The sequence below is a fragment of the Cynocephalus volans genome, chromosome 5, assembly GCF_027409185.1.
Source record: "Cynocephalus volans isolate mCynVol1 chromosome 5, mCynVol1.pri, whole genome shotgun sequence".
NCBI classification, from domain to species: Eukaryota; Metazoa; Chordata; class Mammalia; order Dermoptera; family Cynocephalidae; genus Cynocephalus; species Cynocephalus volans.
Genome location: NC_084464.1, coordinates 63485770 through 63616848, shown reverse-complemented (window position 1 = coordinate 63616848; position 131079 = coordinate 63485770). Strand labels below are relative to the sequence as shown.

Below are 131079 nucleotides of genomic sequence, written 5' to 3'. Positions count from 1 at the left end.
GCAGGGAGTTTCATCTATTTTGTTCCCTGATCTCCCAAATTCCTAGAACAGTGCCTATCACATAGCAGAAACTACCTAAATACCTGTTGTATGAAAAAAATATCATAACGTGTATTCCATTTGGTAGAAATTGAGGTCAAGATGCGTTCCATATATGCACTCTCTGTACTTGGCAGTGCATGAATACTGGGGACAGCAGTAGGCATAAGAAAGCCACATCTTGCTCAGTTTCCTCAAGTGTCAAGGAAGAAATTAAAAGCTCCTCCTATGGTCCCTGGTCCTGTCTTGTTTTAGATATGCCGTTTACATTTCCTAGATGAAAGTTCCCAAAGGCCTAGGGCTGTGCCCTCTCATGTTTATATTCCCTTCAGTACCTGGTACGCTCCTCTGCAACTAACTCTTGCTTATTACCTGGTTTTTGAATTGAACTGATGGAACTCATTGCCTAATTTTTAAAACAGAAGTACAATTAGCCATAAAGAAGAAAATTTCTCTGGACATTATATTAAGAAAAGGGTGTCCTCAATAAATAGATTGTAGAGTATGATGTGAGGCAGAAAATCTTCCACATTCAGACCACTACTAGCTGCTTTGGGCAAATTTTATAGCAACCTTGAGCCTTGGCTTCTTCATAAGTACAATGGGAATAATCATACCTACTCACAGAATGGAGAGAACCTCCCCAGATCATGAATGGGAAATGTCTCTAAGTATAAAGAACATTCATCAACATTAGTTAATGCTACTACCACTGATCAGTTTCTCATGGGTGGCTGCAGTCCCTCTGGCGCCTCCACCACCCTCTTCCCCCACCTGGCTAGTCAACCAGGAAGAGTTTGGAAGAATTTGATCTTTTCTGTTAGTCTCCCTAAGTTTAAACTCTTGGCTGTCTCACATCTACAATTTAAAATGTAGCTAAAGTCAGGTTTACTATTGTTGGCAATATTTGTTGATTAGGCAAAAAAATGTACGGAAGTCAGGAAAGTAGATAAAAATTCTGCATACTTTTGGTTCTTCCTATTTAGAAAGAAATGTGGCATAGCAAAAAAATAAGGAAATTATTCAAAGAAGGAAAAAAATATGTTCACAAAGGTGTTCGTTGCAATATTATTTACAACAGCGGAAAATAATGACTACTATTCAGCAGCAGAGGCACTCTTAAGGCCCCTACTGACCATGAATCTCAGGCTTTATGTTTGGTAAAGGAAAGAACTTATCTAGTGGAGGGTTTTGAGCCCATCCCGGTGTTTTTGATTCAGTGGTTTGGTTGAAGGCGTAGAAATTTGCAGAGTACCAATGGCTTAAGCAATGGCTGTGGTACAATCACTTAAAGGACATTTTGAAAAAGATAATGTAGTAACATGGAAAAATATATTAATATAACTTAATATTAACTATTAAGTTAAAAAAAATTCACAACTGTGTAAAAGATGTATATTCAAGTGGACAAGAAAAGTACAGGACAGATTTTAAAACAGTTTTGTTACTCTAGAATATTGAGAGCAAATTATTATCTTCCTATGATTTTGAAGGCTATATGCTATATTGTCGCTTAGATGATTTTTTTTTTTTTTTTTTTTTTTGTCTTTTTCGTGACCGGCACCCAGCCAGTGAGTGCACCGGCCATTCCTATATAGGATCCGAACCCGTGGCGGGAGCGTTGCTGCACTCCCAGCGCCGCACTCTCCCAAGTGCGCCACGGGCTCGGCCCATCGCTTAGATGATTTTAAAATCTGTATTCATTCAGACCAAACAATAGGTGGATTTGGGATTTTATTTACACTTTAGAAAAAAGAAACAGCCAATACTTGTGGTTTCTGCCCTTCTCAAAGAGGCTTCTAATTAGTTTTAGTGAGTAAATATTTGGCTTTAGGAAAATAGCTTAGATTTAGCAACAGACAAGGGGACAAGACACAATCCAGAACCATAACTTACCTCTCTTGTAAAAAAAAGAAAAAGAAAAAGAAACGAACAACTACAGCAACTACTACTACAAATTTAGAACCCAGCAATGTTCACACCATGACAAGTAGTGTGCAGACATTATAATCGTATACTTATAATGCCATTGTGGCTGTCCCAGAACCATTCAGAAGAGTAAAGAACTTTGACATCTATCTGACATAGACGTTCCCAGATTAGCAGGTTTAGGTATCTGTTAATCTTCTAGCACCTTTAGCTGAAATGCATTCTCTGGCATCACAGACAAGAAGAAATGAATATAGAAGCTTGCTAATTTATAAAATAGTGATTTGTAATAGTCTTCTGTTTGCAGCCAAATCTTAATAGTTAATCTCGGGCAATTAAAGCCTTTAAAAGATTAATAGTTAATCTCAGGCAATTAAAGCCTCTGAGAAGTGCTGAGCGCTTCTTCCCCATGCTCATCTGTTTCCCTTGGAAGCTGTGTAATGCTCATATTTCCCATTGAAGCAGGAAATAGTGGATGCTAGAATCATTACCAGGTAAAGTTAAACCAATTGTTACTTAAGAGATTTCAGGCCAAAGTAGACTTTCTTCTTGTTTCCCAGATAACTACCTCTAATTCCTACTTTGTCAAGAACAAACACAGCCATGGAATGCTTTAGATATAGTGAAACATAAAAATAGCTTTCTTCTCAGAACTGGAAGAAAGAAACAAGTTGCTGGTTAACTCAATCACTTGTAATATCTAGAAACATCATGAAAAGTCCTGGCCATGATCGAGCCATCATAATAGGAGCTACAGGCACAGTTCTATCAAAGATACTGTTTAACCACCCAAGGATAGGATACAGGAATTTCGGTGATACTGGAAATATACTTCCCTCATCGCAGACCAGCAACAATGCTATATAGGCAGGTTGGGGCAGGAACTGGCTCTTGATAACTATTAGATTGGTCATACCAGGACATGATCTTAGGCCTTACAGGAATCTTCAAAAAGAAATAATCTACACTAAAGTAATCTAAAAACAGCAGTAAATATAGATAAAAATAAAAACTTATTTGGTGCAAACTTTTCAGCAGTTCTACTATACTTCTGATTTCATTTGGGCAGAGAACACACAAGCATGTCTTATAGACTATTAAACTCACATTCTGGGCATGCAGATTTCTCTCCAGCAAACTTGAGTTCTCCCCCTATATTCCCAGGATCAGAACCAGTTACATCCCCACTCAAGTGAAATTTTAATTCTGGCGAGGCATAAGTCATTCTGACCAGGGTGAACCTGGTGTTTCAATCCCAGCAGCGGCCATTGTTAATTTGGGGCAGGCTCGAAGAGCTAGACTGTTTCCTAAACGGTGCGGAGGGCTGTAAGGATGTATTAGGCCCAGGGCCAGGTGTCCAGCATGGACAAACCCCTGAGAACCCACAATATGATCCTTGCAACCATCCTGGATCATGTATTTCACATTGGCTTCCCTGAGCATTGGACTAAATTGAGCATAGGAATTTGTCTCCAACCATTGTCCAGCCACTTTCTCCCATGCCTTTTGTTCCTGGACCCAGTGCACATTCCTGAGTTTGGGTCAGTATTTGCTTGGATTTTAGGTGGTTGAAAACCTGACAAATAGCAGGACAATGTTGAACACTTGAAGACAATCATTCTCTAAGAGCAACATTTTTTAAGTGGCTGACAGTGCAGTTTTGGAGGAGTGGGTTTTTATTGCTGAGGTATGAGGCAGTCATCCTTCAAACAGTTTTATACAAAAGATAAAATATATGTCACTGGTAGAAAACCCCCCAAAGCTAGAGTTTCTCTGCAGAAGCCAGAGCATATAGGAAGCATCACCGTGGACACACTGAAGAAACATTGTACTTGTGATTAACCTTACTTGACACATTACCTGTGCCTCTCATCTCAGATTAGAGAGCCCTTTTACACATATTAACTCATTTGATCCCACAACAATTAAGAAACATCACACTGGGCTTATTGCCAAGTTATCCCATTACAGCAGAGAAATCACTATCTCTAGAAGGTTTCCACTTCAGCCACAAGGAAAGACTTGCCCAGATTAAATCCTACTGTGCATTTCCCCCTCCCAGAGGGTTTTTCCTCAAGTACCTTTTTATACATAACGTATTTTACCAAATCTTAAATTCTCGGGTTTTCATTAGCTGCTATCCTCTTGCCCTCCTTACAAGCAGCCTTCCTGGTGTCACAGACATTAGTGAAAGAACCTCCGTTACAGAAATTTACTCTCCTCTCCCAGGGTTCCCAGTTGTCTAACTCTGTGCTGTCCAATGGAAATGTAAAAAGAGAGACACTTTGTTTGTTTTTACGGTTTTATAACTTTGACAGCCAGCAGTTAGTTCTCATCCATACTGTCTGTAGATTTTTTTAAGGTGGTGACAGGGACAGGTAACCAATGTGTAGAGCTTGTGTGGCAAATCTTCATCCTCATTACATTTTTTAGACGACTGCACCTGGGACATTCTTATTCCTTTGGCTCAGACAGCTTTGTTGTGTCTTGTATTAATGCATACACTTGGAGTCCCCATCTCCTTCGTGGCAAACTTCTGAGTCTGAGTGTGGGAGGGGCTGCTTCTGGAAGCCCACTATGTGGATGCAATGCATTGGTGAATGTTGATGGCGTGTTCTCAGGTCACCATCTCATCAACAGCAGAACAGCCCTTCTTCCTGCCACCCATCTTTGCAGGAGCCAATCTTCCAGGCCCAAGGTGGAAAGTCATATATATGTGATTTAAATTTTTCTAGGAGCCACATTTATACAAAGTAAAAAATAAGTGAAATTAGTAAACATTTTTTATTGTGGCAAAATATACATACCATAAAATTTACCATTTTAATGATTTTTAAGTGTGCAGTTCAATGACATTAAGTTCATTCACAATATTATGCAACCATCACCATTATCCATTTCCAGAACTTTATCATCATCCCAAGCAGAATTCTGTACCAGTACAACAATAACTCACCATTCCCTCCTCCCGTCAGCTCCCAGTAACCACTATTTTCCTTTCATGTCTCTATGAATTTGCCTATTTTAGGTACTTCATATAAGTGGAATCTTATGAGAATACTTCCAAAGTTCATGGAAAGATATATATTATCTTCCAAAAGTTCATGGAACGATACATATTATCTTTTAAGTCTATTTTCCAGGAATTTTTTGAAGTACACAGTACAATATGTGTTCTTTTGCATCTGGCTTATTTCACTTAGCATGTTTTCAAGGTTCATCCGTGTTGTAACATGTATCAAAATTTCATTCCTTTTGAAGGATGAATCACATTCCATTGTATATTTATACCACATTTTGTCCATTCATCTGTTGATGGACATTTGGGAGTTACCACCCTTGGGCTACTGTAAATAAGGCTGTTATGAACATTGATGTACAGGTATCTGTTTGAGTCCCCACTTTCAATTCTTTTGGGTATATACCTAGAATAAATAAAATTAATTGTAAAAGTATATTTTACTGTTTTAACATGTAGTCAATAGAAAAAAATTGAGATATTTTACTTTTTTGTGTGTATAAGTTCTCAAAATCTCTTCAATTTGGAGGCTAAATTTTCACCAGAAATTCTTGATCTATATTTAGATTTCATAAAATTTATAGCTGAAAAAGTAGATTCACATACCCCAAGTTGTTCCAAACATACTTTAGAACATGTAAATTAATTAAAATTAAATAAAGCTTAAAATTCATTTCCTCAGTGACTCTAGCCACATTTCAAGTGCTCAGTTGCCACGTGGCTAGTGTCTTCTGTATGAAACAACACAGGTCAAACCACTTGGATAGAAATGCCTGTGTCTGGCCCCTCACAATCTGGCTCCATCCTACTTTGCTCCCCCTACAGCCTGTCTCCCCCTACTCCCCAACATGTATCATAGAACGACTGATCCTAAATATTAATTTGACAAATATTTATTGAGCACTGACCATGTGCCGAGCATTGTGCTAAGAACTGGATATTACAGGAAGCAAAACCATGTCTGCATGGAACTCAAAAACAGGTTGGATCAGCAGACATAAAAAAAGATTACAAATAAATATATATTATAAATTGTTATAGTCCCTATGGAAAAATGGTGTAGTAATAGGACAGGCTTTAATAAAAGAGATGATCAATAATCACACAAATAATATTTACAAATTTTGAGAAGTACATGGGGAAAAAAGTAAAGGACCTGATGAGAGTTACAGTATAATAGTGGACCTTATTTAGAAGAGAAGCTTCTCAAGAGGAAGTAACTTGAAACTAAGATGAAAGGACAGATGAGCTGGGGAAAGGAGTAGAGAAAGGGGACAGGGTGGTAGAGTGACCAGGCAGAGGGGACAGCATGTGTAAAAGGCCTGGGGTGAGAAAAACTTACACCACTGAGAAACAAAGAGATGAATAGTATGGCGCACATGTCCAGAATGGCGCCTGTGCAGATGGGCAGGTAAGCAGGACACAGCTCATGCAGGTCTTTACAGTAAGGATTTTGTACCAAGTGAGGCAGGAACGCTATTAAAGGATATTCACGGGTGCTGGACTGGAATTTTTTTTTAAAGGCCACTCCGGCTGCTTGATGAAGAAAGTCCTAACTTCTCAACTTGGAGCCTAAAGGGCTCTCCTCTCTTTCCTCTGAATTTTGACCTCAACTGCTCTGCCAAAGCTCATTGCGTCCACCATGATTCTTGCCTTGTACTTACCTATTGTCACTTTATATGCTGCTTTACTTTACTAGTTGTTCATAGACTTGACTCAGTGATGCATCTTACCCCAACTGGAATCTTTTCCAGCGAGCAGGCAAGGTTTCTCACCCACCTTTGTGTGCCCACAGCAGGCAGCAGGGAGCAGATACACTATGCCAATCTGTTAAACCGTGTTGAGTTAAAAGTGTGATCATAGTTTGCTACTTTCCCTCCCCAGAAGTATTCAAGTTGCTACTTTCCCTCCCAAAACGCATTCTGTGATCTAATTACTCCTGTCTATAGTCCAACTGCTCTGTATTCTGTTTGCCACAAAGACTAAAGTCCTTGAACAAGACTTGGCCTCCCTCTGGCATCCGGGCTGGCAATATTCAACAACCAAAAGGAGTTTTGTTTTAGGTCAGTCCGAGGTTACGAAAGGCATAAGCCCATACCTAACCTGGCACTTCAGAGCCTCAAGGAACTCTCCTTCCCTCTACCCTCTGGCATGAAAACTATGTACTTACAGTTTTCAAGAAACAGGAGCGGCCTTTTATTGTTTTATCCTTAATCTCGGCAACCTGGGCAAGCATTAACAAAGCTGCAATTTATGGCTAATTCAGGACTAAAAAGATGACTGTGACAGATGAGTAACGATTTAAGGCTTCTCTCCAGCGGCCTTCCCTAGCACGAAGCTTGGGCTGAGCTGCCCATGGGGATACATTTCCTCGCTGTCTCCTCTCCCCCTCTTCTCCCGCCCCACGCAGTTCCACCCAGTCGCGTATCTCGGAACCGTAACCGAGGAGCTTGGGACCACCGGGAGTAAAGGCCATTTTGCATTCTTCCCGCCAGGCCTGGACCACCTTCGATCCCAGGGCTCTGCAGTCAGTACCGCACAGCTCGCTCTTCCTCCCTCAGCGCCTCCCCACCCCCACTCCATGTCCCGGGACAGGGTCGGCGCGGGGACCAGGTCCGGTCATTCCCCGGGAATGACCCGGCCCGGGCGCGACCTCGGGGCTGGGATCGGGCGAGCGCGCGCCTCGCGAGGCCCCTCCCCATCGCCAGATGCGGCGCCGTTGGTGCGCCGTGATTGGTGGATGCGGCCGCGGGATGAATGGGGTGACCGGGGCAGGGGAGCGGGGAGGGGCGGGTCGCCTGCACCGCGGGCGGTTAACGGTCTCCACGCCCCAGGAATGGAGGAGGGGGCCCGGTGGGCTGGCCGTGGTCCCCGGCCCTGGCGCGAGTGTGGGGCGGGCTCCACCCTCTTCCCCAGGCCCGGAAGTTATGGCGGCCCCCAAGGGGCTGCGGGCCAGATTAGGGGTGGGGATTGCGAAGGGAAGCCGCGCCCGCGCCTCGGACTGGTGACAAAGGGCATCTGCGCCCCTGTGGATCACTTCCGAGTACTCCGAGCGTGATGTGCAAAGATAGCCCGGCTCGTCGGAGGAAGGGCTATGATTCCAACCCAGCTTTATTTGTGTCCCTACACCCGTACCCTTTTTTGGGTCCATATTTTAGATTCAGTCATTGAACAAATAGCTATTGCGCACATGCTGTATGACCGGTGCACCCTAGTGAACAGGGCAGACTTGTTGCTGCCATCCTGAATCTTAATAGGGACGGTAGGGGGTAAAAATAAGTAAGCAAAATAATTCACATTGTGATAAGTGCTGTGAACGAAGTAAACCAGTGACTGAGAAAGAGGAGAGACTCGTTTTGGCCAGAATAATAGGTAAAACGTATGTAAAAAGGCGACTGACTTGAGACCTGGGAAGGCGGGAGGTGAGCGATTTTAAATAGAGGACAGACCTTTGCAAAGGCCCTGTTGCCTCAATGCCTTTTCCTCATCCTCTCCAACATCTCAATTCACATAGGAATTTTTTGTACTTCCTAAGGCTCACCACTTTTTACCATGTATTGTAGTTTTCTTATCTCAGTTCCTGGCTCATAAGAGTAGTCAGTAAATATGTACTTACCATCCACTGACTTCCAGATTTCCTTCTAGGTGCTGAAGATAATTTAAAAAGTGAATAGATTATTCAAAAATGTTTCCTGAGAATTAATTCTGTCCTTTCATACTGTCCTACACACTCTGTGGCACCCTTTATCTCTGCTCCTAGGGGATTTTTCTTTATTATTTAACCACAACCCAACTTTCAAGGCTTTCAGTCATTGACAGCCTAATTACTTGTTAATTGGCTGATCCAATAAACTGATTGGGTCTACCCATTAGTGAATGAAAATACAATGCATTATTCTTCCCATATAATGTTTGTATTTGTTTTTGTTTGTGTTACAATAGCAATCTACAATGGCTTAGTTCAAAGTAATAAATGAAGAGAAAATTTGACGCTCTTGACTAGCCCCCTGAGTTAAGAAAATGTTTACTGATGTTGGGGGACATCGGTTGGAGAATGAGGGTCCCTTCCCAGTGATTCCCTCAATCAAGGAAGAAGCAGCTTAATTTGTTCATAAAGGGGCCTGCTTTAATCTCTACTTCTTCCTTACGAAATTTGTGTAATGTACCCGTTGGTGTAAATATTCTTCTGTGATATGAGAAAACCATATTGGGAAAGGCAAATTTTTGTAATTGGAATATTGACACAGCTATCTTACCCTGATAGGCATACCTTGATCTGACAAGTAAATTAAGTTATTTCAATTCTTCTGTCTCTGATTCTGTTTTAAGAAGTAAAAGGATTGATATTATCTATTCCTACATAAAAAAATGATCCCAAAATTTAGTTGCTTGAAACAACTTTTTTTTATGTCAAAGCTTGTGCAGGTGAGGAATTGGGGCATTGTTTGCTCAGCTGGGTTGTCTGCCTCAGGGTTACCCACAGACTGCAATCAAGATATCTACCGACTGGGCCTGAAATCATCTCAAGGCTTTATGGGGGAAGGATTCACTCCCAAGTACACTCGTGCGGTTGTGGCAGGATTCAGTTCCTCATAGGCTGTTAGACTGAGGATCTCAGTTCATATCTGTCTGTTGGCAGGAGGACAACCTTAGTTCCTTGCTATATGGACATTTCCCATATGGCACCTTGCATCATCAAAGTATGCAAGCTAAGAAACTATACAGAGACTGCCAAAAAGAAGTTACCTTTTTTCTAACCCAATACAGGAAGTGACATTCCATCATTTTCACTATGTTCTGTTAGGAACAAGTTACCAGGTCTCAATCGCAGGCATGACTATGAAGTGGCAGAGATCATAGAGAGCCATGTTAGAAGCTGCCTACCACATCATCAAAGCACAATAAACTGATGAATATGAACATGGTGCTCAAAAATCTTTCTTGCATATTCTGAGACAGCCTACTATGTCTTATTTGCTATCATAACCATGAAGAAAGTAAATAATATTCTCAGAATCTAGTTCAATAAACATTTATTGAATGCCTACTATGTACCTGGCATAGCACAATTCTAGAGGTATCAACATGCATGACACATTTTCTGCCCTTGACTTGGGGAAGAAGAGGTATAAGCAAACAATTACAACATGTAAGTGATAAAATAAAAGCCTGCACAGAGTACTCTGGTTCTGGGGAGAGAGGAAAAAAATATTTTGTTCTAGGTCACATTCAGGAAAGTAAAAGAGGTGAGGGGAGGTGAAGAGAAAAATGAAAAGTTAAGATGTATATTAAGACTAAATAAAAGTAAATCTTATACATCAACAAGATGCAAAAATAATAACATATTGTATTCTGTATTTTCTAGACTGCACTGTCTACAATTACCCCAATCTTATGGTGGTAGGGTACCTGTTTGACAATGTTTAAGTTTTATAACGGAGTTCATTCTAATGAAATACCGCTGATAGAGAGCAAAATGTCATCTACCCATTCAGATTAGAAGACAATACTGCAATGCTATTTAACTCAAAAGAGAAGTGACCAAGTGAACCTGACATAAGGGGATATATGAATGTTTAAAATATATATATATATATATATATATATATATATGCTTCATAATTAAATGCCAAGTAATGTTTTCAAAAATAAACTGTAACACAAACTTGTGGAATTTCACTTGAGTCTTAAGATGCCACATTTACTCATGGCAAAAAGCGAACTTGAGATTGTGAAAGAAATTGTATTACTGGTTTTTTTTATCATGTAAGAGCATGTCTCAAATTGCAGGTGTACAAAAGCCAGGCCTTTTATGACACATCATGCAGATAACTAAAACATCACGTGACCTAGAATGACTTAATCGCTTATGGCTAATTTTTAGAAAACTTGCTTTATAAATGACAAAATTTGGGCAAAGCATATTCTGTATGTATCACCCACTCCAAAATCTTATAGAGCACTTTAAGAAAATGGTACTTAACCATAACATACTCATTAACAACAGAAACCATATTGCTATTCTTTGCCAGTGGCACATAGCTAGTTTTCAGCTAAAAGTTTAGTTATCGTCTGCTTTTGTCTAAAGCCTAGAAATCTTTAGCTCTCTAATATGTTATAGAATGAAATAAATCAGTTATAAAATTTATCTATTGATAACCAGCAAAATAAAAGACACATTGAGAATCTACCCTGGCTTAAAATCTTATCATTAGCGTATCTTAGTATTTGAAGAAATTGAGAACTGAGACTTTAATTCAAATCTTAATTCTGCATTAATTGGCTTTGTAGTCTGGGCATGTCACAACTCTCCTATAGCTCAATTTTCTCATATCATTATGGTGCTGAAAGAATAAAATAAGAGTCTATTGAGAAAGGCCTTAGAAATTTATAAGAAATAAAAAGAGAAAGAATTGGTACCAAGTTTGATTCAACATTAAAATAAATATTGTAACAGTTTCTATTTTAAGGAAAAGTGCTTGATAGTCAAGATAACTGATGCATTTATACAGAAAGATATCCCAATTTCATATCAAGATTTAATGATATATCTTTTTCACCATAACTGTAGTTAGTCTTTCTTTACAGCACTTTAAAAATATTAAGTATTCTTTAGGATCATGTTAATTTTTCAGATTTTAAAATTTCAGAAAAATGGAAGGGGAAATTTATTAACTTACTATAAAAGGGAACAGAAAAATGATGCCCATATATTACACTTTAAAAATTATTATAGGGCTGAGCCCGTGGCGCACTCAGTAGAATGCGGCGCTGGGAGCGTGGCGACGCTCCCACCGTGGGATGGAACGACCGGTGCACTCACTGGCTGAGTGCCCATCACGAAAACGACAAAAAAAAATAAAAATAAAAAAATAAAAAATAATAAAAAATAATTTAAAAAAATAAAAATTATTATAGTTGGCATTTTCTTAATTTTTGTTAAGTTGGTTTTGTTAATTTTTGTTTGTTGGTATTTTCTTAATTTTATAGTTGGTATTGACTTAATTTTTGTTTGTTGGTATTTTCTTAATTTTATAGTTGGTATTGACTTAAATTTTTTGTCAAATGATACCTAGTGAAAGCATATCTTACTGACTTGTGCTTCAATTTTTCATTCACTCATTTGTTCATTTATCCAATCAATAAATATTTATTAATCTCTTACCAGGTGCCAGGCATGTTCTAAGAGCTAAGGATACAGTCGTGAACAGAAGAAAGCCTGTGCCCCCAATGAGCTTATGAGAGTGAGGAATAATAAATACATATTAAAAGGAAATCTATAATATGTCAGATAGTGATGAGTTCTAAGGAGAACATAAATCAGAGTAAAGGTATTGAGAATGCAGGAGGCAGGAAGGGAGTTGTTGCAAATTTAAAGAGAGTAATGGAGGAGAACTCTCTGAGAAGATGACACTTGTGTAGAGACCAGAATGAAGCAAAGGTGTAAGCCTTGGAGATTTCTCGGTTACATCATTCCAGGCATGTGGGAACAGTAAGTGCATAGGCCCTGAGGCAGTCTAGGGTTTGGCATGAATAAGAATAAGGAGGAGGTCATGTGGATGGAATAAAGAGTAGCTTTAGAAGGTCAGATAAATGGTAAGGCGCTAAATCAGAAGGATGTTTTAGGGGCCGAGCCCATGGCGCACTCGGTAGAGTGCGGCGCTAGGAGCGCAGCGATGCTCCCGCCGCAGGTTCGGATCCTCGGTGCACTCACTGGCTGAGTGCCGGTCACGAAAAACGACAAGGAAAAAAAAAGAAGGATGTTTTAGGACATTGTAAGGATTTTGACCTTTCAGTGAGATGAGAAGTTGATAGATGATATTGAGCAGATGATGTTCAGCAGACATAATCTGGCTGTGGTTTTAAAAGGATCACTCTGGCTGCTGGCTTTGGAAGTTTCCCTCAAATCATACATGTATATACCAGGTTCTGTAGGGTTGGAACACTGGACCTGAGAAAGGAAGCACCAGGGTGATGATGATGGTAAGGGAGAAAAAGAGTTCATTCTTTCACTCATCCAAAACATATTTACTGGGTTTGTATTATATGCCAGGAAGCAAAAATAGATATACTCACTTTTCTTGTACATTATGTATATTTGGGAGACAGTAGGAGGCAAAGGCAGAAGTGGAGCTCTAGTTAGAAGACTATTGCAAAATTCCAGGCAATGGTTGGTAGTGATTTAAACCAGGTGGTCATGGTGGAGCTGGTGAAAAGTCAACAGATTCTGAATATGTTTTGAAGGCCAATTTGTAGGGGGGGGGGGGTTGTTGTTGTTGTTTGTTTTTTTTAATTTTATTTTATTTTGTCAATATACAATGTGGTTGATTATTGTGGCCCATTACTAAAACCTCTCTCCAAGTTGTAGGTTTTGTTGATACATTAGATGTAGGAGGTAAGAAAAAGAGGAGAGTTAAACATAACTATAAGGTGTTTGGCCTGAGAAACAGGATCAATGGAGTTGCTATTTACAAATCTGGGGAAAATCATGGGAGGATCAGATTTGGGGGCAAATAAAGAGTTCAATTTAGGTTATGCTTAGTTTGAGATCCTTTTTAGACATCCAAGAAGAGAAATCATTAATAGGCAGTTAAATATATATCTAGAATTCAGTAGAAAGGTTTGGGCTCGAGAAACACATTGGGAGTTGGCAGAGTATAGATGGAATCCAAAGGCATTAGGAAGCAAATGTAGAGAAGTCTGAGGATGCAGACCTCATTCATTGCCCCATCACTCCTGGACAGAGTACTAAAGAGTGTAAAAGGAAGTGGAGAGGAAAAGGCTAGAGAATCCAGAAACAGTACAAATCATTCATTCGTTCAACGGATATTTATGAGCATCTGCTACTTGCCAGAAATTCTGCTAGCCATTAGGAAAACAACATGGCAGACCAGGCACAGACGGTGCCTTCAAATAGTTCACATTCACATCAAGATGAACACTCAATGACAGGAATAGAGATAAACTACGGTACATATTTTTGAACAGCTATGAAGAGGAGTAGCAAAGTAACAGTGGAATTATGACACTAATTCCAAGGTCTGAAGAGGAAAGGAAACTGTCTTTAATCTCTATCTGCCTCCAGCAAAGACAAGCCAGACCAGTGGGAATTCTGCACAGCAAGATAACAGAAAACACAAATTAGAAGAGAAGAAAAAAGTAAGATTGTGGAGTAGGGTAGGGGAGATAGGAACCAACAGAGACTGAATAGTGCCATCCCTAGCATAAAATAGGTTATACTTGGCTGATAACTTCAGTCAACTTCGAAATGTCCAGAGCACACAAAGGCCTATATCTTATCTTAAAAGACAGGCTTCATTATGTCATGCAAATACCTCTTAATGAAACAACAGTTTCACTAATTAGGATTGCATTCTAATGAAACTTTCAATTGTATTTTTCAATTCAACTACAAATTGCCCAGGATGTTACATACTTTCTTTCTTAAAAGCAACACTGAAGCAAAAAATGCTACAGGAATTTAAAAATGAGTAAAGAGAAGAAGGAAGAGAAGAAGGAAGAAAATAGTTAGCTTCTTAATGTACAGAATAACTCAATAGTTATTTTGGGGGGGACTACCATGTGGATGCTATAAAGAAAAGGGTAAGAGTTACAGAGTTTTGTTACTGCACCCTATCTGGGTTCACATTTCATAGGTGGGTTAAAAGGGCAGGGATGACTTCAGCACAGTCTCTAGAACCTGGTTGGATCAGGAATTTGATTTTGATGCAAACTTTGCTACCTAAAACACTTTCCTTGAACCCTGTTATTTAATAAGCTTGGCATCAAATCTTATGTATTCTTTTGACTTATTTTGAAAAAATACCCACAGTTAAGTTGGGGAGTCATTTCAGTTCTATCACTTTTCTTGCAGCTTTACCCATGGATGCCAAAATATGGAGTAATTCATATCAGTGTCATATTAGTTATATGTGACATAGATAGGCCATATATATTAGTTATATGACCATGATATGAATTACTCTATATTTTGGCATCATTCATGGGTAAAGTTCAAACTCTAGGGTGTAAGATTAGTTGTTGGGGTGGGGGGAAGTTTCCCCCAAATCATATATGTGTGTACTGGTAACCCTAAGTCTCTGGATGGAGGAAGAATGAGAACATGACTTTACTAACTTATGTTTGAGGCCTTACTAATCCTGGGACATGATTATCTCACAGAGAGTTGGAAATCTGAAGCTGAAAATGGAAACACCAGGGTGATGATGATGGTGAGGGAGAATAAGAGCTCACTCATTCACCCATCCAAAAAATTTATTGGGCTCTTATCATATACCAGGGACTGTACTAAAATCTGCAGATAAATAATGAGCTAAATCCAGCATGTTTCCCCCTCCGATGGAGTTTACAACCTAAAGCAGTGGTTTTTAAAATGGGTACATGCATCCCAGGGAGTGAGTGAGATGACACAGTCAGGAAACAACTACAATGCAGAGTGGTAAATGCTCTAATGGAAACCAAGACACGTGGATCAACTAAGAGCTATGTGAAAAGACATCCTTAGTGGGGTGGGAAGAAAATATTAGAACTTTATATTTTTATCTTAAAATAAGAAAAATCACTTAATATTTAATGCATAATCTGACAGTCATATAAGTGAATAATTAAAAATAAATACAGACATTTTGGTAGGTTGGGCTTAAAATATTTTATTGATTGGTAAGAACAATAAAGACAAGTATGGTGAAAAACTTAAGATTTTTGGAATCTCAAGTTAAACTTGAAACTTTTAAAACCTGGAAAGACAGAACTTAAAGTGATGGAGAGATGAAACAGTTCTGGCTGTGGGCTGCAGGCAGAGGAGTGAAGAATAAAGGAGATACTTGACCAAAATCTTCTATGCCACCAGCAAATGCTTTTCACATGTCCCTTAAAAGAAAGTTCTTAGTAAATCTGTGTCTCTTGGTTTTCACTGGAGCATTTACCTCTCTGTACTGTAGAGGTTTCCTGACCATACCATTTTACAGGCAGAGAGGATACTTTGTTTTTTTAAATTTTTTTATTTCTTTATTTCTAACACCTAGAATGGTAACCAGCAACTTGAAGTCATTCAGTGTTTGTGGAATTGAATGGCAATTGACTTTTAACAAACTCAATTATTTGTGTATATTTTAATACCCTAATTTGTATGTATTTTGTACCATATTCCTGTATTCCTATTGGAATGGCCCAGTACCTGGAACACAGCCAGCCCATGAGAAACATTACACTGTAAATACATAGAAGAATAAATTTTCCTACATTACATGGTTGACTGTGTTGGGTTGATGGACATGGAGTAGTAAAAATATAACAAGAGGAGAACAAGGAAAGGCTAAATTTCTGGGGCTTGAAATGGGGAAACTGTAGATAACTGTTTAGATAATGAAGGCCTTAAATTATCCAAGTACCAATGAAAAACAGCAAGGATCTTCTATTTGTGCCACGAGCCCCTTTTGTCTTAAGTGCTTTAATTTGCCTGGCTGAAAAAACTTACTCCACCATCTTTCCTCCTTTTACAAACATTTGGAATAATTTCTAGAGTAGAAATGGAGCTGGTAATGACCTCTAAAGAAAAATCAGAATCCCTATGAAAAATACATGGTAAATCTATCATAAGGGAGTTAAAGTTATAACAACAGGTTTGACTGACATTTCTGTCGTTGCTGTACCTCATTCAACTGCAGACCTTCGCTCCGATGGTCTCCTCTCCGTAGGCATTTAACCCTTTCAGCTAAAACCAAGAACTGTATCCTTTTCAGAATCATAGGGGAGGCCGTTAGGCGGGTGGGCTGGTGCCGCCCAAATGCGGCCACAGAATCCTGCCAGGCTTGGCATTAAAAGAATCCGAGTTCAGGGCATAAGGAACTTCACTGCTGCTATTGCGCAGCCTCTGCGTTCCACGCAGGCTTATTAGGAAGAAAGGGGAAAAATTGCCAGACACGTGAACCAGAGGGGACCAACCCAGGTCGCAGCTCCCCACTGCATCGGATTCTAGAATTTACAATCACGAAAGTTCTATTGTCCGGCGATTGGCTCCGGGGCCGCATGACATCATAGCGTTTGATTCAGCCTTCGGGCCCCGATTGGCTGGCCGCGCCATTGTGACGTCACGGTCAGCCCACGTTCTGATTGTAGATACCCGGCGCCTTCCTCTTCTCATCGCGGCGGTTCCTCGTTACCGGTTCTTTCGTACCACATCCTCTTCTGCTCTGGTTGACCACGGGCGCTCCTGCCGCCGCCGCCGCCGCCGCCGCCGCCTTGCTGCTTCTCAAAGGTGCCGCCGCCCCTGGGGCCAAGAGGTAAGTCGTCAGCTTCAGGAAACTTAGCCTGGGGCCGCTGCTCGGCCATGACACCCGCGCGAGCGCGCGGCCGGAATGAACTGCCGTCAGGTCTGGGACCTGGTGCGGAGAAATAGCTGCCGGCGCGGCCCGCCCTCCGTCTGCGCGGCCGAGGATCGGCGCGGCCCGCGGCCGCCAGCCCTGCCAGCTCCTGGGGCACGGACCACGGGCTCGGGGAAAGCCGTGGCAAGAACCCGCCGAAGCTGAGGCAGGGCGCCTCGGGAGTTTCTGCCGTGATGCTGTCGCACCTGTTCGGCGGGTGGAGGCAGCAGGCGGGCACTTTGGCGCGCTGACAGGCGCCCGGAGGGCAAGATACTGTGCCCAGACTGGAGACGGAATGAGTGGGTTTGTGCGCTCGTGTCCTCCCGCCCTGTCGGGATGAACTCGCGGGTGGGAGGTCCGGGAGCGCCCTCGGAGTCAGAACTTTCTTTAGGAGGTGGCGGGGGGGGGGGTCAAAAGGGGGGAACAAAACCTGGGTCAGTTCGGAGACCCTGTGCGGAGTCGCGGGTCGGGTGGGCACCGGCCACCGGAGCTTGCGGAGCTAGCGGTGCGGGGAAGCTTCGGCCTTTTCTATTTTTCCTCTTCATCCCGCCTCCGCCCCTCGGAGGGAAGCCTGCAGCCCGGGACCACGTCGGTTTTTATTAAAACCAGATAACTGCAGTCCTCGGTACTTGGGAAGGGATGAGGCCGGTGGAAAGCGAGGGGGCGGGGACTCGAGGGCTACCAGGGCGTCCCTTTTAGGGAGTCTGGGCGCAGGAGAGGCGGGAGCAGCCCTGGGCTGGGGGAGGCGTAGGGTGCGTTGTGTTGTGAGTTGTAAGGAAAAGTGTCCTTTTACAGTTTCCACGCCGGTAAGATTTCCTCCTCTCCACCTAGGGGGAGAGGGAGTAGTGCCCAGAGCAAGAGGTATTCTTTTTGAACTGTCTTGCAACCTTTCCGTGCTCTTGCACTTGGTGGTTTCCCACCCGCACGATTGATGGAGTTAAGCTCATCTGACGACTCCTCAAATGCAAATTTGGAGAATGCATTTGGCCAAGTTTTGCAACGAGGGAATGGAAGGGGACGGAATCCAGTGCGTGACTTATTAGCTGGGCTGGGGAACCGAGAGGTGGGGAATTGTGAGGAGCGAGCAACATTATTTTTTAAAATAGCGGGACCAGAGGCAGGAAGTGCTTTATAGGGCTGTACCGAAGAGCTGGTGTTGCTTGTTAGGTTTTGTAACTCGTTCCCCTAACCACTTGGCAGATAACCTGTTGGTCTGCACTTGTTTTGCTTGCACGTCTCAGCCAACAGCATTTGGGCAGAATCTACAGATACAGACAGCCGGTTTTGCATTAGATGGCTGTGGACAAACACTTAAGCTTTCCCATCTGTGGCTGGGGACAAGTGGATCACATATCTGGTCAGCTCAGGTCACTGCCTGGGATTATCAAGGAAAGCTCTGCACTTGACAGAAAAATGTTGATCATTTTCCTTTTAGATTCGTATTTCAGATTATAATTTCTCATTGCCAGAACTTTTTCTGGACTGTTTCTCTTTTTGCATTTTCTTTTCTTTTCTAACTGAAGACAAAAGGGAAAATGTTATTGATGGTTACAGACGGGTAATTTTACAGAACGTAGGATAGAATTTTGCTGAAAAGTGAAAGTAGAGAGCTTATTAAAATTTTTGTCAGATTTTTCAAGAAAAGTATCTCATAACTTCAGACACTGTCCTCACTCCCCTGACTCAATTTCCTTGTCTGTAAATGGGCGTTTTACGTGGCGGGATTATTATGGATTTCAAGAGATAATACAAATGAAAAGCGCCCAGGATGGCGTTTGCCAAATGGTGATTTGATAAATGTTTCCTTCTCATTCCCTGGGATCAACAGAGCTTCTTTTTGGTTAGAGGCCTTAATTTTTGGATGTTTGATGTTTGCAAGAGTCTTTTTTCCTTTACTTCCTCTCTTGTTCTCAGCATAATTATTGCTTATCTTCCTGCTTCTAGAGGTGAGCATCTATCCTTGGGTCTCTTATTTCCAACTTGAATTATACAAATATCAAGGCGAAACTGTTTACTTTCCTTTAGAGTAACGTTGTGCCTAAGTAGATAATAGAGTGTGAGTAGTTTTACCTCTTTTTCTCCTGGCCACATCCTTATTCTCCTTTAAGAAACTTGTAATTTGTTTGGGTTCCTATTCTCTGCCTACCAGTTCTTGCTACCAATGGGATAATACTCCCATTATTTACCCACAAATAAGTCTTTCTTTGCATGCATTCCATTTCAGGTACTATTGATGTGAACATCTACCTATTAATGGTTTCTTTCCGCACATAAGACTTATAACATTCTTTTGAAGTTTTATCCCCCACCTTTTTTTTTTTTTTTTTTAAAGAATTGAGAACTAAGGCCTAAAGATGCCAAGTGACTGGTGCAAATTCACATGGCTCTGGCTCCTGCAACATAACTATTCCTTCATCTATCCTTATATGGTACTGTTAGTATTATTTGTCCAATGGGCTATGTGTCATTTATGTAACTCTGTTACTCCGTAATTTAAAAATCTACCCTTGTGCCAAAAGGTCCATCTTAAGCCCTCCAAGATTAACAATTTGTCATTTCTCAAATCTGCCTAAAATCTGTTCCCTTCCTTTTAGCCCATACTTGATTTGTTCTTTCTATTAATTCATTGACTTGTTATTGAGCGTGTATTTAATGTGTGTGGCGGGGGGAGGAGGTTGTATACAAAGGTGAATAACAGTTCCTGATTCAAAAGGGCTTCCGATTTAGTTTACACTTTAAGGCTTATACACCCATATTTAATATACTCCTTGGACCAAAAGGAAAGTCAGAAACAGATTTCTGGGGGACTTGTCTACCTATATCTGGGAAAGCTTTATGGCAGAACTATCCATGTTAGACATATCAGTGCCCAGCACTGCTGAATTGGTCAGGATGCGTTCAGTTCAATAAAGAGAAAACCCGACTCAGAGAGGCTTAACAACCCACCTGACCTGGAAAGGGTAGGACTTTTGCTACATTTCTGTGAAGTCTTCTCAGGTGTTGGTTATGTCCTTAGGCTGATTTTGCCAGAAGACTGCCAGCAACTGCCACCATAGTCACACATGGGGACTTCCCTTCCCATCACCATCCAAAGAGAGTCTTTGGCCTTGAGGTGATTGATGTAGGCCTTGGTTTCTTGAAGCAGTAATTGGCACAGTGGAAGTCTGATAACCTGGGGCTCATCCCAGAAAGGGGGAAGTGGGGCGAAATGTCACCTCACCTTGCTGACTGCTACACCTTTAGGGAAGGCCAGCATAAACAAGAGGAAGTCAGTTGCAATGTCTATTTGTAAGCACCTTCAGGATGTCAGTACTAAACAGATAATTGGATTTAAACTAAATTGAATTTAATCAGCATTTGAATTTAGGAGGACATGCCTTGTAGGCAAGAGGGAGCTTGGAGAGCAAACAAGTGTGGAATCATTGCAGTTGGCCGAAGCTGATAGAGAGGGCAGAAGTGGAAGAAAAGGTTAGAAAGGCAAGTTATTGACATAATAATAATGACTGACTTTTATTGAGCTATTATGTGTCATATCCTGCATTGAGTGCTTCTCAGGGGCTTATCTCAATTATTATCAATTGGTACTCAAGCATTCCCACTTTACAGGTGAAGAAATGGAGGCCCAGAGAAATTTAGGCACTTAAGCATTCCAGCTCAGATGGTCTCAAACACCCCCTAGCTTGCCTTCCTCTCTCCTGAGGAACTAGGAGTGCATTATGAGTGCTGTGCTCCAGAAATATGAGTCTTATCAGACTGCTGGATTGGCATGGACAGAGGCTAGGAATGTGGAGAGGGTCTAGGAGGCTATTAGAGGTGGCCAGATCAGTGATAAAGCCTGACCTGGAGCCACCGCCAGGAACACAAACTGGAGCGAGCTGTTTGGAGGAGATTGTGTCCGGGATAGGACCTGGAGACCAATTGGATTTGAGGGCCAGCACATGGAAGGGTGCTTTAAGACTGGGTGGTTAAAGAAATGTGCTATAATAAGGAGAGAAGGAAGGTCTGTAACCAGATGGAAATATCCTAACAGCCCAGGTAGATATCCACACAAGCCATTTCTTCCCATCAAGTCCAGATTCCTCCTCTTCATGGTCAACCCTTTTTTTGTTGTTGTTGCCCTTCTGCAGGTACGTTTCTACCACATTTTATCCATTTTCAGACCCAGTTTTTCTCATTTTTAATATCTGGGTAGAGATGCAGCATATAATCAGTGGCATTTTAAAATCACTGCAGGCAGTTTCCCACATTTTAATATTACTGAAATTGGAATGCTTCCTGCACCTTTCAGTAAAGTATCATTGGTCAGAAATGGAAAGCCCGGTACTGCTAAAGCTCATATGACCAGTTACTGGCAGAGCCAGGGGTAAGAATTAAGGCTGCTGGGCTCCTTCACCAGCTGGGTTACTTCAGCTCAATAATAGATACTGAAATACACATACCCTCATGATACAGGTTTATAGTAACACACATGCATGTTTGTTATTAAACACGCATGTCTGTTTGTTTATTAAAACCAAAGTAATTCGAGAAGACTGGAAAGGCATGATTGTTTAAGTAGTATGCTTCATTCTTGTGTATCATCTGGCTGTTGTGGTTTCTTGTCCTAACTTGCCAATATCCATAAGAAAATCACCTCTGGGCATTGGTTTCTTTTCCTTTAAAATGAAAGATTAAATTTTTTATTTTCACTTTTGCCAAGAGCAAGTCCTTTGTTTCTGTTTGGCCAGGGATAGAGAAGGAAAGTGGAGATCATTTAGGTCTTAGAAATGTCAGAATCAGTGATAGAAACTACAGTAGCAGAAGCAAACTGCTAAGAGCTCTTGTAAAACATAATTGAGGCGTTTTGGCCTAACAAGGGGAATTGTTGAGGAATCTAACCTGCCCTAATTTTGAGTTACTATAATAGGAACCCTGACCCACACTCACACCTGACCCCTATTTCAACCCATAAGTGTTATCATTACCAAACTTTTTGGTTCCCACTGGGCTCCCACTGGCATGTTTCCTTTATGGGAACATTTTTAGTTGACTTGTAGGCATTTGCTTTTAGAATTGTATGGTTCCTGGATTTAAAATATTCATACTTTGTGAGTTTTTAGACAAAATTCCTACCCTTCCTCCTCTCCTGTTTTCTGCCATTTCTGTGGAAAGCACAGTTGTAATTGCACTCAGGCAAGAATATGTCTTAGTATATCTGAAGTTAGACTTTTGTATCTTTTGTTTGATGTTATCTTGCTGTCTGGGATTTAGGAAATAGTTTCTAATTCGTTTTAAGATTATTGGTGCTGATACTGTCATGCTTTCTGTAATGAAGAGAATAACAATTTTCTTGAAACTTACCTTTTTACTATAATTCTTATCATTATACTAGGTTAGCATCCCCTGCTAGCACATGTTGGTTATAGGTTCCATCTCTATTATGTGGCACCTTTGCCACTTCCTTTTCCTCATGTCAACAATTTCATCCTTTCAGAACTAATCTCTTATAAGCCCATGCTAAACAGACCTAATTCAAGCCGGGCTGGAGAACTGGCCACATCAGGTCTGTATTTTATATAAGCTTCTGAACACCAGAGTACTTGTTCCCCTTTTGTCTCAGCACAGCAAATGCTGTGACAAAGTGATTGTTATGAATTTCTCCTTCCCCAAAGAATAGCTCTCTTGGTACCAAATTCAATAATTATTCATTTGCTTCCCCAGGAGTTTGGCAATGTGTGTATGTCCCTGGAGGTAGTGTTCAGGGTACCTCTGCTTTTGTCTTTGGCAGAAGAAATAACTTACTTTAGTATTTATGGAAGTTGTTGACACCTCCGTCAGTTGTATTTGTTAGTTAATATGCACCTCTGTGAAAATTTGAGTTTGTGTCTTCTGACAGAACTTCTGAATATTTCTGTTTATTGATCTGAGGTACATTTAAAAGAGCATCTGCTGTGCTTCTTTTAAGTAAGGAAAGCTGTAGGAAGCACATTGAAGAAGATGCCTTTCAGGTTAGCAGCCACACACCTCTATGGGGTTCCAGCTCTGCCACTTAAGCTGTGTGGTCTTGGGCAGGTAAGTCGCTCCACCTCCTTGAGACTCTAGGTCCTATCTAGAACTTGGAGGTGATAGTACCTGTGCCTACTTTGGAGGGTGTTGGAATTATCAGTATTATACATGAAAGTTAAGTGGGGCACTAAATTTCATTAGCATGGTGTATCAGTCCATTTTTGTTACCTATAACAAAATACTTGGAACTGGGTAATTTATAAAGGAAATGAAATTTATTGCTTACAGTTTCTGAGGCTGGGAAGTCCAAAGTCCATCTGGTGGTGGCAACAGTGACCCAGGGGTCTCACATTGCAGGATGGTGGAAGCAAAGACAGCAGAGAGAAAGACAGACTCTCCTCTTCTTTTAAAGCCCTCAGAACCACTCCCCTGACCACCATTTTTAATCCATTCACTACTGCACGGTCCTACAATCCAATCACCTCTTCAAAGTTCCACTTTTCAGTTACCGTAATAGGATTTCCCACCCTCTTAACAATCACCATAGGAGCTAAGTTTCTAATACTTGAAACTCGGGGAACACAATTCAAGCTTCAGTGAGTTTTGGGGGGACATAATTCAATCCACTACACATGGTAAAAAGATTCCTCTATTATATAGGATATTTATTGAAGCATTGTTTATAATAGCGAAAGATTGGAAGAGTTAGCGGAGTGAATGTCCTTCAGAAGAATAAATTGTGCTATAGCTGGGCAGTGGAATACCCTGCACATTTTGAAAAAAACAAGGCTGTTCTGCGGGTACTGAATATATCTGCTCAGTACCCCCTACCGGGTGCTTTTCCGAAGTGCTCAAAATATATTAATTCATTTTGGCCTCACAGAACCCCGTGAAATGAGTACCCCAGTTTTATAGATGAGGAAACTAAGGTAGAGAAGAGTTAAGTCACTTGTCCAAAGCCCATACTAGTAGGTGGCAGAACCAGGGTTCAAATGCAGGCAGGCTGGTGCAGTGTGCTATTAGCCACCCTGCTGTGACATACACCTGTCAGACCTAAATAGTAATCTGTGCATTCACAGCTCTAGATGCAGAAACTAGAGGAAACAAAGTTGAATTTCTTATTCATCATTACATTCTGGAAGGTTGAGGGTAGATGCAGAAACTAGAGGAAACAAAGTTGAGTTTCTTATTCATCATTACATTCTGGAAGGTTGAGGGTATAACCAGCATAGGGCTTCTGTTGATAGTTACCAAAGGTTTAAACAAAGAAAGCTAATAGGGAATAACATTTATGATCAGTCCTTGAAAGGGTGACCTTTTGTTTCTTCCTTTGCTCCTTTTTTTAGATATTCTGACCTTCAACCTCCTCTTTTTGGAGTCATCAGTAGTGCAAACACAGAAGAGCTCTGTAATTATTAATGTAAGAAACTAGTGTTCAAAAGCACAGGCATCGATTGGCTGGACTAGCATGGCTGGCTGAGGGCATTTAGCATTGATTTTCTTACCTGGCCCCAGCCCCATCTGGGTTTGATTTATCAGGTGTATAAGACCAGAGAGGTGCAGGCTGGAAGGGAACCACTCCAAAATGCTCTGGGGGACTCCATCTCCATATGATTTCCCTCGGTGGAGATTAAATCATGTATATTTTGAAAGCACTTACTAGGTCGTTCTAATACAAGCCCTGTTAAGGACTGCTGTGCTGGTGTTCAGGCTGTAGACATGGTTCACACCACCTTCAGTTTTCTTGGATTCTAAGACCCTTTCAGAACTGAGTTTTCTAAGTTTTGAAATATCTTCATATATTAACATGGAATCTGACCGGGTGGTAAAACAGCTGTTGGCTTTAGACACATTCTGTAGAAATGATGAATACATGATTACTAGGTTGTGTTTGCTTTTTAAAAAATGCCATATTGTAGTAGGGTTTTTTTTCTTTTTTACGCATTTTAACTCTGCCTCTCCTCTCCTCATTCACTCCCACACCCCAATAACAGTTACAAAATGTGGGTTTTTAGGTTGAATTTTTTTAAAAAAATGTATTTTTATGTTACGTGCCTTATTTATGTAACACAAGTTTGTATTAAATTCTTTTAAGACATTTTCTTTTGTGGGGTTGCATAACTAATTTTTATAAATTATGTTTTTCCACCCTCTTTACTTTCAGCTGAGGCTATCATACTTCCTTTGTGTATTTTGTACAAATTAGCATGGAGAATATGGTAATTTATTTTGAATATTCAAGTAATCACATTAGTTAAGAGATTGCAATCAGAGAAGAATTATAATTAGCTGCCCATAGAAGAAAATGTTGCTTAAAATCCTCTTGAATATTTGTCTCCCAGTTATTTGCAATTGCAGTCTGTTGGTTTAAATGTTTAGAATATCATTGCAGTAAATCCTAACCTTTTTAAGCCCAGTCTTTAAGGGAATCGTTAGAGGCACATATAATACCTTGAAGTCCATTATCTAGCTTTGCCGTTGATTTTCTTCTCTACAAGTATGCTTCATCCAAGAAGGTGGTTGCTCTGTGAAACAGGTGGGAATTTCCAAAGAGCCCCATAAAGACATTATCTCAGGACTTCCATGTCCCTAGGAAAGTGCTATAAATACCATGGTGGTTTCATTTTTGGTGTAGCTCCTTTTTGTTTTCTTTGCAAGGAATAGTAAGGTTTAGAATGGGCTCGGTGATTCCAAAGGAAATTAGCTGTGACTGTAGTGACAGTGACATAGGTGCTTTTCATTGAGCCTTGGTACAGAGTTCGGGTTTGAGTTTATCATATTTTTGAGAAATGGGCATATCCCAAAATTCAAGATTGAGGTAGTTACCAAATGCTGTTGGAAGACCAAATCTCTTTGGGTCATCTACTTGCCCATGGATTCAAGTATCTACCCATCCCACTCATTGCCAATCGCAGATATTTATTTCTAATCTATTTCTTCCTTCTGAGCTCCAGACTCATAACGTCTCATTAGCTGAGTTCACCTGGATGTCCCACAAACCTCTCCTATTGGCCAACATGGTCAGGAGCACCACCACCCACAAATTTACTCAATACATCAAGCTGAAGCAATGCTTGGATCCTTCTCTGATCAGCCACTTTCTTCCAGCACTTGTCAGCCACCAGTTATTGTCCCTTTTGGCTCCTCACTGTCCCTCTCAGCTCCCCCCACCCCCACTGCCCCAGCCTTCACAGCACATCAGTACTCTCCCAGACAAGTACAGTTTCTCCCTGGCTCTTTTCTATCTCCCCTGTGTTCTGGTTCCTACTCTGTTGCCAAAGTGGTCTTCTGACATGTTAATAGGATCATTTTATTCCACCTGAAAAGCCTTCTTTACTCTTATTAAAAGGGCTTATTTACTTTTCTGGGCAACCCTTGATCCAGTGTCTTGATCCTGCCCCTGCCTGCTTAACTATGAACACACCAAGACTTGCATTCCCTTTGCCTTGCCTGCTCCCATCTCTGCTCCACACATACGATGTTTGGATGGCTTCCTTGTCAATTTTCCCCCACCAAAAACTGAACAAACACAAAAGCAAAAGAAATGATAACTGAATAGGCCCTGTTCTTCATAAGTGAAACCTTCACACCTTTGAACTTTTTGGCTGAATTAGATGTTCCCTCTCCTTCCTGGCTGTATGACCTTGGTCCTAACACCTAACCTCTATGTGCCTCAGTTTCCTCATTCTTAAAGTGAGAATGACCAGCACTTTCCTAGTCTTGAATCCTAAGAATTAAATGAGGCAATACCTATGTAGTGCTTTGCTTGGTGTCTGGCATGTTTATCTCTACATTCTTAGTTACCTACATACTGTCTGGCATGTAATGTAGGTATCTAATAATTATTTGCATGAATCTTTCTCTAAATACATATGTACCTTTCAAATATAGTCAGTTCTGTAATCTGTGCTAATGCCTGTGTGAAGCTGAATAAGCCCCTATATAGCCTGAGAATCCTGAGGATATGTAATACTGCATGAGTGAGGAGCCCACCTGGGTAGGGGACTCTGGAAGACCAGTGTTCCTGATCAAGGCTGAGGGAGTAGAACAGCAACAGCCCTGAGATCATACAAATCGCTAGACATCCCACCTGCCCAGAAGCAGAGGTGATACGTGCTATTACTTTAAAGGGCCTTGCTTGCTTATTACCTTGTACAGCTTTCAAGTAGACTGTGCCAGCAATAGACCACTCCGGTGGCACAGTGCCCAAGGAAATAACAGAGTGAACTCTGGTGTTTAGACACCATACCAGTACATGATAAAATAATGGTGGAAACTGGTACTCTTTTTTAACCTTATTTGGTTGGCAGCAATATTGAGCCCAAGTTAAAATAGGCCATGTATGTTGGACAGAGCCTGTCTGCTTAAGTAGCCACTTGGTCATTAATTCATTGATCACTCACACTCACTCAGTGTTAAGCATTTCTGTGCACTACCCTCTGCTGTGGAATGTGAATCCTACAGAGACACGTGACAATACACTTACCAACAAAAAGATTATAATCCAGTAGGAAAGGTGAGGTATGTTCTTTAATTAATGGGGAGCCAGTTAACATTTGGAATCAAAGGACTAACATGATCTTGACAGCAAAGTCTGCATTTTATTTAACTTTTGCTTGTTCTGGTACCTTGTGTCAGTAGGTGGTTGTGGTCAGTAGAATAATGGCCCTCCAAAGATGTCTGTGTCCTAATCCTAACACCTGTGAATATTTTAGGTTATAGGCAAAAGGGAATTAAGGCTGCAGATGGAATTAAGGTTGCCAATCAACTGACTTTAAGATTGTGAGACTCCTGGATTATCAAGGTGGGTCATCACAAGTGTCCTTAAATGTGGAAGAGGGAAGCAGAAGAGAACCAGAAAGAAGGCACTGTGAGGAGACTTGGTCCAATGTTGCTGGCTTTGAAGATGGAGGAAGGCACCAAAAACCAAGAAATGCAGACAGCCTGTAGAACCTGGAAAAGGCAAAGAAAGGAAGGCTCCTAGAGCCTTCATAAGGGAGTACTGCCCAGCTGACATGACACCTCGATTTTATCCCAGTGAGACTCATCTTGGACTTGTGATTTCCTCAGCTCTGTAAGACAAATTTGTGTTGTTTTAAACCACTCAGTTTGTGTTACAGCAGCCATAGAAAACTAATATGGTAGTCGGTATTTGTTTGCAGAGTGGATGAAAGCTGTGGCTTGTCTTAAGAGATTAATGTGACAGATTCATTTATTAGATGGAGTGGATAGGAGGAGGTTCTGGAGGCCAAGGAGACCATGGAAGACTGTTCTGCAGAAGGTGTGATAAGACTGAGACAGGAGAGAGATAGGAGTTGGGGGTGGCCAAAATTGTGAAACTATCAACAGGACCTGAAGCCTGGTGAGCCTGGTGTCCAGTATAGGTAGAAGGGCCTCATCTGCTTTCAAGGCTGGATTCCTGGGAAGATTATGGGGCTAGTAACAGAAATAAGGGAGTTGGAAGGAAGACATGGTTGTGAGGGAAGGGTGATGATTTCAGTTTTGGGTTTGTTGAGTTTGAGGTTCAGGAGCACCACATGTGGGTGGAAAGAGATCAGATGGAAACTGGCTCTTGAAGTTGGGATTAGGGATACAGGATTGGGTGTCATTGGACGTGATTTTTCTATACAATTTCTTTAAACTTCTCCAGTGAAAGGAACTCAGCAACCCTTTGTAAGAGTCCATTGTGTCATCCACCTAAAAATTAAGAATTTTTTCCTAGTGTTTAACCTGAATTATTTTTGTTGCAATTTGCAACATTTGTCTGGTGAATATAATTGAATGCATTCTGTTTGCAGTATTACCTAATGTAATTTAACCACAGGAAACTTGCTTCTTATCATTTATGATTTAAAATTTGTTTTTGATGAGTAAGTTTTCATGAGAAGTGTCCTCATTTGCAAGCAGAGTTAGTATCATGATTTGGCTAAAGAAACTTAGAGTTTTTATGCCCACACAATAACGTGAAAATCAACTCACTCCTCTTTGATTGGTTGTGTTGAATTTCTCTTAATACCATACTACATATAATTTGATGAGTTAGTAGGGAACTGGTAAGAACTTAATTATTTCACAGACTACTTTTAATTATAATAGAAACTTTATTCATTATTAACTCATTTTCAAAGTGACTATTCTAACAAACTTCAAGTATTTGAGTGTTTTTAAACTCTTTGCACTCGAAGTATAATTTAACTCCTAAATTCACATATAAAGATTCATTCTTTTTGAGGTGTATTTGGTATATTTGCCTTTAAATTGAGAAGCTAGGTTTATAATGTCTTTTTGGAAATAAAACCTTTCAGAGGGGAAAAAATTCTATACACAGTTTTTAATACAACAGCTCTCAAACTTTTTGGTCTCAGGACCTATACTTTTAAAACTTATTGAGAACCTCAAAGAGCTTTTGTGTGTTATATCTATTGGTATTTACCCTATTAGAAATTAATTTTAAATTATTTTAAATAAAAATTTTAAATAATCATTAATACATCTAAAAATAATAGTTAACTCATTACATTATAACATAATATGTTCATAAAAAATATATTTTCCAAAACAAAAAAAAATTGAGTGAAAATAGGCATTGCTTGACATTTTTGCCAATCTCTTAAGCATCTGGCTTAATAAGAGATAGCTGGATCCTCTTCTCCGCTTTAGCATTCAATCCTTTGAGATATCACCCATCATGTAGTCTCTGGAAAACTTTTTTTATAACGTTGGATCGTGTAGAGCTCGATTTGGGGTACTAGTAAATAATAGCTTTAGCCTCCCTTTGATTTTACTCCACGAAATTCTTTCAAGGTGTTTATAATTTCAGGTTCTGTGATACATGAATCAGGTACCAGTAAAATTGAGTTACTCTATTTGTAGATACAGTGTCACTGGGGAATGTGTTGTTAGGCAATTTTGTTGTTGTGTGAAAGTGTATGATGAAAGGGAATAGCAATGAATTTTCCTGTTATCTACACTGGCCACTAGTTGCATAAGCATGAGCCTCTATATTACTAAGTCTCTGTGCTTCACTTTCCTCATCTGTTAAGTGGGTGTTAGAGTAATGTCACCCCCACAGAGTTATGAAAATTAAATTATAGGTCGGGATTGTGCCTGTCACTGAGTGTTAGTTAACTCTTATTTTGCTATGGGGATAGGTAGGAATCATTTCAAAATGCAAGAATTCTAAAGTAGGCATCAACCCTCTCACTTGAGGTCAGATCTAATGTGTCAAATGCTTGGCTTTCTGTCTGAAAAGGTCTGAGCTACTTTTGGGAGGGTCACTCCATGGTTAAGCTAGACACTTCTCAACATATTTTGCTGTAGGTTTCTTTACACCAGCATCACCATGAATACGTGAGTAATGCAGTGCACTGGGCAATAAGAATTTTTCTGCTCCATTTTAATCTTATGGGTCCACTGTCATGTATGTGATCCATCTTTGGGCAGAATGTCACTATGCAGCACATGATTGTACTGAGATTTTTCTGTGGGGATATATTTTGCACTGTCCAATATAATAGTCACTAGGTACATGTAGTTCTTGAGCATTTTAAATATGGCTAATGCAACTGAGGAACTGGATTTTTAATTTTATTTAATTTTAATGCATTTAAATTTAAATAGTCATATGTGGCCCGTATCTATCTTCTTGGACAGTGCAACATCAAGGGTATCTCGCAGCTTCTTTTTAATGATTCATTCCTGTCACATTCCTGACCTCAAAGTTTCTTGCAGGCCCATCCATTCATTTTAACAAAAGTGTTTTTTGTATTTTGTCAGTTTTGGATGCCTTGTAGCAGGTAGGTTTTGCTATATGTAGTCTGGCTTATTGCTGGAAACAGAACTGGAGGGACATAGGAGGTGAAGAAGTGGAGGCTGTTGATACTGGCTGTTTTTTATGAGATCTTGAGATCATTCTAGATGAGATTTGAGGGAAAATAGAGTTTAAGGAGTGGTTTTTAGGTTGGAGAGACTGGAGTCAATTTGTCAGCAGAACAAAGGATCCTGTGGAGAGAGGAAATTGAAGGTAAAAGGGAAACTGGGAGATGAATAAATTCTTGAAGGAGATGGGAAAGGATCCAGAGCTCAAGTAGAGGGATGGAAAACAGTATGAATTGGGAGGAAAAAGAGTGACTTTTTGAAGCACTTGAATTTTTTTTTTGTTGAAGCGAAATTCACATAATATAAAATTAACCATTTTAAAGTGTTCAGTGGCATTTAGTATATCCACAGTGTTGTGCTACAATCACTTCTGTCTAATTTCAAAACATTTTTATTACACCCAAAGGAGATCCTGTGCCCATTAGCAGTCATTTCCCATTCTCCCCTCTCCCCAGTCCCTGGCAGCCACTCATCTCCTTTCTGTCCCTTTGGATTTGCTTGTTCTGGATATTTCATATAAATGAAATAATACAATATGTGATCTCTTTTATCTGGCTTCTGTCACTTAGCATAATGTTTTTGAGGTTCATCTACTGCCATTGTAGTGTGTAGAGTGGTATTTGAAAGGGAAGGAATTTTAAGGAATTCATATGGACAGTTTGAATCTCAGCAAAACAGTTTAGCCAGTTGGATGTACCTAGGGTTATGATGGTTGCACATGGGTGAGTGTGGCATCAAGAGGATAATATGGTGCCCCACAAACATGTACCAGTAAATGTTTTTTTTTTTTTTTTTGTCTTTTTCGTGACCGGCACTCAGCCAGTGAGTGCACCGGCCATTCCTATATAGGATCCGAACCCGCGGCGGGAGCGTCGCCGCGCTGCCAGCGCAGCACGCTACCGAGTGCGCCACGGGCTCGGCCCTACCAGTAAATGTTAAAGTAAAAACTATTTATGGAATGCTGACTGTGGAATCTAGCCTGAGCAGAGAAACACTCCCAGGGGTCAGAGCTGGGAGAGGCGGGATCAAAGGTCTGAGTCTGGTGATAATCACCAAGAGCAGATGGGCTGCGAGGGAGGGTTCCAGGGGAGGAGTGGGTGGACAGGAGATTGCATTATGAGGAAGAGGAATGTCCTATTTCAAAACTGGGTACATTTGGGGGTCCCAAGTTAGAGAATGCATGTGGAAACATGAGTTCATCTAAAGTGGAGTCATGTTTTCGTTTTGTAGATCAGAGTCACTTATAAATGCCGATTGCAGTAAATGAGTGGACACACCAAGTTTCCAAAGAGGCAGGTGAGGTGGAAAACTCTGTAATCTTGCCCTGCTGAGTAAGGATGCAGTGCTCATGAAAGCAGGTAAAGCTGAGTCAGCCATTCTTGCTGCTGCCTAGGACAAGGCCACTGTGGGGGCCCAGCTGTCTTCTCCCTACTGCCCACAGAATAAAAGTCAAAGGACTTCTTGGCTTTCAAGGTCTTCCCTGTTTAGTCTCCAGTCTGCTTTCCAGCCTCATGACCCAGCACGCCATTCACCCACAGATATGTAATGGTCACCCCATGGGCCAAGTGTGCAGCTGGTGATTCGTGGTGAACCAGACTGGCACAGTTCTTAATGACTTGGATGTTAACCACATGTTAAATCATTTGTATTTGGGGTGTGACTGGAGTGTACACAGAGGGACCTAACCTAGCCTGGGGCTTTGAAAGAAGAGTCAAAGAAAATTTGTCTGAAGTGTACTGGCTTACAGCACAGATAGGAGGGAAGTGGGAAGCGGAGTAGCCAGTTAAGGGAGCTTTCCCTGCATAGGATCTGCCTGAGTAAAGGATGCCCTGGAGAAGGTAAAAGGAAGTGGGTGGGGTTGGGGAGCAGTAAGCAGAAGGGGAGGATAGAAATCTGGCTGAGGAACAAGTGTGGGCTAGAGCATGAAGGGGGCCTCTAAGCCAAGTGAAGGATTATAGAATGTATCCAATGAATGAGGGGACACAGACATTCAGACAGGAGTGGCCAATCAATCGTGGAGGTTAAAAAGAACACTGTGGTGCAATGTGGCGATGGAATGGGAGAGGATGAGATTGGATGCCTGAAAGCCAGATGGGAGTCCTCGTGAAAGAAATGAGCCTTGGTCTGGGATGGTGGTACAGATGGGAAGAAGTGGATATTTATAAGGTACTCAAGAGATAGCATCAAAAGGCTAAGAGATGACTGAATTATTCTCCTACTCTTCTTCTTCTGCCAACTATATCCTTTCATGCTTCCATATCTCTTTTCATGCTGTGCCTTCACCTTGAAATGCCTATCAACATTCTTTCTCCTAGGCCTTCTGTCTTGTAAATTCCCTAATAACCTGGCCAAATGCCACTTGTATGAAGTTTTCCTTGATGCTCTACTTATAAATGAATTCATTTAAAAAATATGGGGTGTCCACATGTTTAAATGTGCTTTAAATCATTGCAGACTTGGTTTTCTGGTGAAGTTAACACATGCCAGTCAATTTTACATGGCTGCTTAATAAAGTTGAGGTAGAATTTAAAACATTTCTCAGTTCTGCCTAGTGTTCCAGTTCTTCCCAGTATGGCGTCCCACTCCCACCTTGGGTAGCAGTTTCCTTCCCCTGTTCCTTGGCCTACCTACACCTACCAGTATCTTAAGCAACAGCTGAAGCTCCAGTCCTCTGGTGAAGCTACTCCTCATGTCCCAGCCCTGGATCTTCTTCCTCACCACAGCCCTCACTCACCCTTTTGGCTCTCCCTCTTACTGGATGCTAGTGTGGTATTAACTTTCCTTACATATGTGATTCCAATTGTACTGTAAACTCTTTCGGGCTTACTCCATCCAGAAGAGTGCTTGTAAATAAATATCTACAACACGCATAAATATCTACAGCTGGCTCATTATCTTCATAATTTCCCATAAATGTCATTTAAGAAATGACATTTGAGCTAAGTATCACACATTTGGCTTAAGACACAGTAATGGGTTTCTTAGCCTCAAAGTTTTTTTACACTGAAGAGTAATAACCAAATGATTCTGCTTTACTGTATTTCCCCATAAACTGTCCTGTTCTCGGATAGGACATCTAAACACATGTAAAGTTGATCAGTAGTAAATCGAATATGAAAGATGGCATTTTGTAAAATAAGTTGTGAACTGACCTTCCTGAAAACTTACCTGTAGGATAGGATATTCATGTTAGTGAACAGGCCTAGGGTGTGGGGCAAAGTTAGGGGGACTGGGTAACTTTTAACACAGAGCTTTTCTACCTTGTTTCAGTTTACACGGAACAGGGTTATCAGTGTCCGAAAAAAGTCCTTGGCCTCAAGTTAATCTGTACTCCCAGCCATTGAAAGGTGAGAGAGAGAGAGAGAGAGTGTGTGTGTGTGTGTGTGTGTATGTATGTGTGTTATGCAGTGTTCCCACAGGCCTTTTCAAGTGTTTGCACATCTCTCTGAAAATTCTGCCTTGTATCAAACCTCAAGTTAATCCTTCTCCTTTTTGATATGCTTTCAAGATGGAAAAAAAAATTATTATTTTTTTAAGATAGCCCATTCCTCTGCTTTCTATCTCAAAGACTAGGCAGTTATCCCAAATTCATTGCCATAGCCCTCTTTTTTTCCCTCTCATAATTCTTTTAACCATTTAATCCATGTTTTTAAAATATGTTTTTTTAATTATATAAATTTATGTAATTAATATCCTTAGATGAATATAGATCTATAACTGACTCTTACATGCTGTGTATCTGTATCTTGAAGTTATATGGGGAAAAACTCATTATTCATCCTGGCCTTAGAAACTGACTAATGCTGAATATGGTAGACACATTTCTCATCCCACGTCATTATCCAACAGGACACTCAAACTGAACGTTTCTATTTGAGACATTTTTAGTCATAACCTCACTGAAATTATTATCACTATATTTGCTTTTGTGTTATTTCTAAGCAGGTCTACTACCTGAGAATTAATATGACCTCATTTATGCTGTTTCCAGGACACCAAAATCTATCTGATGATTCATTTGAATGGGGAAGAAGACCAAATCAAGTGTGTGTCACATCAGCATTGTAATTAATTTTAACCATTGGCTGACTGACATTCTATTTTGTACACCATTGTCTTGGTGTTAGGCTGCCTTGAGCATAAATTGTTTCTCATATAAACCTTTGATTACTACTTGGGACCCAGTAGTGTGTTGTAGTCTGTAGGTTGCTATTTTGAAGCACTTTTGTATTTTCCTAACAGACAAAGTTAAATTTAGTCTAATCTCATGTAAGTGGCAGTTAAGAGCTCAAGTGTGGAGCCAGCAACCAGGGTTTGAATCTTGTTTTCCACCAAGTAAAGGCTCCATAACTTTGAGTGTGAGCCTCTCTTTCCTCCATAAAATGGGAAAAATAACCCATTACAGAGTTATTGAGATTAAATAATGTATGTGGAGTGCATGGTGTGATGCTTAGCATATACTGAATGTTCAGTGTTAGCTGTCCTTTTTTTTTTTTTTGTCCTTTTTGTGACCGGCCACACCACGCTCAGCCAGTGAGCGCACGGGCCATCCTTATATAGGATCCGAACCCGCGGCGGGAGCACTGCTGCGCTCCCAGCGCCGCCCTCTCCCGAGTGCGCCACGGGGTTGGCCCCAGTGTTAGCTGTTCTTAATGATTATCATTGGTGTGTTTTCTGTTTTTTAATGATGTTACTACCTTGAAGGAACTTGCTAAAGGAAGAATATTATGATTTCATAATGAAATCCTCTTGACTCATTAGTGAAGCATTGCAATCTATAATAATGCAAGATTTGTTTGATGCTGGAACCATAGTATTAAACCTTGGATATCTCATCTCAGTGCTTGCCCAACATTTTACAGATGAAGTTTTCTTTTCAATGTGTCTTAATTCTCATTTAGAGGGCCGTTTGTCATAGTAAGGATTTTATGACCCAGGTAGAAGTCAGTTGATTCTAAATTGAAGCTGTGGTGTCCTGCTCTGCTTAATTATTCTTGGTGTGGTAATTGAACTGAAAAGTGCAGGCAAGAGGACTCTTTGGTGTTTCTCCTGTGACATGCGTATGAAATTTCTCTGTGAGCAAGTAAAAATATTTTTCTAACTGCTCATTTAGTGCCTCCACATGGGATTGGAAAAATCAAGCTGTTTTATGCTGCTTTATTGACAATGGTACTAGTGATACAAAACGAATTTGGCTGACTCAGTTATGATTAACAAAAATGGCCTATCTTCTGCAAAATGTTATGTACACAGTTAAAAAACCCAACTGAAGTGTCTTCTTACGTTAAGTTCTTAAATACATGTAACATTTGGCTTTTTAAAGATAGTTTTATGAGCCTCTCTTACCACAAGTGAATTTGCTGTTGTTTTACAGGGCTCCTTTCTGGTTTGTAGTTTCAGTTCACCAAAAAAAAAAAGAAAGAAAGAAAAAAGAAAAAAAAATCCACGTTTCTAGACAAAGTAGATACTTAACAAATGCTTGAACTGTGCTATTTAAAATCCATGCCTGCCCTTAACTATTACTGTTGTTTATGCGAGACATAATATTCTTTGAGGTTTTCAAAATTGGTAACTAGACATAGCTCCTTGGTTTGAGGAGGAATTTTTGTGGAATGCAGACAATTCCATTTACTGTTTACTAATAACCTGAAAGAAAGACTCCTAATGTAAGTGACTAATAAATACCAGCTTCTATTAACATACTAATCCTTTAGAAAACAGAGGGCACACAAAATTTGCTATTGATTTTTCTGTTATGAGTGTTAACCAGAAATGGCTCTTTATTTACACAGCTTTTCTATGTATATATTCAATGTTTATTCCACTGTTGGGATTACTGTATGATTTATATTTTTAACATACCCATTGAACATTTTATATTAGACTAAATTAGTGAAAAAAAAAAACTTTTTTTCCTTTATGAGATTACCCTGTCCTGGGTAGGGTGCAGTTATGAGGCTGCTCACATAGACCTTGCAGGTAAAAATGTTTTGGAAAAGAATTTTGCAGTATCTGTTAAGACCCTTCAACCTAATTGGCCAAATTCTGGGTGTCTCATCTGTGGAAATAATATACTGCTAAAGTTTTGTGTGCAAAGATGTTTGTCACAACATTATTTAAGAATAGTAAAAACTTGGAAACATTAAGTGACTGCTAATGGTAGAATAACTGAAAGTATTTGTATAAATATTGTTCCAAAACTCAAATTAGGTTCATGAAGAAAATGATTGTTATCATGTTGAAATTTAAGATTACAAATGTGTGCTTTTTTAAAACATAGAAAAAAGTAGAAAAAAATAAAATTTATATTTTATTTATATGTTTACTATATAAAAATAGCATAGCTTCATGCTGAATGCTCTGCATGAACCATCTCATCTGATTAGGTATTATTGTTATTCCCATTTGAAGGGAATATTGCAGGTGAGGAGACTGAGACTTTTAAGAGGTTAACTTGCCCAAGATCTCTCTGTTTGTTAATGGTAGAAGAGGTAGCATGGATTCAGCTATACTCTTGGTCCCTTTTCGTTTTTACTTCAAAATGAAATAAATTTTTTTTCACTACTTTCCAAATTTTCTACATTAAACATTCCTTTTTATTTTTATTATAACATGGGAAGGCATTAGGTATAGTGGTTGAAAGAGCAGCCTCTGGAGTCAGTCTGCCTGCTATCATTGTGACTTAATTGTTCTCTGCCTCAGTGTACTCATTTGGGAAAAGAGGGTATGTGAGAGGGCTGGTATGAGGATGAAGTGAGATTATCCTTGTAAATTTATAAACAGGGAGACTGATACATAGTAAGGACTACATGTTAGTTGCTATTGTTATAATCATTATGATCTTCCAAGAAAAGGACTTGAAAATAAGAAAAAAAAAATCATTTGAAGCAGTGGGCTGGGTTATGTTCTACATGGTTATCAGATTCTCCTGGAAAGATGTTAATGTGATGGGAGAAGACACTTCGGGAAGCTTACAAGGAAGTGCATTCAGTCATTAGGAGACCGTTTAGCGAAGGAAATAGAAATTTGCTAAGTAATTCAAACTCCTGAGGTGTGTAATTCATGTTATAGCATAGCTGGCATAATGTTTTCTTAAGACAACAGAGTACATAAGTCCCTAAACAAATGTGTGCCTTAGGTCCTAGATTAAGCTTGAACTTCTTACTCTTAACATTTTGAACTCAATGCACAGTTCATCTTCTGTATTCTTCCCTGTAAAAGAACGGGTTAGTACAGTAAATTTTCACTAATTTACACTCTACTAATTCAAAATTATGGCCTGGTTCCTAACTCCCCAAGCTATAAAATATACACTTATGAAACTCTATAATTGATTTTCGATTAATAAAATTAGTGGCAAAGCAATAAATTTCTAGGTGGGCAGAACTTGTCATTTTCCCTTTTTCTGGCTTGCTTGCCCCTGTGTTCCCCGAGTCATCGAATGTACACATCCAGGGTGCTGAGCTAGAAGCCAGAAGCTTGGACTTCCTGTTCTCCCTTACCTCGCCCACCCTAGGCATCTCTTTTGTGTGGCCCCTGCATTTCCTTCCCATACCATGCCTTAGGATGACACCCAGCTCTCATGTGGACTATAACAGAAGTTTTCTAACTGACTTGACACTGATTTCACCTTCTTGCCAGCCTCCTGCCTGCCCCCACTCTCATCCCTTTTGCTTACTTCCCCCTACTCCAGTTTAAGATCAAACACTGGAGCCCTTACCTTCTCCAAAATTGTTTTTCATTTTTCTCTCCCCTTCCCTCCCTGTCTCATCCCCCTGTGGCAGACCTCTTTGTGAAGCCTCACCTGACCTATGGACCCCTGTAGAATTGACTGCTCTCTTTCCCCTCAGTTTCCCTTTTACATACTTGGTCACGACACCTCAGTCACTCTATTACAATTATCATTTCTCTTTCCCTTGCTAGACTCTGACCTCTCTGAAGACAGACTACTTGTCATGTGGATTTCTGCATCCCCAGTGCCTATGACAATGCATTAAATGTTTGATGAGTGCTTGCTGATGATAGTGAAAATAGCTGCTGCGATTTTAGGTGCTTATACATCATGCCAAGTGTTTCATGTAATCCCATTTGATCCTCACAGTAACCTCATGAGGTGTAAGCATTATTATCCCCATGTTTACAGATCAGGAAACTGAGGTCTATATAGATTTAGCAGCTTCCCAGGGCCATATTACTGTATGTACTATTGCAGTTTAGTGTCAGAGTCCAGAGGACTGTAAGTCAGATTATTCATATTACAGATTACATTTTTTCATAAAAATAGAATGTGTAGTCCTAACTGGTCCCACTTACTTATGAGTTAAGTAGTTTAGGGCTGATCTGAAAATCTGTCAACCACTTACAGCTAGGATTCTTAACTGGGGATTCCTAGGATTTGGAGGACTCTGGGATAAAGAGAGAAGGTCCCTTATGCTTTAATCAGATTTTCACAATTGGTGTGGTACCCTCAAAAGGTTAAGGACTACTAATAACATTATTTCTGTAGAATATAGTTTTCCAAAGGCCAAATGACCAATTTACAAATTAACATTTGGAACACAACCCTTTCATGAAGTGGAGATGATGTGTTTTGATGACTGAATAAATGAAAATGATTTACTTTGAAGACTAGATTTATACAAAGTGGCAATTTTCTTTAGACTCTGTGAAAAGTCATTCCTTTTACTTTGTAAATGGAAAACTACCCTTTTGTTTTGGACTGAGTGCTTGTCTCTCCCCCACCCCTCCGCCCCAAATTCATATATATGTTGAAGCCCTAACCCTCAATGGGATGGGATTAAGAGGGTGGGGCCTTTGGGAGTTAATCAGGGTAAGATGCGGTCATGAGAGTGGAGCCTCCATGATGGGATTACTGTTTTTATAAGAGAAAGAGAGCCGTGCTCCTCCACCCCCATCCCCTGAAGTCAGGATACAGCCATCTGCAAGCCAGGAAGAGAGCCCTCACCAGGAACCAAATTTGCTGGCATCTTGATTTTGGACTTGCCATCCTCTAGAACTGTGAGAAGTATAAATGTCTGTTAAGCCACTCAGTCTGTGGTATTTTGTTATAGCAGCCCAAGCCGGCTAAAACACTTTCCCTTCTCTTTCCAACCCAGTGGCAAATATTAACTTGTTCATGTATATGGAAAAAAATCATTGAAGAAAACCATAGTACATTGTAAACATGTCACTGCTTCTGTAGTCACATTAGTTTTCTTCAGATAGTTGTTTTTGTTTGATTCTGCATAGGAAAATGTGTGTTAGCGTTTCCAAATGAAAGTAGGATATTATCTACCATTTTATATCCATCCCCTACCCCAACCAGTTAAGTGTTCTTGCCTTTCAGGGTTGTGTGTGTGTGCATACTGAGCTGTTAATTTGTCCTGAATTTCTGTGTTTGAAATGAGCTGAAGATATGGATCCCAACTGATGACAGATTTCTGAGCTTAGGAGAACAGGCCATGTTCTCTATCCCTTCCACTGCTGTAGTGCTTTAAACACATTTGGTGCTTAATGAAAGCATGTTGTTAAACAATGGTATGTGCCATTTTACAATCTAAATTCTCTTCCTAAAATATTCACCTGATTGACTTCTCCAGGAAGGAATTTTTACAACTTCTATACTGATTTTTTTTTTTTTTTTTTCTCCTTAACTATGTCCTTAATTTTCATTTTGGGACCTGTTAGAGTCTCTCCCTTGGTGTTCTGGCTATAGATGGGCACCTAATTGACTTCATGTTAATTTGATCACTGGCTTTCCTTTCTTCATTTTGTTACAGCGAAATGCCTTTTATGACATCTTAAGAGTTGAATATTGGTACTTGTGGGGAATTGAAATGAAGGAAAAAAAACTCTTATTAGCCAGTCAGAATGTTCAGTTACATTAATATGACTTCCTAAAATCCTTAGAGTTCCACTAAATTGTAATCACCTGAGGGTCTAATTCTCAGTATTTTACTTTTGATGGTTGTCAAGTGGGTTTTAAACACAGTGGCACATTTGTTGAAAGTAGCACTTGGTTAAAAGAGGAAAAGCAGTGCCAGGGAGATCTAATCTTGCTGGAGAATTCCCAGAGAGGGTTATAGAAGTAGTCATCTCAGCCTTTTCTGGAAATTATCCACTGTGCTCTGGAGAGCTATGGGAGTTGAATGGCTCCTTCCATTGGACAGGCAGCAAAAACTCCAATGTAGATCATAAGTGTGAATCCTGCACATCACTCACCGCAGTAAACTGCAGTCACACCATGATAGGAATCCTCCACACTGTAAAAGTGCTGCTTTTTCTGTTTTTCAGTGGATTGACAAGAAAGTGATCCAAAAGATAGAAAGCACAGTTTTTATTTTTCATAATGCAGTAAGCTTTCATTTTGTTTTTCACTATCAAAAATGTCTGGACTCTGACAATCTAAAACTTGATTGATAAAGTTTTATACGTTCCATTTATGAGAAAGGAAAGTGGCTAGGAAACTGATTGCAGGAACTTATTGTATAAAGCCATAGAGTCATAATGGATCTATAGATTTATCCCAGTTGTGTATGCCGACTCATCTACAATACTGTAAAATGAGATTTGGCGTTTAATAATTCTGACTCTGAAATAGTTCAAGGTCACAAAATGCCTCTGAATCATCAAAGATTGTATTTTATACAGGAAGGCTTTATTTGGTATATTTCATGCTTTTCTTACTCTTTGAAAATGGGCCTCTGTATGAAATATATGATCTCTTGAAGTGAGTCAGAACATTAGGCTGATCAAAACAGTTTCCCCATCCCCTGAGTAGTCTGGATAAACAAATGTTTACTGGAAAGCTAAGTCTGACTGCTGCAAAAATGAAGAGTAGTTAAAACACCAGCATGTAGGTAAAGGCTTAAGCTTTCATGAACAGAGTCCTAATTCAAACTACTACTATCCAGCACAAACCTTTCTTTAAAGTTACAGAATAGTTACGGATACTCAGAAAGTCACCACCATGTGTGATTGGATGGGGATGTTGGCATTTAAAAAACTCAAATGCTTAGTCTTGTTTATTAGTTTGTTTTCCTCACTGTTGTAGATTTTTTAAAAATTAAACTTTTTGAGAGAGCTGTAGATTCATATGCAATTATAAGAAATATAGAGATCCTAGTACCCTTTACTTAGTTTCCCCCAGTGGTAATATCCTGCAGAACTGTAGCACAAACCACAACCAGGATATTGATATTGATACAGTCCAGATTCAGAATGTTCCTATCAGTACATGCTGCCCTTTTATAGCCACATCTTCCCTCCTGCCTTCACATCATCTTTAACCTCTGGCAACTGCTAACCACCTCTCTATCTATAATTTTGTCATTTCAGAAATGTTGTATAAATGGATTGGCTTTTCTTACTCAGCTTATCTTTGGAGATTCATTCAGGTTGTTGCATGTATCAACAGTTTGTTCTTTTTTACTGCTGAGTAATGTTCAATGATATGGATGTACGACAGTTTTGATTGACCATACACTGTTGAAGAACATTTTGGTTCTTTCCAGTTTTTGGCTGTTATGAATAAAGCTGCTGTTTTGTGCCAACATAAGTTTTCATTTCTCTGGAATCAGTGCCCAATAACTTCATTTTAATGATGGCATAATATTTAATTGTCTGACTACCATAAATTTTGTAGCTGGTTACTTCTAGATAGATATTTAAAGGTTTACCACCACCACCCCCATTATTCTACGTCATAGATATCAGTGATGATAATTTTATAGGTAAATTTTAATGCACATTTGCTTTTATTTCCTTTGTGTAGATTTCTAGAAGTGGGCTTGAGTATACAAAATTTTAAAGCCTTTTAAAAATTGTATCTCTCCTTTTTTTAAAGTTTATTTTTAATTTTTTAGGTACATCTAATTCCAGAGCACTTTCATTACCTCAAAAAGAAGCTCCTATACAATGTATATCAGTCACTTCCCACTCCTCCTTGCCCCTAGCCCCTGCCAGCCAATACTGTACTTTCTGTATGGATTTGCTTATTCTGGACATTTCATATAAATGGAATTCTGTGATACATGACCTTTTGTATCTGGCATGTTTCAGTTAGCATAATGTTTTTGAGTTTCATCCATGTTGTAGCAAGTTATCAGTACTTCATTACTTTTTGTGGTCAAATAACATTCCGTTGTATGGATATATACCACATTTTATTATCCATTCATCAGTTGGTGGACTTTGGGGTTGTGTCTTCTTTTTGGCTATTATAAATGATGCTGCTATGAAGATTTGTGTACAGGTTTTTGCATGGACATATGTTTTCATTTCTCTTGGAGTAGAATTGCTGGGTCCTATAGTAGCTGCTGTTTTACTTTTTCAGGACCTGCCAAACTATTTTCCACAGCAGATGTACCATTTGACAATCCCACCAGCAACAAATGTATCAGTATTCCAATTTCTCCGCATCTTTTGCTATTGTCTATCTTCATGATTATAGCTATCCTAATGGGTGTTATGTGGGTTTCTTTAAAAGAGAAAGGGCAAGAGCTGTTTGGGTAGTGCTGCCTCATTGGACCTATCAGGTGTGACAATCACGGGAGCACTGCTCATCTTGGAGTTCCCAGTGGTGTCAGTTGGTTGCCTCTGGGCTTCTGTAGAAGAGAAAATTGTGTAGAATTGAAAATTGTGCCTACCTCTCCTGCCAGAGCACCTGACTTGGTGTCTTCACTGTGAGGAGCCCACCCAGTCATCTGTCAGCTCTTTGAGCCACAGTGGAGGCTATGCTGAGGGCCAAGGGGAGTTACCAGTGTCCTTTATGGACTCAATTGCTATTTTGGAACAGAAATTTGTGGAATCTCTTAAGCTGAAAATTTTCCATGCCAGTATGTATCATAAAAACAGCAATTGTTTTACTCTTTCACAGAAAAAAGCCCAACAGTCTTTCCTGGGTACTGTGAGATAAAGACTGGGGAGGTTTGCGGGTTTTATTTTAATAGGTGACATTTCAAAATTCATTGCAGATCATAAGCTGCCAAATGGTAGCTTTAAAGTGTACTTTAAAAAAATCAAACTGTGTGGTGATTTACAAAGAGCACAAGTTTTGGACCAACTCCAAAGTTAAGTAACTTAACTTTGTGAGCTACATAACACTAGGTAGGTAATGACATCAACTCTCCCTAGTGTGCCCAGAAATTTTCCAATTTAGCACTGGAAGTCTTGCATCCTGGGAAACCCTAAAAACCAGGATGGTTGGCCAACCTAAGTCATATAAACCTGGAGTTAATAACTAAGTGCCTCTATTTGTTTGTTGTTTGATCAAGTTACTTAAAATCTCTGAAATTTAGTTTCCTCCCTTAGCAAATAGGGACAATTCCTTCTTGAGTCTTTGAAAAGCTGAGTACAGTAGATGCTCAATAAGCATTAGATCCCTCCTCTCAGGCTAGTAATAAAAGTGTTGTATTGTTTTCATAACCAAATTCTGTACTTGAGATAACAACCCTTTTCATTTATTTTCCCAGTTCTAGTTAAATCAAGGAGGAACATTTACATTTCATTAGGCCATCTTATGTTTGTAATTGGTTTCTTGATTATGTGTGATCAAAAGGAAGGCTAGCAAGGGGAAAAAGAGTTGACTCTTAAGAATCTCTTTCTCCAACCCCAATGATGTCATTAATTTCCAAGCCTTTTATCTATTACTGAATACCAAATTATCCCAAAATTTAGCAGTTTAAAACACAAAAACATTGTCTCACACAGGTTCTCAGAGTCAGAAATCCTAGAGATGCTTACTTAGCTGGGTGATTCTGGCTCAGGGGTTTTCATGAGGTTGCAGCCATAGCTGCTGGGGCTAGAGGATCTGCTTCTACGCTCACTCAGGTGGCACTGGCAGAAGGCCTGTTTCTTGAAACATTGGCCTCTTCTATGACGCCTACAACATGGCAGCTGGCTTCCTCCAGAGCTAGTTAGTGATCTGAAAAACAGACAGAAACACACCAGCTGACCGAGATGGTAGCCACAGTATCTTTTATCACCTAATCCCAGAAGTGTCATGCTGTCCCTTTTGCTGTACTCATATTCTATTGGTCACAAACACAACCCTGGTTCAGTGCGGAGGGCACTACATAAGGGTGTGCGTATCAGGGGGAGGGGATTCTGGGGGGCTGTCTTAGAGGCTGCCTCCCATAGATAGCAAATTCACTTGAAGAAAGCTTGAGATCATCTGGTTCAGGTAGTGAAACTAACATAATAGGAAGTGGCTCAACTTAGGACTGATAATAACGAAGCCAGAGCCCACATCTCTCAGCCAGTGTTCAGATTCTTCCCATTGCACGCCTTGCCTCTTTCCAAGTACTTGGCTGCAGCCAAGACTGTGTGCTGTGATTTGGCGGCAGCAGCCACTCAATAGCATCCCACACTGCCCCAGTTCAACATGATTAAACAAGTAGTTACTGAATTCCTTTTGTGTACCAGGAACCAGCTGCTAGGGATTACAAGGAGCAAAACAGATATGTTCCTTGCCCTCCCTAGTCTTTACAGACTTGGCCACCACAGACTCCTGCCTCAGGAGGTAGTGACAGGAGTTAAGAGTCTCCCCTACTGACAATGGTATTTCTACAACATTCCAGAATGAGGAAAGAGCTTACCCTGCGTAATGCATGCTGGTTATATGTGATGCATACTATGTAACGGTGTTCAAAAACGATGAGACTGATCTCTGCCTTGATGGGGTTTTATTTCAGCTTGAGAGATGGTTTGAAAGGAAATAATCTTTTTCCTCTGGCTGGGTGTACTTTGAGCAAACAAGGAACTGTAACAATTTGTTGCAATAGAAAATAGCTTGTTCTTGAGACCACGGTCCTAGGCTCTGCTCTGTCAGTGTAATACAATATATGGATACTATCTGGTTGACAAAATTTCCAGGACTGCAGGGGCTTTTGTTAAGAGCCCAAAAGCCTAATTTATATATACAGCACTGGTTCCCAAAGGAGGCTGCTCCTCAGAATTGCCTGAGGAACTTTTCAAAAAAACACATTTCTCAGTCTCTGGACTGTTAAATCAGAATTTCTAGGGGAATTCCTAGAAATCTGTTTTTTAAAGCTTCTAGGTGATTCTGAGATGTAGCCAGATTTGAGAAGTCGTTGATATGAAATTCTGGAAAGGCATGATGGCATTCATTCATTCACTCATTCATTTATTGTTTCAACCAGCAAGCAACAATGTCAGGCACAGATCCAGGTGCTCTGGAGTTACAAATGGGAACATCAGATGTTCTGCTATTGAAAAACTTAGAGCCTAATTGAGATGTGAACAGAAATTGCATAACAGATAATCACAACACTTAAAAAAATAAGCCTGTAATTTTATCACTGATTGAGATATATGGAAGTGATGATGACAGTATGAAGATGAGGTCAAAGAGGAATGCTGCCCCCTTTTCTTGCCATGTAGTTCTTAATTACAGAGAATTTTAGGACTTCCATTACCAAGTACCTTAGGTAAACACACTGGTTTTTTGTTTTTGTTTCTTAGTTGATAATGTTATTTAAAATTATATTAATTCTGCATCATATTCTCATGGACAGAGCTATATGAATTCAAACAATAGTAATACATATTATCACCGTCTTGACAATAAACACATAAAGATGCTCTCTTGAAAGCCCGCATGTGGTATTTTAGGACCTGTAGACTGCAGAGTAGAAGATCTGAGTTTAAATTCTGGCCTTACCCAAGCTCTGTGACCTTTGGCAACTCAGCTACCTCTCCAGTTACAGTAAATGAATAAATTTATTGGCCACCTACCATATAGTGGTTTTGAGGAATACAAAAAAAGGCATATCTGATACAAATTTACTTCTGCCCTGTGCTAAGGATGGCATGGATGCTGATCTGCTTTCTACTCACAGAGAAGTCAATGACCAGCATCCAGAGGAATTTATCTAGCATCTCTTACAAATCCCCAGATTTAAAGGTGTCATTATGGCATGTGATCCCATCAAAAATAGGGAATAACAGAGCTGTGAGGTAAGAATCTGGGCAGATTTCACTGCCCATGGATCTTGGAACTCTAATCTGTGGCATAGCAAAAACTCTTTTGTAAATATTTAATATGAAATTGATCATCACCAAAGGTCTTTGTAATGAAGATAATACAAACTTTTTTGCAGTTCTCACTGCCATGCACTATTTTACATGTATTTTTACATATTTTACATACATTAACTCATTTAATCACATGAAAAAGGTACTATTACCCTCATTTTAAACTAGGAAACTAAGGCACAGAAAGGTTAAGTAACTTGCCCAGGGTCACATGGCTAGTAAGTGGTGGAGCAGGGATTTTGAACCCAGGTTGTCTGGTTCCAGAGTATATGCTCTTAACACTATTACTCGAAAGTGATTGACACACAGGTGTCTTTGCATGCCGCTTGCTACTTTAATTTTTAATAGGGTAGAGGTCTTGTCTGTCTCTGTCACTCATTTCATAACCACAATAATATACTGCTGTTTAGAGATATAACAAACATCTCTAAATATTTGTTAAATTGGTGAGTCAACTGCCTTTCAAATGGCTGGTAGCCTGAAGAGCAGTCCTTTTGAGAGTCATTAGCAGCACAGAAATTAAACCAGTCACTAGGATGACCTGATCCCCACACTTGATTGCTCTTTTACCTTGCTTCACTGCAGCCATGGGCATTAATTAGTTACTGTCAGTAAAGTTCTCTGTGATGGCAGAGTTCTAAGTCCATCTGCAGCAACCTCGCCTTTACCCACCAGCAGAGGAGCATTTTTGTGTGTGAATTATCATTGTCATTTTCCAAATGACAGAGTGTACTGTACCCAAGCAAAAGTTATCATCAGTTCTTGTTATTTTTGTATCAAATGAAAATTAAGTCAGTACCTCTACAGTAAACCTCTACAAGAGCAATTTTCTACAAAATTGCTTGTTTGTTAAGTAGATTGGTGTGTGGAGTTCTTGTCGTAAAGGTTAAACTTTGCTAAGAGCTGGAGGAAGAACTCTGAACTTGGTACATTCTGTTCTTTAGCTGTGATTAAGAATTCCCCTCAAATAAAGTTCTAAGATCATGTTACTCTCTCCCTTCCGACTGCTGAAAAAATTTTCCTCTGAGTTTTAGATCAAGCATATTTATGAATTGCCTCCCAAGACTAGAAGAATATATCTCTTTGTCTCTGAGTGGGAAAGAAGTTTTCTTGAATGTTTAAGGGGTGTGTGTGTTTTCTTGGTATTTGTTTTTATTGTTCACACCTTATAAAATATCTTTACTGATTATGTAATAGATAAAAGTAGAACGTCTCTGTTAGAGTTCCAGATCACTAACATTGAGGAAGTTTTCCCTGAGGAAATGCCTTCTGTAACTACTAGTATTTAGACCATATTTTAGGAAGTTGCCATTATGAACTCATGTGTGCTGTTTTCCCTCCTTTTTACTTTGTCATAGCCGATATATCTCCTCATTTATAGTATCACCAATAGATAATTATTGTACTCATAGGACAAATTGGAGTATTTGCCTTGAAGAGTTTGGACTCTAACTAAGGAGGTGTTTATAACTAACTAAGGATGGCTTATAAAGCCATCAAAACCATCCACGATAACTCATTACTTTGTGAATGCCTGTGACGGCACAGTCCTCCCATCCAGTCAGCTCTCAAAGGCCCCACCTTTTCAAATATCGTAATTGGATTTTCCACACTCTTAACACTGTTACAATGAAGGTCAAGTTTCTAATACATGAACTTTTGGGGAATATATTTGACCCATAGCACTGTCTAATCTCATTTTTGTACAAGAGAATACTAATTGTTGCAACATTGTAGATTTCCCCCCAAATTGTTCGGTATACCAGAATGAGGTTGTTTTGCCTTCTTTGACAATGGAGCTAACCTAACCTGTGGTGATGCTTTGTAGAATATATCAGTGCCCTAGTTTTGCAGTTACTTATCTAAGATCCCAAATACAACTATGTTCTTTTTCTCCATGTATGATGTATGTCAGGGGAAAAAATGACTTTATCAGAGTATTAAGAGTTTGTTATGCCCTTAGAATGGAAGTTAGGAGGTAATGAGAATTCTACGGGGAAAAAGAGTATGCATAGATTCATAGATTGTTGAATGACATAACATTATCAGAGATACCACAGTTGATGTGGCAGATATTTTTCTCAAGCCAAGATTTAACCCAGAGTTATCATTTATGTAAATGCCAGCATTTTAGAGGGGTTTTGTTGTCAAGTTACTTTCATATCAGAAAGCTTGCTAGTATTTGGATGTTCTCTTCCTTATGGTCTTTATGACAACGTTTTGTATTTTAACATTTCTGAGCGAGGTGTGCTTATTTTCCTTCTTTCATTTGGGAGCTGATTTTCCCAAACTAGAACAACTTTTTTAAATTCAAGAAACAGTGTTGCGACTACCAACCATTTAATTTTTTGTTATTTAGTGTAATTGGCAGCCAACTTGAAGAGCATTTCCATGCCTTCTTAAGACAAGTTGACTGCTAAAAGGGATGGATGGGTATGAGAGAAGAGAAAATGCACGGAAATTTCACCTGACCCATTGCAGCTCATGGGTTTGTAAACTCAGCTCAGTTTACTCATTTTTAGATGAACTCTGGCAATTCAAAAAATGAAATAAAACAAGACATGTTGAGGAAGTTATGCTAGACAATAGTTAAACTTCTGCAGTAAACACATATTTAAATTAAGAGAAATGCGACTTGACTGAGTTCACAGGAATGGGAGCTTTCAAAGCAAGCTGACTGCTGCCTACTAGCATTACCTTAGCAGCTAGAAAAACCAAGGTTTGATTCTAAAGATCTTCACTGCTTTAGAGTCATCAAATAGCCTGGTTATGGGTTAAGGAAATTAATTTTGTAATTCATATACCAGCTTTCTTTACTATAATATCCATTTTTTAAATTTTGATCTCTTTTTAAACAGATTTGCCTTAAGATTCCAGTGCTTTTCATTTGCTGTGTGGCTTTCTCACTTTTTCCTGCTCCAGATAGAAATGGCCAAGATGATTAGCATTTTGCACTGTCACAGAGATATACTTCATCTTGAGAATTGTGATGGCAGCAACAAACACGGCCATCTCTTCCCATTAACCTCAGCAACCTTCTTCCATAGTTGCCACCCAGCACGCTATTCCCTCCCATTCTGTGTTGTTCTTGGGAGCCAGGTGGAAAGGAGGAGGAGGAGGACTTTTTTGCTGTAAAGCTTATTGTAGTGTCTGTTTTCAAACATGCTTCCACCAACTCCATTTGATATTATTTCAAAGGGAGCACTAATGCTTAATCTCCCACACGTGATTGACCTGGGCATATACTGCTCCTGGAGGAGGATAATGTGTAGGTAGACAGATTTTCCACATGAGCAGGGCTGTCTTTGGGGGATTTGGTTTTTGCCCTTTTATGTTCTCCTTGCGTCAGTATTTCCAGGTTTCTCTCTCTCGTGCTGTGGTAATTCTGATCATTCTCTCAAATTCAGGCCTAAGGATCCTAAATTCCTAAACACTTAGTACCTGTGGCAAGAACTTGCTTGGGGACACAGAACTAATCCATGATAGGTGTGATTCAGATGAAGGTGTGCAGAACTCTCTCCCACCTTCATGCTACTGTGAGCTGTCTCTTTAAATATAGGTAGTTTGTGAAGAGAATGGCCAGCCCAAATCAATTTTTCATAGTGAGATACTTAAAATGAGACACAGTTATAATATAGTTGCATGGTTACCAAGAACACTCCAAAATTTTACAGTGGGAAGTGACTTTGAACTAAGTGTCTTTTGGGGAAATGTGTATAAAAAAGGAATTCTTTAAAATCTGTTCTAATTTACTTGCCCTTATTCCATTTTTGCTGTCATCATTTTCTGTATTTGGCTCTTGAAGTAGTGAATAGCTTTGGAATACTGTTGTGGTTGGAAATTTTTTTCATGAATCCTGTTACTCCCTGTCATGATCTATAATTCTGGGAAGCCCTCTATGTTGAGTGGAGGTCAGAGATTCCTGGTTAAAGAGGATGGGAAGCTTTGCCTTGGCTTGGTGTCAGCATGATCTGGTTCCTGGGAGGTGCTCACACCCTCCAGCCACATCCATTCTTCTGTCAGTGTGTGGGGAACCAGCCAGATGAAAGAATGGCTTATTCTTTTGCTGCATGCAGGACCAAAGCTCTTCTTCCCTGGGGCCTGGGGCCTGGGCTTGGTCCCTGCTAGTACAATTGTATAGAGCAGCTGTGTTCCCACTTGGTCTAGCTTGCCCAAGCTGCCTGTAGAGTGATCCAAATTATTGAGAAGTGATGTCACTGGCCCACGCAGCTTGGAAGATGGGGAACTGCAGCAGTCAGGCAGGCTGCAGCCCTGACAGTGCAATTGGGCATCTTGTGTAAAATAGATCATGCCGTTCCTATAATCCCAGATCACTAGGGAAAGTGTCAAGGGTTTTGCAGGGCCCTGTGCCTCCTGTTCCTTTAGGAAAGTACAAGAGTATAGATCAGCCCACAGGCTAAACAGCAAGTGCCCAGTTTACCCAGTGGGGCAGACTGGCCCAGCCTGGTAATGAAGAATTCTTTTGCTGAGACCTTTTATGCTGTTTATGTAGATAAACATCCCAGCAGATGAGGCGAGGGAGATGAGAATGAAAAGGGCACATTGCTGGCAGGCAGGCTGCAGCTGGGAGGGTGAGGGAATAGTGGCAGTGTGATCAATTAAGGACAGAGACCCTCTTCTGTTCCCAGGCCATTGGCCACATGTTCTCTGCAAGATTTGCCATGCAGTTGACCTCTGTCTGTGCTGAGCAAGTCCTAGGTGCCGGGCAGGGAGTGGAGGACAGAAGTCCTCCCATGTTGGGCCAAGCCCGTGGCGCACTTGGTAGAGTGCTGCGCTGGGAGCGCGGCGACTCTCCCGCCGCGGGTTCGGATCCCATATAGGAATGACCAGTGCGCTCACTGGCTGAGTGCTGGTCACGAAAAAGACAACAAAAAAAAAAAAAAAAAAAAAAAGAAGTCCTCCCATGTTGCTGCCCGCTCCTCCTGGCCTAGACTCATGGCTGTTGCACTCACCTGTCCCTCGAAGTGGAACACGCTTTTTCTCCTGATAGACGTGTGCCTTGAGCTCACCTTGCAGACATCTGCTCTGTTGCCACCTTCTCAGGCAGCCTTCTCTAACTACATTTTCTAAAATAAATCCTCACTCCATGATTCCACCCCCTTGACTCAGCTTTATTTTCTCTTGCTAGCAATTATTTTACATGTCATATTATGCATGTGTTTTCTGTCTGTAATTAATGTATGTCTATGGTTTTTCTCCCCCCAGCCTGGAATTTTGACTTGTTCTCTGCTGTGTCTCCCAGGGCCTTAGGGTCTCAGTGCCTGACACGTGGTAGGCACTTGGTAAGTGTGTGGTATAAATGAAAAAATGAATACATGGTGTTGAGGGACACTCAATATGCAGCTTTCTGGACAGAAACATAACATTGTGCTGAGAAAATGATTTAAAGGAAATCTTTGGTAAAGATGTCTCTTGGTAACTTATATAAAAACAACCTTGTCTGAAAAGTTTATAGTATGTGTTGGGTTGTGGTGTGGTAGAGGGAGAGTTTGGGGAAAATATTTAACATGTCAGAGTCCAGCCCAGAATCAGCCCTGTGATTCAGGGATCAGTACTCTATCAGTTAGGGGGAGAGTTTGGGGAAAATATTTAACATGTCAGAGTCTAGCCCAGAATCAGTCCTGTGATTGATTCACAGATCAGTACTCTATCAATTAGGGGCCTGCGTTCCAGGGACCACTTTTACCCATTCTTTCCCTTTTCATTGTAGACATTTCAGGAACAAAAAGCAGCTCTTTGAAAGTGTCTGTTCTTTCAGAGAATGTTTTGCTAGCTGTTTTGGTATATTCCTAGGCTGGATTGTGAAAAGTTTTGCAAACTTAAGAATTCTTAAGCTGAGAAGAAATGCAGTCTAAGAACAGCTGTACCGTTTTTGCTTGTGCTTTTGTAGAGAAGACATTCCGTTTTATACAGATGAAAGAATGCTCTGCCTGCCAGCTTCCATGGGGCCTCTAGTCAAGATAGGCTTAGATTCAGATTATTTGGGACAGATGGCTTGTAATAGGATTCTTCAGTATCTCCAAATATTAAATTCTACAGTCTCTTTTGGTAGCCTGCTGCTGGGTTCAGTGCTCTTGGACTGACATTTTACCCTTATGTTTAATCAAGCTGCTTTTCTGTTACCGTGATGCTAGCCTAGATTCTCAGATTGGACTATGTCCTAGGCTGTTGTCCTTGTAATAATAGGTTGCTTATAGCAATTCCTGAGCCTCATTTTTTTTCCAGATCCACTAATGTTCTCCCGCCGCATTCTGCCCCCAAACCCCCTAATCTGTATTATCATTTCAAACACTTCTTCACTGTTATTTCTAGCTTTTCTGTATGCTCCTTACATAGAAACTTAAAACTGTGGCTACATGTAGCTCTCTGAAAGGCCTCTTAGTTAAAAAGTAAATGATTGATTCCCTTATTGTTTTTGTTAGGTATATTCCTGATGTTAGATTTTTACAGCATGGTATTAAATGTGTGTATGCAGCTTGTGTTAAGCATTATTCTAATGTCTACTCATTTGCAAACTGAGTTTTGTTTTAGGTTTACTGCATCTGGCTGCTTTCCCCATTATTATGAATGTCTCATTCGTTCTAGGTCACCAGTTATACGCCTCTTTGTTTATCCCTATTTGGTCACCCTTTGTACACAGTATGTGCCAGATATTTGTGAATTAATTAGTACATTCATGTTTAAATAATGTCTGTTTCTGACAAGTTCCTCTCCTGAGACATTATCAACTCCCTCTTACCTTCAGTCGCAGTCCCTCTAGGGGTATGTTAGGACTTAGAAGTGGATATTGTGGGTTGTCACAATGTTTGGGGGCTCACTGATGGCATTTAGTGGACAGGGACTAGGGGCAGTTAACAATCCACTGTGCACAGGGCAATTGTTTCTACGTGGAATGTCAGCAGTGTTCCTGCTAGGAAGCAGGGACAGCCATTTATGGTTGGCAGTGTTTATCATGGAGTTGATCCTGTGGCAGACATACAGTAGGAAGCATTTCTTGAGAGCCTACTTCATGCCAGGCACTGCTGTAAGGATCTTATGTGTTTTAAATCATTTGATCTTATTAAACTCAGAGATAATTTACTGTTTCCTCCATTTTTCAGATAAGAGGTTAAATAACTAGTCACATTGCTAATAAGTGGGAAAAAATGGGTTTCAGACTCTAATTGTCTTATAAAGAACTCAGCATTGAACCACTTAATCATCTGCCAGCCTAAGTTATACCTCTGTACCTGCTTAAAGCCCTTTCATGTGTAATACCTGATTATCATATGTTTAATGTGACCCATTAGTAAGTTAGTGATACCTATCAGGTAATAGTAGGATTTAGATTTAAAATGTGCTGTAGGAAGTTAAATCTGTCCCTGATGAGCAGCTTGTCTATCGTTATTCAGTCCAGTAGTCATGGCCTTATGGCCTTGTTCCTCCTTATTTCCTTTTGATTGGCTGTTTGGGATACAGCCATATATACAGCTCACAATTCGTCATAATTGAAGTTAAATTTTGTTGCTGTGATTTAGGTTTCACAAAAACATCATGGTAATTTTCCAAAACTTGGATTTTCTAGATGATTTTCAGTAGATGATGAAAAACAGACACAGTTAAATTATTTTTTAACTGCAGAACTCTAGCCTTCAATAAAACACTTAACTATGGAATCCTTTTTAAGAGGAATTCTCTTTAGGAAATGTTAAAGCTAGAACCATTCTTTTCAGGATTTTTCAGAGTTCCTGTCTCTTGAAGAGGTTCAATCTGGGGGAGGAAAATGGCTCAGGACCAGAATGAGCCGAGGAACTCACATTGTTAAAAAGCTGCTTGTTGAATTTCAAGAGTGACCTAGTGCCAAGGTTGTGTCACTGTTGAGGGACACCGGTGGCTGACCTAGTTGTTGGCACTTGGGTGTGTGGGAGCTGGTGCCTTCTTGGTTTCTAGCCACAGGGTAAGGGAGTCAGTACCCTTCCTGTTGGGCAGAAAAGCTGTTGGGGCAGAACCCTGATTGCCACTGCTTCCAAAGTGTCATTGATGGCTCCTCCTCCTCTGTCTCTCTCTCTCACACAGACAGGCTGGATTGACTTAACTGTGACTACTAGAGCCAAAGGAGTTCATTCTGAAATTAGACAAAGAATACATACACTTTGGTGTCTCAAGCCAAGGAAGAGAAGTAGCATTAAATGACTAACAGCTTAGTTAATAAACCGATTTTGCCATTGCCCTTGGAAGTTATAATATTGATATTTATTTCTATAAGAGGAATGGCCAGGAAAGTTGAAAATGTATGCCTTATAACTTTAATATAGAAAATCTAGTCAAATACACATATGAAAAGATGCTTAGCTCTAAATGTAAATCTTAAATGGGAGGAAAATATAGTTATTGAATCTTAGAAGATGGAGATCAAACTGTACTGTCTTCAAGATGTTTTATTAAGTGAAAACAAGCAAATAATATATATACTTCTACCTATAACAATGTTTTTCTAAGTTGTTTTTTACTATGACTCCCATAGTAAGAATATCACAGCCAAGTACATCATTCTCACTAAGAGCAAAGCACTCTGATTCTTTATTATTTTTACTGCTAAATTGACTCGATCATCTACTAATGGGTTGCAACCCACAATTGTAAAAATACTCAGCATGATCTCTTTTGTGCTTTGGAGAGGGAAAATCTCTGGCAGTATACCCAAGAAAGTTGTGGGGCTAAGGTATTGTGTTTGGGGGCAAGTGATGAGATTTTTACCCTTTTTTTTTAATATTTGAATTTTTTTACTGTGACCTGAATCATTTTTAAATAATTAATAAAAGTAAAATAACAAGCAGAGAAAACCATCTTTTCATTGTGGCATTCCATTCCCTGATGTGGCTCTTCCTATGTTTGTCATCTTACTTCAAGTCTCAGTTCTTGCCCAGATGGGATCTTCTCCTGTCTGTCACCTTTTCAGTCCAGTTCCACTCTTCTCTACTGAGATTTCAGCTTCACGGAAAGAGTTTTTAATGGAACTGAGAAAAGAAGTTCAGAAAACTGGCACTTCATTTATAAAGTGAATTCATGGAATTGTGTCTTTCCTTTTGATTTTCAAATTAGAACTAGCATATAAGTTACTTTTGTGAAATTTTTTAAAAAATTATTTTAACGTAAGGAACTTATTAACCTTGTCCATAGCATATTCTGTGAAAAGAATTTATTCTAGTTCTTTTATGAAAAAAGACTGTATAAAAAGCATTTGAAGTAGAGGCTAATCAATGTCTTTTTTTTTTTCTTAATAGGTTTTAAAATGGAAAATTTTGATGCATCACTTAGTACCTATTTCAGGGCATTACTGGGCCCCCGAGGTAAGGTGGTTATTGGTTTTGCTTGCCTTCTTTCACACCACCCCCCCACCTCTGCCTTCATTGCAGCCACTTGTAAATATTACATGAAGAGATTCTAGAAAATATTAGCATTTTCTATGATAAGACCAAAACTTTATCCCGGATAACAAGGAGCTTAGAAAAGTCCTCTGAAAGTCGTTGAAGTTGTACAGTATCCCCTGGCTCTTGGAGTAGAGAGACAGCTGCTGTGGGTGGCCTTCTGCTGACTTTAGCTGGAGATCAAATTATGCTGTAAAGCTTGTAGCCTGAGAATACCATAGATTTCACCATTATGTTTTCACAATTCTTGTGAGTCTGTAAAAGAAACTGGTTTCCAAAATGCACTGTTGCAATAGGAGTTTAAGCCCCTTCCCTTTTTACAATTTTAAGGGCTTTTTAATGTCCTTTCACTCTGTGCCATGCCATTGGGTAAATATACACCTCAACTCACTTGTTATACTTAATCTTTTATTATCTTATAGAAATCAGCTCCATATTGTCTTCTTTTGGTGTCATCTATAATGTCTTTTAATATTTTATTTGTAAAGAGAGAACTTTTTAGGTTAACAGAAAGATTCATAGAAAAACTACAAATGGCTTTTAAACAGATGAAAAGATTCTCAGTTTCACTCATGATTTTTAAAATACAAAAGAAACAACAAAAGGAACTTCCTCTGTTAGTATGGCAGAGTTGAAATAATGCTTGATGCCATCTGTGATTATAGTGAAGGTGTGGGGAATGAGTTTAAATTGGCACAGTCTCTAGGAAGGGCTCTTGTGCCTTCTACTGAGATTAAAGTGCACATGCCCTTTGACCCAGCTGTTCTACTCCCAAGACTTTATCCTACAGCAAACCTTGATCAGTTATGTAAAAATATATATGAGGGTACTTTAAAAAGTTCATGAAAAGATCCGTATTATCTTTTAATTTTATTTTTTCACAAACATTTTGAGGTACCATTGTGTAAGGATGTTATTATAGTATTGTTAGTCAAGACTAGAAATCATCTAGATGCCCATCAGTAGGGAATAGGTTAGTAAATTAGTCCAACTGAAAAGAACAAGTGGGGCTTCCAGTCAAGATGGCAGAATAGACGGTCTCTAGCATCACTCTCTCCCATGAATCAACCAATTTACAACTATTAAAAAGCAACAACAGCCAAGCTGGGACCACTAGAGCTCAGGAGAAGAGAAGGAGAGACCTATGGGGTGCGTGAAGGCAGGAGTAGCCAAGATGTGAGAAAGAAAGGACCGCTCCTATCATTTCGAATCCCAGCCACTTCAAGGCTGGAGCTGGTGAGCACACGGAGCAGGAGCTGGCAAAAACCACTGCTGTGCCCTTCCTATGAAGTTGCTTGTAGGCATCAGGGGATAAGCGGGCCCTGATGGCCCAAAGGCCAGCAAGACCACTAACAGAGTTCCCATAGACCCACATAGGAGCGAGGAGCAACAACAACTGAAAAAAGTAGCCACTCAGAGGCTGGTGAGTCATTGCAAGGGACTAGTGCAGAGCCCATCCCATGGGAAGTGTTTGGAGTGTGGGCAGTGGGGAAGATGGGCCACTGGGGGAACATTGGGGTACAGCAAGGACAGCTGATCTGCCCTCTAATCAGCACAGGCCCACTATGGGTAGACTGGTCAGGAATATAGAAATGCAGGGGGAGCAGTTTGCTGAAAAGACTCGCGTCCAGACCAGAGTTTCTACACAACCCAGGTGTACCGGATCTCACAAGATCCACAAGTACCTACAAAATCAACCATTAAAACCTGAGCTACACAAAAAGTCTTCCCCAGAGAATCAGCAGCAAAACAGCAACTTAGCTCAACCACAGGGTTCCAGTGCTGGTCCCCACAGGAAGTTCCCCCATTGTAGAAGTAGGCAAAGGACAACAAATTAGTTCCAGTGCAGAGTTTAAGTAGTGGAAACAGCGAATAATCCAACACAGAACTGAAAGAAGAAACAAAATATCCACAGACCAGAGACAAAGTTTGATATTAACTAGTAAAGGTCTCTCATCACCAAAGAACACCTATAAAACCTAGAAGGACTGGAAGTCCCCTTGGGCCCCCAAGCCAGGGAGTGGGGAGGGCCGGGATCTCAACCATGTCCCCCAACACTTGCAACCAGCCCAGTGATGACCACCAAACCACTGCTGGAGGCCCCCTGGTCTCCTCTGCAGGAATAAGGGGGGGATGCCACGGGCCTCAACCTTCATCCTTCTCTTACCCTATTTTCTTTCTCCTTCCCTTTTCCACTCCCACCCAACTTCTCCACAACAACATCTTAGAATGTAAAAGCAGATGGAGCCAGGGACCGACCCCTCCTCCCACAACCAGGCACACTGCTGCTGCCATGGGCCCACCCAGGGTCCTGAGGTATGGATCTGGGGACTGACCCCTCCTCCTGCAACCAAGCAAGGACCATGCCAAAAACACCACTTCCACGTGGGTGGCCCACCACACCCACCACAATAGCCACAGCTGCCACAAAAGCAGCTAGACACCACAACCATTGTGCAGATGGCCCACCAGCCACTTGAGTGCATTGTCACAAGAGTCACCAGTGGAGCCCAAAGAAAAGAAGAGGATGTCTATCTCCACAAAGTCCATTCTAGAGTGATAGAAGAATCATCTGCTGTACAATAATAGTGGGGGACCTGAACACACCTCTCTTAGCACTGGACAGATCATATAGGCAACAAATCAACAGAGTAACTGTTACTTTTGCAGAAGGAGAGAAGAAATCTAGGGTTATCAGAGGTGGGGGGGGTAAGGAAAGGGGGATGGGGAGAGATTGGATAAGAGACATAAAGAATAAGTACAATTTGTAATAATATATATGCTAATAATATTGGTTTGATCAACATATGTCAACATTGAACCCCAGAAATACGTATAATCAATAATGATCCAATTTAAAAATACATATACATATACCTAAAAAAAAAAAAAAAAAAAAAGTAAGAAAGAAAATAACAAGTTAGATTTCATCCATATGTGCTTGTGTTAAGACAGTGCCTTCCTTACTTCAGCTGTAAGGGACAGAAAATCCAATCTAAATGGCTGAAACAATAATAAAAATTATTAGCTTACATTACTAGGTAGGGCAACTCCTGAGTTATTTAAAGGGCTCTATGATGTTAATCAAGGACCCTTGTTTTATCATTTTCTGCTTTGCCATCCTCAGTATATCAGCAGCTCTGTCTTCAGAACAGGCCCCCCCAACTTTCATGGTTGCAGGGTGACTTCAGCAGGCTCCAGGCAGCACATACAAAGTCAGGGGAAGAAATTTGTTCATTTGCACAGTTTTAAGATCAAGCCCTCACCACCTGTCATCCCTCAAGGCTCTGTGGCCACAGTTGCTTCATATTACTGTGCTTGAACTAGCCACTAGGGAGGGGCTTAGCCACCATGACCAGCTAGATCCTAAGGATTCACTGCCTGGGGCTGGGGCTAGGCCAACTGCCCTGGGAGCACTTGGCAGTGTGGAAGGAGGATAGATACCTGCCAATTTGGAAAGATGAAGGTCTGTTACAAAATGAATAAAACAAGGGCCGAGCCCGTGGCGCACTCGGGAGAGTGCGGCCCTGGGAGCGCGGCGACACTCCAGCCGTGGGTTCGGATCCTATATAGGAATGGCCGATGCACTCACTGGCTGAGTACCGGTCACGAAAAGGACAAAAAAAAAAAAAAAAAAAAAAGAATAAAACGATACAAAACAGAGCTTTAAGTAAAAGAAAATGGGAGATTTTTCTCTGTGTGTACACTTATTATGTTTGTGATATATTGTACACAAAAATTATAACAGTCTAATGCTAGTTACTAAGTGGGAACTTGTTTTCTCAAAATTGATGGTTAAGGCCCTGAGCTGAGAACAAAAGGTGTTAAGAATCCCCTTGTTAGGTTCACTGGGGCTAGCCACTTCCCTGAAGGACTTCTAGGAATCACCAGTTCCACAGAATTGACTTAACATCCTCTACCACCGTAGCATAACTAGCATAACTACCACCTAGCATAAGTGGGGAGGGCGTGCAGGGCATCTCCCTCTGAAGCCAAATAAAGCAAGCCTGGGAAAGTTTGTAGTGTCTCCAAGAAAGTAAGAGTGACAATCAGTTCCCCAAGTGGGCATATGCTTTATTGAACTTTTGCTTGTCCTATGAGATCAAGGGGAAAAGTATTGGGGTAGCAAGATGGTCCAGCCCAGGGAGTCAAGGAAAGGGTAGAGACTGTCCTCACTAGCTACTGCTTCTCTGAAGATGCAGGAGGTGAATTCTGCACGTGCCTCTGAGTTCCAGAGTTTGTGGAGAGGAGGAGGTGGTGGGCAGATAAGATTGAGGCGCTACAGGTTTTTGTGGATCATCATAACAGGATGAAAAGGGGACCTTGGTGCAGAGGCATCTTCCTGGGGGTCAGCCAGAGGATGAAGTTAAATCTTGCAGGGGACATATAACACCTCAGGGATCTAGCTTCTGGGAGTTTATTGCCATCTGAAGACAAGGCTGTCAGTTTGCTACTGGCATCCACTTGAACCCGTTTTTCCTCTCCCTCCTCATCCCTGCCTAGGAAAGGGGTTCAGGGGCAGGGGAGGTGTCTCCTACACCAGTAGCTCCCCTTGAATCAATGCACATCTTCTCAAGCTTCTACTCCTCGCATAGTTCTTAAATAGTCCCTAATCAGATCATTGCTGCTTCACCTTCATGTGTTATTTTGTTTTTTAATCATTGTTCCCTCTGCTGTTGACTATTGCACTCATAGCAGATGTTACCTTTCTAATCAGTGGCAGTGTCACTAACCTGGCTAATGGCATGTTTTCTGAGTCTGCACATGATGGGCAGACCTGCTTACACTTGGCTGAGACGGAGGACTTCAGAGTGCACAAACAGTCATTTCTTGGGTTTCATTACCCAATGTGTAATTCAACAAATCTGGTTAATAAATCTGTTAGTGGGGAATGTAGCTTTCTCCTGTTCTGTATCAAATTATTTGGAAATAATATTTTCATTATTATTATTTTACTTAGCAAAAACTGTGAATAATACATACAATTATTCAGAACATGTAGCAAGCGGCTTCACTTTGTTTCATATATATTAAAAATTCATGCTTCCTCTTCTGGTTGCTTTGTTGGGATTAGGAACATTAATATTAGGTGACTTATAAAATTGTGGTTAGAGAAATTTTTTTAATGTTTGAAAAGTTGTGGTTATTTTTATATCTACCTTATTAATCACTAAATTTTTTTTGTATTATTTTTCAGATACCAGAGTAAAAGGATGGTTTCTTCTGGACAATTATGTACCAACATTTGTCTGCTCTGTCATATATTTACTAACTGTATGGCTGGGACCAAAATACATGAAGAATAGACAGCCATTCTCTTGCCGGGGGATTTTAGTGGTGTATAACCTTGGACTCACGTTGCTGTCTCTCTATATGTTCTGTGAGGTAGGTCAAAGGTTGACAAGGGCTTCCTATCACTTAAATGTACTCATATTGCTGTCCTGAATTGTATTCCTAAATGAGGAAAGGCAGCTGCTTGGGGTGAGGAGAGAACTGGGTGAGCAAATATATTAATGAATTTTGAGTATGTTTTAAAATTGATTTTTCAAAATGCTGGAGTTGTTTGTACAAGTATGCCTTTTATATCTAAAATAGAACCTTTGCTATTGATTCTTTTGTTATTTCATATGATATTCAAAATTAAATATTTTAAAAGTACTCTGATGCAAACAAAATACAGAGTGAAAAATGAACAAAATGTGAAAAACAGATCTGTGAGCATTATATTATTGACCATTTAATAAATGCTTGTTTATTGTTTGGAGGTGGGGGGAGGAAGGAAGTGGGTGGTACTTGTGTTTAGTATGTTTTGTGGCAAGTCAGCCTCTCTGTCCTTATCTGATAACTTGTCAAATCTCACAAATTATTTTTCAAAAGCTAAGAAGAGTGGATAGTGAGATCTGCATTTAGGTTTTGAATGGTCTGTGTGAGTTCAGGCCCAGTTAATTTCTTTTACATAACTGGAATGTTGAAAATCAGATTTGATGATGTCAAAGTAGCTTAAGTAAAAATGAGAGAGAAATCAGAATCAACACTTTTGTTCTCCCTATTTGCAAGGGAGAACAGCCTTTAAAGCTAAAAGGGGGAAGAAAGCTGCCCTCCTGTGGTAAGCACAATTCGTGTACATTTTTCAGGGAAGGACTACACACATTTCAGGCTTACAACTCAAACCTATTGCTAAACCCTTTGGGGTGGAGAATTAAGCCATACATAAACAAACACATTAAAGCACTCCTATTTAGGTTTTTAACCTTTTATTATGGCTTTAATTCTCCAAGGTGTAGTAAAGAAGAGGATTGGGGGTATCAGTATGAATCTTAAAATTAGTGTTTAGAGTTAAAAATGAATTTTCCATCAGCCTAGGCTGCAATAAAGTCTCCCTGGCTGCATGTGGTGGTGTGCAGGAGTGTGTACGGTTGTATACGCTAGTGGAAAACTCTGTATTTGATCATCAGAGGTGTTGCAGCTGTGGGAGATCTGTGTCTTGTTTTCCCACTTATGTTTCATAAGCCAAGGTTATAGATTTTGTGACTAGAACAGTAGATGCTACTAGCATTGCTTTTAGGACCTGCCATTAACTGAAATGGAGAAAACTATGGGATGAGCACCTTTAGTGGGAACAAATCGGGAGGTTAATATTGAGAATGTTAAGTTGGGAACTTTATTGAATATTTAAATGTAGATTTTTAGTAGCTTCACATGCCAAGACATGCTTACAACTCCTTTTTTGCTTTTTTCTGTCCTGTTCTAGAGTGAAGGCATTTTAATTAGCCTCCAGGAAGGAGATGGCAGGCCTGAAGGCAGGGGAAGTGTGTAGGAGTGACTCCTGGCCCCAGCACTGTGCACATCTCAGTGTTCAAGGGACAAAACTGCAGCAAGCTGTCAGGTTTTTCAGAGTGAACTCTTTACTTTCCCATTAGTGATAGATGATAGAGCCATTTATTTAAGAAAGCTTTTATAGAGTATTATTATACATACCAATATTCTGAGAAAAACATTTAAGATGATTAAATCTTAGAGAAATTAAGTATTTGCCTTATATGTTTCTCAAGCCCTAGAAATATAGCTATAACTTCATAATGTAACCTGTCAAATAGACTATTTTCCAATAAAGAGGGGAAGAAGATTGCTGTATAAATTGCTGCTTTGTGCATCGGAGTGGTTGGGGACTAAGAACCCACTGTAATAGAAAGTAAAGATTTTCCTCCTATAGCTTGGTGAGAACAACAGAAGACTTTGAGTAGTGTCTAAGCACTAAATATAGAGATTCAAGAAATACACAGAGGAGGAAAATCATATTTTTAACTTAAAATTTAGAGTACTTAGAGGGGTAATAAACAAGGAGGCAATAGTTTCTTAAATCAAATTTATAAAAATATATCCAGATCAGATATGCCTGAATTGAAAATAAGCCCTAATACTCCAAGTCAGATGATTTTTCCATTTGATTTTTGGCTGGCTTTTTTTCTATTCTTATATAAACCCATCAGTATTATCATTGTAAGGTGTCCTTTGTCCAGTTTATTTCATTTTAGCTACAGGCTTTTCTTTTTTCATTTAGCGTTTCTACTTCATTGAATACTAAGACACAGAAGGGCAGTCATGGAGTTTACAAGAGTGAACTGAGAAGATCATGAAGTTTAGTTGGGCCCCTTATTTTAGAGAAATGTCCTAAGAGATTTGCCAGTGTCACACACCTGTGCATCGTCATGATTATTAGTTTTTATTTACCTTCCCACTTATCTACATGTTTGGGCCTGTAAAAAATTTTTTAAATAAGTCGTCTCTGCTATTCTTGTTTATTTAATTCTGTGGCATAAATTCACAGCTACCTTGGTAAGTTCTGGGTTAATACAAGTAAAATTAACTATCATTTAAGGGAAACAGGGAGAAGTCTTGAAAGAAGGGAAGTAAGGAGGAGTGAAAGGAATCAGTGAAACTTTTAAATTACTGGAAGGAAAATAACTAAATTCCAATTTTAAAACTGTGAAACTAGTTTAGAACATTGAAGGAATGTTGACTTGTTCATAGTTTACACATTTGGTAGAAAAAAATTATAAGTAGAGAAAAGGCATTAGTTCAGTTATCCCATTAACTTAGTATTTATTACCAGGAGAAAGGTCATAGATCCTGATTAGTAGTATATTTGAATAGCAGTATGTTTTAGTCTGAAAGTATAAGTTCTGGCAAGCCATTTAGCTTTTGCTTATTAAATTAGGTGTTGCCTAACATCACAGTCAGTAGTGAAGGCTTGAAATAAAATTCCATGTTACAGAAGTGAAACAGCTTAGTTTGCATTAGTTACTCAGCTCTGTAAAAACGTACCCTCATAGCAAACATAAAAACCATGTGTGCCTTCCTAACCCCTGAGATTCAGGGCATGTGTCATTTAAACAGAAGCCCTACTGTTTTTTTCAAATTATTTATATGTCTTTCCTCTTGTCCCCAAGCCCCAAATTGAGAACCCCGCCTACATGATGCCAGACTGTAGCTTTTTCTTGTTCTGTCGTATCTACCCAGGGGAGCCCTGAGTTTCCCCTGGCCCACCCAGCAAGCTATCAGAGCCACTTCTAACTCCTTTGTTAGAGTATTGAACATCGTAGTCCCTCTTAGGCAGCTACTTTGCCTGATGCAGAACCATTTTATATGTCTGCTCTTCTGCTGTGCTTATGACCTCCTAGACCCTAGTCAGAGAGGATCTAATTGCGTGGTTTGATATAGTTCAGAAGGGAGCGTCCCTGTTGATCTGTTTGTGCTTTGTGTGCTAATCCTTGGACTCAGCAGCCGCTTCAAGGAAGCAAGGTCAGTGGTGTGCAGTCCACATGGCTTTGAACACCCCAAGGACACTTTACGGAAAGGACTGCTGACTTCTTTCTTTCAGAGGAGATGCTCTGTGCATTATGCTTGGCTCTACTCAAGCCCCACCAGCTCCAGGCTCTTTTCTTCTTCTGGGCCTCTACCCCTTAGAAAGTCCTTCTTCCTTTCAGACCTGAGCCCACCTCTGTGGGGCAAATCTACGTCTCACTTTCGAGGGCCCTGCACAAGGATCCAGTTCCTCAGTGAATTCCTGAGTACTGAGAGAGAAGACTCAGCTCTAGAGAGCAAGGACTTAGCTCTAAAGTGGTGACTTTTTTCAGCCTCTTTGGCCTCCCTGTTGTTCCAGAGAATATGGTGCTTTCAATTAAAGTGCTCTCGTGATGTGCCCCTTAAAATCCCATCCCTCACCCACTCACGCTCACAAATCACTGGCTTGCAAATGAAAAGGTCTAAAATGAAAGGGTTTCTTGCACACCTTTTTCTCCCCATTGTCACCATGACTGGTTATTCCACAAAATGTATCTTGAGTATTAGGACAGGAAAAAGCAAATGACAACTTCATTTTTATGTTATTTACCTGTCAAAGATAAATCATGGGTTACAAACGAGATTTTTTTCAGTATCTTTGTTTCCTCTCTTGCAGTTAGAACTCTGTTGTAATAGTGTGAGAGAATTATCTTTCAAACATTTAGAACATTTAAAAAGTAATTTTGGAAAAAAAAAAAAAAAGGATAGATGATGGATCTAGCTTGGCATAGATACAAACCTTATTTTCTTCTCTATTGCATTTTTAATTTTAAATTGTAATTTTGAAACTATTTCAAAATACTTAAAATAAAAATTGCATAAATGATAGCTGTGTACCTAAGAAATGTTGACATTTTATTGGTTTGATTTTCTTGTTTGTTTACATAAGAACACATTACAAAAATGCACATAAAGTGAAGCCATTTCACAGACATAACTTTTTTCTAAAGTTTGTATGTTACTTCTCTGGATATGTTTTTACATTTTTACTACATATATATGTATACATGACAATATATAGTCTCTTTGGAGACAATTTTTAAAATTTACATGAATAAGATACTACTTATACTGTTTTTCAAATAGCTTTGTTCAGTCAACATTATATTTTGGAATGAATTCATGTTTTATGGATTCAATTCATTAATTTTAACTGTTCTGTATTATTTTAACGTTAGAATTTGTTATATACTTTGTTATATAGGTTTCCAGTGAACAGTGCTGCACTGAATGTTCTTAGACATGTCTCCTTCTTCAAATGTGATCATTTTGGGGGCCAGGCATAAATACAGGACTTAATGACCAAATCTGACAGTCTCTTGTCTTCTAATGGGGAAATGTAGTGCATTTTCATTTAACATGAGAATTGTATTTTGGAATAATTCCTATAACCTTTTTTTGTGTATTTGTGTTTCCTTTATCCTTTTTTTCTCTTTTTCTGCTTTCTGTTGAATTTTTATATTTATTTATTTTCATTTTACTGATTTGAAAGTTGTTCATTATAATTCTGTTATTTGAGTGGTTACCCATAAATTTTTAGCATGCATTCTTGACTTAATAAAGTCTAAGGTGAATCAATATTTCTGTTCTCCTGAACAGTATGAGAGTCTTAGAAGATTTCAGCTCTTATCCCCTCATCTTCCATGATACTGTTGTCAGATGTTTAGTTCTACCTTTTTTTAAGGTTCTAAACAACGATGACTGTTGCAGTCAGTGCTTATTGATTTTCTTCGCTCACTATTGATCTTTGAAGTCCATTCTGAGGTTAAGTTTTTTTCTTCATCTGAAGTAGTTCTTTCTGTGAAGGGCAAACTCTTAGTCTCTGTTTGAGCATTATTTTATTTGCCTTTACACTTGAATAATATTTTAGCAGGGCATAGAATTCTAGATTAACGGTTATTTTTCCTCAGCACTTTAAAGATTTATTTCAGAGAAGTCTGCTGCAGTCCCATTTTTGTTCATTTGTAGGTAATCTTTTAATTTCCAGATACCTTAAAAATTTTGCATTCTTTTCATTCACTCATACTTTCTTCAGTTGTGACTAATCCACTGTTTCGTCCATCTATTACATTTTTAGTTTAAATGACTATGTATCTTTTATTTCTGAAAGTTCACTCCTTATTTTTTTCATTCTGTAACACGGAAACACTGGTTTTTTTCCTCGATGATGGAGATATACGACAATGATCATATAACCAAACTTAACCATTTGCTATATTCTTTTTTTAAGTTTTTTTTTTTTAAGTTTACTTACAACTACATCTGTAAGATCATACCTCAGGAATAATTAAGTGTATGTTAAATTTCTTTACCTCTTTAAAACAAAAACAAAGGTTTGTCAAATGTCCTATGTATGCATCCCAAACTAGTATTCCCCAAATAAAAGAAAGATTTTGAAAGGACTTGAATGTAAGCTGACTTGCTCTTTTCTGAAGAATAATCTTTGGCAGAGGGTGGGTTGGGGGGAACCTTACTTTATAGGTAGGCATCAATGGTGCTGGAGTGTTTTTGGTGTGTGTTGTGTATCGTTTCTCCATATGTATTTATAGTGGAGGAGTTGGTTTTGCTTTTATTCAATTTGCCATGTTGCCAGAACCAGAAGTCAGTATTCTTTTCCCCTTTGGATCTTCTTTTGAAGATTTCTTATACTCTTTATTGGAAAGATGAAAGGAATTGAGCATTCGATGGAATGGATGTTTTGCTTGTTCTTTCTAACGCCTGTGTAGTTGTGGGGCTGTTTAAAGCATCTCCCTGGGCACTTGACAGGCGGCCCTCCCGGGCTGTGGCTTTTAAGGTCCTCTGGTGGAACCACAGAGCAGTTACTTTGGAAACATAATATTCTAAGCTGTCTTCTTGTTTTTCTTTCCCTTCAGCCTTTCCTAAAATAGATATGTTATTGTGAGAAAATAGGATTTGGAAAAATACTTAAGTGATCTGGCAATTGATTGTTGAATTTTATTAAAAAATTTTGTTTACCAAAATACTTTGAAAAAGATACTTTTTTTCCTCATTTAACAGAGGTATAGAGAAGTTGAAACATCCGGTGAGATTAATATTATAAAAAAGGCTTGACTGTTGCCTAAACTGCTTCTCACTCTTAGTTACCTTTCAACCAAAATTCCTTGCACAGAAAGAAATTTCTCTCTGGATTGCAAGGAAATTGTTACTTGGCCCTCAGTTTATCTGGCACTACCCTGAGAGAATGCCTCACAGTGGAGAGAATGGAGAAAAGACTGCAGCCCATACACCCTTCCCCTCACTCCTCACCCACACCCAGGGGAAGGAAAGGGAAGGGAAGGGAATGCCTTCTGCAGTGAGGAAGCTTGGGGGTTGGTATAAAGCCAGGCCTCACTCTTCTAAACTGATTCTGCAAACCTGTGGTGACTTGGCTTTGCAGTTGGTGTAATAAGGAGCGTTCACTCAGTTAAATCCTCAGTTAAACCAGACTTACTCCGTGAAGCAAGAGTCAGTAGGTAGACTGGAGACCTTTCTTTAAATTATGCAAAGGATTCTTGGGCTGAAGCTTTCTTACGTAGTTGTAACAATACCACATCAGCCCTAGTTATGGGCCTTGAGCATTGGAAGCAGAAATATCAAACATTTGACTAGAATCATAGCAAAGACTGATTTAACGCTTACCTTATGCCAGGTACTGGGCTAACTCATTTAATTTTAATGTTTATTGCCTTATTACTGTCCCCTTTCCACAGAGGGAACATTCTGGGAGACCTGAACGGTAAGAGAAAAGGACTGTTAGTCTAAAAGGGCAGGGCCTAGGGTTCAGGGAAAATGCCAGACATACCTGTTTCAGGTTGGGCTGAGGACAAGCCATTTCTTTGTGCTTTGTTCTAAAGACTTCTCAAGTGTACTGAACCTGTGTTTCAAATGATTTTGTTTCCTGGGATGCTTTGGTAGCATTCCAGAAAGTGCCATGGAAATGGTTATCATGCTCAAGGTTATACCTCATTTATGGTTAAATGTGGTCTTAGATGGGAAAAGTCAACTCTCACAGTAAAAAATCATTGACTCCATGAATTGTGTCATCCAGTCCCAGCTGTGATGCTTGCCTAAATTTTCTTCTTTCAGTGAAAAGATGCATGAAACCATGACTGGTTATTGAATTTGTCTCATAAGGAGAGAAGAATACTTCTAACTAGGTTTTAATTATAGCTCTTCACATGCTCCTAGTCTAATTAACATTTGCTTTACTCCAAGGAAGGAGAAAATACATATGGTTTTGCAGTGGTACTGTTTGTATGCTGGTTACTTGGAAAATGCCACACAAATAATGCCACTCGTTTGTTCTTGGAGTAGTTGATGGTATGGAGAATCACATAGGTAGTGGCAAGCTGTCTGTTGTGGCCTGCTTTCTCATTGTAGTACAGTCCTCTCTTTTGAGCTGATTTGCAGACGCCTACCATAGACACCTGCCCTTACCTTCAATGCCTCACCTGCATCAAACTCAAACTGCAACCTTCTGGGCCCTCTCATCCAAGCTTACATGTGGCTTGATGAATTTCTGGGGAACTGACCCAAGTAGCTCTTTGGAAAGAAGCCAGGTCTGAGCCCTGAAGGGAAACTGTGATGTTGACTAGAGCAGGGCCTCCTCTGATGTGCTCCTCATGAGACTAGAGAGAAGATCACTCATTTGCTTTGAGGCCCTTTGGGGTCCCCTACCCAAGGACACATTGTTTCCTCTCATGGGGAAGGAGGGAGCAGAGGCCTCTAAAACTGGCCCATTTTATGGAGCTTTGGTGAGGGTCTTAGGTGAGTAAACTTGGTCTTTGTGTGTTAAATTATTCTATCTCTTCTGAAATAGGGATATTTGAGAATTTTCATGTCTACAGTATAAACTTCAAGGAAGAGTTTTCATCTTGTGAACAGAATTCAGAGGAATGTCATCAAATTCAAGCCTCATTAAAATCTTTTCTGGTATCTTAATTTCTCATTTGCAAAACAGAAATGAAGCTCTCTCTTTTTTTGCTGCAAATGAAACAGTAGGTCTAGATTTGGGGAAAGAAACACAGTGCCTTAAACTCTTTGTCATTAGTTTAGCAAATATTTGTTCAGCACCTCTTGTGCACAAGTCCCTGTGCTGGATTCTTTCGATGTGGGAGCCACAGTCACCACCCTCTGAAAGCTTTCAGAAGAGCATAAAACAGACTCATTGACAAAAGGCTTAAAGGGAGCGTATGAGCAAATAACTTCAAGTCATGGCAGGGTCAGCTTAGAGGAAGGAGAACGGACTCAGGCTTCAGTGCTCAAGGAAGCAATGATGAAAAAAATAGAATTTTAATGGAACTTTGAAGGATAGATAGTATTTGAGAGCTGGAGATGGGGGTACATGAGTGCAGAGAGCATTCCACTTGAAAAGGATACAAAAATGGTCACTGCCAACATTTATTATGCTTATCCTGTGTACCATGTTGGGTAAGATAAGCATTACACACTTTGTCTCATTGACTTCTTGGCACACTTCAGAGGTGAGAGAGCATTATGTTTCTCCCATTTGAAAAGTAAGGGAACTGAGGCTTAAAGAGATTGAAATACCTTGGCCATGGTCACCTAGCTAAACATGGGGAAGCTAGGATTTAATTGGCTAATGCCCAAACCTGCAGTCTTTCCCCACAGCCACTGTGTTAAGGAAAGACATGTGGAGAATGAGAAGAGGTCCAGTTTGACTGCAGATAAGGGAGGAGTGAAAGATTAGCTGGTGGTACATTGCAGGTGAATGTAAATACCTGGACACTGCACATAGGATTTAGGGTTTCATTCTGAAGGCAGGGATGAGTCAATGAAGGGTTTTAAACATGAAATTCAATGGTTTGAGGGGCCCAGTAGCCCCAGTACAAGTGGTAAGTAGCAGTAGCAATGGTGATAGTAGAAGTGGAGTAACTGGGGTGCAGAGTGTTGCACTGAATCTTGTGGAGTTCCTGCGGGGGTCTCTACAGGTGGAACAGGAGTGGTGGGCTCAGGTCAAGTGCATTGGCATGAAATGGGCAGCTTCTGGTGTGTGTACTTTGTTTGTGCTTCAGTAGTGACTTTTACCACCTACTTTGAGTTCTTTAGCCTCCAAAGACAGTGGGTGTTTTATATAGGGATTTTTTCCCCATTTTTTTGGGGGGGGGGGTGGAATTTACGGTTAATTAGCTTAGAGAGTCAAGGCAATCCCACTTGCATTGCTTCTGAAAGAACAAAGAAAGGAAGCGTGCATTGGAGGATCCCTGCTGCTGAGTTAACAAGACCCCTTCAATTTATGCCCATACTTGGGTTTGAGGTGCCTACAGGAACACAAGGGAGCATTTTTTCTCTTCTTCCCCAGAGTGCTGCCTTTGATTTTTCCCTCCCCTGTCAAGGTAGATATTCATGAGCACAGCCATCTGCATCTCTACGCATGCACACATCAGCCATCCTATTCTAAAAGCAACAAAGTAAAATGAACCTAGAGATCTCAGTACACCATAAACCAAAACAGTAGATGGAAAACAGGGATTGTAGGTCTTAGAATTTTAGATTCATAAGCTGATACAGTCTCAAAAAAGTCTAATGAGGGCAATCAGATGTTAGTAAAATTTTAATTTTGCCAAGTAAAGCTATGTTTTAAATAAAGGGTATCTTTTACATTGCACAAGTTTATTCTCTTGAAAACTTCACTGCATTGTCCTTATTTTTCTCATTTACGGGAGTCTCATGAATATTTCATCACGAAGCATCAGTTCCGTTTCTGTACCCTCAAGCCACAGAAGATAGTTGTCGGTTCCCTCCTGGGAGGAAGGAAAGGCAGTGAAGAACATTGTGCCAAGATGGCACTTGTCTCACTCCACCCCAGGTCTTCTGAGGACACACATGCCAGCCTCTCCCTCTTCCCACTCCACTTTGGACTCAGGCGTTTTATCTTGATTCTTAGAATTTCTAATAGCTCTGCATGTGACCTGCATGTGATCTGGCCATGACTTTAAAGGGTGGACCAGAAAGATATTACACTTTTTTATAAATTACCATGTGGATGCTGGTCTGTCAAAGCTAGTTTGGAATAGTTTGTGGTCTGTTTTCAAAGTCCTAACACAGAAATTATAGAAAATTAGAACAGAATTTTTAAAGATAATTTAGTCTAACCTTGTCTTTTTACAGTAAAAACAACGAAGGCCCAAGAGAATTAGCTTCTTGCCTCAAGTGCTAGGCCTCACAGTCAAGTCTTCTTTCTAAACCCCAGCTCCGGGCCGACCCCGTGGCGCACTTGGGAGAGTGCGGCGCTGGGAGTGCAGCAGTGCTCCCACCGCGGGTTCAAATCCCATATAAGGATGGGCCGGTGCAGTGACGTGTGGCCGGTCACAAAAAAAATAAATAAAATAAATAAAATAAAATAAACCCCAGCTCTTTTCGTCATGAAATGGTGCTTCCCCACTCTAAATCCTTGTGCTGTTCTTTGGCCATGAAAACCATGTTAACTCAATGCTTTTTTATGTGTAGAAGGTGACAAAGCAGAAAGAAAATGGCAAAAGGAAGTTAATAGAAGAAAAGTCAGATACTAAGCTGGGTGTTCAGTGTGAGTGCAGCGCCACACCCACTGCTGGCATTTATTTCTGAGGTCAGACTGGGTGGAAATACAACAGTATGTTTTCAGCCTCTTGTAATCACCTGCTGTTCTCTGGAGGGAATCCTTGTTGCTCACCAAGCTAAATTCTTGTGTTCAAGGACAGGGAAGTGGGGAGGGTAGCTGGGAGTCTTGTGTTCTCTGTTACTTCTTTCCCAAAACGCTACTGGTAGGTGAACTATTTCTTATTTGAGGTTCAGTAACAAAAAGCCACTGGTTCCCAGTCCTAGTTGCACATTGGAATTACCTTGAGAGCTTTGTAAAAGGCCCCTCAAGATTCTGGGTTAATGGTCTGGAGGGAGGCCAGGCATTAGTAATTTTTAAAGACTCCCCAGGTGATCCTGTTATGCAGCTAGAATGGGAACCTCGACTTTAAGCTACTGATTTTCACACTTTAGCGGCATCAAAATCGCCTGTTAAAACATACAACTGGGCTTCACACCCAGAAATTTCTGATTCAGAAGATCTGGGATGGGGCCTGAGATTTTGTATTTCTAACAAGTTCCTGGGTGGTATCGATACTACTGGTTGGGATCACACTTTGAAAACCACAGCACTGGATTCTCTAAGATTGATGGGCCACTCCCAGAATTTTCAATTCTGAAGATGTGGGGTAGGTTCAAGAATCTGCATTTCTTATAAGTTCCCGGGTAAAACTGATGCTGCTGGACTGGGGAGCACACCTTGGGAACCAGTGGCCAATTCCTCCTGCTGGATACCAGGATGGTATCAGGCACAAGGCAGGCCACCTCACATTTTAGTCCAACTGGCACCTCTAGTCACCAGGAAAACTTGAGGTTGCCCTAGGCTTTTGGAGGATGCCAAAGAGGAGCAGGGAGTTTGCATAGAGAATAGCATCTCATAGGTGTTTGTCTGGAACATAGTGGGTGAACAGTGTGGAGATGCACAGGGTGGTCAAATTAAATTTTCCACCTGGACTGTTGGAGTACGTCCTCAGGTCTCACCTAGGTCATTCATTGTGTTCCGATTAAGAAACTGAGGCCCCCACAATGAGCCGGTGGTGATTGCAGGGCTGTAACCTAGAGCTTGCACTCCAATTCTGGGGTCCTTTCTGTAAAACCACAGTACCTGCTGTGCTGCAGGTGAGTTCTGAGGCATGGGCACCGTTTCCTCAGTCTGCAGACATCCAGTTCATGGACCTGGAGGATGATACAGCAACAGGAAATAATGAAGAAGACCAAGTTGGACTACATTATCCTTAGACCTACAGCAGTGATCTCCAGATGAGCAGTGTCAGTATCACCTGGGAACTTGTTAGAAATGCACTTTCTTGGACCCCAGACCTACTGGATCAGAAACACCCCCCAGTGATCCATGCTTTAAGCTGCCCTTCAGGTGGTCCTGACGCTGTACACTCAAGTTTGAGGACTCTGGCTTAGGGAAAGTGGCCCGAGGTAGTGCAGATGGGGGGCAGGACAGGGAACCTGTGACTGGGTTGGTCTCGGCACTTGTGGTAGGACCAAGGGGAAGATGGACTGAGGATTCTGCAGACGGGCAGTGGGTAAAGGGAGGGGTCTCTGGAGGCAGAATCCTGGGAGTGGCTCCTGGGTTCACCACTTAATCTGTTATGGTGCCCTCCCCTTGTGAAATTAAGACTCACGTCATTAAAATTTTCCCTTAGTTCACACTTCCTTATAATTATGATTTTTTTCTCAGAGAAAACTTGCCTCAGCACAGCCCAAGGTAAATTTTCACTGATTCTGAAACTAATGAAGTTTAATTGAATAGGGCTTTACCTGGTTCTGATTATTGTTGGTGATTGGCTTTTTTTCTCTTTTTTAGTTAGTGATGGGAGTGTGGCAAGGCAAATACAACTTCTTCTGTCAGGGCACACGCAGTGCAGGAGAAGCAGATATGAAGGTACTGTCTCTTTTTTTTAATAGTATTTATTATATGAAGGTGTTGGGTTTTTTAAATAATTGCACGAAAGACAAAATGGACTATAATCTCACCACCAAAGTAATCCCTCTTGACATTTTAAAAAAATTAAAAAGCTGTATGTACACATGGTATGAAAATTTGAACAAATATGAAAGGTTAATAAAAAACTAAAGCCTCCCTCTCTGTAGAAATAACTCCTGTGGAACAGTTGACAGGGGAAAAAATTGCATGCACTTACCAGTATTATATTTACATAAACAAAATAGTTAATATCTTAAATTTTTAAAATCATCCCTGTAAGTGCTCTCTGAGTAGTGGTTTTAAAGATAGAATCCAATTTCCACTTTGAGAGTTTTTTTTTTTTTTTTTTTTTTTTTTTAAATAGAAGGCTGACAGTCGAAGCTCAGCCAGGGCAGTACTTTCCTTTGAGTGCCTGTTTGACATATTTAATTGAGCTGGGATCTGACGCTGCAAGCTCTGATTCTTTTTCTCCTGTGCCTCATTTCACATCACCTGTCCAACATCAGCCCCTGAAATCAAGTCAGGAAGTTTTTCTCTACTAATTGCTCTGCAGACTACTTGCAGAAGGAATAGGCAACCTCAAGGTTTTGAACCTTGAGCCTCCTGTGTTTGCTGTAGTCTTGAAGTGTGTCAGGGGCTCTTTTACAACTTTTCCTATTGTCATTTATACCCCTACCACCACCCTTTGCCACCCTAACTATCTTTTGTTAAAGGTGCTCAGAGTGGCCAGAGCTCCTGACTGCTGAAGGATGTTAGGAGCTACTGGGGTACTCAGTCTTCTCTGAGTTGACATCAGATTCTGGGATATCAGGGACACATGTCAAAGTTGATATTCCAGAGAAGCATCGAAGGATAATCCTTAAAACTTTTGACTCTTTCCTCTCAGATAATCCGTGTTCTCTGGTGGTACTACTTCTCCAAACTCATAGAATTCATGGACACCTTCTTCTTCATCCTGCGCAAGAACAACCACCAGATCACGGTTCTGCATGTCTACCACCATGCCTCCATGCTGAACATCTGGTGGTTTGTGATGAACTGGGTCCCCTGTGGCCACTGTAAGTATTAGAGGAGGGGGTGCCTTGAAACAGATGTGAGCAAAGAGAGAGTTGAAACTAAGGCCTTCAGAAAAGGTGCTGTTTCTGTAGGTTTGTAAGTCAAGCTTTTGAACTTTGTGTCTGAGATGCTATTAATGATAGTTTGTGTGGCCTATACACACAGAATCTTTTTCTGGCTTAGTAAATGTCCTGTGCTGATTGGGCAAGGTGAGGGTGATACCAGCAAGGGACACATTAAAAGATACAGTGTTCTTTATAATAGAGGGCAGCTGTCACAGGTTCTTTCTAATCCTTCTCTAGGGTGTTGGAAGGTGTTTGCCTGACAAGGGCAGGCCAGGAAGATGGAATTACACTGTTGCGTGGGTGCCAGGGAATGAGGCTAATTATGAAATACAGCTTTAGCTAAGTTGTATATTAGGAAGTCTCCACATATTCTAATAGCCCTTGCATCCCATGAAGCGTGGTTATCAGGGTGTCTTCTATGACAGGCATCAAAATTTGATAAATTCTCTAAGCAATGTCTGGTTTTTGGAAAGCTTGTGATTAAAGTCGCCTTAAAATTTTCAGAGATTAAGTTGTCACCTTCAAGTTTAGCTTGGGAGTTTTAACAAATGTTCCAGTCAAGATTCCTGTCATCCTGACAAAAGAATTTCACTGAGAACCTTTGGGTCTAGTCATGGTTTGTTTGTTTGTTTATTTGTTTCCTAGAATAGCACTGCCCTTGATTAACTTAGCCCACCAAGATTCACAGAGTCACAGAATCTTAGAACTAGAAAGGACTTTTCCTTTGAGTTTGAGAAGAAACTGAGATGCTAGAAGGGTTATTAGAGCTTGGGCCTCCATGCTCCTGCCCTTCCTAGTGTTTTTCCAACCATCATACCTCGTGACTGTGGACTAACTGACCTAACTTTCTCATGGGAAACAGCCCCTCCTTATGTTTGAAGAGAATTTGCAGGATGACAGATTTTAACTAACCCTACCTGGCTCATGAGAAACTGAATCAGAGAATGGTCATGACTTGTCCAAGGTCACAGAGCCAGTTACTGTCATAGCCAGGAGCAGAATCTCATTCCCTGGCACCAGCCTTGTGTACCTCTGACTGCACATGGAAAAGCCATGTAGCTTTGTATGGTTGCTTACTGTCGGGGAGGAGGACAGAGACTCTGAGAGAAGAACTTAGCAGTCCTACTGGAAATTGAAAATCATGTGAATAAGATGCATATTTTATCCTTGAAGAACTGGACTCTGGTCTCTATTATTAATAAAAACAAACCTCAGCACTGCAGTCCTGAGGAATAATTAGAAGGTGACTTTAAAAGCCTCTCCAAACCCCAGCAAATGTGTGGTAACAGCCAGCTTTGAGCATGTTGTCCATCGGCCATCTTACCCCCACCTTCAGAGTGGCATATCTGAGGCAGCTGGGCATGTAGAGAAAAGCAGCTGCCTCTGGGTGTTGGAGGGGTCTGGCAGCAAAGCCTACAGGTGCCACAGTGGGCAGGTGGTCATGGCTGCTGTGTCAGACGCCCACCTGGTAGCAGCAGCTGACCCTGGGCTTAAAGCGTTATGATGGCTGCCTGCCCATGTGGAAGTTGAATTCTCATTACACATCCAAGCAGTGCTTGCTGCTCTGGTGTTTGCTAGCCCCCATTCCAAAGCATCTCTTTTTCTGATTTAAAAAGAATCTTGGAATTTTTTTTCACCTGTTGTGTATAAAATGCTGACGCATCCTCCTCCCCAAATCTCCTCTGTTCCTGCAGCTTATTTTGGTGCCACACTTAACAGCTTCATCCACGTCCTCATGTACTCATACTATGGTCTGTCATCTGTCCCTTCCATGCGTCCATACCTCTGGTGGAAGAAGTACATCACTCAGGGACAGCTGGTGAGTGACTCGGCCTCCTTCCCCCAGGACTTGGTCCCTGGTGGACACAGAGCTCTTCCTGGCTTTATTGTTGTTTCATAGCATCTAAGATGTCCCTTCCCCACCCTTTCTCATGTGATCCAGTTAAACTACTTGAAGTAGGTAGATCAGGGAATTTCCTTATTTTTCAATCAATGGAGAAACTGTGCCCCTGGGTATATAGCTGGATGAATTGTAGAGTGAGGACTAGAATTTAATTCCCCTACTTCAAGTTCAGTTGTTTGTTCTTAGTTTGTGCATATAAGCACATATGCACGTGTGTATGTATGTGTGTTTTCTATAGTCCAAAAATCCAAGGTGAAAACTGTGTTCTCAGGAGTTTTAGATGGAGCTGTGGAATAGTGTGTCCAGCATGCTTGTAGCTTTTTAGGTAGTGAGGATATTTATTAAGGCAGGTGCTGGGTGTTCTCTCAGCCCCCAGGTAGCGATCTGTTGGTGAGAATGCACCTGCTGTGCTGCATATGCCAGCCTTCTTCCCATGGCTCACTATGCCAAGGCAGGCCAGCAACTCTGCACTTGATTGTTGTTTCTCACCATCCTTAAGCCTTCCCCAGTTGTCAGTATATTATATTCCTCTCTCCTCATGAATTCTTTCATGAACTAATTATTAATATTGCTACTACTGAGGTTCAACACTGACATTTACTAAGTGTTCACCATGTGTCAGGCACTCATGCTAATAAGTAAGCAATTTTAAATGGATTGTCCAGTAGCCTGATTTCATATTATTGTCCCCATTTTATAATTGACACTGAGCCGATAGACCAAAGCTAGCTGACTGAGGGGCACAGACATTAAACCCTTAGCCTTGCCTTGCCTTATTAACACGTTTTTCTGAACAAGCTGATTCCCTTTAAGTCAATTGTGATTTTTCAAAATTTAAAAATAACAATCTGGAAAAATAATCTGAGAAAATCTGAGCTTGTATGTTTGACATTTGATTATCACCTCCCTGCCAGCTGCTATACAGTCCTTGTTAAATTTTTCTCACCCACCTGTGAGGAAGGATAATTATGCTTTAATCTCCTTGTCACACTTGAGGAGAAACTATGTTGAGATTGCTTTATACCACAGCATTGTGGTTCTGACAAAAGCAGAATTTAAAAGAACAGACTGGGGAAGTGGGTCTCCCATTAGGCTATGTACTTTGAGGTAGAAGATTCTACACAGTTTGTCTAGATTTACTTTAAGCACCACTCCTAGTTAGTCTTCAACCTAGAGTACTAACCTTAAAAAAGAGAAGGAAAAAACTATTTTCTATGCAGAAACATTTGAAGTTGCCAGAAATCCAGTGGGCAGGACGCAGCTCTCTGTTGTTCTTCCTGAAGATGCATCCTCTAGTAGCCACTACTTATTTTAACACCTTTTCACTGTTCTCCAAGCAGTTCCGCATGCTCTTCAGGGTTTACTCATCACAAATAATCTATGGACTTGGTTTTATTTGCCAGTAAGAGTTAAAATCTGCTTATCAGGCTACATGCATAAGAAATAAGTGTCCGGTTGGATTGTACATCCTGCAGTGATGTCACCAGTTCCCTTGAAACATACATCTCTCACCTTTCCTTCTTCTCTTTTAAAAAATTTTGTAAAAACAAAACCAAACCCTTGCATCTCTCTATACCATGTCCTTGAATTTTGGAGAGGATAGTTTAAGTAGCTTAGAAGGGAGAGGGAAAATAATATATGTAAGACACAGAGTTTATGATAAATATAGTATATGCATCGTGTTTATGAAATGACTTCTGTACCTACAGAAAGGTTAATAAGTGTTAATTCAGAACCTTGGGGATGCTAGGTAAAATGTCCATCTGGCATGGGATCTCATCTCTGAACTGTCACTGCTTACCTGTGTCCCCTGTTGTCCCCTAGCTTCAGTTTGTGCTGACAATCATCCAGACCAGCTGTGGGGTCATCTGGCCATGTGCATTCCCTCTTGGTTGGTTATATTTCCAGATTGGATACATGATTTCCCTGATTGCTCTCTTCACGAACTTCTACATTCAGGTAAATCTCACCCTTCTCTGGTGCTTGGTACTTGGGGTCTTTACCAACAAAAGCTCCAATTCGTTCATTGAGCAGGGATATGTAGAGCTCCTGCTGGATGTCAGGCACTGTGCTCTAGTGGTGTCATACAGCCAATTAGGAGATGGAGATCAAATCTATTCTAGGTCCTGGGCAAGGGGAGCCTTGGGATTCACGTGGGAAATGAAAAACTGTTCAGCAGGATCCTGTATTGCTTCCCTCCAACCTGTGGCAGAGAGGTGGTTTTCAGTCAAAAGTCTCAGCCCTGCTACCCTGAACATCATGGCTAAATGAAATTCAAAAGAAGTTTCTGTCACAGCCCTTAGATATAGAAATCTGCCTTTTTATGTTCTCACTTATTTGGGGGAGCTAAAAATTAATAAATAAATAAACACACAAACAAAGGGTGGGGGGAAGAAGACAGAATAACCACAAAAATTCCTTGAACTGTTTAAGCCAAGTCCACAGATATGATGTGGGAGGGGGGGAGGGGGGGAGAGGAATGGGTAAAGGGGCATGAAAATCAAGTACAATGTATTTTGAGAAGTAAAATTAAATTAAATTTTTTTAAAAATCTGCCTTTTTGACTCAGTTTTCTTACACATCCACTGCTCAAGTTTGGAGTTCAGTTCATTCCCAAGCACACTATAATGATGTAGGTTTTTGCTCACAGAAGGGGTCATTTAGGGCAGGTTATCTCCAGTGCAGCCTGACTACTTTGCAGACACTGCTGATTCTCCTGCTCCCTGTTCCCCCCGGGTGAGGTGTGTTCCTGCTTTTGTGGCCAGTGCCTGGTAACCACACTGCCCACTGGACTGGGGAGGACACACAAGGTCAGGAGCAAGGGCAGAGGCCATGGGTCCTGAGGTAGTAGAGCCCAGTGGTGTAGAGCGGCCACCTGGGGGCTCAGCCATTTTTCTTCCTCTCTATGTGCTAAGGCACCTGAGTGTAGGATTGTATATGAGTTGAGGTCACAAACTGCTGGGCTTAATAGTTCATGACTACACTGAAGCATAGACCAGGTACAAGGGAGGGTAAAAAGTAGGACCTGATGAAGCTGAAATCACACTCTGTTTATAGCAGTGTAGCACCTTGTACTTGAGGGCTGAAATAGTCACTGAGGTAAGAGAAAATTTTGAAGATGAGCAAGGGATATGGGTGTCGGGAGAACTACTACCAAGTGGGAGAAACCAATTTGGCCACATAACCCCTGTTCTCTGCCATCCAGATACTGAAAAAGCAAAGCAGAATAATATGTAAATTGAATTTTCTGTGTAATGTTTTCAATAGTATTTCTATTGCAGCCTGTGATTTACTGAACTTACTGCAGACTAAGCCTCAAAAAAATGGAAGAGTTATTGAAAGAGTGGCAAAAAGTTTAGTCATGGTTCTTGACCACAGAAGTTACTAATATTTGATCATAAAAGGAAACTAGGCCTAGTGTTAGGGATGTAATTGCTAGTGAAGTTCCCATAAAGAAATCTGCCTGTGGTCACATGGCTGTCATCTGCCCTTATGTGTTTCAGACTTACAACAAGAAGGGGGCCTCCCGGAGGAAAGAACACCTGAAGGACCACCAGAACGGATCCGTGGCTGCTGTGAACGGACACACCAACAGCTTTTCTCCCCTGGAAAACAATGTGAAGAAACCAAGGAAGCAACGGAAGGATTGAAATCGAAGAGCTGAAAACCTCAAACCACGTCATCTGATTGTAAGCACAATATGAGTTGTGCCCGATGCTCGTTAACAGCTGCTATAACTAGTCCGGCCTACAATAGTGTGATTCATGTAGGACCTCTTTCATCAGTTCAAAACCCCTAGAAAACATACACAGATTATACAATTAGGCATAAGTTTTCTAACATTTCTGGGCTCTCATTGGCCCCTGCGCTAGACTGTGGAAAAGGGAGTATTGTAGTATATGACACTGCTGTTGCCTTATTAGTTATAACATGATAGGTGCTGAATTGTGATTCACAATTTAAAAACACTGTAATTCAAACTTTTTTTTTAATGTAGATCATGCATGTGATTGTAAATGTAAATTTGTACAATGTTGTTGTACAGTAGAGAAACACACATGCCTTAAAATTTAAAAAGCAGGGCCCAAAGCTTATTAGGTTAAATTAGGGTATGTTTCAAGTTTGTATTCATTTCTAATAGCTCTGTTTGGAAAATCAAAGACTGCAATTTATAAACTAACATGTGACACGTAATTTCAAGTGACTTGCAGATGTGAAATCAGAAACGGCACCTTCAGTTTTGTAATATTGGCTTTGAATCAAGCAGGCTCAAATCCAGTGGAACAGTCAGTTTAACTTTTTAATAGATCTTATTTTTTTATTTTGAGTGCCACTATTAATAATGTAAAAAAGGGGGGAGGGCTCTAAAGCAATCTTGATGAAACTTACATATATTTTCTTTGTCCTCAAGATTTTAGGAAGAGTGTAGGGTGAGAAGGCCATTTTTAATTTCTGACGTGCTAAATAAGTGTTTTTATACAGGAAACAAAAAGTCCATTTTGCTTTCCACCAGTGTGAGAGAGGATGTATACTTTTCAAGAAAGATGATTAAATATTTACTATTTGACAGAGTCCCACAGATGAGCAATGGGGAACTGGTTGCCAGGGTCCAAATTTGGATAGGTTTCTGTACTGCTATCTGTTTTGACACAAACTTCCTTTTTAAATGTGCCTAGTTTATCAGAGTTAACAAAAGGGGGAAAGGACCTTAAAAGAAAAATTTAAGGTTAAATTAAACAGATAGCTACAGCATAAGAGAACTGGGAAATTGGATAACGATAACTAGTTTAATGTAAATTTAATAGCACCTGTAGTTTCTTTCTGCTTAGAATCTAAAGATTTGTTTAGACAGCTTGTTTAAAAATAAGACTGTTTATCGTAAAATCATGTCTCACACACTTGAGGCAGTGGTCAAACAGATAAGGACTATTATGTGTGTCATTTTAAAGTTGGAATTTAGCCTCTGAATACCTTCTCCATTGGAAAAAAACATTCATTGAACCACTCATGACGCATCTTAGATGGTCATTGATGTATAAACTAATTGTTGGTTTGATATTTATGTAAATATCAGTTTACCATGCTTTAATTTTGCACAGTCATATTATAGGGAGCCGATTGGTTCTCTTATTAGTCTTGTGGGTTTTCTGTTTGGAAGGAATCATGGCATCTGTTTACATTTACCTTATCAAATCTAGAATGTGTATATTTGTAAATGTATGTCTTCATTGCTAGGTACTAGTTTGCAAATGTCTTTACATATTTCAATACAGAAACAATAACATTCAATAGTGTGCCGTCAGTGTGTGCTTAGCTCATCAGGATATACCCACACTGTTAAATAATGTTTAAACATTAATCATTAAAACATTTTTGATTACCTGTGCTTGTGTTTTACACTGTGTATGTGCTACCAATTTTGAAAAACTAGACAAAAATTAACTTTCTTCACCCTCTAGGAACTTGCCTAAATAGATGTAAATAATCCCATTTGAAAGGTTATATTGTCGCTTAGTTCACATGAGGGAGGACCCTGCATAAGCATGGTGGTGGTTCCACCCTAATTCTTTCCTCTTTGTCTTCTCTGGGTTTCCCCACTAGAGGTCCCAGCTCTAAGCATACTCTTTTATCCTTCCTTCCATCGATCCTGCCCTCTCTCCTCACTCCCAGGCAGAATTACTTTCCTAGGTCTAAACCACAGGTCCACAAATTTTTTCTGTAAAAAGCCAGATAGAAAATATTTCGGGCTTTGCAGGCCCTAAAATCTGTCCCAGCTACTCAGTTGTACCATCACAGAATGCAAAAGCAACCATAGACAATATGTAAATGAGTGGGCATGATTGTGTTCTAATAAAATTTTATTTACAGAAGGCCTGTGGCCATAGTCTGACCTCTACTTTAGAGTAATGAGGGCCCTCCTTGGCCCCAAAGCTCCATCACTCTTTTTGCTGGAGATCATTTTGTGTCCCACATCCTGGCCCTCCCAGCCTACTTCTGTCCATTTGACTTAAGAGGTCTGTGTCCACAATGGGAGGGATGACATGACTGGCCCATTTTCCCTTCAGCTACTTTATACTACACTGTCCCCAGTACGGACTTGATCCTGGCTTTTGGGTGCCTTCGAGTTTATGAGTATCACTTTAAAAATGTCATCTGAAATTGCATTTAGTATTTGAAATATTATCCAAAAGGTGCAAGAGGATTGTTGGGGGATTGGTGGTATAATTAACCATATCCCTGTCTTTCCCCTCTAGGTCCTGAACAAATTAAAAAAATAAGCAGAAATCAGACCAATAGAAATCGAAATAGCATGTCTCTTACTGGGAAGACTGGGTTGCTGAAACTAAGACCATGATATTGCTCTCTAATTACCCTAGCTAATAACCCTACTGACCTAAACTTACCAGGGCTGGCACTAGCACACCAATCATTGTTCTAATGGTTGATTTGGTGATGAACTAATTATTATTTTGAATATCAGGCCTAAAATTTACCCACCTGAAACTACAAGCTCCCCTTGCAGTGGCAGATTCTACCCTGGGGACTTTACCACTCCAAGAAAGTGGGATCAGTTGCATCTTCCAATCTCAGCAATCAAAGTCTCTCCTCTCCCCTCAGAAGAGTGAGAGTGGGTGAGAGGATCTAGTGAAGCCAGATTTGTTCCTACACTACTCCCTTTCCTGTACAGAAGGACAAATTTGCTCACATTTACAGAAAAAGGAGCATTCCCATTACCCCTGTTTTTCCGTCCTTGCCATTCATATGGAAAAGCAGTGTGGTCTAATATGAGAGGCGCAACTTGGGGGTCACATTGCCTAGGTTGAAGTCCTACCTTGTATGGCTTTTAGGCAAATTGCTTTAACTTTGCATCAGTTTTCCCATCTGCCAAACAGGAATAATGTTAGCCTCTACGTTACAGGGTCGTTATGTATGAGGTTTAAATAGGTTACTACAATGGTACTTCAAAAAGTTTGTGGAAAAATAGAATTGAAAAAGAATACAAATCTTTCCATGAACTTTTTGAAATACCCTCGTGTGTGTGTGTTCTAAGGGCTTATATATATAAGCCCTTAGAACCACATCTAGTGCTTAGTAAACTAAGTGATAACTGTTACCTTCAAGATTATGATCTCTTCAACCCACCCCACTGTTCTCTTTCAACTATAACCTAGTATTATTTCCCTGATTGGCTACTCTGGTAATCTTATCCAAAAAGTGAAGGAAGTTAGTTTGGTATGACATTTTCTTTTTTGAAATAGAGTTGAAAAGAAATCAATGATCCTTAGTAGTCAAAGTGTTCACCATCTATAGTATGCCCGATTTTGCCAAGTTTAATATTAAATTCATGATTCTGGAGTTTCTAGAATCAATTTCTTTTCCCCCTTTGGAAAATAGGGCAGTGATTATCAGTGTCTGGTTTGCTGTTCATTATTTCTCCAGAGTTCTGGCAACAGTTCCACAGTTACATCCCCAGGTTGTTTCATTCACTGAGATAGCTTTCATGTGAACTCATTTAAAACAGATGTCTCTCCCCATCCCCTTATCAGTCTTGGACTTCACATCCTAGCCAGGTGTTTTTGCTGCACTCAATTTGGAGATTATTGTCCTCAGTGGAGAAGCTAGAAGCAAGCAAGTGGTTGCGGTTGTCTGCCTCTGCTTTTCTTTAGCATTGCACCGTTGTCTGCTAGTTCTTGTTCATGACATAGGCTTAAAACCCATTTTTGTCATCTTTGATATTTTCATGAGCTTCCTTTTCTCTCTTTCTCCAGTATGCTTATGACCCTCACCTGAAGAGAGAAAGTTCCTGGGCTGATTTTTGCCATATTTTGCATAGGATGTGTGGACTTAGCCCTTGGTCTAACGTCATAGAAGACTTCTGGGGTAGAAGTTGTAGGAATAAGCAATACAGGAACCAATGTGAGAAATGAAAATGTAGTGGTGGCAGAGATCCAGTCATCTGGTTGTCCGTAATTGTTCCCTTTCTCAGATAATCTGGACTCTTCTGAACAGTGCTTACCGTCCCCTCTGTTGCCCATTTATGTAACTGTTTTGACCAGACCTTTTTAGAATGTTACCCAGTTCACTTGGAGAGTGTGGTAGAAAGGCCTGAACAAGCTGTATTGAGCAAATGGGGATCTGTGAGAAGTGACTTCAGTCCCCAAAGGAGCTTTTGCTAGATTGGGATCAGACATAAATACATGCAGATGGCTTTGGTGTAGGATGGTTTGTGGCTAGTGCCATGAAATTGATATAAATCAGCTACGATGAGAGTCCAGGGAAGGAGAAGAACTCCAGCAAGGGTGATTACAAAAAGCTTTGGGAAGAAGTTGGCTTTTAATCTGAGCCTTCAAAGACTGTCAGGATTTCAGTAGGTAGAGATCGAAGGTTACCTGGGAGCCAGTATTGCAAGTACAGGAACCAGCATGAGAGCAAATGTGCAGAAGGCTGAGACAGAGAGACACAACAGATTTCACTGAATTATTGGATGCGTGGGTGAAATGGCTTGTTTTTAAAATAAGTAGTAAAGTGGGAAGAGGGTAGACTTTGGGTGTTCTCATTGATGAAATGTGTAGAATCTTGCTCAGCGTTCCCGGGGGAAGTAGTAGTTACGTGTAGAAGAATCATTGTGAGCTGTGCCTGCTGTAGCTCCTCTTGCTGCCCAATGCCCTTCTGCCCCCACTCCCACCCATGGTAACAAGAATTGGGGCTCATGTCTATCTCAGTTACAAACCAACGGGAGTCTTCTGTCAGGTACAGCAGATTCAAAGGAGGCCTCAGCCCTTGGCCAGAAAATTCCTCCCAACCAAAGAGATAGCATTTGAAGTCCGAAAAATTGGGACACCTGAAAGAATAGGTCATGGGAGGAATTCCATTTTGACTTGTCAACAATAAATTCTTAAGTGATTATGTCAACACATTACTATTGGCATTCTTTGTTCAAATAATGGGCACAGATGTAGATTTCCTTTGATTGATGAATTTGACAGTGTTTTAAAAACCAAGCTAGCACTTTTCAGCAAGTTGTATGCCAACAGTATTCCCAGTGAAACAAACAGGTGCCTCCTTGTAGCAAGGACCAGCACCAGGTTCCTACAACCTTGTGCCCTCCCTGGCTCCCTTGTGAATCAGTCCTCGAGGAAGACTGTATGGTCAGGTCTTGACCAAGCCCCCCGCCTTCTCCCTCTGCCACTCATGCAGAACTCTGGCCCTCTGCTCTCAGAGTACTAGATTAAAGGTACTTTAAGATCAAGCCCAAAAGTTACACCATGGGCTTACAAAGAAACAGTTGGAATCCAAATCCTAAGCACACAAAGCAGCCTTCCTAAGGGCAATGGAAAAGGGAAATTGTGATGGCGCTAAGCTAGACCCTAAATTACACCCCTACTTTAGAACTGGGTGTGAAAGGATATGGGGATACTTCAAAAAGTTCATAGAAAAATGGAATTATAATATGAATCTTTGCTTGAACTTTTTGAAGACCTCTTGTACATATCCTAGGGCACAGACAGAACACTCATGCCATGCTAGAAGGGGTCTGCATATGTTTGGAGGTGCATAGTGTATCTATTAGAATAAAGGCTTTGCTATTTAGTACTGTGGGACCACAAGCAAGTTACATCAACCTTCTGAACCTTAGCTTCCTCAGCTGGTAAATAGAGATACGGATGCTTAGCTCAGGTGGCTGAGGTTAAATGCGGAAATGAAATATAAAGCTTTTAGGGCCTTACAGTAATGGTCATTTATTATCAGGGGTAATTTATTGCCAAGTATGTAAGTAAACAAGGAAGAAGATGCACGTTGATCAATTTTCATCAGATTTAAAATTATATTGCTCAACACAAATTATTTCCACAAAATTATCTTTGAAGATCAGTTAATACTAGCTTTCGGTAAAGGGACTCAAATTTCTCAAAAACATGGATGAATTGGATGTCTTAAGTTTAGCTGACTCTCAAAATGATTTTAATATGAGAATTGTCTAATCTTAAGTGGTCATTCAAAAACAGAAATTATCTGTTAAGCACTAACTGGCATGTGCTTCTGGTAAGGCACATCATGACTGGATCTCTCATCTATAGATGAAGGGTTTGTAGGAGTGTTCCAGTCCCTTCCATCTTGAACATTCTGTGATCCCAAAATAGGACTCCAATATGGCCGTTATTTGCTTCCAGCTCCTTTTCTTCCCCGGACAACATAGATAGAACATGCTTCCTATACATCTTTAAGGTTAAACTTTAAGCAATGTATTATACAAGGAATCCTGTACATGAGAAGCCTCTTTAGCTCTGTGGGACCATGGACGGTAATGCCTTCCCATGTGTATCTCAGCACTGCTTGGGAAAGCAGCCATGAAGGCAAATAACCAAAATGTGAAATTAAGCAAGACCCTCCTCATCTGTATTTAGTATATCACACTTTTATACTGCCTCTTTCAGATTAGTCCCTAATGTTTGGAGAATATATTTAAGAAAGAACTTTAATATTTACAGTGTGTTTTAAATATACCCCAATATGGGAAGGAATTGATGGGAGGTGACTTAATGTGGTCGTTTATGTAATGAGAGGATGAAACAATCTCTAAAGTGTCCACTCTGGCCCAAGAGCCAAGTCAGCATGGACTGCATCCCAGAACCTGTGGTGGGATTTGAAATGAGGTTTCTGAAGAAACAGAGGCAAGAGTAGAGTAGGTGAAAGTACATTTGGATAAAAGGAAAAGAGTGAAATAGTGGAACAAAAGCACCAGAGAAGGAGTGTTCTAAAGACAGGAGTTTTTCTTATGATCTAGGTGAAATAATAATGGTGCTCTCAGTGGCCTTTCAGTTCGCTGATGGAATTCACCACTGGTTCAGAAGGTGTTCTGGAAGGGAGTCGGGTGGGGAGTGCCTTGTACCAAGTGCCTCCTGAGTGTGAGATACGGAGGTGCTTTCCTCCATGTGTCTGGGTATTGGAGGCTTTCTTCCTCATTTCACAGAGGAGGAAGCTGAAACCCAGGGAGGGTAAATGGCCTGCCCAAGTAAGCATGAAGCCAGAATTCAAACAGGCACTCCTGTTCCAAAGCTGATGCCAGCCATTAGAACTCTGCAGAAAGCAGCGCCCTCAGACCAGCTCCTCTGTGCACAGTTATAAGTGCACTTATTTAGAAAGTACACATTATCTAGAAAGGATATTTAGTTCGTGGATTAGCAGAGAGATGCTGGGAGAATCATTCCAAGAAATCCCCAAATATTGGAATACCCTGTTTAAAACTTTGAAATATTTAAAGGGCATTTACATTAATTACTCTATTTTATTTCCTTCATTTTTTGGTGCCATTGTGTAAAAGAAACTGCCAAGTCATAAAAGTTAGCACTAAATAATAAGTTTTTTCCAGAAAAAAAGATCACATTATGTTCATAATTCTGTTTTTAAAAAACTAATAGTAGCATATATTTATTTATATAACTATATAGCATTTACTTTTTCAGCATTGTAATAAAATTTTTGAGTCTCAGCTCCCAGACCCTAAAGGAAGACAGTTGGAAACTCTAGCCATAAGTAGGCCAACAGGATCTCAGAAGTGTGCTGCCTTCCCCCACCCAGCTTGTAGTTCTACAGCCACCCTCCTCTGGTGCTGGCTGTGCTCCAGGCATCTTGCCAGTAGCTGCGGAAACAGCAACGAAAAGAGAACCTCATTCTGGGGGAAAGACAAAGATAAGCAAACAAAATAATTACCGGTTATGGAAACTATTCTGAAGGAAACAACCAGGGTTGAGAATAATCTCTTAGGCACTTGTATAGGTAATTTTGAGGCATATTGAAAAATACTGGATTTTTTCACCTATGTGATTAAATTTGTAGTTCCTATTTCCTTAACTGAATAAAGTACAGGGGAACTTTCACATCTCTAGAACATTATCAGGAAGCTTCTGATAGAGCTCTCTGTTCTCCATGAGTCAGCCCTACACATGGCTCTGAGGATTCCCTGAGCACTCAGCGACTCAGCCATTCCCACTGACCTCAACTGCACTGCCACCACGTGATGGGAAGTCTCCTACATTGATGACTTCGTTTTAGCCCTGCATCATGGTGTGATCTCTTTGAAGATTTTTTTTTAAGTGAAAATTAAGGATCCAAATTTAAGTGAAATTCAACTGATCGGTAGTACCAGTGTCAACTAAAGACAAATGGATCAACAGGTGATTTTCATGCATGGCAATGGCAGATGTACAGACAACAACAGCTACGTCATGTCCTGCCTGGCCACTGGCAAAGTTCTTTAATGAGAAGAATAAGACCAATCTTCATTTCAGAAAGTCTAAAATGGGGGGTGGGGAGGGCTGAGCATTATAATATCCCTCTATCCTGGTAGTAGTATAGATTCCAGACAACCCACTTGGATTTGACCAAGACACTTGAGGGCAGGAACTGTCTCTTCTCTACATCCCTGGTACATGCCCAGCTCAACACTGATCACATAGCAGATGTTCAACAAATGTTTTGACAAATGAATGGAAGTATTCAGCCAAGTATTGGGCAGTGTGGTGCATAGTGGGAAAAAGACTTTCCAGCCAATTAGATCTGAGTTTAAATCCCACCACCATACAATTACCATGTGACTGTGTCAAGTTACCTCACCTCCTCAACCTGAGCATGGTTCTCTAGGATTCGAGAAAATACTTCTGGATTACCTCGTCTACAGGGGAGACTCATAGAATTGTGATCCCCATGTGATCCCCACAGTTATGGTTATGGGAGTTTGTATAAAACTGCTGGTGGCACAGCAGGAATAAAGTATGTTCCTGTTAAAAATCTCATCTGCTTCCACTAGATCTAGGGTGGCAGAGCAGCTCTTCTGAATTGTAAAACCTCCAGGAGGGTGGGTCTGGCAGTCACAGGGACCACTTTACAGGACCCAGAGGTTCTACCCAGAACCCCTAACTGAATGCTTCCAGCTTACTGAGAAACCAAGGCTGTCGCTGCTTTGGTCAAGGGCTGCAAGAGTCTGTAGTTAACTCATTCTTGGAATAGAGAGTGTTGAGCAGAGCCAAGATCCCTGCTATGGATTGAATGTTTGTCCCCTGCAAAGCTCATGTTGAAGCTTAATCCCCAATATGATATTTGATAGGTGGGGCCTTTAAGAGGTGATTGGATCATGAAGACTATGCCCTTATTAATGGATTCATCCATTTATGGATTAATGGGTTAATGGATTAATGGGTTATCATGGGAGTAGACTGGTTTTATAAGGAGAGGAGGTTTTGCTTGGCACATAAGAGAGTCTCAAATATTTGAATAAATGAATTTGTGAATGAATGTACATAAGATGATTAGAGTAGATGTCACCTGCACCCTTCCTTGGGGGAACTCTAACCTTGTCTTACATGCGAAGGGCTCTGTGTTCTTAATAGCCCTGAAGTTGTCAATAAGACATCTTAATCATCTCAGCAAAGTGAACCCAGATATATTTTGGAATGGAGCATATGACGGTGAACAGTCAAATCCCACCCATGTTAAGAATTAATGAGTTTTCTGCCCTCCTGTGAACGTAATGTATAAATTCTGCTGCTCTGTGCCATTCAGATTTAGAACTGAAGACAAAAATAATTGTGAAGGTGAAGGACAGCATTGGAAACTATTTTTAGAACCCTGAAACAAATGAGATGTTTTTTTTAAAGGCACTCAGTTGAGCCTTATTTGATTTTTTCGACCTTTCTTATCTGTTTCTGAAAATTATAGTTTGGGAATAATGATCAGCGTAATTTTTCCAGTTTTTAGAACTGACAAATAGCTCCCCATAAGAACGGAATAGAGGGATTGTAGATCAGTCCGACTAAAAAATGCTTTTAAAATCCATAGGATAGGTCGTTGTGAATAAACTTGAAACTTATTACCACTTTCCTCGGGGTTGGTTATGCTGGGTGGTGGAGATGTGCCCTCAGGCAAAATGGTGCATTGATTTTAAGTACGACTTTAGATAGTGTAAGAAGGATCCCTCATTTGCTGCCCTTAGAAATAACTTCAGGCACTGAGTAGAGACAAAGAAAACATTCATCAGCAGCTGCTGAGACCAGGAAGGTGGGTTCCAGGGTGGTGAGGAGGGCAAAAGCAAAGAAGTATAGCTGGAGGTGGCAGCAGGGGCAGAGAAGGGAGGAGCTGTAGAGGAGACAGGGATGATAAATAGTAGGAAAGCCAGTTAGAGGAAACAGAATTAAGAGCACAGCGGGAGGAAGTAAACTTTCCGAAGGAGACACTTGAAATTGGTGGCCTCACTTCTCTCCCTTTACCAACAGACAGAAATCGAGCTACTGTCTTTTTTTTTTTTTTTGAAACAGCAAAAATAGATTTATTTATTTATTTTTATTTATTTATTTATTTATTTTTTTACAGTCAGATATTTTATTTATTTATTTTTTTTTTTAATTTTATTTTGTTGATATACAGTGGGGTTGATTATTCTGGCCCATTACCGAAACCTCCCTCCCTCCTCCCTCTCCCCACTCCCACCCAACAATGTCCTTTCTGTTTGCTTGTCATGTCAACTTCAAGGAATTGTAATTGTTATGTCTTCTCCCCCCCGGTTTCTTTTCTTTTGTGTGTGTGTGAATTTATTTATTTATTTTTATCTCCCACCAATAAGTGAGAATATGTGGTATTTCTCTTTCTGAGCCTGACTTGTTTCACTTAATATAATTCTCTCCATGTTGTTGCAAATGGCAGTATTTCATTCTTTTTAATAGCTGAGTAGTATTCTATTGTGTAGATATACCACAGTTTCCATATCCACTCATCTGATGATGGGCATTTGGGCTGGTTCCAACTCTTGGCTATTGTAAATAGTGCTGCAGTGAACATTGGGGAACAGGTATACCTTCAACTTGATGATTTCCATTCCTCTGGGTATATTCCCAGCAGTGGGATTGCTGGGTCATATGGTAGATCTATCTGCAATTGTTTGATGAACCTCTGTACCATTTTCTGTAGAGGCTGCACCATTTTGCAGTCCCACCAACAATGTATGAGAGTTCCTTTTTCTCTGCAACCTTGCCATCATTAATCGTTCAGAATCTTTTGGATTTTAGCCATCCTAACTGGGGTGAGATGGTATCTCAGTGTAGTTTTGATTTGCATTTCCCGGATGCTGAGTGATGTTGAGCATTTTTTCATATGTCTGTTGGCCATTTGTATATCTTCCTTAGAGAAATGCCTACTTAGCTCTTTTGCCCATTTTTTAATTGGGTTGTTTATTTTTTTCTTGTAAAGTTTGAGTTCCTTGTATATTCTGTATATTAATCCTTTGTCAGATGTATATTTTGCAAATATTTTCTCCCACTCTGTTGGTTGTCTTTTAACTCTGTTAATTGTTTCTTTTGCTGTGCAGAAGCTCTTTAGTTTGATATAATCCCATTTGTTTATTTTTCCTTTGGTTGCCCGTGCTTTTGGGGTCGTATTCAGGAAGTCTGTGTCCAGTCCTACTTCCTGAAGTGTTTCTCCTATGTTTTCTTTAAGAAGTTTTATTGTTTCAGGGTGTATATTTAATTCTTTAATCCATTTTGAGTTGACTTTAGTGTATGGTGAAAGGTATGGGTCTAGTTTCATTCTCCTGCATATTGATATCCACTTCTCCCAGCACCATTTGCTGAAGAGGCAGTCTCTTCCCGTGTATAGGCTTGGTGCCTTTGTCAAAGATCAGATGGCTGTAGGTATGTGGGTTGATTTCTGGATTCTCTATTCTATTCCATTGATCAGTGTGTCTGTTTTTAATACCATACTGTTTTGGTTATTATAGCTTTGTAGTATAGTTTAAAGTCAGGTAGTGTTATGCCTACAGCTTTATTTTTTTTTGCTCAGCATTGCTTTGGCTATGCGTGGTCTTTTGTTATTCCATATAAATGTCTGGTTAGTTCTTTCCATTTCTGAGGTTGATTCAACATACGCAAATCAATAAATGTGATACACCATATTAATAAAATCAAACACAAGGACCATATGGTCATCTCTATAGATGCTGAAAAAGCATTTGATAAAATTCAACACTCATTCATGACAAAGACCCTCTATAAGTTAGATGGAAAGTATCTCAACATAATTAAAGCCATACGTGATAAACCCACTGCCGATATCATCCCGAATGGGGAAAAACTGAAAGCTTTTCCTTTAAGAACAGGAACTAGACAAGGATGCCCACTCTCCCCACTCCTATTCAACATAGTGTTGGAAATACTAGCCAGAGCAATCAGAGAAGAGAAGGAAATAAAGGGCATCCAGATTGGAAAAGATGAAGTCAAACTGTTCCTGTTTACAGATGACATGATCCTATATATCGAACAGCCTAAAACCTCTACACAAAAACTCTTGGAGTTGATAAATGATTTCAGCACAGTAGCAGGATACAAAATCAACACACAAAAATCAGTAGCATTTCTTTTCTCCAATAGTGAACATGCAGAAAGGGAAATCAAGAAAGCTTGCCCATTTACAATAGCCACCAAAAAAATAAAATACTTAAGAATTGAGTTAACCAAGGATGTGAAAAATCTCTATAATGAGAACTACAAACCACTGCTGAGAGAAATTAGAGAGGATACAAGAAGATGGAAAGATATCCCATGCTCTTGGATTGGAAGAATCAACATAGTGAAAATGTTCATACTACCGAAAGTGATTTACAAATTCAATGCAATCCCCATCAAAATTCCAATGACATTTTTCTCAGAGCTACTGTCTTTTAACTTTGTTTCTTCTCCCATTTTCAATTTTTCTCAGGCCAAGACCCAGACAAATCACTGGGTGCAAACTAAATTTTTGTAAGACCAAGGACGCTCATTGTGGTGTTTATAACTTAAAAATTGGTAATAACCTCAAAGTATCAATAGGTTACATAAAGTAAGGTGTATCATTCATAGGTTAACTATGATCAAATGTGCTTTGTAAAAAATTTAGTGATGTAAAAAAATGGTCGTGGAAATATCATTAAATGAAAAAGCAAGTTATCAACCAGTTTATACCACTTTTTTTCCGATTTGTTTAACTGCGGTTATGTGTGTATAAAAAAAGACAGGAAGGATACATATCAAAATGTCAACAGCAATTATATCTGGGTGGGAAGATTACAGGTGATTTTTATTTTCCCTTTGTGTTTTTCTAACTTTCAAAGTTTCTGCAATAAACATTTATTATTTGTATAATGGGGGGGTCATTAAATTTTTTTGAAAGAATCAGTCAGCCCATCTTCTTATGATTCAACCTATCCAAAAAGAATACTTCTCAAAAAATGGGAGAAACGCTCTTTTCCCTTGTGGATACTGCTCTTCGTTTCCAAACGGTTTTATAGAAAATGAACATTTTTATTCTAGAGGGAGGCATGTAGCCATGCAATCTTGCACAGCTCATTAAATATTTTTCAAATGATTGACAACTCCTAGTGTATAAGGAAAACACAAATCAGAGGTCCAAGTTCATGCTCTGCTGCTTACTACTCTTGAAAGCTGGGGCAAGTCAGTTCTCTCAGTTTCCCCATCTGTAAACTGGAAAGCATGGTCACTTCTGTTTACCTAACAAGATTATTATTGGGTCTGAAAAACCCACACTATATGGAAAGTAAGCTATGGCCATTCTCACAGAAATAGTCAAGACTCTTTTTGACATAGGGTGTCTTTTACCAGAAGACCAGAGAGGGAGGTGGTTCAGAAAGATAAATCTCTGCAAGGAACCAACTGCCAGAGACAAGCAGTGAGACACCCAGGCTTGGCTGAGGCAAAAGACAGAGGAGGCAGGAAATGTTATCAGACAGAGCCCACTGAAACCTGTGGCAGGGATGTAAGGTCGGCCTTTTCCAAAACACCGCAGGCTTTACAGCTAAATGTTTTGACTGCTCTGCCATCTGGCAGTATCAGTTCCCAACTAGCCTCGTTCCAAATGACTCTATCTAACGTGGGAGCTCCTTGGCCATTTCAACACAGAGAAAAGGGAGAACTGGATTTCAGTTCTACTCAGCAGATGGTCTTAGCCTCAGGGCCACGCTGCCAGTGCTTGATATCAACACTGTCAAATTTCCCTTTTTAATTTTTTCTCACGTTCCCTTGACCTATACTCCCCTTACTTGCAAAAAACTTTCCAGTAGTCATTTACCCACTAGTGAGAATTTAAGTCTCTTCTCCCAGTAGCATTTTAAGCTCATTTCTCATGGCTTGTGAAATAATGTTGGAAAACTGAAGACAATAGCGAATAGGGTGGAAGGAGTGAAGGGAGGTCAAGTGGATTTAAGGGAAATGCCACTGACTTTCCTCCAGAGCAGGGCACCTACTCACTCCCATCCTAAAGTCTGGTCTTAAAGCAATTTCTGTACCCCACAAATATATATAATCAATTATCTTTTGATAGAAAAAAAACTATAAAATAAAGAAATGAACGAATAAATAAAACATCCTTGCAAAATTCATTCTATTCTATTAAAAAAAAAAGGCAGTGTCAGTGGAGCCTGCTTTGCAAAGTACAATACGAAACTGGAATATTCACAGAAATGAATAGTTTGCTGTGCTGAGGTCTTCTTTAAAACTGCAAAGATCAGAATAAAATGCAAACTAAACTCTTCACACTGGCCTGGAACCCTTGCCCACTCCACTGAGTCCTCTCTACCGCTCCCCACTGCTCCTTCCATTCCAACCACACTGGTTTCTTCCTGAACAAGCCAAGCTCATTAGGAAGCTTTGCACATTCTCTCTCTGGGAATGCTCCCTCACCTCATTCATGGGGACCTCATACGAGTGGGGCTATAAGATCTAACTCAGAACATCCAGTTACATTTGAATTTCAGATAAATGATGAATAACTCTTTAGTACATGTGTGTCCCACATATTGTGTGGGACATCCGTATACTAAAAAGCATTCATCTTTTATCTAAAACTCAAACTGAACTGGTACTATATTTTTATTTGCTAAATTGGGCAACCCTACATAGGAAACCTCTCCTAACCACCTCATCCAGCTCCCTCACTCTCTGCTCTGCCACTTACAACCACATGAATTATTTGTTCATCGTTAGCCTCACATACTAACCTGAGAGAAAGTTTCATGCAGATAGAGACCTTCTCTACCTTGTCCGTGCTATTTCTTTGATATCTAGAATGTAATAAATACAGTTTCATATGAATGAATTAATGTGTTAATGATTGAGTTGTATGTACAGACTTGCTTTTTTCTTGAGTGTTTTATGTAAGGGAAGAAGCAGATAATTTCCAATATGAGCTTTTGGTTCAAGGTCTTCTGCTATTTACCCCCTTAGCTTCCATTGACTCCTTCATCGGCCCCTGGATACCTCACTAGCGACGTCTGCCTTCCTGTCTGAAAATGCCTGCCTTGCTTTAACCGTCACTTTCCTGTCCACTTCCAATACTCCCTGCCTCCAATGCAGGTCCCACCTCTCTCACCCATCTTCTCTGATGCCTGGAATTGCACTGAGACCCATTACTTTTGCTTTAAGGCCTCAAATGCACATGCTTGCAGAAGGGAAGTTTGTCTGTTCTTTATGATGTGGATGAATTTATCCAATTATGTCCTGGGAGCAGGTTTGGGTTTGGAGAAATAAGAAAGGAGAAAAGATCCCCAGGACATGGAGATTGCATACCATAACCCTGGACAGAAAGAAGGGGTTCAGGAATTTGAAACATTGGATAAAGTTCCATTTCATGCAGGCCAGCGCCTCTGTCCGTACTAATGCTCCTCAGCTCTGGGCTGCCTTGAGGATCATTGGCTATTCGGCTCTGTCCTTTCCCTTCACCACCAGCTCTCAAGAGAATGCTCTGGATCATGGCTTCAAACCTCTATCAGCAGCTGTTGGTAACACAGCACAAAGGCAGCTTTGTGAGAGAGGTTATATTAGCATCTCTTTACTGCTGGAAACCTGGATGCAGAGAGGACAAGTGACCCACGGCCAGTCCTGGGCCAGCTGTGGACTCGAGACTCCTTCCCGATGGTCTCCCAGGCACTGACTAACTGGAACACTAGATGGATCCTGTGAAGAAGCACTGCAGTGGCTGAAGAGTGAGGCTTGCATTCCCGTAATCAACCAGATTGCTCACGGAGAGCCTCCTGATTGATTTTGGTTTTCTTTGTGTGCAACTTTGAATCCCTGTCTCAGATGTGGGTCAGAGCAATGAGAGGAACACATGACCTGCTCTAAAATTAGCCTCAAAACTCATTGTGTAATAGCTCTCATTTTCACGAAATGGAGTGGTTTCTTGGGAGGACAAGCACAGCATTTGTAATTAATCTTTCTGATTAAGTCACCTTGGAGAAAATCCTTTAGATTCACCAAGACTCAATGTTTCCACCTGTAAAGTGGCGTTTAGATTTTGTGTGAAAGAAAAGGTTAACAAAGTCAAAGCAATCACCCCATCCAGACCCTAACACACACACACACACACACACACACTCTCTCTCTCTCTCTCTCTCTCTCTCTCTCTCTCTCTCTCTCTTCCTCTCTCTCCCCCCTCCCCCCCATCCTTGGGCTTGCCAGCAGGTAAAGATCAGTCCCTTCTAGTCCCCAAAAGACAAGACAAAGCTAGAGAAGGAAAGAAATGCTTATTTTCTAAATCATGCTATCACCAGAGTCCAGCGTTGATGTTGTTCTAATAGTTTAGTAAGCTCAGAGAACATATTTTAAGCCCTGAGAAAACAAACTTTTCTTTCTAAATATTTCTCCTGGGACAGTGAGATAGTCTTTGCACAAACTCAAAATCAGCAAAAAGAAACAACCTTTCTGACTATTGTCCTTCTCCAAGGACAGATTCCCCAGATTTCTGATTCATCTTGGCAATATCTGCAAATAAACCCAAATGACCCGGAGACTAAATAGATGCAAAGAACTGTGTGTGAAATGTTTCCTTACAGCAAGCAAACAGTTTTCCCATGGACTACTGAATTAGAAGAAAGGTTGATCATAGTTTATGTCTTGCTTCTGAGGTAGGGGTAAAGAGCTCAGGACTGGGGAGATGGTGCTAAGAGAATTGAACCTCTCTTTAAGAAGGGTAGACAAAGAACACATAGCAATTGGCTGGAAACCACCAAGCATGGGGTTTGTCTGTTACAGCTGCAGATACGACCAGGCAGGGAGGCTTCAGTGTGTGTGTAAGGTAGATCTTTGGAGTCAGACAGAGCTGGGTCAAATCCCAGCTTGGTTACAAGCCATGCGGCCTCAGGCAAGCTACTTGGCCTGATTGAACCTCATGTTTCTCGTCTGTAAATTAGGGTTAATGATAGCCCCTATCTTATGAGACTGTTGTGAGATTTAATTAAGATGCTTGTAAGAAGGGCTTAGCAGAGTGCCTAGCACATAATCAGGTCTAGTAAATGTTCAACATTATCAGTAATTGTTAGAATTAGCCCAGAGGCTGCCATAATAAATCACTTCAGACATTGTGGCTTAATACCACAGATATCTCACAGTTCCGGAAGCTCAAAGTCCAAAATCAAGGTACTGTTCTGCAGGCTTTGAATCCTTTCTTGCCTCTTCTAGCTTCTGGTGGCCATCATAACTTAACTGTCATGCTTGGTGTGTGACTGTATCACTCCAGTCTCTGCCTCCATGTTCACATGGCCTTTTCTCCCTCTGTCTCTCCTCTGTTTGTCTCATAAGGATACTTGTCATTAGATTTAGGGCCCACCCAAATTATCCAGAATAATCTTATCTCAAGATCCCTAATTTAACAACTCTGCAAAGACTCTTGCTCCAAAAAAGGTGGTATTCACAGGTTCTGGGGATTAGGATATGGACATGTCTTTTTTAGGGGGGGCACCATTCGACCCCCTACAGTAATATTTGTATGATTCTAAGTACTAGGCTTGATTATGTGCTAGGCACTCTGCTAAGCAAGTAGTGCAGTATTGGCCTCAGACTGGGGCAGGAGGGGTCCTGGGCCCTCGCTTTAGAAGGCTCTTGGTCGCTTACACTCAGCACAGGCTCTGTACAACCTGCAACCCTGAACATCACTAGTAACTAACACCATTCAGGTCCCAGGGAACCTCTACTGCTTCTGCGTTACATTCTCCAAACAAAAGGTGACCACATCCAAAGCTGGGAAGGTTTGTAGGTGGTGCTGCTGCTGACATCAACACAGACACTGCCTTGGAGGCTGAGAGATGATCAGGGCAACAGGAGCTCCTTGGCGAGAGGAAAGACCATCAGTTCTCCAAAACTTTCCTCTTCGATGACATCAATACAATAGATCCTACTTTCTCTTTATGTTCCAATTTATGATTCTGAAGTTACTCATTTATTAGCACAATATTCACAACAGTTCATGTTACTCTTAAATGTGTGTGTTTGTAGGTCTGCACATGTATGCGTGAAACATGATAGCAACTCTTTAGAAAATTATATGGGTCTAGATTTTTTAAAAGATACTATTTTAGGAGATGTTGAAAATCGTAATATCGATGATAGTGATTTATAGGATGAAATTAAAATATTTTGTGAAAGCATCTGTGCTAATGACAATATACCATATGAAACTCAGTTGCAATGTTTGACATAAAATTCATGATTCATTTCCAGATTGAAGAGTTGCACTAAGAATGTATTGACAATTTCAGAGCTGGCCAGTTACCTCAGTTGTTTAAAGCATGGTGCTGATAACACCAAGGTCTGGGGCTCAATCCCTGTACTGGCCAGCAAAAAAAAAAAAGGTAATTTCAGTTGCTGCTGCCTCTACAGAGCAAAGTTTCTCTAAATTGAAATTAAAAAACAAAAACTAAAATTCAAGAAAGGTAATCTAGTTTGGCATTATTGTCAATAGAACACAAATTATGTGAAAATATTAATTATAACAACTAGTGATTTTCCTGAAATGAAAGCAAGAAACATTAATTTTATGGATAAATATATAATGCATGAATGTGTATGTATTTTATTACTCATTCAAACATGTCAGCCTATTAACAGAATACCCACAGGTGAACAATAGTAAGTCCACTTACTTTTTATTTTTGCCAACTTTCGGTCATATAAAAACCATAGATTTCACTCCCCTCCCCCCTCCCCAGTTTTATTGCTATGAAGATACATTTGCTAAGGAACAAAGATGGAACAAAGTTCATTTAAGTACTGAACATTTGATGTGTATGTCTCCATTCATGCTCACCCTGTGCAGCCCAGCAAAGGTTAGGGTGGTCTGACTGTGATTCCAGGTCTTCACCCAAAACCTGGGGAAACAGCTGCACTCAGTAAGCATTTCCTTCACTTAGAATCTCTTTCTCCATGCCTTGGCAGGGTGACACCTAGCCCAGTAGGGTCATCAAACAAAGTTCTTTTTATAACATTCAGTGCATAGGAATTCACAGAGCAGATCATGATTTACTTTATGGAAAAACATCTCCTGACCCAGATGCATTTAATAGCCTTGGGCCATCAGCATTTGAAACTCAGGAGAGCTTTTAGAGGTCTGCCCTCACTTGCAAAAGTGCAGCTCTCTTGTTTGCCTCTGCAGCCCCCTCAGCCCCTAGGTCCTAAATTTATAAATGGATAGGCTTGTCCAGCCAGCTGCACAGTGGCAGCTAGAGACAGCCAGTCCTAGCTGCCCATTTGCTTTGTCCTCCCTTAGCATATTCTTAAACCTCTTTACACTCACTCCAACAGAATCTATTGCCTTTGTTTCTGACCATGGGTTGTATTGAAATTCTAACTCTGCTAGTAAGAAAGTTTAGTGCCTCTTACAGCTTAGGGGGCTCCCACATGTGCGTCTGCTTCCCAAGGTTTCCACGTGGGAACCTGTGTCACGCGCGATATGTGAGTGCAGTGTGCGTGGAGGCTTGCACCCACAGGGACGCTGCCACGCTCACTGGCCAGGGGGCCACGCAGCTCTGTGCTCCCAGCCGGGGCTGCAAATAAGGTGCCAGACAGCTGCTCTCCTAGCCCCGCTCCCTTTGCTAAGACATCCACCCGGGGGTGCGCTTTTTAAAAAATTCTCATAAAAAGGGCCGGCCCCGTGGCTCATTCGGGAGAGTGTGGTGCTGATAACACCAAGGCCCCGGGTTTGGATATATAAGGATGGCCGGTTAGCTCACTGGTTGAGCGTGGTGCTGACAACACCAAGCTGAGAGTTAAGATCCTATTACCGGTCATCTTTTAAAAAATAAAAAATAAAAAAATAAAATAAAATTCTCCTAAAAACATCTATATAGGCTGGAGGGGTTCCTGCTGCATCCGACTCTCTCCACGGTCCTCCCTTCTTACCTCCTCTACAAATCAGGGTTCAGGAGACAGGCAAGTTAACCTAGACGAAGTGAAACAATCATAAGATAATAGGTCCCAAGCTGTTTTTATTGCAAACAAGCATATCACCTGTTCAGGTGAATTGCCTTTTAAAACCTGTGCTTACATAACAAATGGGCAATAGCCAGAGTGCAACCCCTGAACAAATTAACTTGAGTTCTCTTGACCTGGAGCCTGCTCTGGTCAAGTGAGAGACCAATACGCAAGCCGGTTGGACACTCTGGTGACTCCCTGCCAGCCCCCAAGCTCGAGCATGCCAGCAAAAGGCCCTGTGAAAAGCTCCCTCCTTTTGTGTCCTTGCAGCCTCACGCAATCTGTCCAGGCTCGCGGGCTCCACCTTCCGGCTTGCTACTTCTCCTTGCCTGTTCTTTCAATCTATTACCGGTGGTTCTCAACTGGGGTGATTTCGCCCACCCCGGGACATTTGACAATGCCTGGAGACATTTTTGATTGTCACAACCTGGGGAAGGGGTGCTACTGGCATCAGATGGGTGAATGCTGCTACCCTTCCCACAGTGCACAAGACAGACCCACACAACGAAGAATTGTCAGGTCCAAAATGCACATAGAGCTAAGAAGTCCTCTTTGCACACCCTTCACTTGGATCCCTTTACTCGGATCCGGTTCTTACTCTCTTATCCACCCCTGGGCTGATGCTTCACCAGCCCTGGCCCTGAGCCTATTCTCACCTGGATATAGATGTGTTCCTTTTTGTTCCACATCCTGAAGTCACTAAACAAAGGCAGGGCTGCTCTCACCTCACCAGTTTCCTGTAAATTCTTTCAAACACTGTCTGGAGCTCTGTGATTATTTCAGGCCATTCCTGTGGCTCTTCCTATACCCTCCACCCCTGAAAGTCAAGCAAGGCCCTGCCCTGCAGGACCAATGTAGTTAATGCTGATACATTCTTGCTTTTTAAATTGTGTGATTTTAGCAGTTTAGTTCTATTTTGTGAAGGTAAAATATATAACAGATGGAAAAAATGCAATCCTGTACTAAACCTTCACTCTTTGCTCTGGCTTTTTCGCAAAGGATTAAGGTGCTTCTAGCACTGTTAACTAGTGGTGTCCTAGTTTTTTGTTTGTATTACAATTTATCTCCTTTCTTGTATTTTAAAAATATCAACTCTCTTTGTACTGTTTGTCTCACATATTAAGCCTGATTTCGATTTTTGTGACATCCTTTAGTTTCTCAACACCATCTATGTTTCTTTAAACAATAGATTTCATTTACGTGAAAGCAATGCCTCCTATCCCCAAGATGTCCACATCCTAATCCCCCAAACTCATGAATATATGTTACCTTACATGGACAGATATGATGAGATGGGGAGATTATCCTTGGTTAACTGTGAGTCCAATCCAGTCACATGGGTCCATAAAAGGGGAGAACCTTTACTAGCTGTAGCCAGAAAGGAAGATATGCCTATGAAAGAATGGTCAGAGCAATGCAGTGTTGCTGGCTTTGACGATGGAGGAAGGAACCATGAGCCACGAAATGTGGGCACCCTCTAGAAACTGGAAAAGGCAAGTGAATGGATCCTACCCTACATTCTCCAGAAAAGAATGTAGCCTGGCCAACACATTGGTTTGAGACCAGTGTTGCACTTCTGACTTCCAGGACTATAAGATAACAAATTAGTTGGTTTTTAAGCCTCCAAGTTTGCGGTAATTTATTACAGCAGCAATCCCATGTTTTCCATTCTTCATATTCACAAAGATATTTTTTTCCTTTAAACTATTCTTGAATTCTGAAAGTTTTTTTAAATCTTAAACTTTTTTCTTTATTTCCCCTATCTCCCATTAGCAAATATTTATCCAGACATCATTTCTTGATTTTTTCCAGGAGATGTGAAGTTGCAGAGTTTTGGTTTGTCGGGATGCATTGTGCTGATTGCCTACAGATCTCATTTTGCAAATAAGAACAGGAGACTCCAAAGAGGCCAAGGGGCCTGTCAAGTTTGCGCAGTGACCAAATGACAGACAGGCACCACACTCCAGGCCCAGACTCACCAGCTGCTCCTATTTTCATTTCCTCCCCTAAAACAAAATAGGACTATCCCATTGACTTAGGAAGAATATACTTGTTTTTTCCTTGTAAGGGGGCCCAGAAAACATATTGATGGTTGACACTGTAGGTATCAAGGTGTACATCACCATATATATCCTGGCAAAACTCCCATGGAACTCAGTTCAGGGAGATGCTCCAGGAAAATGTTTTAAAACTTACATGGTCAAATAAGCTTGGGAAATGCAGCATGTTTACCTCTGCCTTGGAAAACAATTCCACACTTAAGCTTAATAATACTCCTCAGAAGTCCTATAGTAAAGAAACAAACCAGAGTTTGCCCTTTTCATGTAACACCATTAACACGCAGTCTGAAACCCGAGTGTAGATAGTCCCTCCAGTCTTTTCTTTGGCCCCTTCCCTTGTTGTGGGGTTGGCTTAGCACTTAGGTGGACTTGTGAGCGTGTGATGAAGGATCCTTTGGGAGTCGAGCAGGTGAGTGCTAGCTCGGAGCCTGCTCATTCCTGCCCGTTCTCCCTTTTTCCCTCATTACAGAGCCCCATTTTGTTTGGGTCAGCAAGTGCTGAGCTAAAACCACTCCACTTATCAGGCTCCCTTGAAGCTAGGTGTGGCCATGTGACACAGTTCTGGCCAATGAGATGGGAAGAAAAGTCTAGCGGGGCTTCCAGAAAAGCTCACATACACATTTTCTCTTCATCCTTCATCTTCCTGCCTGGAGTGCAGAGGCAACATGTGGAGGTGCATAGACAGCCTGTGACCAGGAGAACAACAGCTGGTTACCAAGGATGGCAGAACAGAAAATTAGCAAAGTTAGAAAGTTAGAACAGAAAGTTAGCAGGGCACCTGGTGGTGCAGTCATCTCACTAGCCTTGGACAGCTCTGGTTTTCTTGAGAATGAGAGAAAAATAAACTATCTGGTTAAGCTCCTGGTGTAAAGTTTCTGTTCCAAGAAGCCAAACATCTTTGTAACCAAAATAAATGTGTCAATATTTGTTTCTAATTATCATATAGTTTTGCTCTGTGGGTGTTGTCTGCCTTTCTTTATGAAAGGCAATTAGTGGGTAAGGCAGAAGGAGATTGCAAAGCAGGCAAGCAACAGCATCGAGTCGCCCAAGTCAGTGGTTCTCAAAGTGTAGCCCCACACCAGCAGCCTCAGCATCACCTGGGAACTTACTAGAAAGGCACATTCTCAGGCCCCACCCACACCTACTGAATCTGACTCTGAGGGTGGGCTCCAGCAATCCGTGTTTAGCAAGCCCTCCTGGTGATCTTCATATGCACTAAAGTTTGAGAACCACTGAACTAAGTTCCACGTGTCAACCTCAATGAATTTAAACTCAATGTGGTGAAACATTTGGAATGAAATAGTTGAGTCTGAACAGCATGGCCCATGCCCACAGCTAACAAAGCACAGGATCTCTGGGAAGAGGTGTCTTGCCACACCTTGGCAATTTAAACTGAGATAGAAGTAGAGGTAATAATGACACAAACGGGAGCCACCACCACTTAAGAGTGTGGTGAATTGTGGGTCATGTCAGGACCAAGGGGCCAGGGCTGCAATTTTCATAGCAAGCTTTTACTTTAGCTTTTCTTAGTGAATCACATACTGTTCTCTTTCCTGCAGCTCAGGTCACAGGGCCACTAAATCAGGGTATGGATAGGATTTGCATAAATCTCAGCAATTTAAGAATTTGTACATGTGTATAAGAATGGGAGTGGAGTGAGGATATGATTAGAAATGATCAATGTGTCTGGAAATTTTATGAGAATGCTTCAGGGTATAAGATAAAATCACCCTCCAAGTTTAAACTCCACGTGAAATCTCCAAACATGAGATCTCCAAAGCCACTCTATTCTTCCCAGGGTGACTGCTTTCTCCTTCTATTAAACAACCTACAATTACTGAGCATTCTCAATTTTCCAAAGGGAGAGTTTGTGTATTTTAATTAAATCCTCATGAGAGTCCCATGATAGGTAACTTCTGAATTTAGATCATAAAGGGCACTGTGGCTTGTGGCTTGCCTCTTGGATTGCTTACCCTAGGTGAAGTCAACACCATGCTGTGAGGATATATTAACCATGGCTTTTGTTTTTGTATTTTGATGCTTTGACATCTGGGGCCTTACTGACCCTGTAGGGACTGCCCTTTCCAGGGACAGCCAATTCCCAGAGATAGCAAACACTTGTGAGGGTGCTTTTCAAATGCAAATCAACCAATCCAGAGCCCGTACCCCCAACCACCTCCTTTGTGGGCTCTCACACTCCAGGCCATTGTCCCTTTGCCCTAATCACCCCAGGGCTGGGTCCTAGACAAATAGCAACGACTCTATGTCCAGAGCCCACTGAAATTATCCAAACTAGCCAGTGCTAAACCTGATTACCCAGCCTCGCTCTTTCCTTCCCACAGAAACCACAATAAAAACTCTTGCCCACATTTTCCCTCAGCTCCCTTTGTTTCCTGACTGACCCCAGTGCTTCCCCACATGGTCTCCATGGTATGACATGCCCCTCCCTCTTGGGATCTGAAAATATAACAAACTGTCTTTTCATTGGCAGCCATCTCCTTATCTGTTGACCTTGCCATAAATAAATAATATTAAAGCCTATATTTTAAAATAGAGGACATTCAAGTAGCCCTGTGGAGAAGCCCATGTGGAGAGGAACTAAGGCCCCCCAGCCGACAGCCAGCCCCACTTTGCTAGCCGTGTGAATGAGCCACCTTGGAAGCAGATCCACCAGCCCCAGTTAAGCTTCAGAAAATGGCAGCCCTGGCCAACACCCATTTTCAATCTCATGAGGAGAGAATCTAAATCAGAACTGCCCATCCAATCCACTCCCGAATTTGCAACCCACAGAAACAGAGAGATAATACATGCTTATTGTTTTAAGCCACTAAGTTTTGAAGTAATTTGTTCTTCAGGAACAACTCTAGTGGAGAAAGTGAGATTTGAAACCAGGTCCACCTAATTCTAAAGCTTATAGGTTTCCCCATTGCTCCTCCAGTGTGCCAGCATGAGCTACAGGAAGATGAGTTGGGCTTCTGACTCAGTAAGAAAAAAAACTGCAATCTCATATAACAAGCAATTGGAGAGGCAAAGAGGTTCCAGAGTTAAGAATTAGGCAGCTCTGCTGCATCACCCCAGACCCAGGTGATTCTCTCCATCTCTGTGAGTTTATCTTTCTCATTTTCAAAAGATGGCAGCAGCATTCTAGGCATCTCATACAGACATGACAATATGTGTATTCCCAGAAGCCTCTCTAACAACTTCCCCTCATTGGCCAGAATTGCAGTTCATGGCCATCCCTACACCAATTGCTGGTGAGTAGAATGGGAGAATGGGAGCACAGTGATTGGCTTAGACCAGTCGGGTTTTCCCCTGGGGCTGAAGCTTGGGAGCCCTTCACTAAGTCATATGGGGCTGGGGCACCCTAGAGCAAAATCCAGGTTCTGGCAACAAGGAAAATGTATGCAGAAGGATTGGGGTGGTGGTGGATGATTTAGGTACATTGTTTTCTATATGAGCCATCAAGGAGCCACCTGTGCTAGCAAGAAGGGAAATAAAGCCCAGAGAGGGTGTGGGAAAAAGCAGAAGAAAGAGTCAGGGGCAGGTGGATAGTGGCCAGTTGAAGTGCAGAGCCTTGGGCTTTACACACAGAACAAATCACCCGAATGAGTCTTTGCCCAGAACCACTGTTCACTCACACTTTCTCCCTCCTGGCACATCTGACTGCTCTCCCACTTTACCAGTTTGGGTCAAGGTGACATGACCCAACTGCTTCCAAAAGCCTCCTAATCCATGAACCCAGAACAAGCTGCAGGCAAATTAGTCAGCTGGTGGCTGTTGATTGGAATTCATGTGCATCCCCCAGGGTGGAAGCAGCAGGAGGTGTGTACAGCTGCCTCCTCCTCTATTTAGAGGAGGGAGGGCTGTTTGTTTAAATGGTATTTGGTGTCACCAAAAACATTTGGCCTCCTTTATGTGGATATGGAATAATCCAACACAGATAGAGTAGTAAGGGAACCAAAAGGCCAACACCTTCACTTTGTGGATATGGAAAACCAAGCTCATGCTGAAGTGACTTGGCCAGCGTCACAAAGACAAAACTGGAGCTAAAACTGAGTCTTCTCTTGCTTCAGTGCCCTTTCTCATTCCACCTTATGGGAAAAGATTCTATGACAAATACTATGCCAGATCTTAACCTCATTTTTCTAAGCCACAGAATTGCTTCAGGTAAAATGTCTTAACAGTACCTCATGTTCATTTGAAATTCCTAATTATGCTTGATATTGAAACATTTATTTTTAATGTTGCCTAATTGGACATTCAAGCTCCACACTATTATTTTATCAAAACAGGCCAAGATTCCAGCTAATAATATTTTCAACTGCTTTTGTCTCTCTCCAATAAATTACATAAAAAATTATCAAGAGTACTTCCTTTTCAAGTGACAGCAGAAATTAAGGACTTCAGCTCTCCAGTTCAAGAGTTCATTGGACTCACTACTTCAAAGGGAATATAATAAGTATAATAAGCTTCCTGAGATGATCTCTCTAAAATAACTTTTCTTTCTACCAGCTGACTTGCAGAACTGACTTTGTACTTAACACAGATCCACATGACTAGGTGCAATGGGAATATTCCAGCAGTTTTGCCTTCTTAGGTGATTTTTGCTCTTGGTTTCTTAGGTTTTTTTTGTAGAGGTCAAAAGGGAGACTCATATGCCAACTAAATGGGTCTCTATCACCATTTGCTATAGCTTTCCCTCCCAAGATCCATGATAAGGGCTGGCTCGTGGCTCACTCGGGAGAGTGCGGTGCTGATCCATGATAATTTTGGAAATGTGTTGAAACTTGTTTTAAAGGACTCAAAGACTAAATCTGGTAAAGTGGCTTTAGAGGGGTGTGTGTGTGTGTGTGTGTGTGTGTGTGTGTGTGTGTTGGGTTGGGGGTTGGTATTGTAGCACTTGGAACAAAAAAAAAGGATGTTTAGCAAATATCCACAATAAATGTGATCTTCATCACTTTAGTTAGCCACGTTATTGTTATACCCCAAAAAATAATTTAAAGCATTCGTAGATTAACTAAATGATTCACAGTAGATAATCAGAACCCAAATCAGCAGCCTGTTCAGTAACTGTTGCTGCTTCCCCCACTAATTTTAAGGTTGCCAAATCACTCTCGGGGATGTATTCTTAGTCTAGCAAATGATTTAACATGTATTTGTCCTTACCCACTTTGGTACACAAGTGAGTGAGCTAATGTGGGCTAGAAACAAGATTAGAAACAAACTCTGATTAAACAATTCATTCATCAAATGTGCATTGGACACTTGCTATGTGGCAGGTTTTGTACTCATAAAAGAGACAGTAAACAGGAAAAGACACACATTTCAATTGAGTGTAATGTAACTGCAGAGACCTGGACAGCATGCGTGGAAACACATGGCGATAGTCCAGGAAGGTTTTCAGGAGGTGTTGACTTCTGAACTGAATGTGGTCAGACAGACGAGGGTTAGACAGACGTGGAGGTAAAGGAGCAGGAAAAACGAAGGCTTGGTGGTGCGAGAAGGGAGCATGGCACGTTCGAGGACATCAAAGTCAAGGTGGAGGCATCCGTGGGAGGACGAGAATGAGGAGATGCACGGGCAGAGGGTGAAGGGCAGCTCCCAGAGGCCTGTGTCTGCTTTGCTGGGAGATCAGGCTAAATTCTGATAGCAGTGGAAGCTGTTGAAGGAATCGTTTCAAGCAGATCGGATTTATTTTGGGTTTACTGGAGGAGTAGGAGGCTGGTGTGCATGGGTGTGTATGGTTAAGTATGTGTTTAATCTTGTTTAGACAAGCCTTAAATTTAGTAAAGGATTATACCAGCTATTTAAGATTGAAAGAAGCAATAAGTTACATCACAATACACTAATGCAACATTGTCTTCATTCACATAGCACTTTAGGATGAACGTTTCCTCAATGAGTATTTCCTTGTCCTTTAGCATATGAGCAGAGGTGTTATTCGGTGGGAAAGAGAGCAGATAAAAGAGATGGCAAACTTCAATGACCTTCTTTATGTCTCAAGGTCTCAGTCAGAAGTGACTTCATCTTCCTGCTCTATGAAAGACCACGAAAGCTTTAAATAAACTCCCAAAATACTGAGCTATGAGCTTCCTTAATCCTTTTAACCCAGCCTCTGTATTTTAATGACATAAGGTGAGTAATGCTATCATCTGTCTGAACATCCAACGAAGTCACCCTTTATAGACACCAGAAGAGTTAAGCCAGACTTTAAACATTATTTAAGGTTTATCTCACAATGCTACCACCCCCCAAACAAGCCTGAAGAGTGAATAGAAATGACTTTAATAGCAGGGGAGTAGAGGATGAAGGCCTAAGATGGGGATAGGGGGTGGTGGGGAGACAGATTGAAAATGATTTTTTTAAAAAGCCTAGTCTCTGTCTGGGTGGAAGGTACACTCACCTCCCCAGGATGAACTGGAGGGGACACATCGGTTAAACCTAAGGGAGACACTAGGAGTTAATTATTCAGGGTGAAAGCAAGTAGGAATTCTAAAAATAATGCCTTCTCCTTCAAAACTGAAACAATGTGCAGAAAGCAGAATTGGAGAGCTTATTAGCTTGACTCCTCTGCCCTCTGCAGTTGATGTACCCAGTTTAAATCTTGGCACAATCCTAAAATGGGAGCTAGCTCTGCAAAGGTGAAAAAGAATTGAGGACATGAAAGAACGTGCGCCAGGTGAGTTTGATGCACAAAGCTAAGTGGCAAGTCCCGCTGAGTTAGGGGCAGCTCTGTCCTCTGCACGCTTGCTGCTGTGCACAAAGGCAACGGAAAAGGCAGCGGCCAGATAGGGCTGTATGGATGGCCTGCCTTCTCTCAACCCACCTCTTTGTCAGTTTGTGGTATCAGTTGCATCAGGAGGAACAAGAGCAAAGGGAAGGTCGCCAAGGCATTCAATTGTGTGTACCCGTCAGTTGTCAGTTCTATTTGCTGTGCCCTTTATGCAAAGGAGGCCCTTGCTGCAGATCTCATTTCCTCCTAAAAGCTTTGCTGCCCAGATCGAAAGCAAACCTTTCCAACAAACCCTACAAATGGTTTAGATTCATACTGTGGACACCATGACCGGTGTTACATGATACACCCCTTTCTTCTTTCTTCCCCTCCTTTCCTAGCCCTTACGCCCTCAATCATTTATATAAAGACCAGAATTATTCTCAGTCGAGTGAAAGAGACAGAAACTGGGCTCTGGCATTTTTGAATAACAAAGCCATTTTTCACAGAGTTCCAGCTCATCTTGGAAGTAGAACTTATGTCTTTTGACTTCTAATAAAGACCTCTGTGCTCAACACCACATACAAAACATGTGCTATTTATAAAGCGGCAAATTCCACTAATAAATAGATTTATCATTTCAGAAATGGTTATTTTGTGCCAAGACAGCAGAATTTCAAGTTCTAACTTATCTCCTCTCCCATCCCTTTTCAAAGAAAGACTTTATCTGAAAGAACATGTGTGCCGCCACTAGAGAGGTGGCCTAAGAGCTCAGGCCCTTCTCACAGAGTGGTTTGGAGCTCACTCCCAGCATTGTCACTTACAGCAGTGTAAATGTGGGCAAGGTTCTTAAATTTTCTGAGACTCAGATTCCACACCTATGACGTAGGGTTAATACTTCCTCATGGAGTTGTTGTGATATTAAAAATAAGATACCGGAACATGGTAAGCATGCAATAAATAGAAAGGGTTGTTCTAACACAGAGACTGCTGCCATCTCTTCTCATTTTAAGCCACTTCCTGAGGAAGAGAGAGGACGTCTCCCTCGCAAGTGTGGCTTTCCGGAGGGCGGCAGGGCCTCACGCGGGTGTTGTGGCAGGTGTGGCAGTGGCAGCAGAGGCTCAGGTCTTTAGGAAATTCTTCAGTTTGGATACAACGTAGTTTCTCACTGCAGCTGGGTTTTGGGGCATAGGCACATAGCAACCCTGGGAAATTAGAGTTGCAGAGATGGGTGCTGGGGACCTGGAGAGGTACCAGAACAGATGAGAAGTATACTCGTTTATAGACAGGCTGGTGACGCAAAACCAGAGCAAGCACTGGGTTATGTTTATGTACTCCCTTATGAGCAACTCTCAAATCTTTTTGCTTTCAGATGTTACAGATTGATCTCACCACCACTGCAGCCATGAGTCTCAGAGAAAGTAAATCTGCACTACTTGAGGAATATACAACCCTATTGTGAACTGTCAGGTCCCTGCCCCTTTTCTTACTCTTCCTTAGACATCCAAAAATTGTTCTAGAAATCACAATTTGGAAAACAGTGCTGGGAGTCTTGTTTACATGCCAAAGTGCAAACATTACTTCTATTTCAGCCAAAGATCACTTCCTTAATGTTTTGGACAGCTATAGCTGTGTAACGAACTACCCAAAATGTAGTGGCTCAAAACAATATCAATTTTGTTTGCTTGTGATTGCATGAGACAGGAATGAAGACATGGCTCAGCTGGGCACTTGTGCTCTGCGTGGGTCAGCTGGGGTCCTTTACTCAGCTGCATTCTCTGTGGCTGGACTGGGTTGGATGGTCCAAGAAGCCTCCACTCCCATGTCTGGAGCCTAGCTACTCCACCATGTGGCCTCTCCACATTCCTGGGCTGCTCTTCCTCACAGCATGGTGGTCTTAGGGTAGTCACACTTTAAATGACAGCTGGCTTTCAAGGGAGAACATTCTCAGCAGCAAAGGCAGTAAGTGCAGATCTCATGCACAGCCTTGGAAGTTACACAGCCTCACTACGCTGCGTTTGATTGGTCAAAACAAGTCACAGGACCAGGTGAGATACAACGGGAGTGTAAATAGACCCCACCTCTCCATGAGAGGGGTGAAGAATTTCCAGCCATCTTTAATCTCCCACAATCATGGCAGCCCTGCCTGACCTCCGGTTCAAGTCGTAGACCCTGTTACATTCTCTCTCTGCCTCTTTAATATCTGCTTATGACATTAGTTACTATGTGATGAATGATGATTAAGCTAATTATGTGATGGGCTGTCTCTCTCACAAGAACCTTTTATCTTCAGTGAGGACAGGGAATGAGATGAACATGTGCAGATTCACTACTGTATCCCCAGTACCTAGGTCAGAGCCTCATGTAGTGTAGGCTCTCGAAAAATAGGTGTTTGAGAATAAGATAAAAACCCTACCAGGATAATGGAAAAACACACTTAGGGAATGTGAGAACAACATGATACAGTGCACATGATACAGTTTTTCGGAGGCCAAAAGATGAGATAGTGCACCAAGCCTTTGAAATCTGTCTTTTTTGATTCCAAATCTCTCATTAACCACCTAGGAGTCTCATGGTTCCTGTCTCTTCTACCATGGAAGAAAGCACCTGGTGTGTTTCCCCCAAGCACGTAGGTGCACAAGTTTTTAGAAGCATCTATCTACCTATCTATTAATTTTCTATTTTTAATTGTGGTAAAATATATATAAATTTACAATCTTAACTGTTTTTCAGTATACAGTTTGGTAGTTGAGTATATTCACATTGTTGTGCAACCAAGCTCCAGAATGTTTTTATCTCAAAAACTGAAACTCCACACCCACTGTACAGTAACGCACAATTATCCCCTATCCGCAGCCTCTGGTAACCGCAATTCTACTTTGTTTCTGTGAATTTGATTACTCTAGATAACTCATGTAAGTGGAAACATACAGTATTTGTCTTTTCAAGACTGGCTTATTTTACTTAGCATAATGTTCTCAAGATTCACTCATGTTGTAGCATATGACAGGACATCCTTTTCTTCTAAGGTTGAATAATATTCAGAAGTAGCTATATTTTTAAGCTATTTTTAAAATTTTAATTGTGAGATTAAGGGCATCTATTCTTTTTTTGGTGGGGTTGGGGGGGGCGGGCATGGCCTGTATGGGAATCCAAACCCTTGACCTTGGTGTTATCAGCACCATGCTCTGACTAAGTAAGCTAACAGACCAGCCACAGGCATCTATTCTAAGAAGGCCTAGAAATGGCAATGCCTAGAAACATTAAATTTCTATCCATCCACGCTAGGTAGCCTCATTCTTGAGTGTGACCACCATCATATTTATATTATCTTTTTTAATCCACTCAAGAACACTTAAATGTGTCAAATTGATCTGTATTTAGCAGCAAAATACCAATAGAGGTGAGTGCTAACCTATACTCAGAACCAACTGCATAATTTGTAGAGCTCAGTACAAAATGAAAATTCAGGTCCCTGTGTGACTGTACAGATTAGACACCCCAGAAGCCAGAATGCCTATACTGAAAGTGCTTCTCCAGAAAAATACTGCCTTGCAGTTTCTGCCTATATCTGAAACCCTGATTTTTTTCTTTTAAACACTGATCTGCTTATCATTGAAATTTATCAAAGTTGTGCCCTAATGCTGCCCTATTAGGAAGTCCTTCCTGAGGCCCTGTTCTTGTGAATTATATCTTATGTAAGTGAGATGAAATATCACAGGGTTTGTGCTCAGACCCCACCTCCAAGGGAGCCCGGGAGAATTCCCCAAACATTTTCTGGTTTACTTAGATTTTTTATTAGGGCTGGCAGCTGAATTTATCAAGTGCTTTTTAATCATCTACTCATGCGATTAATGGGTTTTCTCCTTTAATCTCTGATGATGTAATTCATTTTAATAAAGGATTTCCTGATATTACACATCCTTGCAATTCAAGGTTACACTTTAAATGGCTATGATATTAATCTTTTGCTATTGTGCTGCATTTATTTGGTAATACTTTGTATTCTTTCATTTCTATTTGTAAGTGAGATTGGTCTGTAGTTTCATTTCTGGATTTCTCTTAATCAGGTTTTCTTGTTAAGGTTATGCTGCTTTATGAGATGAATTAGAGGCTTTGTTTTTCTACAATCTAGAATAGTTTGGATAATACTGAAATTTCTATGTTTCAAAGGTTTTAGGAGTTTTTTTACATTATAAATCTCTAAATCCCATTTCAGTCTCTTTACTGCTGATAATTACTTTATCCAAGTTATTTTCTGTCTCCTGGAATCAAAATTTGAAATTTGTATTTTCCCAAGTGGTGGTTTCCTCCAGGTCTCATTTGTTTCCATGAGATTGAATGTTACAGCTGCTTATAATTCCATTCACCACTTCAGTATCTGTGATTATGTGTATCTCCTTTCTCATCCTAATTCTGTATTTTTGCTTTCTTCTCTCCTTTTTTAAAAAATCAATCTGGTTCAGGAGAAATTTCTCTCTCTTATTTATCTATTCAATGAATCAGTTTTAAATTTGTTTTTCTTTTTATCATTTTTTCTATTTACATTTCATTACTTTCAGCTTTTATTATTTCCCTCTTCATACTTCACAAAAGTATCTTGTGGGGTTTTTTCTAATTTATTAAGATGAATACCATGTTTCTTTATTGTAGACTTTCCTCTTTGGAAATTAATGTGTTTAAGACTATAAAAATTCTTCGAAATACAGTTTTCATTGTATCCCTTCTATTTTGCATAAAGTATTTTCCTTTTCATTGCATTTCATATGTCTGTAATCTGTCTTAATTTAATTTATCTAATTGTATTATGTTATGGTCAAAGTTTTCTTAAAATTTGGTGTGAGTTTTCTTTAAGGCCTGTAAACTTTGTTAAAATTTTAAAATTTTGCTAGTTTTTCTTTGAGTCCAAGTACCAAACAATTTTTATAAATAATCCATGGATATATAAAATATATATATTACGTATATATATTCTTACTTAAAGGATAAAAAGACTATGTCTACTAATTCGAAGTTGCTGTCTATATCATTCAGTTTCCCAATGTTCTCACTTACTTTTAGATTATTAAATTTTTCTGATTCTGAAAGACATATACTGAAATCTCATACAATAAAATCTCCCAATAATAATTTTTAAAATCGTTATATTTTATCATATTTCCTCTTCTTACATTTGTAGGTTTTATATTACCATAATGTTCATCTTTCTTTCTTTTGAGTTTATTTGCATTATTTCAGTGCATTACTTTGTTTTCAAAACTTTATCACCCCATTTTAAGTGCCTTTCTTGTAAATAATATAGAGGTGAGGGTTTTATGTTAAAATCTTCTAGAATTTGTTATAGGAAAATTTATTCATTTCATTGTTAGTGAAAATTTGACTTTTTTACTTTATTCCTTCCACCGCTATATTTACTATTTAAGTTTTCTCTTTTTTTCCCCCTTGCTTTTGTAGGTTTTGAGAAGTCGCTCTCCCTTATCTTTTTTCCCTCACTAACTTGAAGATTTACTGTAATTTTTTATTCCACTATTGGTTACCTTTTATTTCCCCTAATATTCACGTATTTCTTTAGTATTATATGGAAACAAGATAGAGCCCGTTTTCCTTTACAAAAATGCCTAATTCTCCTACTGTTATTCTCTTCCCCATAAGATGATGCCTTCAGAATGCTTTTAGTTCCTCATGATCCCCCACATAGTGAAAATATTAGATCAATTTTACATTCCCCCACCTGTCCATCATACCTCATTGATTTATGTCAATGGGAAATAAATTTTCCTCTGTATATTAAATCTCTATTCCAATTCCTTTATTCTTTGGCAAGATCTGTCAGTGCCACATATGCATGACAGAGTCTGTGAATCTTTGTTTGTCTGAAAATACCTTTCTTTCACCCTGACAGGTGAATAATATTTTGATTGGATATCAAATCCTTGAGTTGCAGTCCTTTGCTCTCAGTAGTCTGAGGATGTTATGCCAGTGCATTTTCCTTTCCAGTATTGCAAGTTAGAAGTCTCATACCAGTTTGCTTCTTCATCCTTCCGCCTTGACACATATAAGATTTCTCCTTTATTTTTCTGGTTCAGGAATTATTTTTCATCAGTCTTCCTGGAACTCAGTCTTTCTTCTATCCTCTCCTCCATATTTCTCTCTGATCTTTCTGCAACTCCTATTATTTGCATGGGAAGTTTCTTGGATCTATCTTCTGAGTCTCTTATTGTTTTCTTCACGATTTTCATCTCCATGTTTTTGTTCTGGGTTGTGAGATATTTCTACCACTTTTAGTCTTTTGGGCTACTATTTCAGGTCTCAACAGTGACCATCCTCCAAATCATTTACTAATGTTTTTACCTTACGAGTCAATGTTTTTGGTCCAAAAAAGTTGCGTGTGCATGTGTATGTGTGGTACTGGAGCTCTCTTAAATGCACTTATTTTTTGGATCAGGTTGTCGCTGGTTTCCTCCAACATCTCTACTTTCATGGGAACTGCCTCCTGTGCCTTCTGCTTGTTGGCCATTTCTCTGGTTGTTTGCTCCCTTAGTTGTCCTTTGCTATTTTCCCTCTCTGGGTCACCAAGACTTGGGGAGAACTTCTAGTGGCAGCATTTTAGTCTATTTGGGCTGCTATAACAAAAATACCATAAACTAGGTGGCTTATAAACAATGGAAATTTATTTTCTACAGTTCTAGAGGCTGGAAATTCCAAAATCAAGGCATCTGCAGATTTAGTGTCTGATGAGGGCTCACTCTGCTTCATAGAGGCATCTTCTAGCTACCTCATTTCATGGCAGAAGGGATGAATGAACTCCCTTGGGCCTCTTTTATAAGGGCTCCACCTTCATGTCCTAGTCACCCCCCAAAGTCCCTACTTCCTAATAGAATTGCATTGGGGTGTTAGGTTTCAACAAATAAATTTTGGAGAGACACAAGCATTCAGACCACAGCAAGCAACCATTCATGCATGGTGGGAGACACACTGCTCTCTGCCCGCGGTTCAGCAATGTACCCACTGCCCAGACCCCAACTGAGCACCAGGAGGAAGCATCGCCAGTCCCCAGTCTCCTCAGCTGATTGTCTGGTAAAGCCTCTGGAGCAGAGAGGACTCATCTCCCTCACTCCTCTGGGCCACAGGAGAGCAGCTCAACCTCTAAGGAGCTCTTGGGTAGACAAGCTCATCCTCCTTCCCCCAGGACCTACAGGCCTTCCTATATTGGGCATCTAGGGCTTCTCCACCACTGATCTTCATGCTCTCATCAGGTGCTATCGATTAGATGCCCCCCTGTCCCCAACCTCATTGAAGTTTAAATCCCCACTGTAACTGTTGAGGTTGGGAAAACCTTGAATAGGTGATTAGATTGTAGGACCATGCCATAGTGAATGAATTAATAATGGTGGTCAGGGGCAAAGTTCTGAGGGCTTTAAAAGAGAGCACATGAGAGGTCAGTCTCTCTCTGCTCCACCATTTTCTGCCATGTGAGACCCTTGGGTCACTGTTTCCTCCTCTGTGGCCTTCATCAATGTGTTCCCTGGACTTTGGACTTTTCTGGCTCTGAAACAGTAAATTTCGTTTTCTTTATAAATTACCCAGTTCCAAGTAGTTTTGTTGTAAGCAACAGAAATGGACTAATACATCAGGCTTGACTGCAGAAAGTAACTACGTCAGCTTTCTCCTGTAGAGGAGACTCCCAGGCCTCACATCCTCTTGGCTCAGCAGAAGTGCAATGTTTGGATTAGAGAAGTGGATAAGGACAACAGGATGAGTTAGGCTGCCATTTGCCCAGCATCTCACAATTTTTATCTGTTAATGAAACTATTATTAAAATAATTGCCTAAAAAACTACTGTGCATTTAAACTAACAATAGCATTAATTTAAACTTTTCAACATACACATAAGCCCACAATTCTAACGAATATATTTTCATTTTTCAATGTCCCTTTCTAGTCTTTCTCCATTTGCATAAGATTTTCACATGGCTGAAATCACAGCACATGTCCAAGTTTTCCTGCTTGTCTCACTGTGGCATCCACTTCTCCAGGTTGTTCCACAGTAGCATGATAACCATGGTAAAGGCTGCATCAACAAGGATAGGAAACATTCTGTGTGTCTGATAATAGAGGAATACCTAAATGAATGGTGGTATCTCCACAATAAGTAATTATATTCCAGCCTTTATTCTAACAATTTTGCAAATTTTCTTTTAAGTCAGCAACAATTACCCTCTCCCACCCCCACCCTACTTTAGTGTTCTTGTTAACTTATCTCTTCAAAGTATGCAGGTGAGCACTCATGGGCAACTTCTCTGTCTAATAGACCTTCCCTGTGTTAGATCTTAGAGCTATCCAGAGAGCCATTTGGCAGTCTCCACTCCAACCAGCCCATGCCCACTCATTGACAGTCCCGGAGGAGAGATGCTTTTGCTTATCTGACAAGATTCCCTCAACGGTGTCTCATAGCTTTGCTCTCCAGCTGTGGCTCATCTGCAGCCCTGGATAATAAGATTAATATATTTTTATGCCTTGCAGAATTTTCCCCTCTACATCTCATTGCTTTTCTACTTGCTTAAACTGCAGGAAACATACCTGGCTTAAAGTGTTGTGTGCAGGTGAGATGAGTCTCCTGCAGCCACAGGGGTCTGTATAGACACCTCTGAGCTGGAGGGGCTGCCTTTTCCATGCACCCCCTCCATTCCCACTCCACCGACCACTGTCTACTCCCTGAAATCCACAACCACAGCTGGGAACGTCTTTGGTTTCTAGATCTAAGCCATTATCCTCACATTTTCAGGAAAAACAGATTCTGGAGGGTAGCAGAACACTCTCAGGCATTTGTAGTCAAGAAGACATCGTTTTACCTTCTTTTTTCTCTATACAGGAGGATTTCACCCAATATCGGTAAGATCGCTCCCTTGCCACCAGCTTCAGGGTCCAGATATTCCTGTCACGCAGTAAGCCTGCCCTGAAGCTCTAGTAAGAGTCTGAGGGCAGGGCAGTCTCCTCCTAACACATCTTCTCCAAATTCACTCTCAGAACTTGGTCTTTTCTTCTCTGGTCCTTGTATATCCTTGAAGGAGGCAAAGAGGCTAGATGCAATTCTTTCTCAGCAGCCCCGATCTTCTCATCCAAGTGCTATCACTATTATGAATCAAGTTATGGACCGTCTCAGCATCAGATAATATCGTAACATGACTATCTTTTAAAATATAGTTTGCAGAATGTAGAACTCCTGTTAATGCTTGATGAACGTGAATTCTTCATTATGAATCTTGAATTTCAGTCTAGGTACAAAACCAGGCTCCACTCAACTCAAGAGAATTGACTACAGTTGCTTTGTTCACATCTTCATTTCCATTTCCTCTCAGTCCTCTCCAATCAGTCTTTCCATAGCAGCCCTCTACTAAACAGCTCTTACTGAGGTCTCCGGTGACCTGTACCTTGCCAAAGCCAGGGGTCCATTCTCCATCCTTATCTTTTTAGACTTCCCAGTAGCACTTGGCAAGGCTGACCACTTCAAGGCTGACCCTTTCTTCTCCAGGCTTTGGAACATGCTCTCCTGGTGTCCTCTCTTTCTGCTTTCATTCTTGCTTTCCTGACAGCCCCTTTCTCCAGATGGCAGTCTAAGTGATGTTTTAAAAACATTTACTTAATCACATCACTATCCCTCCAATAGCTTCCACTTATGAGCAATACCCAAACCCTTAGCACAATCTATGGTTTGACTCTGCCTTCCTTCCCAATCACCGCCCACCACTCTTCTGCTCATCCACCCTGCTCCAGCCACACTGGCCTTCATCCATCCCTCAGATTTCCCAGGGCCTTCTGAATTGTTGTGCCTTCTTCTAGGAATGATCTTCCTTTTTGTTTTTTTGTTTATTTGTTTTCATTTTTTTTGGCAGCTGGCCAGTACAGGGATTGAACACTGGACCTTGGTGTTATCAGCACCACGCTCTAACCAGCTGAGCCAATCAGCCAGCCCCTGGGAATGCTCTGTGCACAAGTCATCACATGGCAGCCTCTTCTTTACTTGGGTCTCACCCAAACGTCAACTCCTCAAGAAACCTTCCTTGCCCACTAGTAAAGTAGCCTCTTCCTTCAAGTCAAGTCACTTTCTATCCCATTTTCCCCTCACAGCTCATATTATCCAAATTTTTCTTTATTGGTTTGTTTACTGGAAGGTAATTTCATTAAGGTCAAGGACTTTATCTCGTCACAGTGTTCCTAGAACTCAGAACAGCATTTAGAAGACCCTCAATAAATACTCAGATACTGACTAGCTGATTCTTAATTATTTTGCTGTCCAAAGTTGGAGGGCCCATTCTGCTCATTAGGTAAACACCCCAGCTGCAATGTAAAAGAAATATAGTAGTTTTTGGCCTGCATTTTATGCTGAACAGATACTAGAGTGTCTCAAGTTTTTTAGGTTTCCTACATTAAGAACACTCCCCCATTGGAGAGCTGAAAGAAAAACATAAACGTAACGGACAGTAATTTCTTTTTTACATAAATGCTTCTAATTTTTAGGGTAGGTTAAAGATCCAAGAAAAATAGAAGACCTCCCTCAACTGACCTCTGTTGATATCGCTGAGTTTGGTTCATCCACCATTATGGAGCGTCTACTGTGTACCAGGCACTGTGCTAGCTACGGAGAAATTGAATATGAATCAGACACAGCCTCTGACTTTGACTTCATACTCTGACTAGGAAGAAAGCACATAAATAGATAATGTGCGTATAATGCAGAACATTCTCTGAGAGTGCTAGACATGGGACACAGGAGAGGTCATTCGGTCTAGCCGGGGAATGCAGGGGATGTTTTCTCAAGGAGAACAAACACCTTGTGTTGGCCCCACTAACATGTATTCATTCTTCACAGTGTTCTTGTGTCTTATACAGTATTTATAAACTGCCTGTGTGCTTTCTGTTCTTTTAAAACAAAAGGTATCTGCTAGTTTTTAATAGTGCCAAAGGCTTTAGCTATATTTCCAAATATGATATGATACACATGATATGATGTGATTATATCAAGTGTCTTAGTCCACTTGGACAGCTATAACAGAATACCATAAGCAGTTTTCCCTGGGTCTTTGGGTCTTCATTTCTGAAGTCTCCGGTGTCATGTAAAACTTTGATTAAATAAATCCATTACGCTTTTCTCTTGTTAACCTGTCTTTTGTTATAGGAGTGTCGGCTGTGACCCATATGGTGTGTGAGAAAAGGCATCACACCTTTTCTACACCTACACAATCCAAAAGCAGACAAATGACACAGCTGCCAGACCTAGATGTCCTAGACCCATTCCTGGGAGATCTGGAGAATGGGAGGGGCTACCCGGCCATGAGCAACACCAAGCCAAATATTTGGCTCTGAACAGGTGTCCGTGGGGCAAAAAGGACAATGTTCCTGCACTCGACCAAGAAAAAAGCCAACTAACCATTTTGCTAGAAGCCCAAAGCATTCTCCTGCCCCTCGGGCATTTCTAGTGAATCTTGTCTATTCAGTCAGCCTCACCTGCAGCCAAGAGCCTGAGACCTGGCAGAGAAGCCATGCAGGGCAGGGCATAGGGGAGAGAGGACGGAAGGTTTTATACACAAACATAGCAATATTGAGAGTGGAGAGAGGGAGGGAGAGAGGTTGGCAGACAGAACCTGGTCCCGAGAAAAGAAAGCAGCCATGTGTACAGTGGCTGAGAAAATAGAAAATAGTTCTGATTTTTTTAAATTGTAAAATAGTTTGGAGGGGAGAGGGAAATCTTATAACACTTTGAATAAATTTAGAGTTTTATAAAACAGACCACTTGTTTTGTACATACTCCCTGCTTTCTTAAAGGAGCACCTGTTGTGTGCAGGTGCTATTGGGAAGGACAGAACACACCCATGCCTATGAACCTGGTGCCAAGGCTGTGACTTGAGCAATGTCAAGATGTCTTGAGGTGCTGGGGTATGCCCAAAAGCTGCTGATGTGACTGTTCCAAGGTCTCTTCAAATCTGTACAAATCAAAAGAGGAGAAAAGAGTTGATTTTGTTTGGATATTTATGTTTTGGGAATCACTGGATTTTTTTAAAAAATGATGCTGCATAACACAAGAGAAATGGAATGCATCTTTTAATATCCTAATCCCAAACCAAGATTTTTGAGTATAGTACATCTCTAGAAATGCTTACTAAGCTGCTTGCATCATTTTCAACAGTTGATATGCTTGTTTAAGCATGATTAATTGCACAATGACTCTTAAGACAGCTTATATATATTAATATAGATTTTCACAAGTATTTGAGCAACCAAATCATATAGGGCTGACCTGTCCAATATAGCAGTCACTAGCTACATGTGGCTATTTACATTTAAATCAATTAATTTTTAAAAAAATAGAAAATGAACTTCCTCAGTTGTATGAGCCACATTTCAAGTACTCGGTAGTCACATGTGGCTAGTGCCTATAATATTGGGCCGTGCAAATACAGAAATATACACAGCATGCAAAAATAGAACATTTCCATCATTGTAAAAAGTTACAATGGACAGTGCTGACTGTGTGTATGAGTAACAGGCAAGTTTTATTAGCACCAGGAGGATTCTTCTTGGATGTCAGTAACGCTTGGAAAAATAAATGTGATCATTAAAAAAAGAAAAAAGAAGAACTTATAAATGAAAGGAAAAGATCACCTTCACAGAATTAAACTATTAGTATGCATACAGATATGCAAGTGAGCTGAAAAAGAAAAACCGGCTTCCAGATTGGAAAGATTGCACTTCCATGGAAAATATCTACATAACTTAAAAAGGAAAGGTATCAGTCAGACAGCAAACTGTCAGCTCGAGAAACTCCTTCATCATCACTGTCGTCTTCATTGTAAACACAGTGGGTACTCTTTGTTGAACTCAGATTGTGGAACAAATATTCTTAATTCTCATTACAACCAGTTGAGGGAGATGATATTTTAATCATTTTGCTTAGAAGGAAATTCAGGCTGCAGGTAACTCAATTGTCTCCAAACCCACACTCCTGACAATTATGATTACAAGGGCTGGCAAGCTTTCTCTGTAAGGGGTCAGGGAGTAAATAGTTTAGACTTTGTGGGTCGCATGGTTTTTGTCGAAACTTCTCAACTCTGCTGTTGGAGTGAGAAAGAACCCATATACAACACATAAATACAGGCTGTGGCTGTGTTCCAATAAAACTTTGTTTGTGGATACTGCAATTTGAATTTAATATATTTTTCATGTGTCATGAAATATTATTTTGATTTTTTTCCCAACCATTAAAAAATGAAAACATTTTTCTTAACTCAAGGGCTTGCAAAAACAAGCATCAGCAGACTTTTTGGCCCGAGTGCTGCTGGTGCTCAGAAAGCAATTACCTCAAAGTATGGCACTGTTATATGCTGAGTACTTTGAAGTAAAGGAGGTTGAAAGGCCTCAGAAGCAGAGTCTCTCTCTGACCTCCTGCTTTCCTGTCTCCCTCCTGTTTCTCCACCACAGAAGGTCATAGAAACTAGAATTCCTCTTCTCCAAAGCAGTTCATAGAAAGTAGAATCCCCCCCCTCCAAAGCTAGCCATAAAGCCTAGAAATATTACTCCAACCCTTCCCCGCCTTTCTGTTGTAGGAGCTGCCCATAAAGATGTTCTCTGACCTACTCTGTCTGATAGATCCTAAGACCCTTATTCCAGAAGGGGTCCTGCCCTATACCCAGGAGAAAGGAATGCTACAGAGAGAGGCCAAGGAGAACCTGAACAGACAGGCCTTGCTGGGTTTTCCCACCTCAGTCTGTTGCCATTCGATAGCACCCTTTTATCCAATCACATTTCTACACAGCTGTGAATTCTTCATCAAATCTAAGCATAAAAATAGGCAGTGTTCCCTGGATCTTTGGGTCTTCATTCCTGAAGGCTCTCATGTCATGTAAAACTTTGATTAAATAAATCTATTATGCTTTTCTCTTGTTAACCTGTCTTTTGTTGTATCTTAAGACCTAAAACAAAGCAGGCGCTTTTATGCAGTAAGGCAAAGAATTTTAATTAGGAGTTACTACAGGATAATGGATTGGGTGGGCGACAACGAACATACATGAAGTTTATATAGGCAGTTTATACAAAACAGTGGAAAAAGCCGAGAAGCAATTACTAAGAAACAAGCTAACATCACTACTTATGACAATGATTATTATCTTTAGTGGACTTGTGATACAAGTAGCCATATAGGCTGTGATCAAACCAGTACTTAGACATTAGGTCCTTTCTTTATAGTCAGCAAGCCATTTCCACCTATTGTTCTAACTACCTTACCCCTAGGTACTTTATAACTTCTGTGGGCAGGGGGCACACTGAGGATGTAGCAAGTAATAAAGGCCTTTCAAAATGGAGTAAGTTATGTTCTCAGTCTCACAGGTGGGGAGGAAAAAGATCACACCTTTTTGCCCCTACAGAGCCATACTTTGCAGACCTCTGATGTATTATGTCTCAACTTTGAAAAAGTCATCACAGACACCCAAGTTGGCTGTACCATCCAAGTGCCATTCGGGACAAATCTTACTCATTGGACAAAAGTCTATTGTGGAAATGAACACATTAATGCTAACATCTAAAATTTATTGAGGACTAACCGTGTACCTAAACACTGTGCTTAAACTATCTCATGTAATCTTCATAGAAACTCCACATAGTTACCTATAATTTCCCCTCTTTACAGATGAGGAAATTGAGCCATAAAGAAGTTAGGTAGTTTGTCTCAGGTCACATAACTAATCAACACAACTAGTTGAGTGGGGATTTGAATTCAGGGAGTCTAACTCTGAAGCCCACAGTTAAATCATTATTAAAACATTAAACACCTCTACCTCACAGGCCTTCTCCCAGTTCCTCTAAAAGGCCCACTTCTGTCTGCCTTTGTTTGGGCATTGCCCAGGACTTTGGATCCTCTTTATTCTCCAGATCTTAAAGAGGCCTTCCCTGTAGGTTTTTGTTTGTTTGTTTGTTTGTTTGTTTTTTAATTTTTATTTTATTGTGGTAAGAACACTTAACAAGAGGTTTATCTTTCAGGTAAAGGTTTAACACTCCCCGCCCCCCGCCCCCGCACTAGCAACCTCTGTGTTGCAAGGCGGCACTCTAACCAGTTGAGCTAACCAGCCAGCCCTGAGGCCTTCCCTGTAGAATGAAATTACACACACACACACACACACACACACACACACACACACACACACACACACACACATTCTCTCTCTCCTCATCCTATACCACATTCTGTTTTTATAGCAGCCATTTCTACATGAAAATTAGAAATTGTGTTATTGTCTTAATCCGTTTTGTGTTGCTATAACAGAAATACCTGAAACTGTGTAATTTATAAAGAACAGAGTTCTTTATAAATTAGGATTCTGGGACAGCTGCATCTGGCAGGGGCTGCAGGCTGCTTCTATTCATGGCGGAAAGTGGCAGGGAGCAGCAGGCACAAGCAGATCACGTGGCGAGAGAAAGCAAGAGAGAGAGAGGAGGTGCCAGGGTCTTTTAAACAACTAGCTCTCATTGGAACTAATACAGCGAGAACTCACTCACTACCTGTCCTCCCCCAAGGAGAGCATTAATCCATTCATGAGGGATCTGTCAGGGCCGGCCCGTGGCTCACTCGGGAGAGTGCGGTGCTGATGAGGGATCTGTCCCCATGACTCAAACTGTCACAAGGGGGATCAGATTTCCACATGAGTTCTGGTAGGACAAAACATCCAAACTCCATCAGTTATTTATTCATCTATTTTATTATGTTTTCCATTAGATGGCAAGTCCTTGTCCTTGTCCATCTTTTACTGCATTATACCCAGTTTCTACAATGCCTGACGATAGTATGTGTTCAGTAAGTTCTAACTCCACATTCTGATTCTACATTCACCAAGTAACTTTCAAATTCTACTCTAATCTCATCTGCTGAGACTCTGGCTGACTGGTTAGCTCAGTTGCTTAGAGCATGGCCTTATAATACCAAGGGCATGGGTTCATATCCCTGTACTGGCCAGCCACCAGAAAAAAGAAAGAGACTTGCTACTCATAAGAAAACTTTTGGTCTTCGTATACGGTGAATTCTTGTAGCAGATCAACAAATAATTTTTCTTATGATGATATAACTTTGAAGGCATTGACCACAGTGTGGGAATCTTGTACCACACACGTACTTCCAGCCTGAGAGTGACATTTTGTGTTGTAACTTAATAAATCGGCATTCTGTTGTCCACTCCAGTCTCATATGCATTTTAGTTAGTCTTCGTCTTTCCCGGAAGGTGTTGCTGGTCTTTGAAAATAAAAGATCATACCTGGCCATTAGGCACATTAGGTGATAGATTTTCCTTCAAATAATTCCTACCAAATCACCCAGACATGACTGGTTATCAAATTTAGCGAATGGTGCCCTTGACTTTCTCTCATCTGCCTTTTCAATCTCCCTTTTATTCTTTTATTTATTTTTTAATTTATTTAATCTCTCTTTTATTCTTATCAAAACCTCCCTACACTCCCTACTCTGCTCTCTCCCCCTCCTCCCATCTCCCAATACAGACCTGTTCCAGGACATCCCTCTGGGGCAGTCTCCGAATTTAGTCATCCCCTTCCCACCCTGTCAGATGTGCCTGTCATAGCTCTTATAACCCAGGGGCCCTACTCCTAAAGATCCTTCCCACTGAACTCTCCTCCAGAGTGAATAGGATCATAGGTGGTGTGTGTGAGTGGAAGATTTACAGCTAGGTTTTTTTTTTCTTTCTCTATTTCCCAAACTGTCTGCAAATTGGTTACATTATTTTATTATAATTTAAAGATAAGCCAAGTTATTACTAGGTCAGGGATGGCATCATTTTATGCTCAGTCATTTGCACACAGCCTTCCTGTGTTTTGCCATGATCAAATATCATCTTGTTATTATTTACTTAATTACTTTTGTTAAATTTATGCACCTTCCAAAAAATGTAAATATATCATAAAAGGAAATGTTGTATGACATCATAACATGGAAAAGTATTTGCCAAAATTAGAAAGTAACTGTAAAAATTAATACAACAGAAATAAAACAATACTCTTCAATATATTTTAATAGCATTGCCTGCTACAGGGTGGGATCTTTTGTTAAAAGGATGATTAGCAAGTGTTAGGGATCTTCTCCTAGATTTCATCAGAATGATTGGAGGAACTTTGAGTCATTGTTATTTAGTCCAGTGAGTCTCATATCTCTTTTAGGGTCTATTTGCATTTTAATAAACTAATTCTGGAGACAACACCTTAGCTGAAGGGAAAGAATTCTCTCAAAGTTGTATTTTAGGTGCTGGGACTGGTGGGCAGTGGAAGAGATATGGTGCATGATTAGTGTTAGGTTTGGGTGAACAGGAGGCCTTTTCCTGAAAATAATACATCCTAGGGCTCCTAAAGTGTCTATCCCCACAGGCAGGGATTAGATACGTGTGTGAAGTCTGGCCAGTTATCTCAGTGGTTAGACTGTGGTGCTGATAACTCCAAGGTCCAGGATTCCATCCCTGTTCTGGCCAGCTGCCAAAAAAGAAGACAGGTCTGTGGGTGAGAGACTACTCATTTCCTGGCCTTGGCCACTCGGGCTGTAGAGTGGCCTGACCATAGAGTGAGTAGGCCCATAGCTACTCACCAGGTATTCAAACAGGGAAATGCATATTTTTTTCTTTCTTTCCACCGGAAACATTTATCGTGGACAGGCAGAAGAAAAAAATACAACAAAGCTGAGAGCAAAAAACTACTGCAGAAGTAGACTTCCTGCAACTGGCTCTGCAACTTTTTTCCCTTTAAATTAAGTCTTTGCTCATTGCTACAGTCACCATCACTAACTACAACCAAAGATCTAGAGAGAAGATAAATCTGTTAACATTACTATGTAGTAGAAAGAGCCGTAGATCTGGAAACAGGAAACTTGAAATCTGATCTTTATTGGACATTTCTTGGCTGTTTCATTTTACTATGAGCATTTATCTCACTGCCTGCCATTTCTTATTTTCCATGAAATCTTCCATTTTCTCTCCCTTATGTGAATGGATTAATCTCTGAGGGTCGAAAGTTAGTAAGATGAGAACGCCAATTTTTTATCCCCTCGTGGAAGGCAGGGGACTGGACTAGTTAATCTCTTGTACTCACCAGTTTGGGGATCATAAAATCCTATAAATTAGAGAAAACCAACTGTGTGTCTGATTCCTGATCATGAAGCAATTATGAGATCGACCAGTGTTTGAGCAAGTGGTAGCCAATACAACAAAGTGTTGTTCATAGACTGCATAGTAATGATGATGACAGTAAGTACTTTTTATCAAGTATTTACTCCTTACCACAGTCTCATGAGTTGGGCTCTGTCACTATCTCCACTTTAAAGATGCAGAAACTGATGCACAGAGAAGCAAGTCATTTGTCCCTAGCACACAATCAATAAGCACTAGAGATGATTTTGAACAGAGACCATCTGATGACAATGACAACAAAGAGGCACAGGATATTTGAGGGGTGATAGAAATGTTCTATATCTTAATAGAAATATTCCATATCTTGATGGAAATATTTTGTATCTTTATGGAAATGTTCTATACCTGGGTAGTTATATAACTGTACATTTGTCAAAATTCATAGAACTGCACCTCTAAAAAGTAGCTTTGTGTGTGTGTGTGTGTGTGTGTGTGTGTGTGTGTGTGTGTGTGTGTGTGTGTGTGTGTGTGTGTGTGTGTGTGTGTGTGTGTGAGTGGTTGGCCGGTCCAGGCATCCAAACCCTTGACCTTGGTGTTATAACACCATGCTCTGACTGACTGAGCTAACCGGCCAGCCCCTAAAGTTAACTTTTAAAACAAACAAAAAACAAAATGAAGCCAAGAGCTAAGGGAGAGAAGGAAGGAAGTTTGAGAGGAAGGAAGGAGGGAAGGATTCTCTGCAGAGCAGGCTTGACACCGGGAGACCAAGAAAAATTCCCTGGGAATGCAGACCAGGCTGGTCCAAAGGTCGGGAGTTATCTCAACTGATTGTTCACAGTCCATTAAGATCTTGTTCTACCTTTTCTCCCCTTCTCACTACTGCTCTTGACCAGTCTTTAGAAAAAAAAAGAGAGCATTGACCACCTCAGCACAGGCACCTAATTTGTCTTGAGAGCCACTACTTCCCTGTGTCTGTTTCCACAACCTCAGAGAGTAGAACAAAGAGTTCAGTTCAACTTCTCTTTCTCCTTTGTGTTTGCTCTGCAGAGCCCCTGCCCTTCTCCTTTGTTTGATGCTGTCGTTTAGATGGCAGTCTCTTTTCTCGTAAACCCAGAGCTGGCTGCTGAAACATCTGATCTCACTTTGATTTAACTGGAACAAACTGTTCCAGGGACTGGACAATCAGTAACCCAAAGATTTTGGTAAAGAATCCATCAGTTAGTTAGAGTCCAGTGTTACAACACCATGGTCAAGGGTTCAGATCTCCCTACCTGCCAGCCACCACCCCCACCCCCCCAACCCCTGCCAAAAATGAAAGAATCTGAATGTATTGATCTAGGTGAATGAATGAATAGTATTTTTTATTGCCAGCAATCCGGTAAAAATTAGTGGAAAAACATGCAAGAAGGGTTAAATGGAAAGCACTGGTGTTCCCTCTCCAGCCTGTGGAGAATTCTTTTCAGATTTCCATTTTGGCAGAAGTGTCTCATATCTCACTAGGCTAGAGCCCCTGACAACTCCCAGACAAGGAGAGTTGTCTTATCACAACCTGCTTATTTCATCCTAAATTACAGTCCTAAATGCTTTGCTGAATTGTCTTATTCATAAGATCAAAGTACATTTGTTAAAGACTTAAAGTTGATTGATTAGCAACATAATAAACCATCTTATTTTCCTATGTACACATTCAATTTCCGTAGCTTGTTGTTCATTTGCTGATGAAGTATTGCTTCTTGCAACAAGAATTTTGGTGGCCA

The 131079-nt window shown here is 40.5% G+C and overlaps 1 protein-coding gene across 1 annotated transcript; it reads left to right on the top strand.

Annotated features, from left to right (window-relative positions):
- The first annotated feature begins 17192 nt into the window (after nucleotides 1-17192).
- Nucleotides 17193-83426, top strand: ELOVL5 (ELOVL fatty acid elongase 5). The gene is made up of 8 exons (XM_063097250.1): nucleotides 17193-17289; nucleotides 56574-56639; nucleotides 61915-62102; nucleotides 74959-75036; nucleotides 75965-76136; nucleotides 77894-78018; nucleotides 79927-80061; nucleotides 81606-83426. The coding sequence occupies exons 2-8, from the start codon at nucleotides 56582-56584 to the stop codon at nucleotides 81750-81752; spliced, it is 903 nt and encodes a 300-aa protein (XP_062953320.1). The 5' UTR covers nucleotides 17193-17289; nucleotides 56574-56581; the 3' UTR covers nucleotides 81753-83426.
- Nucleotides 83427-131079: the final 47653 nt, after the last annotated feature.

Coding starts and splice junctions, on each gene's coding strand:
- ELOVL5 (XM_063097250.1), top strand. CDS start 56,582: ATGGAAAATTTTGATGCATCACTTAGTACCTATTTCAGGGCATTACTG. Junction 78,019..79,926: donor ACATCACTCAGGGACAGCTG/GTGAGTGACTCG, acceptor GTTGTCCCCTAG/CTTCAGTTTGTGCTGACAAT. Junction 80,062..81,605: donor TCACGAACTTCTACATTCAG/GTAAATCTCACC, acceptor TATGTGTTTCAG/ACTTACAACAAGAAGGGGGC.